The following is a 125,000-nucleotide window of genomic DNA, read 5'->3' as shown; positions in this document are numbered from 1 at the left end:
TTGGAGTATATTAGGACGTAAAAAATGCCATAGATTAGATTGCATCTTTTGTTGTTAAATATTGCCTTTCAAGATTTTTTATATTTTAACTTTTTAGATTGTAATCATATTAGAGTGGTGTGATCGTCAATCCACTTTTATCAAAAAAAAAATCTATCAAAAAAAAAAAAAAAAAGAGCTTGCCTTGTTGGAGTATACTATGGCCATGTCTTTGATTACCCCCGGTAAATTTTGTAACATGGATTATTTAAAGTTTGATGGGTCCAAATTTTTTGTTATTGTCTAAAGTTATCCTATGACCCATTATATATGCTGAAAAATGTAAGTGTATCTCTTTAACAAGAAGGATTGTCGCTTGAGACATCAAATATTTTCTTTTTCACTGTGTATTTGAAGCTTAGGTTTATCCTTATAGAGGCAAATAAAGGTGTGGTCCAAATAACATGGGTCAATAGGAGTGAGAAGTTCATGGTTTTCTCAAGCTTATCCTAATCTTGTATCTATTTTGACTTGTGATGTTTCAATTGTTTTGTTTGCAAGGCCAAGATACTTTCCATCGATTATTCTAAATTATTTTATTATAAAAAGAAAAAGAAGTCGGAAAAAAAAAAAACCACTGGAGACTCACCAAGAATCTAGCATATTAGAATCAGAATCCTCTCCATTGGGAGCTAAAATAGAGAGGTACATTACTGAATCACAAGCCATTTGCAATTCGCAGATGACTTACAATACTACATCAAATATGGATTGCTTGCACATTATGCAATCCATGAGACCCATGGCATCATGGCCCACCTCACATCTCACAAATCATGGATCAAGCTCATCTTATTAAATACTCTTTATTTGATTCGTAAAGCACTCCAATCTTTGTATATAACAGGAAAGATTCTATAGTTGGTCATTTTTTGGTGTTACCTGTGAACATGCCATATGATATAAAATTTGGATATTTTTTTATTAGAGTGTTGCTACTAATCATCCATTAGATCATTTCAAGTCACCAAATTAATATGGTGGTGAGAATTGTTATAGTATATAGGTGGGTCGATGGTATCATGGGCTTCCCTCATCATGCAACCAATCATTTGCTTCTACATCATATTGGCAAATTCGGTGGTGATCTAGAAGGCGATCTCTAGTTTTTTTTTTTTTTTCCCTTTTTAATAAGTTTTTTGTCCTTGAAGGGTATACTGGACATGAGAACGAAGCATGGTAAGTTGGAATGAAACTTATACTTGCACAACATAATTTTTAAATCCATAATTAATTATTGCTTAGTACCATACCAAAACCACCATATTATTTTTTTGGTTACTTTTTGTTAATGAAGAACTTTTTTGATTATTTTAATAATTAAGTAGAGTGAAAATATGGGTAATCCAACCTCCCCCTGCATAACTTGCCTGTCTCAATCTTCATCCTACCTATAGTTAGACCCCAAACTTGAACTAAGAGAGTGAAATAGAGAGAATGACATCGAGTTCCTAGTGTTTCCACCCTTTCAAAAAAAAAAAACAAAACACAATCTTCTCCAACTTGAGTTGAAGTGGAGAGGTTCAATCTTTAATCATCAATTAATTATCTATTATTGCATAAAGACATTATTGAGTGGGGCCCATGAGATGTGTGCTCCAATATTGCCTTGCCCAACTGAATGTTCCACAATTTATAGACAATCACCTGTAGAGGCCATATTTATCTGACCCAATGCGAATTAATGAGGATCCCAACTTAAATATTTGCACTTCATTCCTCAACCAACTTCTTTAGATTCGAGAAAGTCAAAAATGAACGCAAGACAAACTATTCTCCGTATGACTTACTATATATAAAACTATTATATCAAAAAAAAAAAAAAAAAAAAAAAAGAAAAACAGTCCCTCAACTTATGACAAGTTTCACTTGCCACCCATTGTATTTAAAAATTTTTAACGAGATCATTGGATTTCCTCAAGTGATGTAGGTGGTCTCACTGTCTATCCTTGTTTATTGATCTCACAAAATTATATCATATGGTAGTCACATGATAATTTTAGAATTAAAATACACTTCATTTGTTCATAGAAAAAAAAAAATGTAGCTTCAAATTATGTGATATCTATCCCAAATTCATCCATTGTCTTCGTGTATAGCTTTACCTTATCATTTGCATCCTTACATCCTTCACCATCACTTTGAGTCCCTCCATCCTGTCTTTCCCACTTCACTAGAGTTGATTTTCTCCCACTATTTTTGGCTTTTCATCTCCTAATCTCTAGGTCATGCTAGAAATGATACATAGATGAGATTAGCTACATATTCAATGCCTAAATTTTAGGTTTACTTATAATTGATTTGGAGAGCCATATTTTTTTTTATTGGAGGAGAAATGATTGGATTGGAGGTGTACAAGAGTTGAAATTATTCAAACTAGCATTTGGTTGAAGATTGCTCAATAATAGATTTTTTTTTTCTTTTTTTGTGAGAGAAAGGTGCAGGAGAGGGAGGGAATATATACAAAAATATACAAGAGATGAGGATGGGGTTGATAGGAATGTCAAAAAGAAGATAGAGACCGATGACCTATTTGGGGCTCTAAGCATTATGTAGATGATGTAGAATGATATTGAATTTTTAGTGATATAAGGGATATTAGAATTATCATACATGAAATTTTGATATCAAGTATTCGAGGTCTTAGGGTCAAGCAGTAGCGTAACCGCTTTTTGATTAGAAATTCAAAATAATGACCCGGATGGTTTTACCATTTTAGATTGCACATTAATGAAGTTGGACATTACGTGACCAGGGACATATTGCATCACTAATAAATTTTATGGATTTGATTGATTTTTTTTTTTTTTAAATTGAGAGATAGTAAGTGAAACCCATATTGTCTTATAACAAAATATCTTAATTTTTTGGAAAATTTAATTATTTTTCTTTCAAAATTCAACCGGAGGATCAGGATTATATACCACGAGTCTATATCAATGTTGCACTGTGATAGTCCATCCGGTACTTGTTCCGTTCAGTTCGTTTTGAATCACGACCGTTCATCTTGTACATGTGCCGTCCTCATCTGGATGTGGGGCCCTAACGCGGAGTCCGCAGTACAAGCACGCGGATTAATAGTTCTCTCACGTTTGGGTCGGCGGCGGCTCCTAAGATAACGCGAAGCATCGCCGCCCACGGAAATTAAATAAAAAAAGGGAAAGCCGTGCCTTTAAGTATCCCTCCTCCGCTCCACCCTAGGCGTTGCTCTCGGCCGATTGCAAGAAGAGAGGCTAGTGTAGCGAGCGTGCTACTTCAGGTCAGATCCCTCGATTCTCCTACTCCCTTCTTCTTGTCCATACTAATATCTCATCGAAGCTTCGATCTTGGATCGTTTTCGCTTCCAAAAAATTCGGTCGTAGTGGTTTTCTAGGGTTTCAACAATTCGATCTTTGCTAAGGTTTTCCTCCAGTTCTTCGTGATCGGTCTTTATCGCTGCATCCCTTTTTTTCTTTTTCCTTCTTCATTGATTTGACGGGATTACGAGGATTAGGGTTTGGTTCTTAATTTCTAGGGTCCCAGTTACTAGGGCTTCGATTTTGCCCCCTTTCTCCTTTGATTGCTAGGGTCTCGTTCGTGCCGCCGTTTAATGGCTGCGGGTCGGCAGGGAGGCTACAAAGATCGCGAATTTAGGGACCGGGAATTGGATGTAGAGGTCTCCAGGAGGAAGGACCATTATCCGGTTCGGTACCGTGATGGGGACCGGGACAGGAGCCATGGGCGGGATCTTCGGGATAGGGTTAGGGATAGGCAACGGGACGTCAAAAAGAGGGATTCCTTGAACGGGTACCTACGTTCCCCTCTGAACGCAGGCAATTCAAGCGGTGGAAGTGGGAACGAGCAGAAGCGGAGCCAGCTCTCGGGGAGATTGGTTGATCGTGAGCCTGGGGAGCTATCGAGTGGAAGCGGATCGGATGACCCCGACGCTTCTGATTCGCAGCTTAGAGACAATGGAAGTCGGAGCAAGGAAAATGGGGTTTTGCCCTTGCCAAGCAGAAAGAGGAAGTTTTCACCAATCGTGTGGGACAGGGATGATAGCAAGCAATCTACTGTTGCGAGTTCAAGAAGCAGAAATGACCCACCAGCACATGCCGCTCTTCCTCCACCTCCTCCCCTGCCTAATGGATATGTCCACCTGATTCGATCGAGACAGTTCTGCAGTCCGTGGAGCAGCAGTCACCAGCAGATGTGAAGATCTCCATTGATTCACCTCATGATCAGCAAATGGGTAATGATCAGGAGCCTGGGCAGATCGAGGATGAGGAGGAGTACCCGATAGCAAGGAACATTTCTACTTCACGATGGGCAGATGGGAACAGTGCATTAGACGATGATGAAGCTGAAGCTTCTGACGAAGAAGTTGTGCCCAAGAGGAGGAAAAATACTCCTTTGGCTGGTAATATTGTCGACCAGAAATCACATAAGAAGGAGCTGAGCCCTGAGCTTGGAGAGGTCGATATGAGAGAAGGTTCTGATGGGGCAGCATCCAAGCCATCCACATCTGGGGGAGACCATGGGGATGACCCTCATGGAGTTGAGGTGGATAGGAATGATTATATGGATGTTGATGGGGAGGAGGCTGATGAGGACGCAACCGATCATTTGCCGGAGACAGATTCTGAGACAGAGGATGATATGGTTAAAACACCAGAACCTGTACAACCTCCCCAAAGATGTATAAACATGCTAGAAGGGTGTAGAAGTGTTGATGAGTTTGAGAGGCTGAACAAGATTGATGAAGGCACTTACGGAGTTGTGTACAGAGCAAAGGATAAGAAGACTGGTGAAGTAGTGGCATTGAAGAAGGTGAAGATGGAGAAGGAGAGAGAGGGCTTCCCGTTGACCTCTTTGAGGGAAATTAACATTTTGCTGTCCTTTCACCACCCTTCAATTGTGGATGTGAAGGAAGTTGTTGTGGGCAGCAGCCTTGATAGTATCTTCATGGTTATGGAATACATGGAGCATGATCTCAAAGGGCTGATGGAGACAATGAAGCAGCCATTTAGCCAGAGTGAAGTCAAGTGCTTAATGCTTCAGTTGTTGGAAGGTGTCAAGTACCTTCATGATAACTGGGTACTCCATAGGTACTTTTACATTCTCAAGTTTATGAATTAGATCCTGGGATCCATCAATTTTTGTTTGGTGTTTTAGTTCTCTAAGACATTTTATTTTTATGTTTTCCTTAGGGATCTAAAAACGTCAAATCTTCTTCTGAATAATCGTGGTGAGTTGAAAATATGTGACTTTGGGTTGTCTCGCCAGTATGGGAGCCCATTGAAACCATATACTCACCTGGTGGTGACTTTGTGGTACAGGTAGGTGCCTTACTATTTTCTATATGTTTATATTTGTTGCTTTATTTTAAACCTTAAGTCATTTTGCATTCTGGCATATTCATTGGTTCATATTTTGTTTTATTCCGTCAAGTTCTCATTTATCCTGTAATAATAGGGCGCCAGAACTTCTTTTAGGAGCAAAGGAATATTCAACTGCTATTGACATGTGGTCATTGGGTTGCATAATGGCCGAACTTTTAGCCAAGGAACCATTATTCAATGGAAAAACTGAGTTTGATCAACTTGACAAGGTACCATTGCTTATTTTGCTTGTACTTCTTCTACCTACTTGATCCAATTTTCATTTATGTCATTTATGTGCAGATATTTAGAACACTTGGGACACCAAATGAGAAGATATGGCCTGGATTTGCTAAATTACCTGGAGTCAAAGTTAACTTTGTGAAGCAGCCGTAAGTTGCCGTCCTCTGTTTCTTTTTCTTATCAATTTATAAGCTTCTTGTTACTTTTTTAAAGCTAAATATGCATCCTTATCATTGCAAATCTTTTCCCAGGCATCCAGCTATTGGTGATATTGCCTAGGCATCCTGATCATGGCACTTTGTTAGGCGAAGTTCTGCTCAGGCTGGTATTAATTACTGAGTCTTTTATTTGCCCTGCTTTCCAGGTATAATAGGCTGCGGGAGAAGTTCCCACCGACATCATTTTCTGGTCGTCCAACTCTATCTGAAGCTGGTTTTGACCTACTGAACAAACTGCTAACATATGACCCAGAAAAGGTGAGATGCACCAGAAAGAATCATGGGTTATTTATACGTATTGACTTTTTTTTTTTAGCCTATTTTTCGATGCTCTAATGCTGGCCTTTGCTTTTGGTGCAGCGGATAACTGCAGAAGCTGCCCTTAAGCATCCCTGGTTTAATGAAGTTCCTTTACCAAAGTCAAAGGATTTTATGCCAACATTTCCTGCTCAACATGCGCAAGACAGGTACTTGGAAATGCTGTTTATGGGTTGCACCAGTGTATTTGCACCTTGAGCTATTTGTCTTTAAGTGTTGAAAATCTATGTTTAAATATCTTGGATGCAACTTAGGCGTATGCGACGAATTATGAAGAGCCCGGATCCGCTAGAGGAGCAAAGGAGGAAGGAATTACAACAAGGTAGTACTGGCAGCATTTTTGGTTGACCAGAACAATGTGCGGTTGCACCTGAATGTTGAAACACTACTGGTGTACACTGAACTGTTTTTGAGGTGAGAGGCATGCACTGAACGTGAGGTTCCACAACTTGTGTTAGTCTCAGGCAACAATTGATGCCACTCTTTAGCAGGCAACTTCTTGACTTGGGTGGAGAGAAGATATTTTCTTCTCTGCCATTGAGCAAATTTTGTTGCAGGATTATTTTTTCTTCAGCATCAATGACCATAAAAAGTGCTTCGTTTTATGCAGCCTGCGTTGCAAGGTGTGGCATATTGGCTTTTTTTTTTGTGCTAGGATCAGTATCTTTTGAAACTTGTGTATGTAACATATTTCTTGTTGGTACATTGTAAACGATGCTAAAAATGCCGGATTTAAATAACAGAAATTTATGGATATATTGTGTATAATTTTTGTGCTGTTCTTTTGATCTTCACATTGTGTTTGCAAGAGACGAATGGTGTGAAGCGGAAGGGGCGTTCTTTGCTTTCAATCCCGGAGAAATTGATTGAAAGAATTCTTGTAGAAAGGTAATTCACTGATTGACACAAGTGATTGTAAGCAAAAAATTGAGATGTATATGTATGATGATGAGTTAAAGTGCTTTTGAAATTGCAACATTTATAAGGGCTTGAGCTATGTAAACTTTGCAAATTAGCTTGTGGCTGTAGTGATGTCTATATGAAATTATTATTGAGCCAGGCCAAACAACTACCACATGAATGCTCAAAACTTTTGATGTACAAGCACGAATTATCCAGTGTGAATACCATGCATATTCCAGCATCCGGCTCCAAATTAATTCAACAGTGTTCGATTTATTTGAGCTAGCACTGCCTAATTCAGCATACTTCTTGCTGAATCTGGAAGGATGTATTTTTATCATCAGTGTGAAATATTAAGCTTATTAATGGTACTTCGCAATATAAAAGTTTTTACAGCCAGGAGATCATATCATCCTGAGATTTTGTGTGCATTTGTTGTGGTCTTTTGCTTGATAAACCCTCCGTCCTTGGAAGTTCTATGCTCTACTTTGTAAAAAGATCCTGTACTCCTGCTATTGATGACGGTGCTTCACTGCTTCTATAGCTAAGGTGGAAATAATTTTACAAATACTGCTGCCATTTTTGTTGATTTGCAGTATAATACATGCATGAGACATTGTTTGCATATAATAATGAATGTTCAGTTATTCTGCTCAAATACGTTGATGTGCATCTGGGGAAAAAAGTTTAGCCATTCTGATAATGGACATCTATGTGCATCTGAAAAAAATCGTACATTGACTCGATGGTTTTCACATCCTGTATCTTCAAATCAATTGCATGTTTCTTTATACCATGTAATTTTTTTCTTTTTAATTTACATTTTTGAGATGATGATATGCAATTAGTTGTTAGAGGCCTTCCATTTTTCCTCTTCATGTGACTTATGAAATTGCTTATTGATTCTTGGGTATGTTGTTTTGGAAGCCAAATGAACTTATCATTAATTATTCTTTGACATATTTGCAGTTTAAGCCAAGGCTTCTGCAAAATATGGAGCTTGATGGCTCTTACCTGAAACTAGTATGCATAGAAATTTCCTGTGGTCAGTATCTTTCTACTATTCTTTCTTCTTTTTGTATCAAAAGCCTAACTGCAAGCTGTTCTTGTCCCAGTTGTAATCTGTACATCTTGGTGGGCCCATTCTCACGGATAGCATCTGCCTGTGAGACACCAATTCATGTTGCTTTGTTTTTGATCAAGTGCTTTAATCTGCTTGTTTACCTTCTCTGTGATTATTGAAATGTCATATTACAAGATGTACATGTTGGAGGCTTGATCTTGTTGTCTTCCTGTTTCTTTTTAATTGTGAATTGTATTGTCGAGCTTAGAGTTTTGGTGATGTTTAGCTTTTATTAATGGTAATATTGGGATGACACTGCTGTATCAAATCATCTAAGTCAAAGGGGGTATGAAATTATCAGATTTAGAAATACGTAAAATTCAGTTTGCATGCTTGAGATACCAATCACAGATTTGTGGGAGTTTTATTGTACTTGATTAATTATACATTAGAGGATACTTTTATACAGTTGGGTTTATAATAGTATTCACATAGGGTACGCAATTACAACATTGTTAAAATTTGACCAAGAGATGCACCGTGTTCTTAGTGGTTACATGATCCAATTGGGGACATTAGCATGCTAATAATTATTTTTCTGGTTCACACTCTGTGCTATATGGTATTCATGGCTGTGTTGATCAAGTCTTCCTCTGGGAGCTCATGAGTTAATTCTCTTAAAATATTCAGATTAGTGTTTCTTAATTGAATTTTCTATCAGCCTGATTTAAGAATTTTTGTGATTAAAATATTTCAACTGGTTTGGTCTTATTTTTTGATATCCTGGTATCCTTTTAGTTTCTTGTTCTGGAATTTTTATCAAACATGGGAAGTGATATGCTGCTATCTCGTTTTTAGAGACATTGTGCTTTACACATCCACTATTCTTGCAATACTCTTTCCCGCTATATGTGGAGCCCACTAGTGTTGGAGCACACAAAGTGGTGTTTTTGTGGCTAATAATGAGTATTGCCTCATCACTCCTAAACTAACGGACATTATGCATGTTCCATGATCGCTTTATTGTATTTCCTTCCATGATGTTAATAAATGTTTGGATGATGTAGTTTTGTGTCATGAACTATAGGAATATTGTGCGTAGAAAATATTCAATGGTGAAAAAGATCACAATGTGCTACCATTTGGAGACTATTATGTTTTGTAAGTTGTTACTTGTTTATTTTTTGGCAATGTGAAAATTTATATATTTTGGATTAGGAAAGATGTCATTTGGAAGAAAATAAAGATTCCTAGAAGATTAATTTCTTTCCAATTGTATGTAGCTAGATAAGTTCGTTTTTGTTGGACTTGCTAGATATGAGGTGTTTGTGTTCAATAACCATCTATTTAGTAGACTGCTATTAATTAATCAATGCTAAACTTGTTGATGACATTGTTAAATAAAGTTAGCTTTGCTAAGGGCCTCTTTGGTATCACTTTTATTATTTTTTTAATTTTTGAAAATAAAATTATAGAAATCGAGTCAGAAAAAACATCTTCTATACCATTGTTTTTATTTTCTATTTTTCAAAAATATTATTTCTAAAAAAAATGAAAGGAAGAAATTGTTACTTCTTCAAAAACATGAAACTCGTGATCTACAAATAACATGCATCAGCATAGATTTTCCTGAATATTACTAGAAAGTTCAATGTTGATGCTTTCCTTCTGTTTGATTCTTCTCCTCTCCCTCTTTCCCTCACCCATCTTTGCCCTCTCCTTGTGTTTTCCGATAGCCTTCACCTTTCTTCTTTCCTCATCTCATACCAGTTCTCTTCTTTAATGATCTTCTCTTCCTTGCCCTAATCCAGATAGTCTGTTTAGTAGGGATGGCAGTTGAGTTGGGCAGTTTTTTCCGGATACCCGACCTATCCCGAACTCTAATAGGACCTATTTAGCATATCCTAATAGGGTTTGGGACGGTTTAGGATTTAAAATTAAAGTTGGGCAGTTTTTTCCGGATACCCGACCTATCCCGAACTCTAATAGGACCTATTTAGCATATCCTAATAGGGTTTGAGACGGGTTTAGGATTTAAAATTAAAACCCATTCGGGTTTGGGATTTTCCCGTTGGTCAAATATATGTATAATAGGCGGATGAGAGGATTTGAACTCCAAATCCTTGGATAGCTGGACCACTACCTTATCCAATAAGGCACAGTTGGCTGTGATTATAATTGATTGATAATATATTTATACACATTTAAGCATTTATATATAAATACCAACACAAAACCCTACCCATCGTCTAAGCTTCCCTATCCACCTCCGCTCCAAGCCTCCCACCCAATTGAGACTCCTGAGGATGGAAAAGCAGAGGAAAAGTCAGGGGAAAACATAGGAAAAATCAATGAAAGCAAAGGAAAGACAGAAAAAAAAGATTAAAAGGTAAGACCTTTTCCCACATAGATTGTTCATTTTTTTTTTCTTTTGCCTTCTTTTTCTTTTCATTTCATTCCCTTTTTCGGAGATCTGTGGGGAAGGAGATCACCTAAGGGAGATCAGAGGGGTTTCTTAGGTTCTGGTTTGGGGTGTTTTTCAAGCATATGAGATTTTGTATTGGTTGTGGTGGTGTGAGTTGGTCCCTTGAGGGTTTGATAGCTTAATTTTGGTAGAAGAATGGTATTTTGTAGGGTTTGGGGATTTTTGATTGAAAGGATTCTTTTTTGGCTTCAAAATTTTCAATTTATGGAGTTCTATGCTCATGATAATACGAATATGAATGAGGGTTAATTGGGCAGGTTTGGGTAGCTGGCAGGTATACCAATTTTAAATGGGAGGGTTTTGGGATTTTTGGTTAATTTCGTAATCAGGTTTGGGATGGGTTCAGGTAGTAAGATTTTAAATGGATTTAGATATGGGTGGGGCAAATTTTGTGGGTACCCTATCCATTGCCATCCCTATTATTCAGTGCTTTGCTTGTAGTTGGCTTGTGCCTTTGCTTTGTTCAACCCTTTGCTTAGTTCTCCTGCACTTCTTGTCCCCTCTTTTAAGTGGTCTTAGGTGAGCTTACATTGAGCTTATGCTTCTTTTGAAAGATCTAGTCCATGCAGCTATAGCTATCTAGTAGCTTGTCATACGGTCTATGCTGATAAATGTTGCTACTTTTTGGCAAGAGAATCATACTAAATCCATTATAATGCTAAGCATGGTACGTTGAATGAACCTGAACTGAATGGATGCCAATCTGGGATGGTTCAGCCGTTTAACTATTCCTCGACAGTTCAACATTTGTGGATTGACTGAAATAAAAGGATTCGATATTCGACCGACTGGCAGATGCCTCCATAACCATGACGGCTCTTTCCTTCTTGTGCTTCACCTTAGCTTGGAGACCCTTCAAAACCCTAGCTTCATCCCCCCCTCTCTCTCTTTCATATTGCTGGCTGCCGCCAACAAGGGGAGTCCTCCCCTTCCCACTCTCTCTCCCCTTCTCCCTCTTCCCCCTCTGTGGCAGCCATCGACCACTCGACCCCCTTTGACTGCCCTGCTCTCTCATTATCTCCCTCCCTCTCTGTGGGCCTCTCTCTCCCTGTCTCCCTTTCCTCTGCTCCCTCTCCTCTTCCTGGTTTCGTTATGTGTGGGATCGGCATGCTATGGGCTGGTACACCTCCCTAGTAATAGTTTGGCAAACTTTGAATTGCTATGCAACACTTCGGTGTTGGACCTGTAAATTTAGATTTCTTTTTAAACAATACGGAGGGTTTTGCAGAATTTTCTACTCACTAATATACGGATATCAGCAAATGATTGTATATGGAAGACAGTAGGTGGAAAAATATAATCTCTTTTGGGCAAAGGTTATGGTTTTCTAATAAATACGAGGACAGAGTTTTGGACGAATAACAGCCTCCAAGTTCAGATTGGAACCATTTGGGATCAGCGAAAAAAATGGATCTAGTTGTTGATTGAGCCTTGATCTGACTCAAAAGTTCTTCGTCCAGAAATAAACTGTGAACCTTAGCTCCTGCATTAAGCAACTTGGCCATGATGAAGTTGATGAAAAGAAGTCTTTAATAATTTGATGTTTCTTCCTTATTCAGATTCCTGTGGATTCCAGGCCTTTATATAACTCATTGAAGCATCTTTTGTAAAGCCCATTGAAGCACAGTCAGCTGCATGGTGATGCAAGTTTTTGAGGTGTACGGTTATTTGTAGAGATGCTTATGGGGGTACTTTGTTAAATTTAATCGGTGCAATGCAATGCTTGTGGTTGTATCTCTCCAACTTCTGATCGTGCATTTCTTGTGATTGGCCTTTCTGCACACTTCTCCCATTTCATAAGCTATGTGGTATATTTTTTAGGTGTTTAACCATTGCACAGTTTTCCGTTGTTATGCATGGTTCCTTTCAGATCAGGTAATTTTATTATTATTATGATGGAGATTCATTAGTGCATTGTGCTATCAAATTATCTTTCTTCCTTATGTAGACTATGTGCATTGTTACTATTTCATTTTTAAAATTGTTGTGGATTTCTTTCCCAATGCTTACCGAGTTCCATCTTTTTAGCATTTCATTGCCAGGAATTGGCTGTTCTATACAAAGAGAGGTTATGCCTAGGGTTTTATGTTGCAGATCTCTGATAGAAGGGTCAAAACTTCTGTATTTGTTCTTACCATCAATAATTGAACATCTTCACTTATTATAAGTGTCTTAACTTATTAGGAGAAATCAGATAATTTACAGTACATAATTTTGTATGATGGCATATCCATTTTATAATGTACTGTATACTCAAGTGTCTGAAGCTGTGTTTTTGGCATCTCTTTATTCTTGATTAAGATCATCTAATATTTTATTTTTGTGCTTAACATTATCAAACAGTTTGAAAATTGTAATAACACTAACCTGTTATGTCTGCAAGCTACATAATGAAACAAAGCATTTATAGGAACAATAACAAAGTCACAAAGTGTGGACAATCAAGTATCAGAAAATAATTGAGGCTTTTCTATTATGACTAGTTATTTATTTGCTAATTACTGATTAGGGAGGACTGTAAAGTAATCTCGTTCTGTTCATTATCTGGGATTTTCCGAAACAAAAATTAGTTATGAAGCTAGGCTCTTTCTTTAGTTTTCTTTGTAAATAAGTTAATGCAAATTGAGAAATGGGGCCATATGCATTCTTTTAGTACCTTAACGATGTCCTTGCCTTGTTCCATTAGCACATGTTCTTGTCGGACGTCACTCTTGGGGAGACGAATATTAGGGGTGAAATCTAACTGGTAACCGAATCGGAAGGAAGAATTTAGAACTTGAATAAGGATAAGGGCATGGTCTATTGAAGTGCACAAGGCTAAAACTGGAGATTATGCAGTGGTAGTATTAATGGCAAGGGAACCTGCATGAAGTAGAACGGTGTCCCTCTGTTTCACACGTGCACACATCACAGCAAGATCAGAAACATTAATAGATTGGATATCCACAATGTTGATCATGATCTGCAACATCTAAATTACTCAGAAGCCAAAAATCTAAAAGGTCATTTACCTGTTCAACAAATGATCAGAAAATAGATTAAAAGGTGGTAAATACATACTCTTTGAAAAAGGATTGCTAAAAATACATGATTACTGCTCTCGTCTTCTTGCATGGAATCCTGGGATATATTCTTGTTAAAAGCAAAGCTCTCTACCGTGACATCTTTTTTGTTGCTGCAGGAGTCCTTAGGGTGGCTGATTGTTGAATACTAGGCTAGTAGATCACTACAAAAATCCTGGACTTGAACATCAGTGGGATGATTAGCTTCTATTAAAACTTAGTTTACTAATTTTTTTTGTTTGAAAATATCAAATTTTTGCTTAAATGAGCAATGTTGAAGTTGAACACATATATAGAAAAAAGGTGTGGCTGTATTCCAAATAAATTCCCTACCAAACACTATACTTGAGGATCAATTGTTGGGGATTATATAACAGATGATGAATCAAAGAAATGATTTCAAGGTAGTTCATTAAAAGGTTTGATAAGATTTTCGCTCATGTGCCATCATTGGCATGCGGTTAGCAAATTGGATTTGTTGTACATGTTGCTAATACAAGTCTGCTTTAGATTAGGTTTAAACCTAGATATTTTTTTTTTAAATTTTCCTTTTATTTTTGGCTGATTTTAGTGATTAGGTTGCTATTATTTTATGATTTGGGTTTTTTGAATTAGCTCTTCTAGGAGTAAGTTAGGCATACATTGATATTCTTTGTTATCTTGGGCTGCATTTTAGGTCTATTTTGGTTGATGTTTTAGTTCTCTGTAAAGAATTGTCTGGAAGTGACTTTTAAGAATTTGTATTATATGGGTGGCCAAGGGACTGGATAGTGGATATATGGTATGCAGATTTGCATGTGTTTATATTTTTCACTATTTAAAAATAAATATAGTACATTAGATACAGTAATAACAATTGCAATGATAATAATATTTCTTTTGGATGGATAATAAGAATATAATAGCAATAACTATGGACAATTAGTGCTTATTGCTTGGTACAGTAATTATAACATGGTCAACATTGTAACATTACTAATACCCATGCCAGGCTCACAGAAACCCATATCAAATAAAACCATTAGCTTGAAACTGCTTCACAGGCAAAGGTCAAAATTGGGCTGGATGTTCCATATGCAGTTGTAAAATATTAAGGCCCCCTTTGGCATTGCTTTTGGAGGGCCAAAAGTGATTTTTAGAGGGCTAGAAGCTCTTTTGGAAAATTTTGAGATGTTTGGCAAAATTTTGAAACAGCTGGCTTCTTGAGAAGTCGAAAAAGGTCTACCAAGGACTGGCTACAACATAGAGCTTTTGCGCAAAGCTTTACTTGGGACATGTTAGGAAGCTATGTTTTAAGCAAAAGTTTGTGTTCGATTTCTGAAAAATAGATTTTTAAAAAAGAACCTACTTAAATAATTTATATTAGCAATATTTTATAATAACAATATAATGTAATACTATTATTATTTTGTATTCTATAATATTAAAAAATTAAAATAATAATGCTATATTACATTATAACAATAGTATTATGATAATATAATAACATTATAAAATTATTATATTTTTATAATAGATTTAAATATTTACAACCCTTAAGTTATTTAGGCTAAATATGAAAATAAATAATTTATAAATTAAGAAATATTTTGTAGTAACAATTTTTGATAATATAAAAAATTAGACAATTGGAAGCACCATGTAATTATTTCTTGATATAAGATATTGAAGTTCCTTAGCACTTTAGAAATATAGTTTTAAAGCAAACAGCGTTTTGTTAAAAGCTCTACTAGGGGAAGCTCTGTTTTCACAAGCTCTACGGACAAAAGCTTTGTTATGTACAAGTAGTGTACAACAATGCCAAATGGGACCGAAGCAGATGGTATATGTGGCTACACAATGCTACATGGACCTCCTCTTCGGTCCATATGCAATTTGTCTGCATATAGTAACCACATATAGGCATCGAGGTGTGTGGTTAAGGGACCACACAATATGCAGCGCAAATTTTAACACACTGCTGTAAATTTTACTATTTTCCAAAAGACTGTCATTTGCGGTCAAGCTTTGGAAGTGTACTAGGGGTTCATAGGATTATTCCAGTCCAGTTTAGAGTTACAAAGGAGAAGAGCAGTGTAAATTAGGTTCTGAGTTGGATCTATGAAATATCTTGGCTTTTGGTAGACTGTACAATTCCTCGTACCTGTTCCTCCTCTCTGTGGACTTGAGGAATGCTCTAGGCTACGGATTTCTGCAAGAGCATGGATTAGTTCTTGAAAATTCAGGGATTACTTCAGATTTCTAAAGCTGCTTCAAGTGTGGTTTAAAATCAAAATCTTCACACTCTGCGGAAACGATCTTCCAAATTTTTCACACCAACTGCTCTATTTTGAACATGTTTTACGGATCAAAGGTTTGAGAAGATCACCGATGGATAGATGGTTGAAATTCTTAGCTATCTGTCGTGACTTATTCTTAATCAAGTTTGTTAACCTTAAGTGTCACTGGAAGATGACCAAATATTGTAACTGGTTTTTTTTGTCTTTTTAGCCTTTGTTTGTTTGGTCTGCTATTAGGACTGGTTAGGATGAAACCATCTCAGTACCCTCTCATGTTGGTTGTTTGGTTAGATGACCAAGTGACAGTTGGGGGCCATTGACTTGTATGGTTAAAATGTTTCAGAACTGTAAGCTTTGTTGTTTTCCTTCCAGTATTTCCAATGGGAGATTTATAAGCAGAGGTGAAAGAATAGGACAGGAGAAAAAGGAGGAACTTGCACAAAGTACATTATCAGGTTTTGGTAATTCTGGCTCTCGGTCCGTTGTCGGATTTTTGAAGGCAATGAATGGTAACTAATCCTGTCACCTTGAGCTGTGATGGAAGAAATTATTTCATGCCCGTGGTTAGGATTATCATGGTAATGCCGAAAATCCTGGGCATTCATAGCGCTGAGAATAGTTTTATTAAGCCACTTATCAAAGGGAAAACGTGCAACGGCACTGTGGATATTTTTAGCGTCATTCTTACTGATGCCAAACTGTTGTCAGTATGTGCTTGTGAATACTCTTCATTTGTAAATGGTTATGCCTATGTATTTTTTCGATAATTTGATACGAGGAGAGATGCATAGCATTAATAAATGGACTCCTGAATTTATCAAAGATGTGATATTACGTAAAACGCTCGGCATCAACTATATGATCTCTAGACATTTGAAAACTCACGGTGAATTAAACTGTGCGGTCTTGTTATTCATTCAATCAGCACTTTCAACCGAGCGGTATTGGCTTTTGCACGATGACTGAAGAACCATAAGTTTAGGTTATTGGAATATTTTAAAATGAAATGGTGGTGCAAAGAGACGCAGGATAAGATAGGGGAATAGGAAGATATGGAAGGAAGAGAAGAAAGGAAAACTGCGGCTGGACCTCAGACTATCAACAGGTTGTTACATGACGGGCGATGATGGATTTCTCGATGGTCTGGTCTCTCCTTGGTTGTACCATTGGACTGCTCATTTTAGCTTGATCGACCACTTCTCATGGGCTGCTAATTTGCATATCTAAATCTATACATAGCTGAAGAGGAAGACAAGAGGGGGAAAACATCTTTAAAAAGAATATCAGTTTAATAGAACTTTTTTTTTTTTTTTTCTAAAAGAATTTTTTTAGCAAAATTCTATGAGCTTCGGCATCTGCGACAATGCCGAAGAAGGCCTATGTCATTGAAGAACTTGAAATTATACTCAGATATAATGATAAGTATGGAGAGAGGAGTGATATTTTATGGTGGCTGGGGTGGCAAGGCTGTTAAAAGTAGGGGTGGTAAATAGATCGGGTCGGTTATAAACGGGTGGAGCCAGAAAATGGTCAATTCAAATGTAATCTATTTATTAAATAATTAAAAATTTAAATATGAATTTGATTTGTTTATTAAATAAGTAATCTGATTCGATTGTTTAATCTATTTATTAAATAGATTAAATTAAGTTAATCGATTAAACAGGTTAAATGGGTCAGAAACAGGTTAAATAGGTTTTAAATGGGTTAAATAGATTGGGTTAAATGGATTAGAAATAGATTAAACAGATTACATAGGTTATCTGACTCAATTCAATCTAAATATTAAATGAGTTAAGCAGATCCGATATCTAAAATCCATATCTGATTCAATTATTAAATGAATTAAATAGGTCAATCCATTTATGATCCAAACTTATTTAGTTTAAATTCAAATCTGTTTATGGTTGGTCAAACACGGATTGGGTCGACGAGTCGGGTCATATTTTGTCAGTCCTAGTTAAAAGGGATTGAAACTGTAATTGGAAGAGAAATGGCAATGCTGAACTATTTAACTTATTTAATTTATTATAATTTTTTACAGATTGAGTTAGATTATCCTAATACACTATCTAATAAAATAGTCGGATTTGGATATGAATTTTTAATCCATTTAAGAAACAAGTTGGATTTGAGTGATAGATTTTTGATTTATCTGCAATTCAATCCTTCTTTGGCTCCGTCCAACTTGATCGTCACCTCTAGAAGAGAAATTGCTCGTCTCTATATTGGCGAAGTCAAAAGCACCACCAAATTCCAATAGACTCTCGGCTCTCTCAATAATCACAGAGCACGCTCCTTACAGAAACTGAAAGATACACTCTAACCATTCGCTCTGTCTGTCTTTTTTAAATTAGTTTGCTGACGAACAAAGGATCCAGAAAACTAGCAATCAGGATTTCTTTTATAATTTTTTGATGATTTTTTTTAAAAAAATTCGTAAAGAAGGCTTAGCGGTATCATTTAAAACAACTCTTTTGTCCTGTTAGTGTTTGTGAAGTGCATACCAGAGATCCTGACATTAATTCATGGATCCCCCGCCTTCTCTCTCGCGCCCACCCCATCCCCCCACCCTCCCCCGGTATCTCATGGATTAGTCTGATAAAAACTGCATGAGATACGGCTTGTAAAATTAATCAATGGACGGTAGTATGGTTTTAAGCGTCAATTCTTATTAGGTGGCATGCTGTTTGCGTCTGCATGCCCCATGCAAGTAGTTAAATCCATATAAATGGAGATACGGCGGGGATTATGACCCAACACATATTTAGAAATTCACTATATCTAGTAATAGAAGCATATTGCAGCTTATGTTAAATCAACATGCTTCTCCAAGAGTGACTTTCTGCGAGATGGCCTCGATTTTTGTTTCTAATAATGTGATCCAAATTTGAGTCACGATAGATATTGAATTATGATTAAATATAAAAGCGTAAATCACTGTCGAATGGAGAAAGCGGTATTTAATCCATTGGCTCTCGATGGTACTTTCTAACTTTTATTTTATTTTAAAAAAAAAAAAAAACTTTTTCACATATATCAGATTTGAAATTTTAGTCTCATTAAAAAACTTCTTTGAGCGCTCTACAATTAATTGATGTGCAATGACCTCGTCCAAATTGGCTAAAAGATCTGACTATAATCTAATGATGTTTTTCTTAGATTTTTAAAATTTTAGTCATGCCATGAGTTCTTTAATTGGAGGATTAGGATTAGAAGATGTTTAGGGTCGTATTGTAAGGGATGTCATTTATATAGATTGCAAATTAAAAGGTTGTAACATGAAATTATAAGGTATTAATTTATTAGTGCATATTCCACAATTTGTCCATTCCTCATCATAAATTTTCTTCCTAAAGATTCTATGGTCCTGTGTGTTAGATTGAAAGAAAGATTTAAATAAGATCGTTATGCTATTATAATGAAATCCAATAACATTGACTGGAAAGGCTAATTCTCCAGTCATGGCTTTTTGCGATTTTATCAACAGCCATGATTAAATAGAATCACATGGTATCATGATCCCTGAGACAGGCTCTTCCATTAGCAAATCTTAGTTGATGTCAAGCTTATAGTTATCCTGTTCTTAATCTAGAGGTATTTGGAAGCATAGTGTTAGTCATGCTTTTGCACAAAGTTTAAGCATTATATTGTTTAGCAGTTGCTGATATGGTAATATGAAGTCATTCTTTTCTTTTGATTTGCCTTCTTAGATAAATAATTCTTATTCATAATTTTGAGCTACACAGCAAATCTCCACAAAACAGACATAGAGGTTGTCTATAGTGGGGAATCAGGGTCGGCCAAGCCGAATCAGGTTTCTATGCAACCGAAGCTTGGGTGAAATAGATTTCATGCTTTGGACTAGACGAGATCTGAAATTTCTTTCAAAATTCTAGCCTTAGCTCGACTCAAGTCTGAATCCGAGCTTGACTTCAAGCACGAGCAGGCTACCCAAATCTAGGCTCAAGCTTCTCCTCTAGCTTCTCTTCCAAACCTCCTTATCCAGCGTAAGCTTCTCTTCTCAACCTCCTTTATCTGCAAGTGTTTAAATTGCGAGATATTCTGATTACAGGATTTTCTGTTTTAAATCTCTTTTGTTTCATGACCGTTGTTAGAACCAACTGAAGTCTAAACTCGGGGAACGGTGTTATTGCGTGAAGCTTCTTAGTTCCACTTATACCCTACAAAGGAGTATGAATATATATTTTTAAGTATTGGTTCGGAGCTTGATTCCTTGTTAGGCTTGGCAAAGACAACTAGAATTTTGTGCTTATCTCCATGGCTTCTCACATAAATCCTTAGATTTTTTTTTTTTTTTTTTGAAAAAATCCTTCCCCACATAACTTACAAAAGCCGATATATCTAAAATCTTATTTCTCCTACTCCAAAAACCAAGAGATGGTGAGAGATTTGAAGGGGCGAGATAGAGGTGGAGGGATTTGGAAGGGGGGAAGGGATTTGGATTGAAGGAAGATGGTAGAAAAAATCTTTTATTTTTATTTAACTTGGTTTATTTCACATCATTTTCATCTCATTATTATTTTTTGTATTATTTTTGAAATTTGATATCATTTCCATGAGGATACTTTAACAGAATATCAATTGATGATAGATTAATATTGCAATACTTTATAAAGTATGTATATCTAAATACAAAAATTGGAATGATATATTAAAATTAAAAAAAAGATTTTTTCAGTAATTAACACATTATATATTAGTCTCAAATGTAATCCTATTATAATAGTAATTATAACAGTCATATTCTAATACTAAATAATTTCAAATTTCACATCATATGATAAATAATTGCTAGTATAAGGATTACAATGGTTAATGATTGCGTAGTTCAGTCCATTATAAGTTATTGGAAACCTTGATCTTTAATTAGGTTTGCTATATCAACAAGGACTTCGATCCCAAAGTCACCCAAATCCAATTATTTCTCAGGACATAAATACCCCTATGCCACCAATCATCAGCTAAATTTGCATCATCTGCAAAGCACGACTCCCAAAGTCTCTGACCTCCGATTTAGTCTCCATCCCCGTCAGCCTCCTTTCCCACTCCCTCCGTTCCAAAGCCGCCATTGCTTTCTACTGTCGGACAAGACGAGTCCACCAACAACCCAAACCCTCTTCTTTCCCAATACACCCCATGGCCGGCTCTCCTCCTCCGCCGCCGTCTCCGCCGCCCTCCATCGACCCCAGAAGTGGCTTCTGCAAGAAAACCAAGATCTTCCACAGCCTCCGCCCCGCCGTTACCCTCCCTCCGGTGACCGTCCCCCTCTCCGTCACCTCTTACGCCTTCTCCCTCCTCCCCTCCCCTCTCCCCTCCCACCCCGCCCTCGTCGACGCCGCCACCGGCTCCGCCGTCTCCTTCCCGGACCTCCTCTCCCAGTCCCTCTCCCTCGCCGCCTCCCTCCGCACCCACCTCGGCCTCTCCCCCGGCCACGTGGCCCTCATTCTCTCCCCCGCCCGCCTCGAGATTCCCGTCCTCTATTTCGCCCTCCTTTCCCTCGGCATCGCCGTCTCCCCGGCCAACCCCGCCTCCACCCCCGCGGAGATCGCTCGCCTCTGCCGCCTCTCCAACCCCTCCGTCGCCTTCGCCGTCTCCGCCGCCGCCGCCGTCCTTCCTCGCAACCTCCCTACCCTCCTTCTCGACTCCCCCGAATTCCAGTCCCTCCTCACCGCCGTCCCCTCCGCTGCTGCACCGGCGGAGGTCCGGCAGTCGGACACGGCGGCGATCCTTTACTCGTCGGGGACGACGGGGCGGGTGAAAGGCGTCGAGCTGACCCACCGGAACGTGATAGCGGAGCTGGCGTCGTTATTTACGGCGCAAGGGCGCCGCCTGTCGCCGGTAGTGCAGATGGTGACGGTGCCGTTATTCCACGTGTTCGGATTCATGTTCTGCTTGAAGGCGGTGGCGGTTGGGGAGACGGCGGTGATCCAGACGGCGCGGTTCGACGTCAAGAAGACGCTCCGAGCCGTTGACCGGTTCGGCGTGACCAACCTCACCATGGCCCCACCAGCGCTTCTGGCGATGGTTAGGGTTTGTGAAGATGGAGGGCCGTTCGATCTCAGTTCCCTGGAGGCGATCTCCTGCGGTGGAGCACCAGTTAGGATGGAGTTGATTAAAAGATTCGTGCAGAGGTTTCCAAATGTTCGCCTAAGCCAGGTTAATAATCTACAATTAACTGTTAACTTAAGGATAAGTAATTAAGGATTATATTAAGGATGGGTATTATATTAAGTGCTAATTAAGGGTGAGTATTTCATTATTACAATACAGAAGTCTCGATAAATCCTGCTTGCACGTATAAATATTGTTTAGGAAATTGTAATTGACAATTATAAATGCTATTGCAAAGTTTTTGCAATTATCTGTGCTTATATGAAGGGATATGGATTGACGGAGTCGAGTAGTGGCTTGTTCCGGTCGGTTAATGTGGAAGAAAGTCGACATCTTGGTTCCGTGGGGCGTCTTATCTCAGGATGTGAAGCAAAGATTGTTGATCCTGTTACTGGAAAAGCTCTGCATCCAGGCATGCAAGGTGAACTTTGGGTTAGAGGCCCAACAATTATGAAGGGTAAGCAATGCAAACCTTAGTATATTTAATTTCTTTTGTTTTCTTTAGCTTAATTTATAACTAATGAATATGACTTGTGACTTGTTCTGTTGGTCATACCCCCTTTGCCTAGCAACCGGAGATTGTGTGTTTGAATCTTATATGATGCATCTCCATGCAATGGAAGCCTAGGTAATTATAGTGCAAGTGGGCTTCTCTTCCTTTCTCTCAAAAATTTATAACTAATAGGTGATTAGAGTTTTAATCATGGTTTGCTGTAGCATCCTATACCGCCCTATATGAAATGTACCGTTCTATACTGATCTTGTACTAATATGCTGTCTTGTACCATAGCGATACTCGGTATGCCATCTTGTACCACGTACCAATACTTTAATAGGATAGTACCATTCCAGGATCCAAAATTGAGATGGTGAACTTTGATCTTAATCATCATAGATTATAATGAATCTAATTATTATAGATGGTAATGAACCATGGAACTTTGGTTCGGACGGTAATTACCGCCCTCCTCTTTGGCAAGAAGTGGGGATTCGATTCTGTAGAACATCATTTCCTTGTTTCACCTCTTGTTAACTCTAATACTGTCCTCCTCTTTGGCAAGAAGTGGGGATTCAATTCTGTAGAATATCGTTCCCTTGTTTCGGCTCATGTTAACTGTCTCGTCGCTGCCCTCCTCTGTGGCAAGAAGTGGGGATACAATTCTGTAGAACATTGTTTCCTTGTTTTGGCTTTTGTTAACTGTCTCCTCGTACCATGAGTGCTAGGATTGGTTTGCATGTGGACCTGGGCTTTGGTCTGGACGGAGAGTCGGGTAGTAGGCGGGGTTAGAGCTCCTCTTGGCCACACACACAGAGGGAGAGAGAGAGAGAAAAGAAGTCTACTTATTGTGATGAATCCCACTTTGTCCTTTTAAATTGAAATTTCGCAGATTCCCCTTGGGCAATTTTGGTTGGAATTGAGTTATATTAGTTAGTTCACTAGCTATATTGGTTAATTTTCTGCAGCTGCCACCTAAAGGAGAAAATTTACCTCATAATCAACCTTCTCTCTCTAACACTAAATATACACATTTAACATTGGCTGCATTTTCTTAATATATGCTTTTCAGGACCAGTAAAAATTTCATTTAGGTTCTTCGTTGTAAACTTTTCCCAGCTATCACCTATATGAGAATATCCTGACAGTTAGCATTCCTCAAAAGAATGAAATTGATTTTATTTTATATAATTCTTGTTACTTGCATGCAACATCATATATAACATGATGTTCAACAAATCAATTTGAAACTGAAGAAAATGATCATCTTTGAGCACAGAAGGGCAGTCTATCTTATAAATCGAAGTTGACTTCCCCTCACGGCAGGGGGATATGCAGCTGGAAAATTAATTATAAATGAAGAAGAGAGGAACACTTATGTTGAATTTCTGGTGGGCTTTAGGGTCTAAAGAGTTTTCCATGAGCTAGTTTTGTTTATTTGGGTTTATTTTTCCACTATAAGCTATTCAAGGGTATAACTTTGCTAACCGGGATTTTGTGGAGACGGCAAAAATCTAGTTACAATGGAACTGCCCATCCTAATTCAGTGGGATTCACCTAAATAATTGGCTGGCTGTTCCTTAGCCCCATGGTTGTTTATTTTAGTTTAAAATAATGAAGTCCATGGCACTTAAGAAAACATGTAGACAGCAGCAGTAGTTTACAGTGGCTGCAGAGAATTATTGAACAATATTTTTTGTTCTCATCACAAAATAATTTGCACACTTATTTGCATTCAAAAACTGGGCACATTGCTTCTTCTGATCTGAAAAACCTAGCTAACCATTGTAAACACTGAATTTCTGCACTATATCTTTAAATTACAATATAAAATCTTGAGGGTTGTTCGTTATATGGTTCTAAACTGCCAGCCTTCATCCCTTCTAAATTCCTCATAAAATGTGATCTCATTCTAGAGTCATATCATACTGTTACAAGCTCCCACCTTTGAAATGAACCTGCAAAATTTGAAATTGATGGAATGAACCTAGGAAGATAAATAAAAAGATGATGGAGAATTTGGTCAAAACTGAAACCAGAATGGTGTAAATATAAAGGAATCAGTGCATATTTGGAGGAAGATAAGTTAGCATTAGGACATCGTATGGCTTTAATACCTCAGATAAAGATATGCTCCTATCGTTAATGGGTATTATTCATGAGTATGGGTTTATCTGTATTATGCATTGTACTGTCTGCATAAATTCTTTGGAATAGACACCAACGGTGGGGAATCTGCAATAATTAAATAAATTATAGTTTGCTAGTTTCTAAACTAGTAACTAATTTTGAATCAAGCATACTGTTTAAAGGCTTCAAAATGCATCAGCATGTTCACGTCATAATGAACAAAATAATGTCCTGATATGGCTTGCTGTATTGCTCTCTCTCTCTCTCTCTCTCTCTCACACACACACACACATGTTTATTCTTATCTTCACTATGAATAAAATAGAAACTGAAAGTAGTTTCTTTTATGATATTAGTGTAGGTTACATTGGTGACCAGGAAGCAGCATCTGAAATCTTGAATTCTGAAGGATGGTTAAAAACTGGGGATCTGTGTTACATTGATGATGATGGATTCCTATTTGTTGTTGACAGGCTAAAAGAGTTGATAAAATACAAGGGATATCAGGTAACTACTGCTATATTCCTCCAATTAATAAGAGTTTGACATGGCTGGAATTTGCTAGCTTTTAGATTTCCAGTTATTATATTACATTAGCATGTAACAACATGGTTAGGTACATGACAAAAAGAAATCCCAGCTGTCTTGCAATTAGAGTTTTCATAGGTTGGATATTATTGGTAAGGCATTAATTTGTCTGGCAATTAGTTGGCATTCTCAAACTAGTTGGAATAGTTTGGGTGCATGTTTTCTGTTTGGTCAACCTTTCAGTATTAGGATGACCAGCCTTATTCTTCTTGATCATATGAATGTCCTAATTCAGACCACAGTAAGTAACTTGAGATTAAATATCAATACAGGAAGGGAAGGATTTGTAATCTGCAAAACCTTGGAACAAAACTGGGAGATTGTTGATTGAAATATGCAAGATAAATTGGTGAGACCAAGGAATTTGTCCGAATAAATAAAGCTTCATGGTGAAGTAAAATTCAAGGACTGGCTACAATAAATTATTTAGGGAAAATATATTAAGACTACTCTCAAGTTTACCCTTTCGGCACAGTGATCCTCTTATCTTTAAAAAGTCTCAAAGCGGCCCTTCAAATTACCTTTTTGTTGCAAACCAGCCGTTCTGTCCAACTCCATTAAATAGGCTTCAGTAAAAGACTCATGTGACCATCATTTGAGTCTTAAAATTTGCAAAAATTTCTAAAATGCTCTTGCTATCTAAAGTGAAGAGTGAGAATGGGAACTAGAATATTGTCAAATGCCTAGCAGTAAGGAGGTTGTAGTGGGTGAAGGTTGAAATGAGGGTGGTGTAGAGGGCAAGGTCCAAGATGGGGGAGAGCTGGAAGAGATGGACAGCGATGGGGAGGCGGACAACGACGGAGTAGGTGGTGATGACTGTGGAGCGGAGGAAGGGGTCAGGATGGTTGCCAAGCTTGGTGAGGTAGGCATGGATGTGCATTCAAAAAGGAACATCTCAAGCTTGGGAGTAGGTGGTGATGGGCTACATGGTGAGTTTGTCAAGCAACCATAGCAAGCTTGTGGAGGTGCATTCAGAAAGGAATGTCTCAAGGATCAGCTAGTTGGGCTTCTGGTGCCTGATCTTCATCAACTTGCAGAAAAGTGCCAACCCATGGATTTGGTGCTTGGCATCCATTATTTGAATCCATAAGCAATGTGGGAAGACTAGTGTTCAGCATCACCTATTTTTGCAAGCTTGACATCCTTGTAAATTCTACAAGCATCAAGCAATGAGCCCCATGTAGAGTCATAAGGTTCTACAGGCATAGCTTTTATAAACTCATAAGCTTCTTTGAGCTGCCGAACACATCCAAGTAGATCCACAACGTATGTTTAATTCTTTATCTTGGCGTCAATATTGTAATCCTTGCTCATGGACTTAGTCATGCTGGAAAAGATCATTGAAATAGATGTGCTTCCTTTTGGTATCATTCTCATCATCTTGCCTCATTTTGAACCACTCAAAAACGTCCATTCCATGCCCATGGAGCCCAAAAGAGCAATGTCTTTATCCGGCATGTACTTAAAGAGCAAGAGGGTGAGGTGCCCATGCCTCCTGCAGTAGGTAAGCATGGCAATGGTGGTGCTGATATTCTGGTAGGAATTTCATTGAACAGGTTGCCAGTTTTAGAGGAAGATAAGGCGTAATCAAGGAGGAGGGTGAACGTGATGTCATCACTGGTGAAGAATTTGAGGAGGTGAGTGTGGGATTGGGGAACATGGAGAGGGTGTTGGAGAATGCCTTTGGTTTGAATATTGTCTTGTGGGTCTTGAAGGGGTCGAGTCATTTAGAACCTGCATTCATGGTGAAGATAAGCAAGAAGCATTGTCATTCCAAAAAGCTCTACCAAATAGTGATAAAAAGGGCATCCATGCATGAAGCTCCAACCACTGGTGGGTCTGGGGTGGGTTGGATATGTTGTAGTCTTACCCCCATTGTTGAGAGATGGTTACTGTGTTTCAAATCCATGATTTACCAAATAGAAATAATTGTCAAAAATTGGGTCAAAGCCATAATACTCATTCATGTTGTGGGAAGGTCATCAATGTCAATGGATTTGATGGAGAGGAGCTAATCGAGGATGGAGCCCTCGGTGCCAGAACGGTGGGGGCGAGGGTGATGCGGACAGAATCGAGAGCGACTCAGCCACAATGGCCAAGCTAACATGCTTTGAGAGCTGGAGCAATAAAGCAGAGCAAAGAGGTAAGGGAAAAGACGAAAAGATGACAGAGGTGGGGATATTTTGGTCATTTGCAGATGGCCGTCAACAACGTTAGTCAGGATGGAAGGTCCAATTTGCAATGAAATGGTAATTTGAAGGCCCACTTCAAGACTTTAAGGATGGAGCGGTCACTATGTCAAATGGGTAAAATTGAAGGGGGCCTTAGTGTATTTATCCTCCTTATTTATTACTTGCTATAAATTATCAAAAAATACTTTTTACTAGATTATGATAAAACTAGGGAAAGACTATGATGAAACACAAAGAAATGGTTCAACAAAAAATTGACAATTTAGATAAGTGAATAACCTTTGGATCATAGACCTAACTGAAACCCATGCATGAAGCACCCCCTGTGAATAGCAGTCCTGTGGTCAGTATTGGTTTGTAAAGAAACTGTCGTCAAAAAAGGTTTAGTTGTGCAAATCAAGCAATAAATAAAGCCCATTTACTTTACGGAAGTTTCCACTTATACCTGTATTACAGAATTTGCTTGTTCCACTTATAAATGCATGTGCTGGACACCATACTGAGATTAGATTTAGAATTTTGTATCCATAGAGGTCCTTCATTTTCATTGCAATCTTGCCACCCTTTATTTTGATGTTTTTTATTATGTTGGCCCTAATGCAGCAGGCATTAACAGTGATGAGTTATGTTGTATTAGCTTGCAAATTGAAGGGGAACGTTAAATGAAGACGTTTATGCATGTGCAATAAGAAAAAAAAAATTCTTTTCTTCTGAGGCAAATCCATGGTGAGAATGATATGTTGCCTTTTCTTTCTCTTTTCTACTATATTTGAAAATCTAGATGTTCTTCAATATACAGTCATCTGCACAGATAGCATATGCTTTCAAAGTGCCACTAATTAGATTCAGATTTTATGATGTCCTGTGCATTGCATTCTTAAAGTGCAACAGCATCTTAGTAGTTCAACACTGGCAAGTTTTTATATTGCAAGAAGTCATTCTTCGGCTTCCATGTGTTTTCAAATTACTTTCAAACTGACAGTACTATGGATTCCAAAATTCAAGGTCTTGTCGTGCAATTCCTTAACTTTCGTCATTTAGGTCTCATGTGGAATAGATGCATTGCGTTTGATATATCTAACTGGTACTCGTAGCCTCCATGTGATTTATCCTTAAATGGATGTCTCAAATATTTTTGTTAGCATCATTCTGAATAAATTTTTCAATGTGCATTAGAGGCTTATTATGTTGTTAAGCTACCTTCTGCCATCGCATGTGTGTATCCTCATTATAGCTCATTTAACTGTCATGCAAAATGTTAAACATAAACAACTATAAATTTATTGCAATATACATCGGACAAACCAAGTTTGTTCATACGAATTGCATGGTCCAGGTCCCTCCTGCAGAACTAGAGGACTTGCTTCAAACACATCCAAATATCATCGAAGCTGCTGTGGTTCCGTGAGTAATCTATCATCTCTGTAACACACACACACACACACACACACACACACACACACACAAAAAAGGTAGATGAAAAATGATATATTAGACAGCCCCGCATTGACAACCATGATAAAGGGGACGTAGTATTTTAGCAGTTGCTTTGCATACCAACATACAAGCTCTATTTGTTACTGTGGCAGATACCCTAATGAAGAAGCAGGTCAGGTGCCCATGGCTTTTGTTGTCAGACAGCTCAACAGCACTGTGAGCGAGTCCCAACTCATGGAATTTGTGGCTCAACAGGTATTTCTTTCTCGATCATCTTCATAATTTTATATTCAAGGGAGAGAAATCCAGCTTGTTGTCTGGTCCACTTTTTAATGGCTTGAGGTTTTTGATCATGTGTTTTCACAATAATTTGCTCCTTTTTTCTTGATGGTGCAGGTTGCACCATACAAAAGGATCCATCATGTTTTGTTTGTGAATTCAATACCAAAGAATGCTGCAGGTAAGATCTTGAGGAAGGATTTAGTAAGGCTTGCAACCTCAAAAATAAACTCGAAGTTGTAATTAGATGTCTCATGACATTTTTCTCTGTTCCTTGCGTCCATTCAATTACAATAATATTATTGTATCCAAAAAAGGGATTAAGCAGGGGCAGTTGTCATCTGTGGCGGTGATAAATGACCTCTGTAAAAAATTCCAAAGGATCAGTAGCAATCAATTAAGATCGGTGTTGTGTGACCCCCATCAAATAACACCTGGATTCCATTTGTATACTTGTAATGCATATTAGTTATTTAAAGGATACAGGTGTATGAACTAAATCCTTTTATATCAATGAAAATGCACTAGGTTTGAACTAGCAGAACAGAGTGTGCGGGTTGTGCTCACCCCAAGCTATGTTGTGTTCTATGTATGATGAATTATTCGTCAAACTTTAATGATGATTAACATCAGCAGTCTTTTCTGCAGGATCCTGCCACCCTGATTCAGGTGTCTGATTTTGTTTTCTTTTCATTCAGGGTGATGATATGTCTTTGGTGTAAAACCTTGAGTTGCTTAGCCTCATAGAGTGTTTGGTTGTGTCACTCGAACGCTTGGCAATAAGGCAACTCAAAATATATCAATGGGTGTATTATAAAAGGATTAATTTCTGGTTGTTTCTTTGAAAGAAAATGGATCCTATTAAAGTCTGAAAATAGACTTACCTCTCCATTCTCTGTAGCCTCTGCGCTCTCCTCTCTCACGATCTCTTCCCCTCTTTCCCATCATATCGCTCTCACCTTTCTCATCTCACCCACCCTCTCCCATCTCTCCTCTCTCCCACCCTCTCTCTCTCATCCCCTCTCAACTTAGTCTCTCCCCTCTCTCTGCTCTCTTCCATCCAATATTTTTCCCACCTGATCTCCCTCTTCTCTCCTCTCTCGTCCTAGATTCTCTGATCTCTCTTCACCCTTCCAGTCTCTCTCTCTCTCTCTCTCTCTCTCTCAATCTCCTCTCTTCACCCCTCTCCCTCCCATTATCTCTTCACCCCTCTCCCTCCTAATCTTATTCTCATTCTGTTTCTCTCTCCTCCTGTGCTTTCACGGTGATTGCTTCTAACTGAAAGGAGGAAAGGAATCTTCACTAAATTTTAATTTGGGCTTATCAAAATCTACCAATCATCCAGGTTGAGAGATTAGATTGTCGAAGAGTTGTTGTCACTTGGCGTTCCATAAAAGGCAAATAAGTTGGACCTGGGCATAACATCTCAGTGGGATAACAAAACATCTAGGGCTTTTTTTTTTGGCTCAACCTATATACCCGACTGAGCCATCGATACAACATGTTGAGCCTTGAAGTTATAATGAATTGACATAATCAATATCCAGCCATTATTTTGCAAAGGTTTCATTCTCCAGTGCCATCACTTTAGCCTCACATCATTACATAATTTGATATTGAAATCATGCTACACATTTTTCTTTTGCTTGATCTCGGCTGTCTCTAAAATCCTATCTTGCATAGGTCAAGGCATATAGACATCTTTGCCAATATTTTATGTTAATCATTTAATTTTGGACCAAGTCTAGCAGCCTAAGTTGACATCCTTAAATGGTTAATGATAATAATTAGAAAAAAAACTCTATATGGACCATATTTGGTGGATTTCCTTTGCTTATATGCTACTTATCCAATCAGAGTTTTATATGTCAAGGAAATCATAAAAAATAATAAACAACTACAGATAATCTCCCATCAAAATTTACCAAGGGAGTAGTATGCATTACATAAAAGTGACTAACAAATCTCATAAACATTTAAACCTTACTCATTTATTTCAACACGCCCCTACTACGGGAAGTTAATCTTCACTGGAACATTAACAATTTGTAGAAAGAAACCGAACTAGAGCCAGCCATTAGCAGTCGGACAGTTTTAATGGAACACGGTTTAAGAATTAAGGAACCTAGTGTACCATTGGACAGACTTCACACACACACACACACACACACACACACACATATATATATATATATATATATATATATCCAAAACCGCCGCATTAAGAGTAAGACAACCGAAATCTTTCGTTCCTTCACTATTTCTATCAAGTTCTTTCTCTTTCCCAGGCCAAATACTCCCTCTTTAAGTATTGGAGGGCCTAGCCGGAGCCAGCTCCGATGAGTTCTTTGACCAGTTGCTGCCTTGCAAATTGACGGAGGCACTCCTTGTCAACAATTTGAAGATCGATAGCAACAATTTATTTCATTTGACAAAAAGTTTTATTGCCTTTTTCAGGTTTATTTTTCCTAACAAATTATTTCATGTGTGATCATGGTCATCAATCTTCCTATGCAGCGGTCATACGATTCCATAGCCTAGTTCTCTTTTCCAGCCTAACCCATCCCTTGCTTATCTTGGAAATTTGGGGAGAAGAGCTGGTGCAATTGCTTTGGGGGAACATTACCGGGAGCCAATGGACTCAAGCCAATCATTCATTGGGCTTATATATATATATATATATATATATATATATATATATATATATTATATATATATATATATATATATATATATATATATATATATATATATATATATATATATATATTGCGGCAAACTCTCCGTCGTCTGTCGTCGGGAACGAATACCTGTAAGACAACGTCCGCACTGATCGGATTTATGTCCGGCGGAAATCCTCCGATGTCTAAGTTAGAAAAGAAAGTTGGTGAACAGTAGATGTCAATATTCAGAGTAACAGAGTTCTGGTCAGAAATGGCTTACCAGTCCTGTTTTCCTTACCTCTTTTTATAGACGAGGTTCTTCTAACCGTCGAACGTGGTCCTGTCTTTTATGGTGCTAAATCATCGGGCCATAATTACGTAGTGGGTCATTAATTTTTCAATTATAGCGCCGTGATATGCGGTCGGTAACCGTTCGTGATGGTTATGGCATATTAAGCAGATTAGCCGACTGTATGTCGGTAGTCACGGCCGTCAGTTGATGATTCTGCTGTATCGTCGATCACCGGTCATAAGTCGGTGATATTTGTTCAATCGGTTGATGAAGAGTCAGAGTCATCAGTTCGGCCGATGCTCCATCGAAGTTGTACGTTCGGTCAGTCGCTATATTCGGATCGGAGTCGATCAGTTGAAGTCATACGTTCGGTCGGTCGGCTATCGCCGAGTCGAAGTCGTGGAGATCAAAGTCGGGGTCGGTGGGTTTACCCCAACAGTTGCCCCCCACTCTCAATATACAATAAAGTCCATGAAATATAGGGATATAAAATAAGATCTGAAGCTAGATATGGGCACTCTGGCATGGCCCGACCCAGGTCTTGGCACGGCCCTAGGCTCGGGTCTGGCGGGCCATGCCAGGCGCGGTCCGTGGTCCGTCAAGCCTTGGGCCTGATGGGCGATCTATTTTTATTTATTTAAAAAAAAATAATCCAAATAGATCATGCCAGGCACAGCCCGTTTAGTACCGTTACGGGCCATACCAGGCACGGCCCGTTTAAGGCCGTTATGGATCAGGTACGATCCGTAATGGCTAATTTTTGAATTTTTAATATTTTAACCCTCCTAACAGCTATAAAATGACTAATTTTAAGAATAATTTAAAAAAATAAAAATATTAGGGTTCCTATAAATATCTTCCTCTATTTTTATTTTTACTATATCAAATTAATTCTCCTTTCCTTCTCTACTACTCATTTTTCTCTTCTAGCAATATTTAGCAAGTGTTCAATATTTAGCGATTAGTAAGTGTTCAAATGCTACACAAGAGGAGGATTAGCTATTAGAGCCTTGAAGCTTGGAGGTCTTTGTTAAGATCCTAAGGAACACAAGAGGAAGCTCACAAATCTCCAGCTCTCCGACTACCTCTACTCAATTTCTCTATTTGATATTTTGGTTAATTTTTATTATTTGTATAACTCATATTTAGATATGGCATCTTTTGATGAGAGTCATTTTGATATTCCTCTGATTTTTTAGGGAGAAGAAACTATTGTTCCTAATTCCTCTGAAATCAATTTGATGGTCAAGGCTCTACCTCTTCTTTCTGTAAGAGAATTAGTGCTGTATGGAATGATTTTGAAAAAATCATGGTAGATAGAGTTTTAAAAGCAAAATATAATAAATATGTCAAATTATATAGTTGTGCTAGTAGTAAAAAAATTGGCCATTTAAAAAGACATCAAGAGAGCTATATGATGAGTAATACTCGTCTTCAAAGCACTCTTAATACACAAGGGATAATCTTGCAGGTAATTTTGCATATAATCATGAAAACCAAAGGAAAGTACCGATAAAATGGATAGTTAAGAATGAATTATCTTTTAGCTTACGTGAGTCTTTTAATTTTGAAGAGTATGTTTAATTAGTCCTACAATCTGCTTATAAAAAAATTAGTAGGTGCACATTTAAAAGAATAACTATGATTAATTTTTTTAGTAATGAAATAAAATTTAATTGAAACTCTCTCTGTTCTAAATTTAAAAGTATTATTAACTTCTAATATTTGGACAGCATCTGTTGGTGGTTATTATTTTATTGCTATTACTGTTTATTTTATTGTAATAATTGACTATTAAATAAACATATTCTTGCTTTTCATGCTTTTGATTTTTCACATTCTGAACAACAAATTTCTAATGTTATTTATTAAACTGTATATTCATATGATATTAATAATAAAATTATGTCTATTACTTTTGATAATACATCTATTAATAATTTTACTATCAAATTATTGAACGACTCATTGCATCCCATTTTGAATAGAAATTTATTGCATATTAGATGTGCATGTCATATTTTAAAACTCTCTATTCAATCTGGTATGGATATGATTCAAGATATTATTATAAAAATTAAAAATATAATTTTTTTTATTCATGCTTCAAGAGCAAGACTTCAAGAATTTAAATAAATTTGTATAGATCATGGTAGATGTTTTAAAAAATTTAAACTTGGTACAGTTACTCATTGAAACTCAACATATACTATGATACATGATGTATATCCATATAAAAATTTATTAAATATATATATTAATGATCATGATTAGATTTTACATTGACTAAAAGTGATTAGAACAAAGATAAAATTTTAAAATAAATTTTTGTTAGTTTTTATAATGCCATTAATATTTTTTCTGATGTTTATTATCCAACCTCTTGTTTATTTTTACAACAAGCATATCTTATTAGCCAAAAATTTTCACAACATAGATATGATGATATTTTAGAGCCTATTATTTATAAAATGAAATATAAATAAAATAAATATTGGGATAGGATATGTTCTATGCATAACTTAGCTGCTGTATTTGATCCATGTGTTAAATTAAGTGATGTGTTAATTTTACTTGATGCACATTGTGAAAACATAATCAAGATTCTAAGGCTGAGGTAAACCAACTTCTTTATGATATTTATGCTTTATATGATGAGAAATTTCGTAGATCTAGTGCTTCTCGTTCGCAAACCTCTGCCTCTTCTTCTAGTACTTCTTGTTCATCATATGTTTTCTTATTCATTGCATATAAAAGATATACACATGCTTTTTCAAGTTCATCTGCATCTTCATCTTTAGTAGTGAACTTGATTTTTATTTATGAAATGATCTTCTATCTACATATGATAAAAATCAAATAGAAAATTTTGATGTATTAGCCTGATGGAAAAGTGTTAAAAATTAATATTCTATAATGTCTGCCATTGCACGTGATATCTTAGCTGTGCTGATGTCCGCAGTAGCATCGAAATTTGCTTTTAGTGCAGGTCGAAGTATTCTGGACGAAAAGAGTAGGATGACTGGCGAAACAATTGAGATACTGTTCTGCTTCAAAAATTAGTTGGATGTCGAGATGAGATTTTAAGATAAAGATGGATATGATACAATATCCGACGATGACGACACAAATAATACCGACGAATGACGATCAGCAAGATTTTCAATTATTAATTTTTTATATTTATAACTTTTTAGTTTTTATCTTTTAATTATGGAGGTGAGTCATCTCTATTTCTTCTCTCTCCCTTGTTGTATTCTGAAGGTCAGACCTAGCCCCCCCTCTTTGTACCATTTTCATTGTTATTAATATACCGATAGGGGTCCATGCCAAACCCCCCCCCCCACCATTACAGGATGGTTTTTTATTTTTACAAAAAAATCCAACATTTATATTTAATTTTACTTGTTAACCCTTTTTATATTAAAAATCATATTTTTAAATTAAAAAAAAAAGATCGGGCCAGCACGTGGGCCGTGCCGTGCTTGGACTAGGCCTAGATCATGCTGGACTGTGCCAGGTCCGCGGATCGGGCTGGGTCGGGCCTGGCATGGGCCGTGCTATTCCTGACCCACGGGCAGTGCCATGCCTGGGCCACGGGCCGCAAATTCTCAGCCTAGCTCGGTCTCTTTTAGTGGGCCGTGCCTAGCACGGCCCGTTATTGTAGCAGTTGGGTCATGCCAGGCATAGCTTGATCCGTGTCGGACTAGATTGGGCTAGATCATATAATGGATGGCCCGGGCGTTGCCCATGTCTAGCTGAAGCCCAGTCGATCAGTTAATTGGGGAACATTGACTGGCCAATGCAAAACTTCCAAGGCTGCTTTGTTTCATTCAAACATATAATATAATATTCTAAGTTGTAATGTGATATTGGAAGAAGGTTCCCTTGAAAAGCTCTTGAACAACTTCATCGCCTGATTAGAACTTAGAGAACGCCAAGTTAGTTGAGTCAAATACCAACAATGCATTAATGAAGAAGAGAAGTAAAGTTCGTTAGCATTTTTCCAGATAAACTTTATAATTCTCATGTGTTCCTTCCTCAATTTAGAGACAAATCTTTCTTAATTTAGAGACAATCGTCGACAGCCTGGCTTCAGGAAGCTCATGCATCTCTCGGCATCCAACCATCAGAGATCTTTACCCAAAAAAAAAAAAAAGAAACCATTGGAGAAAAGAAGCCTTTTCTCCTTCCAAATTTATGGTGGCACCTGAGCTGCGTCATGCCACATGTAAAAGAAAAGAAAGGGTGGGCTCGATTGAAAGGATTAGAACAGCGTGGTCAAAGCGAGTTATGACAGTAGAAGATAAATAGATAATGGGCATCAGAGCCCTGCTTGTAGATATGTAGATATCTGTCTTTGAATCAGAGAGCAGTCAATCAAAAGTGAAGTAAATTTAATTTCTCAAGTTAATGAGCATGAAATCTTCCAACTCTCATCTTTTGTGTTTTAAGAGTGCACGGATGTCTGTGTGCTAAGATTCTTCTGCCAGAAGATAGTGGCTTAAGCAATATGACAAAAAGAGACTTGCAGGCATGTCACTCATGAAGCTAATCAAGTGGCTGACCATCTGGCGAACTTGGTGAGCTCGACTCGAAGAGAGTTCTGTTGGATGTCTTCTTTTCCTCCTTCCCTAGCTCATCGGTTGCAAGCTGATGCTGGTCTGGACAGTCTGTAGCTGCCTTCGAGCTCTCTTGAAAAGCTTGTAGTTTCTGGGGCTTAGGATCTTCACTAAAGACCTCGAACTCTGATCAAATCAATGGCCCACACCAACAGGACGAGAGAGTATATCTGATCCCGGGACAGATGAATTGCTTGCAAACCCCTGAGCGCAGTCTTCTATAGTTTCCTCATGAATAGCTGCAGAATACTTTGCATCATCTCTCTCCCATGCCAAAAGTACAAATAAAGGTGACGAGAACATCCACAAAGACCAATGTTATCATTTCGGTTGGCCATGACCGGGTCTCAACTCTCAAAAAACAAGAGACAATTCCACTTATATGTTGTGCTTTGGCATCAGGGCTCTATGGATCAATGACATCATTAACTGGTAGAAAGCATGGTAATTCACACAGTTGTTTACCATTTCCAGAGAAAAATATTAACACCCTTCATGTTCCCCGCATTTTTCCTGCACTCTTTTCCCTTTCTCAGTTTTCCACAACTAGAAGTATCCAACCATGACAGGTCAATAGCTGGCAAAATATTTTATACATCGTTTCCATGTAAGAGTCCTACAACATGCTACTTTGAAACTATAGCAACATCTGCTGTTGCAAAAGAAAGTAAAAGGGAACATGTCTACATGGATTAGAGAACTGGTGACTTCACATCGGAAAGTTGAGTACTGCTAGCTTAGAGTTTTCTCAGTCATGAACTAGTATGTTCTTCAACAAAAGAGAAAGTAAGTCATGCATCTCCACACTAGACTCACTCTATGCCAGCTTAAATAACAATAAATATTATTTACAGGCTCTGTCACATGGAGGATGCATCTCTTGATTTTGATTTAGCTCAGTGTTTTGAGCTTCACCAATGTCCTTCACACCAGCCATCAAAGAAGCCGAATTCTCACCCTTTTCCTGGCCATTGTTGTTTTCGTCCACCTCATCATCTATAAGAGACCCTGTCCGTAGTAATTCCTTCACCTTACGGAATTCATCATAGTGAGCCCGTCGGTGCTCCTTGAAACTTAATCTTGCTCTATCTGTTTCGGAATCTGATAAAAAGAGATGGGAAACACAACTTATTACATGGTCAGTATAGACTTTTGATTCAGCGTAGTGTCCACTTGATTTTAAAATCATATAATCATTAGGTATATTAAAAGCAGTCAATCAACATCAACCTTCCAACCGGCCAAGAAATGCCCTTAAAACCTATATAGGCCACTATTAGTTTTCCTTCTGATCAGTAAGTAGCACAATAAAAACAAGAGCGGGAAGAAAACCTCAAACTAAAGAAAACATGAGACTTGCCGGACTCATCCCTCATTATTAAAAACTATTTTCTACAGTTCTCTACATCTCATCAACAAGATACCAAGAAGACAGGTAAAAGTAAAACATTACCATCATGCTGATGGTAGTCTAAATCAACTACAAGTGTCATGTCAGCATGTAGCAGGAAAGATGTGATCAATGCACTTCTCTACTAATTTCACTATGAAATCAGGAAAAAAATATTTTCTAAATGCAATATGGCAGGATTTTAAAAAAAATCTGTTGAAGAACACAAAAACTTGATATTAAGCACCTAGTACAATATTAAGTGTAGAATTTCTTGGTTTATTCAACATTGGGAGCTTGATGAGGGCTTTGCAGGCTATTCATATGCTAGGCAATAGTAATAGAACTTTAGTTTAGCAAAGAAAAGAAAAGATGGACTATTCATACTCACATGCATGGTACTTCGAGTCAGTAAAGAAAAACTGTGGCCGATGGCTTCATAAAACTGATCTGTTTTCAGTCAAAATGGACCGATTTTGGCATTTAAGGACTGAATATATGTGAACACGCAAGTGATCAGCAATTTATGAGGGTGGTCTGGACTCTTAACCATATGTAAGAGCCATCCTAGCCAGTTAGGTTAGGAAATGACTCATGGCCTAGATATTTAAGCCATGCAGTTCTTGCCTGTTTGTTTGGTTTTCTCCCTCTCACCCCATTTCTCTACTTTCCATAGATCTTCCTTGTTCTTCATTTATTCTTCTTTAATTGCTTCAGATGATCCTTTCCCTCCATTCTCTATAACTGCGAATCTTGATGGCTTAACTAATCAAGAGTTCTGGATATCAAGGCTGCAAATGGCTACCTTTTCTAGATCAAGTGTCCTATGTGCAAGATGTCAAATTCTCCCATTCCAAACTAAAAGAACCCAGTCATAATACTGAAAACCATCAATCTTAAAGACTTGAGTGGCAGTACACTTGAACAAACCCAATTGCCATCAGAAATACAGTGTCAAAAAATTAAGAAAATGGTACCATCCAACTTAGCTTGAATCTTTTGTAATGACTGATTCTGTAGGCTGCGACTTTATATATGTAGGTTAGGGTGGGTTTCCACTCCCAGATTAACCAATCAATAAAGAAAGAAAGAAAGAAAGAAAGAAAATAAAGAAGACACCCAAATTAAAAAGAACCAAACCTGGACAAAAAAAAGCCTCAAACCAGCAATAAACAAGCCTAAACTTTAATCTCAGCCTTGTCTCTAGCCTCAAAATCCTATTCAAAATTCTTTTCACACTTAATAGGCATTTCCCTCGTTAACTTATGCCTTTCAGACTATTAATGATACCTTCATTTAGAACCTTTTCAATTGTATCCCCTAAATAGACGTACAAGATATTCAAGATAGTTTCTGCATAAGTTGCCATCTTTGAAAGAATTTCCACCTCTGAGCCAGATACTGTTACCTGTGATTTCTTCTTTAAGTAAACATAATAAACATAACTAAATATTCAAAGATCTTTTAATTATCACCATAGACTTTTGAATAGACTAGCCATAGAAAAACTTGGATAGCAAAAGGATTGACTTTGTGTGGGTTTCTGGATCATGCATCAGCAAAGAATCACATAAAGACATCAAGAGGAAGTAATCATGGCACTAAATCCTGTCATCCATCAAGCTTTCCAGCTCTAAATTTCAGCTCCAAAAGCCTAACCAAAACTGCTAAGATTTCCCCCATTACTTTTTCTTAAACAAAAAACTTTTAACTCTAGGTAACCAGGTAAAAGATAAACACCTGGCTGAAGGTCAGATGAACAGAACCAAACCTAGCTTCAGCTAGCCAACATGTCGGTCCCAGCTCCAGTCTTTCATCAACCTTTTCAGGACTAACTTCTGCTCCAAAGACTTAACCGAAAGAACTAATATTTCTCCCATTACCTCTTCATCAGCATGTCTTTTGAACATAAATAGCCAAGTGAAAATGCCACACCCAAAACAAGGTAATGGCAAATGTTAACCGCCCTGTCCTGTCCGCAGGTAATGCGTTAATGCAATAAAACAGCTTCTTCTAAGGCAAAGCTCTGCTCGCCAATCATTTTAGAAGCTCATGCTGCTGATCTCTCCACCTTCTTGCACCCTAAAGGACACTCTTCCTCAACAATTCCACCATACAAAGATTTTTTTTCCTCTTCAACTAAAGGTTCTCATTTATAACTTTATTTTCCCAGCATTACCACATTTTCAATCCTATGCTCTTAATTTGTGCCAACACCCTCTTTATTGCTTGACAATCTGTTTGTAAGAACATTATAAACCTTGTATGCATAAAGAAAACAAGTAATTTATGTACCATATCAAGTGAAGACACATATAACTGATTACATGTTTCATGGTAAAAAAAACAAAAGCTGCACCAAAACCAAAACCTAGTCATCCTGAGTATCCAACATATAGACGATCCATTCACAAATTCAGCAAAAAAGATGTACCAACAACAAGAAGATGGCAATGGCGAGAGAGAAAGACACCAACAGTTAAGTTGCAAGATTCAAAAACCATAAGAAGCAGCTAACAACCTTCATCTTGTTTCATGGTATCTGGTTCATCTTCAGAAGATGTCCAACCCCCATCCCGTCTGCTTGAAGAAGCTACATCATTCAAGGCAGTAAGAATTGCTTCTGCATAAGCAGATTCATCCAAGCATTCATCAAAAGCACGTTTTGGTGACACAGAACCTACAAAATCAAGCATCCCATTGTAGCTGTTAGTTAAAACGTATAAGTGTCATGATAATACAGGCTATAGTAGATAGGACAGATAGAATGAAAGTTGCACAGACAAACCATCCTCATCAACAATCATATGGTGATATGGTGTCTTAGGCTCAGTGATTTTCTGCCTTACTGGTTTATTTGTTTCAATCTCATTCAAGTTTGCCTCATTCCATCGCACACGACCCCTAGTTAAGAATAAGCATGAAAAGGATTCACTACCTTGTAACTTGCCCAAATGAATGTAACATTATAAAATAGTGATAAGGTCTGCAATATATGTAAAGATAGCAAACTTGCACAAATTGCAGGTTATGGTTCCAGTCATCTAAACATATGCCAGCATTCTACGATTAAGAAATAGCAAATGTCAATTTCAAGTAGGACTGTAAAGGAAAAAAGAAATATTGGCAGTTTATTTATGTCATTCTCTAGCTAGGGGTGGCAAATTATGACCCAATCTGTCAACCCGACCCACAAATGACCTGCTTTAAGTAACTTTAGGTTGTTCATAAATGGGTTTGGGTCATAAACAGGTCAACCCTTTTAGACCCATTCATTAAATTGGTCGGATTAGGGTTTAGACCTTTCGTCCCTATTTTAACCCATTTAATAATTAGGTCGGACCATGACCTGACCAATTTAACCTGAATCAACCTATTTAGTAAACAAGTTATGCACGTCAGGTTGGGTTACCTGTTAAGTTAAAAGATTGGGTTCAAAACTGAATTTTTGAACTATTTAATAAGCGGATCAGGTTCGGGTTGACAAATTTTTGACCCAACCCGCATCCAACCCTACCCAAATCTAACCCAAACCAACCCAATTGCCACTCTACCTACAGCATATATTTTTCATTTTGCTAGCCTAGAACAAATTAGTAGATGTACCATATTCAAAGAAATTAGAGCATACAAACTGTAAAAGATCAATCAGCATAATAAACATTCTAAAGTACATGTGTATCAGGTTCAGACACTACAAAGAGGTGTACATGTGTATTCACATTTTTAGGCAACATTTATTAAAACGCCTGCAGCCATATTTCTTGATATCATAGTAGAATTCAAGAGAAGGATGATATATAATTATACAATGTTATCATGGATTAGAATAAAACATGACATAGTTCACCCACAAGTAAAAAATATGCCTTGTAGATGCAAGGGATCCATCAATATAATAAATCCATATGCCTGAGTCAAGGCATTCTATGGTTGATAACTACATTAATTTTGCATTCTAAGGAATTCTCAAAAGAAAAGTTAAGGGTGTCTCATTTGTTGAAACAGTGTTGTCATGAGCAGTCAACTAGGCACACAGCCAGTCCATCCAGGTCCTTAGGTACAATAAGCTGCCATAGGCTACCACTTAATCCTAGTTTCGAATAATAAGTCAGTTAGAGATATAACATGGATCAATTCAAGATGAGTTAATATTGTGATTTATAACAATACTCTTGAGTGCATACTAAGCCTTCAAGCCATATAATCATATAAGACATATATACATATTCGTATATATGAATGTATGTGCATCCATATGTACGTATGCACTCATGTTTTAATATATGTATTAGAGTCTGATACAGTTACTAAAAAATTTAAAATACAACGAAGCATAATTTTTCTTCTTTCTCCTGTGCCACATCAATATTATAAAATCTCAGTTCTTGAGTTATTCTTTTTCCCTTGCTTCTTCCTCATCTTCCACATTTCCTCCTTAACTTTTCCATTTTCCATAAGTATTCATTATCTTTTTCTTCCTCCTCTCTTTCTTTGTTTCTCGCAATTTAAATAAAGCTGTTCTCTCCCTGCCTCTCTTTCTAATTGTTTTATTTGGTGTCACCTCTCCCAATTTCTTCTGTTTTTTCTTTGAGAGGAAATTTCTTCTGCTTTATCTTCCCCTTTTTGTCTCATCTCCTTCTTACTTCTTTTATGTTAATTTCTTTCTCAATTTTCTTTTCTTGTTGCTCCAAATTATGATTATGTTTGTTTAGTATAACTAATTGAAGGGTGAAAAATAAGTTTAGTGACATAAAATGTGATGAGATATTGTGAAGATATATTGTTATAGAGTGCTTGGAACTTTAAAGTATGGCAGCAAGTTTCATGCTTAGCCGTCTTCCATCTCCAGAGGACTGTCTATGCCATTTTATGGGTCATCCGCTGGCTCTAGCTACATAAATTCACAACCTTTCTCTGAGATATAGTTATAAGAAATTTACAATTCTTTCTTACAAAACCATGAGGCCTGATTAAAAGACTTAAAGTAACACTACAAGCATTATTGCTGATATAGACATCATGGGTATGCAAGACCAGTAATCAATAAAGTTTGATTCAGATAAGGCAGTCAACTTTGTAGATACATTGTTTATATAGATTATGTAGACTAGTGCTAACCAGGGGTTAGATACTCCAGATGATGATCCTTTGATCACTTATCCATGGGTTAGAAAAGTTGATGTCAGATTGCTGCTCACTGAACCCAACCTTATTGCCTGGATGGAAAAAAAATGGTGTTGTTTTGTTGGAAAGGTAGGGGTTCAGTGATTAAGGCCCTTTTCCTTGTCTTATGAAATGGTTAAGTACCTCTCCTCTCATACATAAAAAAGAACTCATTGGATCATCCGGCCATGTGAGACAACTAATTTTCATTGCAACTATATTGACTGTGACATAAAAAGTAGCTGGCTCCAACCTCCCTGGTTCAGGCGATGCCAACCAAGATCCCAGGGATGATCAATCATTCCAAGATCACATATGGAGGGGGAAGATAAGAAAGTGATTAAAAAGAAGGAGAAAAAAAAAGATTTTGAAAGACCTATCCGTCGGACCTTTGAGATGGGACAATAGGTGGCCTGGATTACTGCAAGCATTAGGTCTGGAACCAAGGGTGGACAATGTCCATAAGGCTACCATAGGTGTGATTCAAGGTGTTGGAAGTGGCAGAAAGGGAGACCAGATCTGAGACTCCTTGAGGATATGGTCAATGGTAAGATAGAGGCTGTCAATCAAGCATGGAGCCACTCAGCCTCATAAGAGAGGAAGAGAGGGCAACTCCAGCACAAATATGGGCCAACAAAATGGAGGATGCTCAATTGGTGATGAACCCCACCAAGGATTTCATGGAGGTCAGGAGCAACCAGGGAAAGGATATGGAGCAGCCGATGTCAAGCCACAATCCACCACCATAGAGAGGAGCCCACAGTAAAATGGTGGACTGGGAGTATCAAAAGGGTGGGGGAGGGGTAGTTCAGGTAGTAAAAGGTGGGGTGGGGAAAACGACGAGGTGGTTAAACATAAGAGTGGTGAAATATGTTTAACTAGGTTAAGCACCTTTTTGGAGCATTGACAAGCTAGAATTAAACCCCTGTTTTTTGATAGGGTTTGGCTAACTAAGTGGATATCACTTAATGAACAACCAAAGATTTTATTTGGTTTCTAATTAAGTGGGGATCAGTGGATGGTCATCCACTTAACCAGTCATTCATCATCCAAAAACAGGGTCTAAGTTTGCATGGTCAACACAGCAAAAAGGTTATTAACTAGGGCAAACCTATTTCCCTCAGTTGCAATAAGTTTTAACCCACAGAACTCTCTCTTCTCTCTCCAACCTTTTTTCACTTTTTCCCATAACCTATCCCACTTACCCTCAAACTTCAACTAGATAGACAATATTACTAGCTCAAGGGTAAGTGGTTAAAGGGATAGCTATGTAGAGTTAAAACTATCTATTCTCTAGTTAGTTATCCAGCATCCAAACGTCACCCTAGTGGACAAAATTATGTAATTGTACTAATTAGTTTCGCAACTTGACAAGATTTTGCATTGTCATGCTATTGGAGATGCCAAATTGCCAGCGTCAAACAACTCCACAACTTTGGGGAACTACCACAAGAGATTTAGGATTCATTGAGCAAAGTTCTTAAATTCCATGCTTACTCAAGGGTTTAAGAAATTGTATGACACTGTCTATCCCATCTCAGTATGCCCCGCCACTTGGGATAGCTTGCTATGCCACTAATTTTACTTTGACACCAATTTTTTAATTTCTTTTGTTTTTATTTTTCTCTTCTTTCTTGTTTCTAATGGCCTTCTGTTGCTTTATTTAAACTCATCACGTTTTTGTTCATGGCACGACTGATATGTAGTGTTTCATTTAAATTTATTATTTTTTTCAATTTCTTTTCAATCCACTAAGGTTGATACTGATGCTGCACCATAACCCAATCATTGGCTCCACCCTAAATTTTGATGTACAACTTCTGGAAACTCCTAAACAACTAAAACAAACAAAATAAAGGGGCATACCCGTGAATCACAAGGATGTCAACTATCCCAAGTGTCTCAAGCATCCTGGTATGATCCCAACTTGGCCTTGGACCAAAGGGGTCTTGAGACCAGGATTTAGATCCTTGTGTTAAATTTTACAACGTAAACCCAAATAATTTGAATCCAAATTCAACTATTGCTCAAAAATAAGCATATATTACCAATACATCAAGAACCAGTAATCAATGCTTGCATAAGGATGTTAGCTATCCATTTCTGGAAAGCATAAAAACACATGATTTCTGCACTATCAACTCTCAATATATAATCCTAGACAATTTCAAAGAAAATAGTCATTATGAACATCACAAACACTACCTTATGGTTTACATACTAATATTACTCTTGCACGGAATCAGCTAACTATAATTTAAGCTGATTAGGTAATGTGTGAAGCATAATGGTAAATATTTTATGTACATAATCCAACCCAAAATGCAATCTATGCATTAGTATATAACTATTAGTAAATCTGCTTAGATGACAACCAAGTACAGCAAAATGTAAGAGAGTAATAAAACCTTCTTGAAAGCAATTATACTAACCGCATTTTTTAGAATTCTGAATCTCCCTAACGGACAAAAGCTCCCACAATTAATGTGATGCCAACCTACATGTACAAAACCTTTTGAAAGTTAAAAATTTTGCCTACTAGTGCAGTTATATGTGCAATTACATTTGTCACTCAAGAATTATATTTGTCTTGAACATAAAATGTTAAATAATTTAACTGGCATAACAAACATACAAGTAAAGGTGTGCTCACTAATAGAAAACATATGCATATTTAATTATGAATTACATATACAGCAAAAAAAACTAGCAAAAGAGGAAAAATGAATTTATGTACTTGAGGAACCTCTCAGGATGATTTGGCAAGTGCCACCAAATTGAAGCATGTAGATGAGTGTTTGTCTTTATTTACACTAATCATACTAAATGACATTGTATATAGTAAAAGGCTAAAGATGTGACAAAGCCGCTATGTTATGATATGTAGTAAATGATAATATATCAAATTCTTAATTTCTTTAGGATGCCTCCAAGAATAATTCCAAATTACATGACTTAGTAAATATGAACCTTTTATTAATTTTGTAAACTTGGCAAGATCTTGATATCTATATATAGTAGTCTCGTGATGGATGACCAATGAGCAGAACCTAACACGCTGTTCAGGAATTTGCTTTTAATAGAAGAATAGATGTCTCCATCCTTCTGTATAACCCTGACCAATATAGGTCAAACTTCACACACAAACCACTCAAGAGAATTCCATAGCCTACCTTTAATGTGCATAAAGATATTAATCCTTTTTACTTCAGAGAGCTCATCAAACAAAGGATAAATTTTACAGAAAATACAAATAATTTGATCACTATAAATGGACAAGCATAAAACTTTAGCTTATTGCTTCAAGGTATGCTTAATCATGAAGTTTGGTCATCAAAAGGATGTTCTATTCATCTTCTATTCCACACCTGTTCAACCAGCAGATGGTGACTGAAAACAGTGAAATAATCAAATTTTCATCTCTACCCAGTAACAACACTCTCCATCCTGCAAACGACATCCAGTGTTTGCTTTTAATCATGGTTCACCGTACTGCCCCATACCGGATGGTAAGGAGTGTACCATACCGTTATCATACCGGTACATCGAACCATCTTGTACCGACACAATCATACCGTGTACCAACACTGTAGTATGATTGTACCAGTACGGGGTCCGATACGGAGATGGCGAACCTTGCTCTTAACCCATAGCCATCCTATATAAATCATTGGAGCAGTTGCTGGCCTGCCTAGAACTCTTCTTGAATTTTCCATCTTTCACTCTGAATTAACAAGAGCTTAGTCTGATTTCTAGACCAACCAAGTCCAATAGGTTTGGGTCTTTCATAAATTATTTCTTCAATAGGGACTTTTAAAATTCATATAGACCCACTTGCAACTGTTCAATTTTTGTGGTATTGAAGGGGCTGATTCCCATTTTGTGCAGTCTTTTGTCTGTACATAGATTCTGCGCACTTGGAGGGTTGCTCAACTTTTAAGCCCAGAATTGGTGTACAATCCTCTTCATTTCCTCCAGCTGTGATATTTTATACTTTGGGAGGATTGTTGTCCATTACTTCCAATTTACTGCATTTTCAATAAAATATTATGCTCTCTTCCAAGCTTGCTTGCAGTCTTCAAGATTTTCTGTCTTGATGTAAAGTCTTGGGAACTTACTTCTGCATTATCAAAATAGCTTTACGAAACGTGGTTTTTGTATGTTATTAAAGGAATATATGGCCCAGCTACCTTACAAGTATGGTAAAATAACCCACTATCATCATATTCCATACCCTTGCTATGAAGGAAACATATGGACCCAGAATAACAGATATATCAGACCCAGGTCAATAATTACTCTATTGATCATGCATTTCCTGATGATGATCTCCTTTGATTGTTGTAGCTTATGAATCCATGGCATATATTCTGCTAGACCCATAGTCACCAATTCTTCATAAGCACAAAATGGAATAATCATCAGTCTAGTTGCACCTTAAGTAGGTGGAACCTCACCTACTTTTATGGCTTAAGCTACTTCAAGTTTGGTTCCTCCACTTTAGGCAAAAATGCGTCACCAAGAATGTTCTATTTCAATATCTTTTGTTGTCCTTTTTAATTATATCATCACCTAAATCCACTGCTTATCAATTATCTTTGATTTATAAAAACTCCTCGTGCACTGGTCCCAGCTTATCCTGTCGGGCCAAACATGTCCTTAAAGTAGGTGTGTTAGAAAACAATCACAGAAGTATTACGTAAAAAGTGAAGTGAAAAAAAAAAAGATATGTCAACCAAAAAGGACAATAAGGAGATATAGTTTAACAAAAGTGAATTATAAATTTGTAGATCCAGAAAACTTAATAAATCAGCGCACCTATTGCAGCAAAAGATAGTATAAACTATATACACGTCTTAGAATTGACATGCACCTCAGTACATCCTCTAGAAATGACCTGAAAAACCTATAATTCTACCTAACTTACCAGAAACTATGTTTTTTTAGTTGGTTCTATGATAGAACGAACAACCTGGCAATAATCCATTAAAACCAAGAAATTAACTGAATGAACTTTTGCATCAACTTCACTTGAGCGACAGTTTTTAGACTTAACTTCAAATCCTCTAAGAAAAATCAAACCTCATCATGCATCCCATGTCTTGGTGTCGAGCCCATGACCTCAAAAACAAGGAAAAAAAAAAAGCCACCTCCACCTAGGGTGGTGGATGTTTTTTCATTTGAATTGACCCAAACATAAAAAGAAACCCTATCTGGACAGGTTCAAATTCAAGAAAACAGACGGCAAAAAAAAGATCAAGAAATTGAGTGCATACTTTATTTATTCTGAGGACCAACTAGATCTTGTTATTCTCATAATATTATTCCAAAAAATAATATTATCTGTAAAATTTAACCATATATCGTTGCATTCTGCTCTTAATACCATCCATCGTCAAATGGGATCCTAGAATCGATTTTATTGCATAAAAACCCCCATCAGCATGAAACTAATCACTGTTTTGATCATCAAAATACCAAAAATATGCTATGGAACACCGAAAAGGTAAAATCCTGAAACAGGAAATAGGTATGGAAAATAATAGCAATCCAAATCCAGTAATTTGAAATGCATACCTCAAATCAAAGAGCGAATTAGATATCGGTGCGTGTGTGGGGGGGGGGGGGGAGAGAGAGAGAGAGAGAGAAAGAGAGAGAGATAGAGAGACGAAAGAGACGAAGTTTGGGGTATTTCTTGAAACCTTTGATGCCCCGACGAGGGCCGACAGGGCGAGACGGGCGACGTCAACGAAGCGGGCGAGCTGAGACGCGTATTAAAACTCCCACGGACCGATCCGGCCCCGCCGAACATGTGGGACATCGGACCGACTTTTTTTTTTTTTTTCTTGTTATTTCCTCTCGACGGGGACCAATCATAATTCACAACGTCGTCTGGTAGCGGAAGTTGGGAGGGCCCACGCACTCCCCGGGTGACGCTCGTTTCGCCGGCTTCGGTTTTATTTTTTCCTGGGCCAGGCCCGGTTCGGTTTTTTATGTTCAATTATTTATTTGAACGAAATGAAGACAGGTTAAGATGGTTTGTTGTTATTTTAGATTGATTACTTCAGTTTCTCTACCTACGTTGATGTGTCCATTGAGCTAGCTTCTACGGCTAGATGAGTGCCACCTGTAGTCTAACAAATAGATTTAGGGCTCTAATTACGTCAATGCAAAATCAGTGGTAAACATCAGACAACTTGAACTAAAAAAATATGATCAATTGCAGCTGAAATTTTAATGTTCCACATATCTTCAATTTTTATACCACATTAAAATAAAAAAATATAGTTTTTTAATGGTATGATAATATGCTGTTTTGATTAGGCCCATACTTTTGAGGGAGAAACTCTATTTGATTTTAATTGTACAATGCAGACATACATCATAATTAAAAAAATTATTGTTGCTCATGAAGGAATGTGTTGAGATACCATTTCAAGTTGAATTTAAGATTTTATCATGGGAAAGAAATCAAATGGACAATGATAAAGTTAATCATATAAGTTGCAACAATAAAAATAAAAAAAATATAGAGAAAAAAAAGGTAAATCATCGTTGCTACCGTCTTTGCCACCAGCACCGTCATCATTGCTTTATATCATTGTTGCCACCATCATAACCTTTAATTGCATCCCACCATCATTTATGCCACTATCTAGTCAGAAAAGAAACTAAAAATTCTTTATTATTCTATAAAGATCCACTCTTATAATTTAAGTTTGATTTTTCTCTTAGTTAGAAGATAATGAAAACTTTCTTCTTCTTTTTTTTATACAATAAAATACAACCAAAATTAGATTGAATTTCTCTCCTAATTTAAAAAAAATAAAAATATTTTAAAATTTTAAAATCTAGTTTTAAGTTAAATTTTGATTTTTACATCAATTTTGTCTTCAATCTGTTAAATTCTTCTCGGATTAAAAGTTATAGTTTTTCAAAATTTTGATATTTAATTAAATCTTAGATACCGTGAATCTTGCTCCCAAAATTTACTCAAATATATCTGAAGTAGCTAGATTAGTCCACAATGGGTCAAATGATCCTCTCAGATCACTTTTAAATGCAAGAAAATTATCCGATTCCACTTGCACATATAACAAGTGTGTTAAAGAGAGCTTCAATTAAAAAGAAGATACGGCCACCATCAACAAGATGGAAAGATGAAATATAAACAATTGTGACTTTCTTATCTCTGTCCTTGCCACTAATTGTACATAAAAAAAGAACTTCAAGTCATTTGACATCATGTCCCTAAAGACTTGACATAGCAATTCCAAGTCACTTGAATAAGAAGTTACTTAAGTGCATGTTGACCTAAGTTTTAAACTCTAATTTCCGACCATAACATCTCAAATTGAGGAAAGAAAATCTTGGCCGGTAGCAAAATGAATTTTATAAGAGTCACAAAAAAATTTCTTCCACTTAAATATATTCCACGACGCATGTCACTAATACACATTGGAGTGAACCCTAACAAAAGTGATACAAAAGCCAACTTTCATTATAATAATAAGCAATTAATTTTTGTTTACATGGATGCTTCTCTTACTCATTATATCATTTGAAACTTGTTTGTGATTCATCCTGAATTTAAAACTCCCATCTGTCAGTTCAACACCTTGGATGCCAGATACTGGTTAATGGTTATTGACAGACAAAAAATTTTAAATATCTGGCCAGAAAAGCGAAATAGCAATCATCTTATCACACTCCTTGTCGCCACTATACATAAAATTCAATAGTAGTTGGGTGCAAAAGTATGTAGTCTGCATTTGAAATATACATGTAACACAGATTCTCTGTATATCGTGTGCATTTATGTGTTTGCACTTATTTTGGAAGCAACACTGACCACTTTGTATTGTTGCTTCTAGTCTAGCACAATGAGAACATAGAAATCAAACTTACCCTCACCCGCGACCAACCAGTCAGCTGGTTGATTCCCCTTCCTAATGAGGAATAATATTTCTTAGAAATTGCTTACATAGAAAAGTCTGACATAAAAAGCTTTTCTAGTTTTTCATGCTGCTGAAATCTTGCCTCATCAGTAATATAGTAGTAGTATCAAAGAACAAATCATAGTGGTTCAAGCATACCAAACAATTGGTTCCTGCAATTAATGCACGCACCTCAAGAACACAGCAAAATTTTCTCTCACTCCTGGCAAGTTAGTCAGTTGATCAATTTTTCTCCCTCAAGAGGAGAATATGTTTCTTAGAAATGCCTTACATAGGAAGTTTGATACATAAAGCTTTTCTTTCCGATGCATCGAATTCTTGCCTCATCAGTAACAAATTAGCAAAATCAAAGAACAAGTCATGGTGGTCGAAATTTCAAAAGCACTAGTTTCTCCAATGCTCCCATGATATTAAAACACAAGGAATCATGTAACTATTGCATGGAGAAAGTTCCATAGGGATTGCCACTAAAACCAAGCAGATAACAATTTGGTCAAAACAAACATTTTACAACCAAATACTGCAGATGCTGTTGTTTGATAAATCAAAAACTGGTAAACAAAGCATTCAATATCGTCAGAAGGCAAGCTTACAATGTGCAAACAGTGTACACAAGTCTACATACACAGAAGGTACCGCATAATCTCAACTCCAACATCTCAGATCACCTCCACTGAAGTCTCTTACAAATTTGCTGCAGTTTGACGTTGCTCGATGCAATTATAATCTATGACTAGCAGTAATTTAATGCTACATAAGATTATTGGTTCCATCCTTGCTGTAGTCTGGGTTCTTCGATATCTGCACTTGCTTGTAAATTATCAGTATTTGTTTCTTTTGAAAAGTGAGCAACTCATAGATTACCCATCTTTTTCTCAAGTATCTTCTTAAACTGACTATTTGAAATAGACAACACCTGGTTCAGCACAAGCCTCACCCCACATTCCTTCACTCGTCTGTATCTAGGCTTTATTCTACCCTCCAAGCTGTAGCCAAAGTAATGAGGAAATTTGATAAGCTCTGATCTTGGGTACTCCATTGTCAAGAAGAAGTTCCATTTTGGCATCAAATTGTCACTCAAACTGAAAGTATATAGAGCTCCGTATCTGTGAACCATGGTACCAACTTCTTCAATGCTGTAACCTCTCTCCAGAAAAAACTTTATAACTGGCTTGAGATTTGCCTCTATGCTTAGACCAAAAGTTTGTGGGCATTTGTAAATAAGAGAGGCAATATCAACACCCATTGAATGGAAGTATTCAATGGTGGGTTTAAGATTATCTTCCAGACTATAGCTTATGATATGAGGACAGCATGTCAAAATTTTTTCGATTTTCTTTTCTGAAACATCCAGTTCAAAAAAGTAATCCACGGATGCCTTCACCTTCTGTCTGCTGTAAGTGAGCAATGCAGGGAACCGGTATATCACCTTAGCCCACTGGCTGTTATCCACACCCAAACTCTCAAAATAACTCATCATGGGTTTCAGATTCTGTGAGAAGCTAATGCCACATAGCTGAGGTCTTTTATAAAGAATGGTAGGAATGTCTGACTGGGGCACGTCGAGCTCTAGGAATAGCTCCACCACAGGTTTAATTTTGCAGTCTAAATTATAGTAATCAAAGGTTGGGAACCTACGGGTAATGTCCTTGATCTGGTCAAGGTCCATACCGAGGTCCATGAGGTATAGAACATGTTTTGGTAGTAGGCCTTCAGGACTCCGTTGACTCACTCGAGCAATGGCTCTTTCTTTCTTGGAGCTAGGGCCGACGACTGTTATAGGAGAAGCCAGAACAGATCTTTTGATACCTGGAGGGTTTGGAAAGCTCTCCACCACATCCACCAAAACATCTCCATGTTCTTCAAGAAATTATTTTAGGTATGGAACAAGTGCATTTATGATTTCAAGTGTGGTAAGCTCTCTTCCTACAAAAGAAAACATGACAAAATTAGTTAGGCCAAGGTAGGTGACAATTGGGTGTTTGGTAAGTAAAAGAATGCATCTGTTTGGAATTCGAACCTACTAGATATCGAGATTTATGTATTGTATAGAGTTTTGATATGAGGTGGTCAATAAAACAATCCGATTTCTTAGTAGTCCTTGCTGCCATTGCATTGCTCAAACCCTGTTTTCTCAAAAATAATGATAATACAGCTTTTGCTTCCTCTCTTTCTGCAGCCAACAATCTCAAAGGAATTACATTAAAGTTAAAATTATTAGCTACTCCAGATTCATCTGCAATTACATTTAAATATCATAATATAAACATAGATTCAAGGGAGAAAAAAAAGGTTCTCCATTAACTAACAGTATGAAAATTAGATAACAATGCCAAAGAAAAGGAATGAGGAGGCAAACTCACATGTTTTTGCTTTGCAGAGAAAGAATTGTTGGAAAATTTTAAGTTGAACCCTGTATAGATGAAACAGCATTGCATCTTGTCAAAAGTAACCAAATATAAGCATGAAGCAGAATTCTTGGATTGCGATGTTGACTATACAGTGATTTTCTGGACACAAGCTTTATTTTCTGTCTATGATGAGTTGGCAGTGTTTCCATTAGTATCACACATAAAAGTGGTATTCTTTTTTACTCGAAACATCTTGTATGAAGTTTTCTAGCTAATACTAATATATAAGGAGACAGTAGGCTATTGAAAAGCAAGCTAGAGGTTAGTTTCTTGAATAAGATGGCAGCGATAATGCTATCAAAGAGAGCTATGGCATATAAATAACCTGACAAATTAAAGGGAGATCAATTAGCTGCTGAAAGAAATCTGTCCCACAACACAGCACTCATACATACGTCAACATATTGCTCCATATATAATCATGAAGCATATATACATGTTGTAGCGGTCCCTTTACAAGGTTTTTTGCAATCAGTGGTAGTCAGATCTTTGTGTGCAAAAATATTAGGAGTGGATGAATCAAGCTATTAGATTAGAGAGAACAACTTGCATATAGACAACACGAAAGAAATTATATAATTAGGAATCATAATATGATTAGTAGGCAATAAGAATTATATATAAATAGAAAATAATGTCTCCTTATAAAGGATATTGAGCCACAACTATTTTCTTAATAGACATGGAGACTATGGAAATAAATGAATGATAAAAGATGATTCCAGAGTAGTGAAGTAATAGAAGTTAGTTTCTCAAAAAATGCTTGACAACTTGAATAATTTTAGACATTTCACAAATTACAGAATTCATACATAAGCCAGTTACTTGATAGCATAAGAGAGTCTCATACAGATGCATCTAGTTCTCACAAACATCTTAACTAAGAGAACTAATCATTTACCAATAATAATTATTGTCAAACATTTGTGCGAAGGCATAGTGAAAATTCTGACCAATAGCTAACCTGCTTAGTAGATACCTTTTGTTTTGCTGTAAAATTATTACTTCATATATGGGAATTAGATGAGTTAAGAGGGTAGGCATATGCATCTGCATGTACACAAACACACACAAGCGCCACATATAGAAAGAGGGAGAGAGTCACAAAATAGACTGGAGGGGAATCCTTTGCAATTAAATGATAATATCTTGCAACAGAAGGGCAGTCTCATTCTCTTTTCATTATCATGAAGGATGCCTGTAATCATGTTCATTAGTCTCTCAATTTTAACCTAACCCAACCTGATTTTGGCTGCAAATGAAAATCAAAATTGAGACCTCTGGGCTACAAAAGTCTGTAACCTACACTCAACCACATTGGACTATGGTCCAGCACATCTGGATTGACTTTACCGAAATTGGCTATATCTTGCTTAAAATAGGCTTATAAAATATACTACTTTACTTTTAATAATTTAATGTTAAGAATGGGTACCAGGTTAGGCATTCAAGTAAAGGCTCAAGGTTTGATTCCTCAAACTGTATTACAAAAGGTAATAAAAAGATACCACAATGCATGAAATCAACAACTATTCAGTATTTATATTCAAAAAGAAGTAATAATGAACTTATTCTTGAATGATTAGGCTTGACATAGATCTTGGATTGTGCTTGTCTTTCAGGTGTATAAGGGTTGACAATCATCTTTTCAACTATGCAGAGCCGTTAATTGGTTGAAATATGTATTGGACAATGGACAATATTATTAGAGAACATACTTATGTGATGCAAGGTCATGGTAGCATAAATTTGGTGGCAGTTTTTTAGAATTTTACTGGATCTTCAATAGTCGAGACTGGATCATCATGCTCACTATAACACTTCCTACCATCCTCTTTTTCCTCGTAACTGAATATTTACTTGCTAATAAGCCAGACAACATTATATTGTGCTGAAATTGGATTTACAAAGAGCCATTTCATTTAAGAGCATGGAGGTGGTGTTTCTAGCCATATGACTATTGCCAAAATCATATCCAGTAAGACATCATCTATGTTTATTACTAAAACTAGCTATACCTTATCATGTTCAGTTGCATAAAACTAACCCCGCCATATATATACAGTAAGTATACATATTGATTATATAGTGATGACATCTCTAGAATTTTACTAAATATTAAAGCTTTCAAATTCTGGCATGCCACTATAATTTTGTTTTCATCCAAGAAACCACATTAGTTATTTCTTTCAATCTAGAACCATTGTGTCTAACAATATTAGGAGATCCAACTATTTCTAATAATTTTCACTTTTTGGCACACCTGATCTGGTCATGCAAGATCTTACAGTGCCTTCAAGTAAAAGCAAAGCTTATTAATCTAAAACTTCAGTTACCTTGTTTGCCTATTACTTTCTTCGAATTTCATTTAAAACAACTCCTTGGATGTGGCTATGACTAAATCTTATTTAGAAGTCACAACAACCATGCTCAGAAAGGGCTCGCTCTAATTTTCCATCAGTTGCAACTTCAAAGAGGATGAGAGTGATGACCATACAATTCAAAAAGTAGTCCCTTTATAGTTCTCAAAGCAAAAATAAATTCAAAGTATTCTTTTAAACTTTTATTTTTGAAATAATTTCCTAAACTAATAATGGACTGCTCAGAATTTATATATTTTTTCACATATTCCATAGACCATTAGGGCATGTTTGGTTGGGGGGAGTTGGACTCTTGAATGGATATGGGAATGAGTAATTTCCATTCTAGTCATTTGGTTGGGGAGAGGAGTAGGGTTGGGGTTCGGAAGGGGGAGAGGTTCCATTCCCATTCTAATTCTAGAGGAGAATGCAAATGGCCCAATCCCCCAAAATGCAATCCCTACTCTCTCATAGTATTCAAATTCCACTTCAAATCTGATTCTGATTCTAGTCACTGTCACAAACCAAACTCCCAATACGGCTATTCTGATTCCCATTCTGATCTATTCAAATTCTGATTCCACTCCTGAATCAAATGCATCCTTAGAGAATACTTAATACATAGCATGAGATACTCATGGATCACTGCTCGTCAATGTTCATATCGTCGTTATTGTAACTATAGCCACTTATTGCCTTGCCCTTGCTTGCTGTTTCTCATATACTCCGTTCCTTGAGTTAATTCTGTCCTCTTTTGATGAACTCTTCACCAACTTTCAGTAAATAGTCTTCATCTTTCTCTATATAATTTATCTCCTAATACCCAACATGCAATCCTAGCATCAAATTTATAGCCAAAGCCAAGTTCATTACATGGCATTTTTGAAACAACAGCCTGTCATGTATCTGCTTTAATTTATAAAAAAAGATAAAAAATAGACTATGAAGGGTGTAGATATGGTTACCGACCTGAAGGCAGGTGTGATGGGTCTTGAAGAGAGAAGTAGTTGGTTAGGGGGCTCTGGAGGGTTTGGATGACCACCCAAGGGAACATGTCGAGCGGACGCCTTCCAAGCCCGCACGGCTGCCATCGACTATCGAGAATGGCTCCAGCCAAATTAAGCTTGTTGGATGGATGGAGATTTTGGAAGGGGATTAAGACGATGGGTGAGGTTGCCACACTCGAAGGCCCGAAGGAGAGACGGCGCTGAGCTTGAGAGAAGCTGATATTTTGTCGTACAAGTTCTAATCCTCTCATCTTGATGATCGTAGGGTTTCGGATTGTATCTTTCACGCAAAAGAATGATTGATCTTTTTCGCCACGTCAACCACTCCATCATGCGTCGTACACCTCTCAAAGCAAGCTGAATTACCATTTCATCTCTCTCTACAGTGCTCGACGTGATATTACAAGATCCAACAGTCGATATCATTGAAAAAAGGTCAATGCGACTCAAACCCATGGTGGGGTATCCGGACTCCAAACAACAATCGGGTCCTCAGCCTTAACAGTCGAGAAATTATTGGATAGGTTGTGTGACCGTGGCTGGATGACATGGATTCCAGGTTGGAATAGTAAAAATAAAAAATAATATTAAAAATTAAAAAACTAACAGGCCGATCATACTTTCAAGTATAACTAGTTTTGAGCTCACATATTGTTCACCGATTTTAGATCACATAATAAATTATTTTTTTAAAAAAATTATTTATAAATAATAAAAAAATTCAGCCATATTCTCAACTATCGAATTTTTATTGCAAGAGGATAATAATATCATATTTTAAAAACATCATTTAAATCATATAAGTAGGCTTCAATTCAATCCTTTAATGACATTGTGCTTTAATTCAATATTTTAAAAATTATTTTTTTTTATGATAAATATTTTAAAAATTATTAGATAGGAGAGTCTAGACACGAGGCATATTGTAGGTTGATTTTGAATCAAATAGCATTCATAGGTGATAAAATGCTGCTTACGTGAAAAACCTAAATGGCTAATTAATTTTCTCTCACTTTTTATTTTCATATATATATTAGATTTCTATTTACTTACTCGAACTACCAAAACTCTGATTTATATTCTGCTACTCTCCAACCCTCTCTCCATCTTTCCACCTCTTTTGTTTAGCTTTTTGGTAAAACACCTTCCCATCTCTTTACGCTCCATTAAATTTTTTCACAACGTCAGCATACGCTTTACCAAAACTTAATATTTCTATCTTCTATTGTGTGCTGCCACCATTGGCTAATCTATGTATCAACGAGCTTATTATTTTTGGAGAGGATAAACTAAAAAAAACTATCCGCTTGAGTTTAAGCTTAAAAGTAGCTACTTACTTGAGTTTCAAGTAAAAACAGCTACCATTTGAAATATAACTTAAAAGTAACTATCCAAATAGAGGTAAAATGATTCAATTGTCCTTACAGTTATAAAGTAATACTACACTATTATAAAGTAATACCATACTATTATAAAAAATTATATTATATTATTATAAAGTAATACTGTATTATTGTAAAGTAATACTATAATAAAAAAATACTATACTATGATAATATAATACTACCTTATTGTAAAGGAATACTATACTAGTATAATACAATAAAGTAACACCATGTTATTATAAAAAAATACTACATTAATATAATATAATATTACTTTATTATAAAAGAATAGTAAAGAAATACTAAATTAATATAATACAATAAAGCAACACTGTAATATTATAAAGTAATACTACACTAATATAATGTAATACTATCTTATGTCAAGGAATAATACACTATGATAATATAATACTATAATATTTTGAAGGATATAAGAATGTAGGATCATTTCAGCCAAAATAGATAGTTGCTTTTAACTTATATTTTAAATGGATAGCTATTTTTACTTGAAATTCAAATGGATAGCTACTTTTAAGTTAAAAGTATGGCTAGGGATTTATCTCTAGTTCTCTATTTTTTTTACCATACCATCATCCTATACATATATTCTTCTTCAATCTCTTTTTATAATGCGAAATGAATAATGATAGATAACTTGAGATACCTTGTCATAAAGTCTCTCCTATATCTCCCTCTTTTTTTTCAACTTAAAGCTCTTTAGCCACTAGAGTATGGTGTTAAGATGATAACACCAACCCCCCTCCCACCCCCTTCCCTATTCTCAAATCAAAACCCTTTGATGAGTATAGTGGTAGGTCGGCCACAACACCATTCCCCACACCTCCTCATTCTACATGCATCTCACTCTCCTCCTAATCACTCTTTTCCTCTTTTACATCTACCTCTCTATCTTTCCCATTCCCTCTCATTGTTTCACATTATCATTCCTTTCGGATAATCTTATTAATTTTTTTAATTATTCTATATTTTCAAGATCAAATTTATAATTTTTTTTCAGAATTTATAAATAAATTTTAGTAATAAAATATATGTTCTTTCCAATATGTTGTTTTCTACTTGTTTATATATCAACAATTTATGGAAATGACTAGAATTTTTTGATTTTGGTGTTTGGCTAATATTTGGGACTTCAGATCTTATTACCTAAATATTCATATACTTAATATAAATAATGTTGGATTAAACTTTAAAAAAATATATTTTTAGTTGATTGAAAATACAATTAGTTCGATTCTCTATACATCATTGTTTGATCGCATGCAATTTAATTGCAACTTCCAAATTCAATTGCAAAAAAAAAAAAGTTTGTATTAGGTATAGCAACTAAAAATGACTCTAATACTAATTGCAGCATAAATTACAAATTCTTCTATCTTGCCCATCTTGTGTCCTCTTACATTCTTACCAATTTAACTTAAATTATATTTTAATATTATGTGTTAGCATTAATTAATTACTTTGGTAATATATTGCACATATTGATTTACTATTATGATATACTTATTAAAATATAAAATAATATTCATAAAATATATAATTATTTTTTAATATAATAATAATTATTTGATAATATGATACTTGCTAATATATACTCAGCAAATTATTAATACTATATCAAAATGATTCTTATTATAATTCATACATACCATTATGATACAATCATAATTATATTATATCTATAGTACTTCTAAAAGCAAATAATATGGATATTGGTCATCCTGTTGAAATTATCCCTTTACTCATTAATCTATTTTTTGTATTAGTTAATCCATTAAACTCACATATGAATAATATATTATTTTAGTTGTAAATTATATTTTATTTTTATTATTTTAAAACTGTTATCATTTTAAATTTCAGTTATGAGAGGTTTTGTATTCTCAATTTATCTTTTAGTACATCATTTTAATTTAATAGATCACAAGTATCATTCTCTAATCAATGTCCTCAACTTAAAAGAGAGTAAAAAAAAAAAAAATACCCTACATCCCCCTTTATCTCCTCCCCTTCCTACCTTTTTTTCCTTCAACTTCTCTTTAATCATTGCCTTTTTTTTTTTTTATTTATATAATTTTTTTTTTCTTTTGATTCTTTTGGAATCCCTATCAAATTCACTTTAGCCCATCTATTTTAGTGATTATTTTGTTATAAGATAGGAATAAGAATTCTTCACATACATAGCATTGGTAACATACGAATATATCATAAAATATATATTTATTATTATGATGATTTTTTATTATAATGTTGAATAATCTTTGCAACGATTCAATTAGTATAATATAGCTATTGTTATTTTGCTATAATATTACCAAAACTATTTAATAATGATATTACTTTTCCATTAAAAATAGTCAAGAAGATTACTATAATATTACAATGATGATTATAATATAATTATAATCTTTAATTATTGTGATAGTGTACATTACAAATATATAATAATATATATTCATGATATTTTTTTTAAAAAATTAAAATAATATTTTTATCAATTATCATGATAATATGTAGTATTATCATAATAACATTGAGAACTATAAATTTTTATTATATGGTGATGATTCATATAATAATCATTATTATATTTATATCATTATATAGCTATTATACATATGAAAATTTTATTATAATAAAGACATCATATTATTTTATTGATGTTTTTGTAAGGTACTTATTTCAGTGATTGTTGTTATCTATTTTTATATTACATGACATATTTCATATATAATTATATAGTAATACTTCAATAATATATTGTGTTAATCCTAACACATTATTATATTTTGATATTATACCATATAGTATAATATATAAAATACAAACTTACATTCGATTTTGCATTTTATAGTATTACATAATGACATCATAAAAATTGTTATAAATAATTATACTATAACATAATATTTACTATTACAAAACTATATAGTAATTTTGTAAATTGATAATAAGCTATACAAAATATGATTATATAGTACATAATATATAAAAAAAGGCCAATAACTAGCTATGGTTGGACAAGTATAATTAAAAAAATTAGATATTTCATTACTTGTAAGAGGGTAATTTATCTAGCTATTTGTATGATACTTTTGACTTTTCCGCATCATCATGCTGAAATGGCTGCAAGTTGAACCTACCGACCGGACAAACTAGTCCGGCCGGTTTGTGGGCAATTTCGTGATTTAATCAAAAGAGTCTTATAACTCATTCCCTCCGGTCTGGTATAAGAGACCAGAGAGTTCCGACCATCAAGAACCCAAAAACCCTTCGTGCTCCGAAGGCTGCTTTCGTTTCGGTCTCCGAGCGCGCGCGCTCTCTCTCTCTCTCTCTCTCTTTCTCTCTCGCTCGTCATTGGCGAATCCGAGAGAGAAGAGCAATCGCGAAACCCTAACCCTAGCCATGGCTATTTGCCTCAGGCGAGCTCTATCCTCGAGGAGCCTCCTCTTCCTTCGGGCTTCTCACCATTTCAGCAACATCTCGCCCTTCTCCCACCTCGTTTCCAGCCAATCGGCGAGGGCGGCTTCTTTTCTTGGATTCCGTAGTGGTTTCGACCGTTTAGGCTCCGATTTCTTATTCGGAAATTGGAGAGGTTTCGCCAAAGGGAGGAAATCGAGTAAGCCGCTGGATTTTTTTCTTCGTCCTTCCATTTCGTCGTTTTCGCGAATGCTGATTCTCATGTTCTGTTCTTGTGCTTCTGATATCTGAGCTAAAGTTGGTATTTTGCCTCCTTTTATGTGTTTTTTTTTAGTTTATAGTGGCGTAAGTGATGGTAAATAATGTCACTATGCTGGTGTTTGATGGTACCTGGTAAAGATTGATCTAATCTTGCTTTATGACCGTGTTAGTTCAAGTATTAGTATTTATTCAATAACAATTTTTTTTATTAAATTCTTCTCAATAACTCTACAGCATTTTGTGCTTAGCTTCTGCAAAGTTTAGGTAACTTGTGCATGTATCTGCGTTACTATTCCAATAAACTGCGTTTCAGCAGAAGAAAATTTGATTTGATCCATGATTAATATCAAATCCATGTTTTTTTTTAAAAAATTTCATTTCTACATGTTGTATCAGATGATTGTGAAAATGAATTCTAATCAATATACAGGAAGGAAATGGCGATAATGGATAATTTTTGCATTTAAATGATGAGTTAGATACAAGGGAAGAATTTTATTTCCTTTTCATTTTGGGTAGAGGTGCATGTGGGCTAGTAGATTGATATCCAACCTGAAGCTGAACTGATTTGTACCTAATCTAAAACCTGCAGCTCTGAGCCAGTTGATAATCTAACCCATAATCAAACTTAATCGAGTTGGAATCTGGTCTAGCAAATCCGAATTTATTTCACCAAAATTGGCTAGATCCAGCTTGAGATTGCTCATAAATCTGGATCAGACCTAAAAAAATTTTTTAATTAGTTTTTACTTTCAGGATTCAAAGTTAAGATTAGATCCAAAGCTAGATGTCATACTTTCATGGAAGCCTCAGATTCAACTTCTATAATGGCATAACAAAGATGATGAAAAGGTATGTGGTGCACAAAATCAAGAATTTTCAATATTATATTCCAACAGTGGTAATATGGAACTTATTCTTATTTGATCCTCCTTGATACAAAAGTTGGAGCATTCTTGGTTATCAGGTTTAAAGTGTTCATAATTGATTTTCTACTCAGATGGAGCTGTTGATTGGTTGGCATATTTTTTAGTTGTTTGAAAATGAATGATATTTCTAGACAAGTTACTTGGTCACGGTGGCCTTTTTTCCTTCCCCCCTGTCATTTTCCTTTTTGTTTTGTTTGGGGTTGGGGGCGTGGTGGTGTAAAATGGGTGTTGTCTAGGAGTATACCAGTTCTTCAATACTTTGGAATGGAATATAATGCCACTATCGCAGTCGCTAACATACTCTTTTGTTTTGAAACTGCATGTGATATGCTTGTGAACAAGATAAACTTTCATTGACCTGAAATTGGACTCACATAGGGCCATCTAACTAAAAGTTTCAAGGCATTGATTCTAGCCATATGATTATTACCATAATCATGACTAGTAACCATTCATTTGTTATAAGGGCCATATGACTGAACATGTAAAACTGGCCACACTTTTATTGAATTCAGCTGCATTGAACTACATCCCCTATGATGAACAAGGATTATCTTGTGTTTTACCTCTGGTAGCTCACAGAGGGTCCATTTGGTTGCAACTAGGGGTGCAAAAGAGTCGAGCTGCTCGCAAACCACTCGAGCTCGACTCAAGTCTGAGCTTGACTCGATTCAGTTATTTTCGAGCTTGAGTAGTAGGATTCTTGGCTCGAAAGCTCGCGAGCCTACTTTAATTTATATACATTTTTAATAATATTATTTTTATTTATAATATATATATTAATACATATATTATTAGTAGGCTAAAGTTTGATTTTCAGCTCGAATTTGACCTTGAGTATGGCTCAGTTGATATTCGAGTCGAATCGAGTCGATTTCGAGTTTTGCCTATTTTTCATCGAGTTGAGCTCGAGCTTGGGATATTAAGGCTCGGTCGATCTCGAGATGAGTTTCGAATCCGAGTATTTTGAGTTGAGTCGAACTTGAGCTTTCAGCTACTCGACTTGGCTCGGCTCAATTGCACCTCTAGTTGCAACCATATCCCCAAAAAGGGAAAAGAAAAAAACATGATTTCTTTTTCCATGGAAAAGAAAAGCTTTTTGTAGGTTGAGAAATAAGTTTTCCAAATTTGCCAATTTTTGTTGAAACAAATAGATGGAAAACTATATTCCAAGGATAATAATTTTTCCAGGCAGCTTTCTTGGCAAGGAAACAAACTCTTAATAGCAAATTGTCAAATTTTTAGTGCACCTGCATACTTTCTTTCTTTTCTCCTATGGAGCTGCATTAGTGATTTCTCTTTATGTGGAACCTTTACAAAATCAAAAACTGAGTGTTAATTTTCTGGACAAAGAAGGTCTTATAAGTTTTAATACTTATCACTTGACCATGAAGAGACCAGAATATTAGAGATATAATGCAGGTCTGAGATTTAAGTTTGCCCTGCTACTTTCAACAAACCTGCTTTTAAAATCTTTCTATTAAAAAGCATATTGAAGACTTTATTTCGAATTTTCAGTCATCAGATCTTTTAAGTTTGTAAAGGCCATGCTTATTTCAATTAAGGGCTTTGTCTGATGTTTCTTCACTTGCTGTCTTGTAGAGAATGAGGATGATGGTGATACTGTTCAAGTTGTTCCTGACATTGGACCGACTGTGAAGTCAACTGCTAGTTCACAAATGGAGGCAGCAATTGCTGCTTTAGCACGAGAATTAAGTAAACTCCGGACTGGAAGGGCATCTGCAGGTATATTTTCTATACTTCATTTCTAGAAGCCATTTTTGGCTTTCTGCCTAGATTTTTGCAAGATTGTAGGGGTAAATGTCCTTCACAGGGATGCTTGATCATATCGTTGTCGAGACTGATGGTGCAAAGATACCACTGAATCATGTTGCTGTTGTTTCTGTCATAGATGCTCAGACCCTCTCAGTGACACCATATGATCCTAATGTAAGTGAACTTTTAAATCTTAATCCTAATATTTCTGTTCTTGCATATTTTGGATGTTCATCATTTGGACAGACATATATTATCTAGTGCTTGTATATTTCTGCTGTGCTGTATGGACAACCTGACAGCTAGTTCACTTCCCTGTGAAAGCTTATATATATGGAAATGAGGAACAAGTTGATATAGAAAATGGAAGTAGAAGAATTCTCATTTTTTTTATTTAAATGACATAACATACAGCTGTAACATCATGATTCGAATATCACTTTCTGAAGTTGTTAAAGCAACTACAGAAACTGTCTGCCTAATGTGATTTTTTTTGTCTCATTATTTGTTTGCGAGCCATATATGTTTATTATCAACTTTTGAAATGGCCACAAATGATCATATATAACATCATAAGAGTCATACAATACAAAAACTAAAAACTCTGTCTCTATCCATTCAATATGTAAATGAAACCCTATCTGAGGATTAAATTGTAAAGTATCAGTTTCATGCTTGTCAGAGGTTGGGCTGGCATTCTTTATTGTATTTTGACATTTGAGATGTGCTTGCACCAAAATATACATGTGCTTAGATTGAAATGGACCAAAAGTTAATGTAAGTTTGTATACATTATTTTAGTTCAAAACTTGAGGTCAAACCAAAGTAATAAAATATAAGTTAGTAAAGAAAGCAAAATATAATGTGGCAACTATGGGATGTCAAAGGAAAAAATGCCTTCACTTTGTTAGCAAGAAAGCCTTGATTGACGGGGATGGGGAAATTGGTTCATTTGTTTATTAGGCGTTTAGGTTGGACACTACAGAGAATGGTAGACTTTTAAAGAAATATTTATTTTTTATGAAATTGATTGTTGTGTATATTTCCTGCTGGTTCAAGTTATTGGGAGTCACCACCAAGTCTTAATATGGAAATTAGGAAGTTTATGGTTAGGGATAAGGATCTAGGTTGTCAATGGGGTTGAACCCTTAAATGCACACCACTATGGCATTACCCTTTCTGTTGGAGGTCCTAAGGTTGCATTTGGTGCATTGTCAGACAATTTTGGAAGGTAATGTGGATTATCTTCAGGATAAATTGCCACCATTAGATTGCTAATAATGTTGATTAATGTGTTTGGTACATACAAGTAATGTTGCAGTAAAATTATTGAAAATCTTTATTGACATGTTTGGTATAACAATCAGATTACCGATAATGTGAAATCAAATTTTCAAAATACCCTCAATAATTTTGCTCCAGTACTTTTCTTTTTTTTTGGTGAGAAGTAATGAGAGTGATGTGGGTGTGGTGCTGGCACAGAGAGGTGGCGGGCCGAAGGGTGTGGGGAACCGCTGGCACTAGAGGGGTGGGGAGGGGGTGGGCTCATGTGGAGCCATGGGGGTGGTGGGGATGGGCGTGGAGGAGCCACGAGGGGGTGGTGGGGGACAAGGGCGGAGGAGCCACAGGTGGATAAAAGGAGATGGAGGAGCCGCGGGCCGGGGGCGCACGTGGAGGGAGGAGAGGGGAGGGTTGGACAATAGATTTTGTGTGATTTTTTTGAGGGATAATTTTGTCCAAAATTTTTATTGCAACATTGTCAAAAAAATGATAATCTGAATAGCCACCTCTCCCCAATGCAATCCAGATTACCTCCTATGAGACAATCTAGATTACCATCCAAAAAGCATACCAAATGCAGTAATCTAGATTATCACATTAAATTGCCAGCAATCTGCATAGATTGCCAGCTACCAAATGCAACCTAAGGGCAAGATAGATAACCCTACTACTTTATCCTAGACTAGGGTTTAAACAAAGAAACTCTAAGAAAAAAAAAAATAAAAGAAGTGAGAGAGAGGGAAGAGAGAAGGTTGATGATGCAGAGCCTCCATGCTCTTAATGCAATTTCCTGTCCATATCCCTTGGTATTGGGCCTCTACTTGGAGAGTGCCCCAACCAAGGGGAGTAAGGAGGCCTTTTCCTTGTTTAAGTTGCTTGGATTAGGCTAGAATAATGGAATAAAGCTAGTGCTAATGGCTTCTTGGAAGTAGTGGGAAAGCATAAAGAAGAGTGGAAGCTAGGGTTAAGGATTTAGTTTGGCATAGTCTCCCCTAAGGCTTGCTAATTTCTCCTCTCTTTTTGCTGGGCTATTTATAGAGGGGGAATGAAGGGATAGAGGGCCAGGATTGATTGATCTAAGGGGTGCCCTTTATCTAATGGTTTAGTACTAAGATGAAGTGGGCTAAGGTGATTGTCTGGGGGGTAAAAGAAAGGATTGATGGGGTGGTTTATATTGGAGGGTGGAGATTAAGGGGGTTGTATTTGTTGGCTTGTGTTATTTTGGATGACCAAAATTGAAGGAAAAGGTTGCAAAGCTAGGATTAGGTCTTCTGGATGTTTCTCAGGATCTAAGGGCTATGAGTATGAGATGTCATGATTTGGTGCAACATTTGCTGAACCCACCTAAATTGGATGGTTCGGCCTGTACTGAATTGGGCAATCTGCTCATATTGAACTGAATGGATAGGAAATTGGGATGGTTCAGCTGTTTGGGCCAGTTCAACATATAAAATCCTCCCAGCCCTTCATTAGGCTGCTTCGATTGCTCTCTCTCTCTCTCTCTCTCTCTCTCCTGCACCCCCCTTTGGACAACAATGGACGCCATTGCCCTTGAATGAAGCGGATGACAACTTCATTGCTCTCAATCAATGCCAGGGATGCCCTCATCGACATCTCCGGCCCCGACCGGTTAAGATTAGGATTTGGGGCTTTTGGTTGCTGTTGCCGACGAGGTAGGCCTTCCTTTTTCTCTTTCCCTTCCTTTCCATTCCTCCCTTTCTCTCTCCTCCCCCCTCTTCTTCTCCCTCTTTGTAAGCTATATTCAACTGTAGACTAAAGTCACTTGCTAATATTTGCTATAAAAACATTTTGAGCTTTAGAGGTATTATGTTTTTTGTAACTGTAGTATGCCTGCTTATTCTTCTGGATAATGCGATGTGCCTGAAGTGTAGGAGAGTTTGAATTTGTCTAAGGTGAGTTCGTTTGCTTTTGCATCCATTAAATCTTTTATCATACGCTGTAAATGCAAGTTGTCTTTTGTGCCTCATCTGCTTCAAGTCCATGGTGGTGCCATATTGGCTGCATATATATGATTTGTGGCATGTGGCTCTTATTCTAGCTCATATTTTAGTTAATAATTGTTGCTTTTCTTTGCTAAGTGCATGTAGGTTTTATTATTTTTATGTTCATGGTTGGTTCCTTGTATTTAATGACCCTTGTTGATGATCTCTCCTGTTTCTGGAAAATCACGTCATGTTTCATTAGTTGGATGTTCGTATTTTAGTTAATAATTGCTGCTCTTCTTTTCTAAATGCATGTAGGATTTATTATCTTTATGTTCATAGTTGGTTCCTTGTATTTAATGAGCCTTATTGATGATCTCTCCTGTTAATTGAAAACCACCTCATGTTTCGTTAGTTGGATGTCGCTTGTATTTGCAGTAGCTTTTGAGCTATCTGGCCTGGAAGCATGAAGGCACTTTGTTTCGGTGCTTAATATGAATATGATGTCATCTCTCACATCACTCTGCCTTGTTCCATCTTGGCTGGGGGACATCCTCCCATCGGCCATCGCTTTGGTTGATACTGGTTGAGCTTGCCTGTATTTCTAGCTTCAGCATATCACTTCATGCAAGGATGGTATCCTTTTCATAGGTTCTCACTGGTGAGCCCTTGTCATCAGCCCCTTTCCTGGTCTCTGATGTTCTTTTTTTTTTCTGCCTTACCTCTTCCTCCAATCCAATATGCTTGCTTTGAAAATCATTTTCTTGCTTGTCATGGGCATTAATCAGCCATGCTGTGTAGTGCTGAGGGCTAATTTCAGCCTGTGGTTGAAAGCTTGGGCCCCAAATAACCCGAGTCTTGGTACTTTCTCAAGTAAATTTTTTATCAGGCATTATTAAACTTTTACCAAAACTTAAGCCCAGCCCAAGCCAAAAACATTTGTGCTTCCTAATTTCAGGTCAAATTAGGCTTTAGGTCATGAATCTTAGCCCAAGCTAGTCTTTAGCGGGTCACTATTTGGCCACTCCATGCTGGGCTGGCCTGTGGACAATACTGTTTCTCTGTTTTGAATTGCATTTTGTCCCTATCTATGTAGTCAGGAGCCTTTTTGTCTAAAACCTTAGGATCTTACTAAGATGTCGCATGTCTTAGCATCTGCACTATCAGGAGGGCATGGCCATGGTGCTCTAATATCTATGGCATACTATAATCGAGACCTTGCTCTTCTCTAAAATGGGAAGGCTGGCTATTTAGTGCAAATGATATTGCAAGCAAAAGTATACTTCAGTGTCTCGATTGGTTTTTAGAGTAGCTTGGTTTGCAAGGTTCCCGTATAAACATGTGGGAGCAATATTTGATTCTTTTCCAGAAAGCAACAGGACTCAAGGGCTTATGTTGAAGCTATTTCAAACAACTTATTGGCCTCAGTCAACATTTAAATGTTCTAGTTAGCTATGAAAGCGGTTGTTAGCTATTTGAGTATCTAAAAAAATGTTCCTTTTGCTGCAGGCAATAAAGGCGGTAGAGCATGCTATAATTTCATCTCCATTGGGTTTAAATCCTACTCCTGATGGCCAACGAATAATTGCAGCAATCCCACCGTATGTCTCTAACCTCCAATATTCATAATTTGCTTGGTTACCAAAATCAAATTAAAGTTTTAGCACCCTTAGGAATGATAGTCTCAGCTGTTGTAGTTAGCTAAGCCTCCCACTGATCTCCTTTTGATCTTTTATCTAATAAGAAATTCATATAAATTCTGTTCCATTTTCATTATTCCATCGGTTTTGCTTGTGACTTACCTTTTGAGTTTTTGACATTTACTATGGTCTTCCAGATTGACCAAGGAGAACATGCAGGTAAGCTCTTTCAAGAACATATTTCATTCACCTGTTTTCCTGCTTAAATCTGCTAGAGTCTCTTACTTTGTTTCTTTTTCCAGGCTTTGTGTAAGGTGGTCGCTAAATCTGCTGAAGATGTTAAGCAGAGTATCAGAAGAGCACGACAAAAGGTATAGGTGCAATTTCTTTGAGTTATTTGTTGTTTTAATTCATATTAATAATGAAACTACGACAAAATAGATTCATGAGGTAAACCCCTAATATCTTGGAATGGAAATGTTGAAGGTTGTGATTAGTATTTGCAGTCACAACCTTCATAATCTAAGCAGAAATTAAATCCCATCCTTGGATTACTTGAGCCTTTTGTTTTTCTCATTAAGCATTTGGACAAAATGCTGTCCAACTTCCCAAGCTCCTAGTGTTATTCAATTTTCTATGCTAGTTTTCCTACCTGTGCGGTCGATTATACGAAGTCCCAATCGTTTTTTCCTGACAAGGGATTGATGTGGTCTTTGTAGGCATTGGATTCAATAAAGAAAGCAGCTTCAAATATTCCCAAAGATGATGCAAAGAGACTTGAAAAGGAAGTGGGTAACGAATCAAAAACCCTTTTTAAACGTCATACTTGATTTAACATATAACGTGCCACTCATTACTTTGTCCAGGTCGAAGATATGACAAAACGTTTTGTCAAGTCAGCGGATGATATGTGCAAGGCAAAGGAGAAAGAGATCACTGGGAATTGAACTCCATTATAAATATTTTCTCATTCATTTGGAAGTATATCTTGGTGATGAGACTTACCTTGCAACATTGCAGAATAGAGGCATTAAAACTAGGAGGGTAATAGGTCATTCTTATTGAGATAAAGGTTAAATTATGATGTTCATTGGAAGATAGAAACTCAGTAGTTCCCAGCTCTGTTGCAGTTTTGAAATTGTAACTGGTAAAGTTTTTCCATGAAGCAAAGCTTGCCTAGTGTTTCTGGTTAGCATGCTTGTGTTGAATTTTAGCTTGTGAGGCAGTTATCTATTGATTACTCTTGGATTTAAGCATGTCATTAATCATGTCACTTGATGGCTGGGCATGGTTCCTATGCCCACACGGCAGGGAAAAACAAAGCCTGAAGTCTTTTCATGAGATTGGAATTGAATTTATTTCTCTGAAAGTATACAACTGCTTAGGATGCAGGCTTTTGTTATTTTTCATTATATTTTATTTTGTTTTGTATGATCTTCAATTGTTCTTTTTGTATGTCTTTTCGTTGTGGGTAACTGAGCCCTATGAATCTTGTTCCAAAACAGAGAAAAAGAACCCTATCAAGCTAGCGTAGGATGGTTAACCCTGGCACCACCTCATCTCTATGACTGAAAAGCTGATATAGGTGAAAACTGAGGCTCCTTTGCTGTCTGACATGACCCTAGACTGTGCCTAGGGCACATAGAGGTGCTCGAAAGCGCATAAAGGTATGTGAAGCTTATCTTAGAGCCACTTCACAGGGACTCTAGCAAAAGTCCTGTACTGTAGGAGGTTGGTGCCAGACTGATTCACCGAGTGATTGGTGGCAATTTTACCTCCTCAGATGTCAACAACTACTGTAGGAGCCCATGGTGGTCTCAGCATCGCACCATGCAGATGCCCGTGCTCCGAGACAAGTCAAAAAAAAAAAAATCTCTTTGGCAGTCCTACGCATATCTTGCACCATTAGTGCACCAGATATGCTAACATCACTAAAGCCATAGGCTGCTTCAAAATGCATCGGATCAGATTGTATGGCAGTATCTTGCCAGCGTCATGTGAGATTTTTTTTTTTTTTTCCCAGGACCGGTCCTTAGGAGAAACCGTGAGTACGTTTGCATCTCCACTTTCGCATGCAGTCCCCGAGACACGGCTTTCCTCTTGCCGTTCCTCCAAGTCCTCACTAGGGATGCCAGCAGGCAGCTGTCCGAATATTTTATCCATCACCGAATTGAATGGGATCATTTTAATTGAAATTAATGAGGGAAAAATGATGAGTATATTATTAAAATATATAAATATATAATACATTAAATATATTTTAATATTTTAAAATATATAAATATATATTATATTAAATATATTTTATTAATTATCATTTATTAGTTATTAAATCATAATTTATTCATTCATTCTCCTCTTTCAGCTGCTTCATTGGGTTCAGATCGAGTAAATTTGAATTATCTGATTCCTGATTGAGATGAATTTGGATAAAAAGAATTCAGTTTGGATTTAGATAGTTTATTAGATATTTACATTTGGATAGTTCAAAATCCGTCCCCGATCCAATGCCATCCTTATCGGCTCCAACAAATTTCTTGACCTGAGTTTGATCCAACATTGAATCTGAAACTGAACCCTAAACTGAATCCAAAATCGAAAATACCTGATGGTCCATTCCCTTAACATGTTTTGTATTTAATATGATGTCAAATTAGGAACTTTATGAAATAATCTAGTTCATCCCCTATTCCACTCGATGGCAAATATGGACCACACTATCTTTTTGGATATATCTATCAGAAGAGTTGGTATGAATTATATTATAAAAATTATTGATGATATTTTTAATTTTATTATTTATATGTAAAATTTTTGAGATGAATAAAAAAGTCAAATGCTTTTCAATTTTTTTGATTTCGATTTCGGTTTTGCAGTTTTTTTTTTTTTTTAGTGGCAGTACTGGTTCTTAATTTCAAGAACCATTTGGATTCGATTTCAGTTCCAGAGAGCGATAGTGGCTTTTGGATTCGGTTTTGATTTTTTCCCTAATCATATTGAGTTTACTGCATTGACATACTTAGTTCACCTGTTATTGCTATTGTAAATATTAACCTGAGAACCAATCAACTTCTCAGATATTTCCGCAACCAAATCTTGTATCTTAATAGTATTTAAGGAATGCACTGAGAGAAATCTACATTTTATCTAAATTCAAAATATGCACCAGTCAATACCAAGGAACAAAAGAAATACCTGACTTCGAGCTGAAGTCCACGTACACTATCAACACCTCTCTCTTTCTCCATTCTTCTTTACAGCATATCATCCAAAAGACCCTTCTAAAAGATACCTCAGCCTTTCTGCTCCTCCACCACTCACTTCTCTCCTTTACTAAAATGCTGCCTTTGTCGCCAGCCTGATCCCCCTGACCCAGAGCTCAGCCAGCTCCTTCCCACCCTCGCACACAAAATGCACCTCCCTGCCCTTGGTGGTCACCACTCTGAACAGCCCTGGCTCATAAGCATCCCCCTTTCCTTTCCTCTTCCTCTTCCTCTGAAACGCCGAGCTTCCCCCCACCTCAGCCTCCCTGCACACCACATTCCTGCGGCTTGACTTGCCCCACCGCAGCACCCCTGCAGCCTCCACCATCCATAGAGCCTTCCTATGTGGTGATCCCCTACCACACTTTGTGTGCTTCATCACACACCCCCCTTCCAAGACCAAGATCCTTGCAAGCTCATCCAATATCACACTTTCTGCTTCATTGCCAAACTTAGCATTGGTCCTTGCTAGCGAAATGGCGGTCTCGCCTCGATGAGTCTTGATATCACACCTGGCACCAGAAGCAATCAAGAGCTCACATAACATTCCATGGCCTTCTCTTGCTGCCAACATCAGTGGTGTGTACCCATCTCCATCAGGCATATTCACATCACAGCCCCTGGCGGTCAACAGCCGCACCGCAGCCAAGTCTCCACGCCGGGCAGCGCAATGTAGAGCATAGAACCCTCCTGCATTGCCTTTCTCAAGAGCGAACTCGAGCATCACCTGCTCGAAAAGATCTGAATTGCTGTTGGACTGGGAAAGCATGACTGCTGTCTCCCCTGCTTTATTCCTTAGCTTCACATTGGCACCGGCGAAGACTAGGAAGCGGAAGGCATCGACATGCCCTTCCTTGGCTGCAACCATAACTGGTGAGAACCCATTCCCATCTTGCTCATCAATGCTGACCTCCGGTTGCATCAACAATACTTCTAAGGCTTCGACATCACCGAGGCGTGAAGCAAACATCATTGGAGAGAAGACAGATGAATCACTAGATCGAGGAAACGTCCCCGACCGAATCACATCAAGAACAGCACGTTGGAAGCCAATGCGCCATCGGTTTGAAGCAGCAACTAATGCAGCAGAGGCACCAGCAGAGCTAACCAGACCAAGATCAGCACCAGCTGATACAAGAACCTTGAGGCAATCATCGTGCTTATACTGTGCACATAGCATCAATGCAGTCTCGCCAGAGTCTGTTGTTGAATTGAGGTCACACCCTTCATCGATCAATATTTGCAAGATTGAAGCGTGGCCAAGCCGGGCAGCCATGTGTGTCGGTCGGAACTCGTTCTTCCTGCTGGTTTTCACCGGGAACTCGCAGTTAGCTCCAGATGCCAAGAGGGTGCGGACAGCACGGGGATTGGCACAAAGGATTGCATGGTGGAGAAGGGTCCGGCCGAAGAAGAGGGTGTTGGGACTGTATTGCTGGAGGAGCACTCGCAGTATAGTTCCGGTAGATTCGAAGTATTCGACAGCACACCAGGCGACGCTGTAGGGCTCGGCGAGCCCAGCTCCCACACGGAACTCCTCACCAGTTGCAGTGTCCCATGACCATGCACCCAGCCTCACCTTAGTTTCCTTCCTCACTCCGGCCTGGATCAAACAGTGTTGATCATTCATGTCAAAGGCTTTACATACGACAAACCACTGCTATCTTTTTGCAGCTACTCACGAGTTCACAAAATATGATCATACCTGAAGTAGTCGCCGAACGACGGCAACCTGCCGGCTGACGATGGCAGCAACAATAGCTGTGCAGTTGACATTGGTGTGCAGTGATGGCTTCAATGAACAGAGCAGCATGCGATCAGTTGCATTTGGATCAACCCCACACTGCAGGAGATATTAGCAAGTAGAAATTATGGATTAAAAATTTAACTGGATAATTGCAATATAGAGGATTTTGTTATTTTAGATCTGTGTTGGATAACAAGGAAAAATATAGGCTCAAATCACAAATCATAATAAATATCTTGGATTTTCATATTTAATATTTTAATTATAATTTTAGTCTATATATGATTCAAGCTATATGTTCACGGGTGATTAAACTCATTAATTGATGATACTTGTTATTTTAGATCTGTGTTGGATAACAAGGAAAAATATAGGCTCAAATCACAAATCATAATAAATATCTTGGATTTTCATACTTAATATTTTAATTATAATTTTAGTCTATATATGATTCAAGCTATATGTTCACGAATGATTAAACTAATTAATTGATGATACTAGTAAAAAAAATTATCTATTTTGTGTTTGAGCATAAAACAAATTTTAAAAAAAAAATTGGATAAGATCCGCCGAAGCGGGAAGCCTTAACCGTGTGCATAACAGGAAAGCCCGAAGGCTGTTCCCGTCCCTGTCAGGAGGGATGCCAACCGTCTCTCCTTTCAACGAACACAACAAGGAAAACTTTCTCTCTCCTTATGAGATACTTAATATTATCAAAATAGCCGATGTGGGACTAAAAATAAGCCTCTGCCTAACACAATCGTACAAGAGCCCTTACCATCTTCAGACACTATTAAGTTGAATCACTTTGACAACGGAGAAGAAAGCAATAGTGCATACCTTAATGAGGGTGTCAACAACGTCGACGAATCCCCGGGCAGCGGCGAAGACGAGCGCGTGAACGGCGACATGCGGGCGGACGAGGTCGGAGCCCATGAGGAGCTCCACCAGCCTCGCCCGCCCGTGGCAGCACGCCTCCACCACCGCCTCCTCGCATGCCGGCTGCGATGCCCCCGCCTTCAGCAGCACCTCCACCACATCCGCCCGCCCCTCCCTCGCCGCCGCCGTCGTCGCATACCCCCTGAACAGCTTCAGATTCACGTCCGCCCCCGCTTCCTGCTCCCAATCAATCACTGCCCCCAATTAACCCAATCTCAAAAAATTAAAAAACAAGAAAAACAAAAAGAAAAACACTTCATGATCTCTATGTATTCGACTGTTTGCCAAAACGATAAGCGGTGAGGTATGGGCCCGAAGATACGAGCCCAGCAAGATTTGTATGTATACGAGGGAATGGATTTACTCTGTTCTTGGTTACGAGAACGAAGGCCACGCACCTGGGCGGGGTCCATCCATCATGAACCTAGAACAAACGTGGCAAAACATAAAGGTGTATATATGTAAATTTGTTCCAAGACTCGATGATTAGCCGTCTGATCATATCGGGACAAAGACACCGACCATGGTTGGGTCCCAATGATCTGGGCAAGGGGGGGTGCTTCGAAAGTGGACAGCTGGTAATCAGAGAGGAGTAAATGAGAATAAGGCAGAGACCTCCAACAGTGGCAAGTCAGAAAGCCCTCCAACAGTGGGAATGTGCGTGCACCTACTCATCCTCTGCACTCGCTTTTCACTCGCTCTACTCACTGGTCGCTCTCAGCGAACACAGAGATGCCAGCCAAACAAGGCAGGCCAAAACAAAACAGGGGGGCCGAAATGGTTCAGAAGATAGTAGCGAACTAATGGCTGAGCCCAGTTTTTGGACTTTAGGTCATAGTAATGATCGTAGCAACTGCGTGATGGCGTACCGGCACATTAATAGTCACAGGAGATCACAGGCCGGGGTTGATCATTTTAATGGTCAGTGATGGCACACCTCACCCTTCCGTACACTCAATTCAGAGCCACCCATGCCACGGGACAAGCCTAATCCAGGCCCACAATGCAGCACAGCTAAGAGAGAGGGAACAGCAAATGGATGGTCTGGATCTAATGATGTCGGATGCTACGGCGCCGCATGAAATGCGGTACCACCGTATCATTCCTCAACGAAACGAAGGTAACGTGTGTCGAGAGGGACAAAGCGAGCATTGAGCACGCATCTGGATGCCTCACGTGATCTGTCCCATTTTTCTCTAGCTGCTAACAATATTATTATCCATCTCCCCAATAAAATGCTCATTACCAGTTAGGTAGGGAGTCAAAAGTATTCATCTTTACGACCCTCGCCATTATCACCCATTATTATGACTCACCTTCCTAAACTATTCCAACAATATTTAACCAAAAAAAATAACGCTATAATTACACATAACTCAAATTCGACACATAAGATTTTAATATATATATATATATATATATATATATAAAAGGAGTCATTTCTTTTAGTACTATTATCAAGGTTCTAAATCTGTAGGAGAGTCAGTTAGCTATAAAAGTCCAGCTAGTAATGAAAATTCTCTTATTTGATATCAGAGATAAACAAGATGATTTAACTATAACTCCTTCATTAGTGAGATGTTCTATGTTTGCAAATTTAAGCCAATGGGGAGGGCTAGTTCCATCCAAATGGGAGAGCGTGAGTACCATCTGTACGAGCATCATAAATAGATGGGTCATGGGTATATAACGTACGGCCAGCTGGGAGAGAGGCTCGTCGGCCGCGGAGTAATCAGTGTCCACGCGGCCCATTAGCAGCTCAGGGGAATCACGACACAGTGATGCTCGCATAAAACTTCTGCTCCTATCCTCCTAATAATTCCTCCTCCAACTTCCTTATCAAAGCTAAAAGAATTAAACGAAACGAATGTTTTTGACGCTGATGGAGTGGCTTTGACGGCTGGGATTGTGCGGCACAGCGAGTTCGCTGCTTCGAGGCGAACTGGGAACCGGGATGTGCGGCGAGGAGGGGGTTTTCAAGCAACCGCTTGGAATCTTCGGACCGGACGCCGACGTCAAATAGTCCAAGGGAGTCCACGTGGCAGGGTACGGCGTCGTTGGAGTTTGCAACGGCGTAGCCGTAAATTAACGGGAGATGGAAGCAGTGATGCCCAGAATTAAGAGACCTTCGCAAATGGTAGCAAGGTCACGCAAAGCGTGAGTCAAGAAAAATATTATCGGCATAAAAGAAACGTAAATGCTTTGCCCTGGTTTGATATAGATACTCTCGTGACGGAGAAACCGGTGCTCTGTGATGCAAGTAAACAACAACTCTAAAAAAAAAAACAAAAAAAAAGCAAATGATGGTGTCTTACTAAGAGGCCCAAGTCTCGTACAAAAGGCCTCCCTTTGAAGTTAAAGTGCCGCGTGGCGCACGAACATCAGTGATGCACACCACAATCCATCGTGGACATTTTCTGGGTAACCGTTTCGGCCACTTAGCATCACTCATCTAGTGAGATAAGTGAGACCTAGAGCCGGGCAATTAATAATTGGAACAATCGCATGGTCAGAGACGTCCAAGTGAGAGGAGATAAAACAAAGAGAGTAGCAATATCAAAATCCTGGAGGCCAGAGCGAAAATTAGAAAAAAAAAAAAAAAAAAAACCGTAGATTTAGAAACATGGTTTCCGGTAATTTTTCTTACCAAGAAAAATTGCCGGCGATTTTTTTCTTAAAAAAAGAGATCATAAAAAAACCGATAAATTCTCCAATAAAAAAATTAAAATGCCCAAGGAGTCCAACTCAAGCCTCTGATTCGAATTTTTTTAATTAAAAAAAAAAGAAAAACGATTGAAGATAACAAAACAAAGAAAGAAAAAAAAAAAAAAAGAAAAAAGAAAAATCGGACCTAACCGAGCTTTTCTCGGAGAAAGGGGAGAAGAACTAAAATAGACGGGAGGGGGGGGGGGGGGGGGGGGGGGGGTGGTGTTGGGGCGCGGGAGAGAGGACGGAATGGTACCAGGAGCTTGCGAACGAGGGGGAGGTGGCCGGCGTGAGCGGCGAGGAAGAGGGCGGAGACGTCGGTTCGGAGCTCCTCATACTCGACGCGGACCTCGTCGGGGGCCTCCTCCCGGAGCACCACCTCTGTGCGCCGCCCCTTTAGGAACACCGCCCCGACGTAGTTAACGTCCACCATCGGATCCGCCAGGCACTCCGCCGCCGCCATCAGATCTCCCCGCTCCGCCGCCTCCAGCAGCCTCCGCGACGCCTCCTCCACCGCGTAGTCCACCGGCCACACCTGCTGCCTCCCCAGCTTCCCCCCTCCTCCCCCTCCCCCTCCCCCTCCCCCTCCGGCGACCGCCATCCCGTGCCCAAACACCATAATCAAAACCTCCACCTATCTGATGATCGCCGATCTCCTCCGCTCCCCCTTACTCAAATCGTTGATCGCCGCCCTATTCGGCGGTCTCCGGCATCTCTCTCTCTCTCTCTCTCTCGGGAAACTTGAAAAGAGAGAGCGCCAGAGAGAGGAGGTGGGGAGAATTAATTTATAGTCGGGTTGGGGGATTTAACCGGGGGTGAAGGGGTCGAAATAAAAAAGTGGAGTTTTACTTTCACCGCGGAGGGGGACGGGCGAGTGGGACCCACGGCACAACCTGGTCTCGCTCGGCTCAGGTTGGGGTCTAGGGGATCGGCTAAATGGCTCGGCTTAATTAGGGGATTTTGGAAGACCGAATTTGATGGGGTCTGGTAATCCAATTAATTCTGTGGTGCAGAAGAAATTATTCTACACTAAGTGCACCACGTGATTGGGCACACCATCAATCACAACTGATAATTTCTATATATCTTACAATTAAAAATATATCTCAATATACTGTGATGGGAATGAATAGTTATGATTGTTGGTAAAAAAAAATAATAATAAATAGATCGAATGGGTGGTAAATAAGTTGGATCATAAATGAGTTGAATAAAAAAAATGATCAATCTAAATTTGATATATTTATTAAATAGATCAAAAATTTAAATTTAAATTCGATCTATTTAATCTATTTATTAAATAAATTAAATTAGATTAAATGAGTTAAACAAGTTAAATGGGTTAAACAGATTAAACGGATCAAGTTAAATGGATTAAACAAGTTAAACGGATCAAGTTAAATGGATCAGAAATAAGTTAAACAGATTTTAAATAGATTAAACGGGTCTTAAATGGATTAAACAGATTAAACAGATCGGATTAAATGAATCATAAATAAGTTAAACAGGTTAAATAGATTAAATAAATTATTTGATTTAATCCAACCTAAATATTAAATGGGTTAAACGGATTAAATGAATCAAATATCTGAAATCCATATCCAACCCACTTATTAAACTGGTTAAACATATCGATCCGAACTCATTAGCCCAAACTCAAATTTATTTATAACAGATCGAATACGAGTTGGATTGATAGATCGAAGCATATTTTACTAGCCCTAGCTAGCATATATATCCAACTGATGCATGCATCGTAGGAAATGTATCTTTAATTTGAATTAATCAATAATTTGATGAGCTAAAAAATGTTAATGAAATAATTTGCATTCAATAAATCATAAAGAAAAGAAAGAGTAAATGGTAAAAATTATTATGTCATTTGCTACTCTCCATCAAATACTTGAGTGAATCTAGCCAGATACCCAATTGATAGATAACTTTATTGACTATTAATGAAGAGCTGGTTGGTGGTGGCGGTGATATTCCTAGGTAAATTGCTCGCATTAACTGCACCTTTTTTTCCAACGATGTTAGCGTCTAATGAGTTGGTATCAAACTTATTTTAACACAGAAGTTGACACTTAGATGTATGTGTCATGTTAATGCACCTCATGATATAATTATAAAAGTATCTCATTGCATTAGTCATGTCCCATCAAGTAACTATTTTTTTTTTTAACTAAAATTTGAATTTCATGATGCAAGAAGTTATGTTCTTCAATTTTCCTTTTTCTTCCTCTTTTTGGCTACTTGTTTACTAAAGAATGAATCAAACTTCTCCTTGGAATTGCTAAATGGTAGCATTACTTTTCCATAAGGTGTACCTTATTGTATAATTTTTAGTAATGCAATTAACACTGCTGGATTATTGGATAAATATAAAGAGAAAAATCTAATGAAAAAGAAAAATTGGATTTGGGTTTGGAAAACCAATGTACAAAAATAAAAGAGAACCAAACCCAATTCTAACTCAAAAGTGTGAATATTGCGAGATTTTAATCGGACATTTCAAAACCTAAAACCACTTTGATCCATCAATTGTTAATCGTTGAAACATTTATCTGAAAGAAGGGATTGGTGGTGCCTTCACCGTTATCGTAAAAAAAATATTTATTCTTTAAAACAATTAATTAAGTTAAAACTCAAATGATTAAGAAATGTTAACAGAGAGTGGTCATAGCATGTCCAAATTAAAGCGAGAAGCTTTTGCCTTCTTAAACTGTCGACAACCATGATTTCTTAGATAAAAGCTCATTGGAATTGAGAGAAGGTGTGGTACGGTGAGATGATGTGCTGCTTCTTTGAACCAAGGCAGTGTAGTGACTCCACCCTACTCGTCTACTCTAGTTTAAGCACGCCAAACGCTTGGTCTGAGACCCAAACACGCGGCACCGAATTAACTTAGGCCAGGCACAAAGGTAAAGGTTCTCCTATAGGTTTGCTTTTGGGTCTTGTCTGTTTGACCAAACACTGCAAACTTCTGATGGATAATGGCAAGTATTTCCGGTCCTCACAATTTACTCTCCTTGCACCAACAAACAAAGTAGTTATGATGTCTTCAGATCATAAAAGAATCGAATCAATCCGATATATCTTCGGATCATTAATGTATCGATCTTCGGATCATAAATCAATCGAATCTTGTATAAATTTATTTATTAAATAAATTAAATTCATATTTAATTATTCAATTCATCTTGATTTATTTAATAATTGAATTAGATCCTAAATCTATTTAATATATTTAAAATTTACTTAATTGTTTCTGTCCGCTTAATTCGGCCTACTTAATTTGTTTAATCATTTAAATCTATTTAATACGTTAAAATTTTATACTAATTTAATCTGTTTAAACTAAGTTAATTTGTTTAATAAACGGATCATATCGATCGGGTAGAATTATCTGTTTAATAAATGAAATAGATTTAGATTTAAATTTTTTTTTATTTAATATATAGGTTAGATCTGAATTGATGAATCCCATATGGCATGACACTCGGACTTAATTATTTATGGATACGTATGCCTCCAAGAAGATGGATAATGCAGCAGATTGAATAGCCTCTGGTCCGATGGACACTCCACAGTACCTATTCAGTTATGCAACTTGATGCGGATAGATGTTGGTGGTTGTATTTGCTCAAGAACCTTATAATCATGCTGCCTCAAAAAAAAGAAACAAGAAAAGTAAAAGAATGTTCAAGCTGCCCACCAATCTAGGCCTGTTTTGTGTTTGCTCCCCTTCCTCATCGAGTGCAAGGGTCTGATGCATTCGTTCTGACCCAGCCTCAAGCCAGCTGAAGGAGGCACGGCATAGGATACCGTGGAGCAGCGATAGATACGGCACTGGAGCATTACTGTTTTTGTAGCCAAGTTCGGCAATGGGAAGCCATGGAAATGATGAGGGATAAGAATATTGCAGATGTCATGTGCTTATGAACATGGTTATATTGAGTTCCAGCCAGACCTACATTTGATTTCTTGGGTCCATGGCTTTCAATTTAAACTCTACATGAATTATTAAGAATGATGCTACCAAGATTTAGAGATGTATCTCGGTTTGGAGGGCGGAATCCAATAACTTCATATCTTTGTATCTTTTGTTGAATTAGGATGTGGATGGATGCCATGAGGCTGTAGTGATGAATCCCATCACTCCATGAGTCACAGTCTAATTCCTTGTGTTAATAAGGCAACTAGGGCATTGTATTCAATATTTCTTTCTTAAGAATATGACTGAATAAGGAAGAGCTCCTTATGTGGTATCACTCTACCACCAATTGAAATACGTGAAACTTTGATTGGTTGAAGCCAGTCCACTTGATGCTCTCATGGCACACATCAACATCTTGATAGAGTTGCATCAAGCTAGGAGCCAAACTAGTTCTCAAAAAAAGTATAAACCCTAGCAAGCTATGACATTGACTGATTGATAGTCTGAGATTGGCCATATTGATAGTTACATGTTGAACATGTATTTGCTTTGAATGACCATTCATGTTATATCAAAAAATTATTGAGATAAAACTGAAATTTAAAGGCTAGATCTACTGATCTAGCGCCTCTTATATCTAAATACAGTACTTGAAGTATCACTAACCATATAATACATATGATGGAAGAATTACTTATGTCTAGCAATGTGTTTTGATGGTACCTCCTCCGAAGCAAAGAGGTATATGATTGCTGGTTAGGCTTTTGTCTTGTTTGCAAGTTACATGCCGTTAGAATTTTGGATCATGCATACGAGGGTTAGAAAGGGCCTTTATTGGTAGTGCTATTCCAAATGTAGATAATTGGAATCGATTTTTGATTTGATATGTGAATATAACATGCGAATCTATAATTTTAAATTTTTTTTTTAAACACAAAATTAGTGCATCAATTACAAGACTTGGTGTACTTTTGGCTGCAATAATGAGAAATATATCAAGTAGACTTTATATAAAATGATCGCCAATAGAGGGACATGTGGATTACCGGGATTAGTTCGACAAATTTTTTTTTTTTTTTTTTTTATAAAATACATGATAACAACGCCTCTTTCCTTTCAAATGCAGAACCATTTTTAGATTGCATATATTGAGCAGAGTGTCCCAAGCAAAATTAACTAAAAATTTTTTATTTCAATTTAGGTACTGATCAAATATTGTGGTGCGTACGATTTTTGCACCACCCGCGGTGCACAAAAAATTTCACTTTTGATCAAATCTTTTAAGCTGGGCTTGGTTAGATGTCACGCTCCGATCCGAGATTGTGAATCGAGGGTCATGGCAACCACCGCATACTCATAGAAAATTCTTCCATAAGCCTGCAAGGTATCTTATCATGCTATCCTAAAACAACAATAATAATTAGTCAATAATTTAAATCCAAAACATAACAATCTAAATTTTAACTTTAATATCTCAATAAATTCAATAATGTTCAATACACTTACATCAAATTCAATAAGACTTTCAGTCTAAAATAAAAGTATGGAGATTCTATTTCTCATTACTCTTCCATTCATATCTTGTATCATCTTAATTCCACAACATCTGTAAAAACAGTAAAATAGGAGGTAATGAACTAGATAGCCCAGTAAGCAATGATCACTTTCAACAGATTTATTAGGCATTAAAGTAAATAATATTTATAGAAAATAAACATATAGAGTTCATCAATTTGAAATCAATTTCGATTATGCAAATATAGTTCATATCAAATTTATTTTTTTTTAAAATTCGAGTTTCTTTCGAGATTTCAATTTCTTTCAATCTTAAATTTTTTCGTCAACCATGAGCTATGACCATATTTTTTCTTGGCAGGATCATAACACCGGTATCTTCTTGCGATGAGTTGTGAATCATCTGACAACAAAGTCCTTCGAAACCATTGATCTCTCTGACGGTTTGTCGTTGGTCTCTCTGGCGACATAAACCCTCAGGACAAATCAATTGCCAACGTATATGCCTCCATTGACGGGGTCCTTTACATAGTCAGGTTGTCAATTCATATTATTCTTATATCAAAATTTTCATAAATCATATTTCATATTTTAATTTCAATAAAAAAAATATAATTATGTAGTATCGAAATCAATCAATATAATGCATTATGAAATCAATATATTCAATCATGCTTCATCATAACATATCAAAATATGATATTTTATAATAAATATCATTCATCCAATTCATGCATTATTTCATAAATTATGTTAAAAAAATATATTATAATTTATCGATAAATTTAGAAAAAATAAAACATTACTTACCTGAATGCATTCCAATAAATTCATATTTTCAAAATTATTCAGTTCATAAACTATATCACAATATCCGATTATCATGTGTCAATAATACCTCTATGAGATCAAATTCAATAATCAGAAAGAATACCAATATCATATTTCAACGGTTTAGATTGGGTACGATCATCTAATTTCATCTAATCAAAATCTAATTAGGACATAAACGATCCAAAGTTTGACTATCAGATCAAATCGGATTCGAAATGATAGGACCGAGGTTTCTTCATTGGTTTCATAAAATCAAGTAGAGAGAGAAAATCAGAGGAGAGAGAATTCATGAGGATAATTCGAATTGATCAGATGACAAAATCCAACATTACGATTGATCCAATATCTCGATTGGTAAATCAACATGATCAAATCAAATCATGACTAGATCGAATTATGGATGATCAAATTCAAGATTAATGGTCTGATCAAGATGCTGGCAAACTATTTGACAACCACGGATCAGGATGCTTTCACTAGAATCATTCAAACTCATCAAAATATTTTTTTTGATAAATTCTAAAAAATAAACTTTTAGAGAGATATAATTCTAAGAGAGAAATTATGAAGATGAATCTGTACTAATCAGACGATATGGTTCAACAAATTCGATTGATCTGATCAAGATAAATTAATCAATTCATGCTGAAATTATCACATGGATAATTCAACAGAATCATGGGTGATAAAATCTAAAGATATTTGATCTGATCAAGGTGGTGCCAGTACGCTGCCCGATAATATAAATCAGATTCTTTATCAGATCAAAATATTAAAAAAAATTTCATTGATAAATCAATCAAGAGAGAGAAATAATTTTAGAGAGAGAAAATTCATCTTAGACTCCTTAGACGATATGATTAAACAAATCGATCGATCAGATCAAATCATGCTAAGATTATCATGTGGATAATTCAATAAAATCATGAAAAATAGAATCTTAAAAATATCTAATCTGATCAAAGTGGGTGCCGGTATACCGTCCGGTGATCATAGATCAAAAATCCATCACTAGAATATTTAAATTCATCATCATTCTTCTAAAATTTTAAAAAATTTAGGAGAGAGAAATAATCTAGAGAGAGAAAGTAGAGAAGACTAGAGAGAGAAAGAGAAAGTAGAGAGAAAAAAGAGGGAGAGGGAGAGGGAGAGGAGAGTGTCTATATTTTTTTTTTTTTTCTTCTTCTCTTTTCTTCTTTTTTTTTTTCTTTTCTTTTTTTTTCTTTTCTTCTTTTCTTTTTCTTTTCTTCTTCCCACGGGTTGCCTTGGGCCGAAACAGGGGACCTCACAGTCCTTTTTGGGTTGCCTATCTACGGTGCAGCCACATGGGGGCGGTAGTCGGCAGAGGAGGACGACCTGATGGCAAGAGGAGGGCCAAGTTGGTGGCCGGCGGCGACCACCGGTACCCACACATTCAAAAGGGACCGAATCTCTTTCTCAAAAAAATCTGGCGACTCCGATCGCCGGCGATCGTGCACACGGGTACGAAAGAAATGAGGAGAAGAGAGGAAGGGGAGGAGGCCACCTTGGACGTCGGCGAAGCTTTCCGCATTAAAATTAGACGGCACAGAGTCGGTCTTCCGTGATAATTTTTCGCGATTGCCGTCGATGGACTTTGGATTCTTCGATGAGAGGGAGAGAGGAGGGTTCTCCTCCTTAAATGAGTCGGAGTGGGCCTCTTTCCGACTCCGATTGGGAGACAGTGAGAGGAGGAAGAAGACTCCCGAAGGGAGTCTTCTCCTCTGTTTTCTCTTCTTTTTTTTTTGTGTATTGGGTCAGGCTGAAGGCCCAATGGGCGGGCCATGACATTCTTCCCCTCTAAAAAAAATTTCATTCTCAAAATTTTTCTTGCTTGAGTCTTCATAGTTTCTTACTTGAATTTCATCCTAAATATTTAATATTCTAATTCTTGATATAAATTTATTCTTAAATCATTTCATAAGAAAAAGTCAATACATCAAATATCGATATGAAACGGAACCATTCATTTTCTTATTTATCAAGATCAACATCTCAAAGATTTTCAATATTTCAAGATTTCAAAATTATGATCTCATTTTCTATAAAAATAGTATTCAATATCTCATGACTCAAATTAAAATCAAATCCATCTCTTGTAGATAGAAAAAATCAATGTTCTATTCTTGCATAAGAACTTATTCATCATCAATATTTTATTTTTTTTTAAAATATTAACTGCTCTTAATTAATCAACCCATCATAAGATAGGAAAGCATACTTATATGAATCATACAATGACAACCCAATCAATCAAAATTAAAAATATTTTCTCTTATTCGTACTATCAAAGTTGAAGATTTATTATTTCTATCTCATTCTCAAACTTTTGATATTTTAATTCTCGATGCAATTCATCGTTAAGTCATTTTATAAAGATCAATATCACCAATATTGATTAGAATCAATATCACTATTTCTAGTCATTGAAATTTTCTTACTCAAACCTCGAACTCTTAAATATTCTAATTCTTGAAGTAAATTTTATCATTAAGTCATTCCATAAGAAAAATTCAATAACTCAAAAGTTGATCTAAATCAAAATTATTTTTTTCTTATAATCAAAATCAATGTCTCTATTCTAAGTAAGTATATTAATTTTCTTTATCTAAATATTAACTACTCTTAATTAATCGATTCATTATCAAATTAAATTATAAATAACTTCAATCCATTTTTGTAGAATAAACGTCAATATCAATAGATAACCTCAATCTTTTCCATTCAGTCAGAGAAATAATAATGATCAAAAGAGTTTAAACTTCAAATTTTATTATACTATGGAGATAAATATTTGAGTATAATAATCTAAGATCAAAATATTATTCCATAAACAATCTCAAATTCTTCTAATAAATAGATAATTATAAAATTTAATTCTAGGATAGAGAAAATTTATCTCTAAATATTTTAAATTTAAAATAAAAAATCAAGGATCCACTCATCCTAGAATTAGGATGCTAAATATTTTTTGTAGCATAGTAGGTGGAAGTGCTACTTTTAAAAATCACATTAAGGATATCCAAATTTTTTTTTAAAAAAAAATATTATTCTTTTGAATATCAATGAATTTTTGTATCAAATCATATCATCTATTATAATCTTTAACTCAAAGAGTCAGCATTTCTGACTTACTCAAAGTAATCCAGATCACCATACTTTCACTGCCACTCTGTTCTAACAATTAAAATTTCTTAGTTCACCAAAAAATTTTGATCAAATTATTTCTTTATCTTATCAATAGAAAAGATCTAAAATTTTAAATTTCAATTGAAGTCAAAGATTAACTTCCGATTCTCATTCATACTTTTATTGGTGTACAATAAACTTGATTAACCCTTGAGTCTAATATCACATTTAAAACCATCATATAGGTTTATTATAATCAATATGAATCAAATCTTAATTCTCATATCAATTCAATTCGATAAATTCTAAATCAAAATCCTTATAGTCAAATTATTGAGAAAATCCTTCGATGCTCTACCAAATTAGGATATAATCAGAATATATAAGAATTTTAAATCATTATTTTTTTTAAATTTTTATCATCAGGATCTTCAATATCTATCAAGTATCCTTTCATAACAATCATACAAGCCTAAAAAAATAAATCCCACTTAGTAGATTCAATCAGAGACCTCATTAACAAAAGTAAAAGAACTCCATATCAATTTTAAATCCAAAATTTTTAAATTATAAATTACATAGATCTCATAATCTCAAATAAATATAAATCAGATCTTTTATCTTAATCTAAAATAGCAGTCTTTCATTAACAACCTCAACAATAATATCAGAATTTTTTTTTGATCAACTTAGATATGAAATCTTTAAATTAAAATTTTATACACATCATATGTCTTCAAGAGATACAATAAGATCTATTATTTAGACCAAGGATGATGATTAAATATTCTAGTACAATAATATCCTACAATCTCATAATCGATTTCATTAATAAGAAATAATTTTTTTACAATATCCTCAAATATGCATTCATCCTAATATATCATTTTATATATAATCCATATATCAAATTTAATTTCGATAAATATTCCAATCAAGCATCATAAAAGACTTTCTTAGTCCATCCTAGAAAATATTTTATCATCAAATCTTTATCTTGCAATAATAATCAACTTCTCAACTGAAGTAATATCACAGTATTATTCTCACATTGAATTTGAACTTACGATTCACTTGAATAATCAATGATCAAATTAATAACCATAATGCAAATAAAATTTTATGTCAATCCTTTTGTGATTACTTTCGATCAAAATTAACTAATCATATCATGATCCATAGATCATCTATCATATTTCAAACTCTATATGTCATAATCTCTTGTGATCTTTTCATACATAATCTCAATATTTAATCAAAAATTATAAAGATTTCTCCCACTACAATCATCAAAGATCTACACCATAATGTCCCTATTATCTATCCACTAACACTCATTCTATACACATCTTAGTTCATCCACTAATACTCTGATATTATTTTAATTGTCATGCCTCCGATCCGAATTGTGAATCGAGGTCATGGCAACCGCCGCATACTCATAGGAAACTCTTCCCATAAGCATGCAAGGCATCTTATCATGCTATCCTAAAACAACAATGAAATAATTAGTCAATAATTTAAATCCAAAACATAACAATCTAAATTTCAACTTTAATATCCAATAAATTCAACAATGTTCAATACACCTTACATCAAATTCAATAAGATTTTCAGTCTAAAATAAAAATATGGAGATTCTGCTTCTCATTACTCTTCCATTCATATCTTGTATCATTTTAATTCCTCAATATCTATAAAAATAGTAAAATAGGAGGTAATGAGCTAGACAGCCCAGTAAGCAATGATCACTTTTAACAGATTTCATTAGGCATTAAAGTAAATAATCATTTATAGAAAATAAACATATAGAGTTCATCAATTTGAAATCAATTTCGATAATGTAAATATAGTTCATGCCAAATTTATTTTTTTTTTCAAAATTGAGTTTCTTTCGAGATTTCAATTTCTTTCGTTCTTAAATTCTTTTCGTCAACCATGAGCTATGACCATATTTTTTCTATGGCAGGATCATAACACTGCGTATCTTCTTGCGGTGAGCTACGAATTATCTGACAGTAAAGTTTTTCGGAACCGTTGATCTCTCTAACGGTTTGTCGTTGGTCTCTCTGCGACATAAATCCTCAGGATAAATCAATTACCAACGTATATGCCTCCATTGATGGGATCCTTAACATAGTCAGGTTGTCAATTCATATTATTTTATATCAAAATTTTTATAAATCATATTTCATATTCTAATTTCAATAAGAAAAATATAATCATGTAGTATCAAAATCAATCAATATAATGCATCATGAAATCAGTATGTTCAATCATGCTTCATCATAACATATCAAAATATGATATTTTCATAATAAAATATCATTCATCCAATTCATACATTATTTCACAAATTATGTCAAAAAATATATTATAATTTATCGATAAAACTAAAAAAAATAAAATATTACTTATCTGGAACGCATTCCAATAAATCCACATAATTCTATAATTTTTTTTCAAAATTCTTCAGTTCATAAACCATATCACAATATCCGATTATTAGGTGTCAATAATACCTATACGAGATCAAATTCAATAATCAGAAAGAATACGAATATCATATTTCAACGGTTTAAATTGGTTCCGATCATTTAATTTCATCTAATCAAAATCTAATTAGGATATAAATAATCCAAATTTGACTATCAAATCAAATTAGATTCAAAGTGATGGACTGAGGTTTCTTCATTGATTTCATAAAATCAAGTAGAGAAAAAAATTAGAGGAGAGAGAATTCATGAGGTATAATTCGAATTGATCAGGTGATAAAATCCAACATTACGATTGGTCCAATATCTCGATTGGTAAATCAACATGATCAAATCAAGTCATAGCTAGATCGGGATCATGGATGATCAAATCCAAGGATTCATGGTCTGATCAAGGTGCTGGCAAACTATCTGACAACCACAGATCAGGATGCTTTCACTAGAATCATTCAAACTCATCAAAATAATTTTTTTTTCTTGATAAATTTTTAAAAATAAACTTCTAAAAAATATAATTCTAGAGAGAGAAATTTATGAAGATGAATCTGTACTAATCAGACGATAGGGTTCAACAAATTCGATTGATTTGATCAAGATAAATTAATCAATTCATGCTAAAATTACCATATGGATAATTCAATAGAATCATGAGTGATAAAATCTAAAGATATTTATCTGATCAAGATGGGTGCCAGTACGCTGTCCGACAATCATAAATCAGGATTCTTCATCAGATCAGAAATATTAAAAAAAATTTTTATCGATAAATCGATCAAGAGAGAGAAATAATTTTAGAGAGAAAAATTTTAGAGAGAGAAAATTTTAAAGAGAAAAATTCATCTTGGACTCTTCAGACGATATGATTCAACAAATCCAATTGATAAGATCAAATCATGCTAAGATTATCATGTGGATAATTCAATAAAATCATAGAAAATAGAATCTTAAAAATACCTAATCTGATCAAATGGGTGCCGGTGTACCGTTCGACATCACAGATCAAAAATTCATCACTGGGATCATTTAAATTCATCATCATTCTTCTCAAAATTTAAAAAATCTTAGGAAGAGAAATAATTAGAGAGAGAAAGTAGAGAGACTAGAGAGAGAAAGAGAAAGTAGAGGAAGAAAAGAGGGAGAGAGAGAGGAGAGAGTCTATATTTTTTTTTCTTTTTTCTTCTTCTCTTTTCTTTTTTTTTTTTTTTTTTCTTTTTTTTTCTTTTCTTTTCCTTCTTCTTCTTTTTCTTTTCTTCTTCCCACGGGTTGCCTTGGGCTAAACAGGGGACCTCATAGTCCCTGTTGGCTGGCCGACCGACGGTGCAGCCGGCATGGGGGCGGCAGTCGGCACGAGGAGGGCGACCTGACGATAAGAGGAGGGCCAAGTCGATGGCCGGCGGCGACCATCGGTACCCACACATTCAAAAGGACTGAATCCCTTTCTCAAAAAATCCGGCGACTCCGATCGTTGGCGATCGTGCACACGGGCACGAAAGAAAGGAGGAGAAGAGAGGAAGGGGAGGAGGCTCACCTTCGACGCCGGCGAAGTTTTCCGCGTTAAAATTAGATGGGCACAAAATTGGTCTTCCGTGATGATTTTTCGGCGATTGTCGTCGATGGACTTTGGGTTCTTCGGTGAGAGGGAGAGAGGAGGGTTCTCCTCCTTAAATAGAACCGGAGTGGGTCTCTTTCCGACTCCAGTTGGGAGACGGTGAGAGGAAGAATCCGAGGGAGTCTTCTCCTCTGTTTTCTCTTTTTTTTTTTTTTTGTGTATTGGGCTGGGCTGAAGGCCCAATGGGCTGGGCCATGACATTAGATATATGCTTAGCCTATTTTCCTCCAAACCTAGAATTGTATTTCTTGATTGTCAAGATAAGCAAATCTCACAAAATTTCTTCAATTGATATGTGCTTCTCTAAAATTAAGTATCGCTATAGATGATTGCTACACTTCTAATCTAGTTCTTCTCGTTATATTACAATTCAGGACAGTGCAATGTACGAGAGTTAGGCAAATTTCACCCAATTTCTTCATCTCATGTAGATTTTTTAAAATTTAACTTTGCCATATATCACTATTTCTTTTTGGCTCAGTTCTTTATCTTACATGGTAATATTATGAGATTAATTGGTGAAATATACGTGATTTTCACATGGATTTGGATCTTTCACCAGCTTCCACGTCGGATTGGAAAATAGATTGTGCGCCTTAACATGCACTTTTCTAACTCTATTACTCTTAGGATCCATCCACATAAAATTGTAGCCAAAAAGACATGTTTCTTAATTTTCGGAATCGTTGAGAAAGTTGCCTTGTTAAATCAATCACTCATATCACACGATCAAACACTTAATGTAGATGGAAAGCTTTCGCTTTCTGAGGCCATATGGATAGTATTGATTAGATTGGATAACTACTAATTTTTTCAAAATAATTGGCAAACTTGCGCTTGGGCTGCAAGCCATGTAATGTGACTCCTACGTTACCATCGATTCTTTGGACCCATATCATCTAACCATACACGCACCAATCACATGTCACTTCTTTTTAAGTGTTATAATGAAGCCAGATTCAGTCAGTGATAACTGCACGCACCTTGGTTTCCTTGTTGATATGGGTTAGCCATAGTTGCAAATGGTTACAAACATGGTAGAAGACTAGATGCAGATAAAATCCAAATAGAAATGAATGACTAGATTTATGTGGCAATGATCTGTGCAATATCCATGGCTATTATGTTTATATAATTCATGGCCATTCAAGATGCGAAAAATATCTCTACATATCTGATCTATCTATTTCCTTCCCTTATTTTATGTCGTAACATATTATATATATGATCTTCGATTAAACAAATTATACTGCCACAAAACAATAATGATAAAGTCTCTTTTTCGAAAAATATTCTTCCTATGTTCAGCTCTTATTAATTGGACTCGGGAGTCAAGTTAGGCCCGTTTTTTTCAAAAAAAATAATGATCAACTCGGAGCTGAGATATCTTTGATCTTTATATATATATATATATATAAAAAGAGAGAGAGTCCAGACAAGAATCAGATCGATTGAATTTGGATTCGGATTTGATCAAATCAAAACTTTATAATAAAAATCCTATATCAATGATCCAAACTATTGATTGTGATTACTATCTCAAAACTACTTACATATAAAAATTTATATGATTTAGAGAGTCCTAACCTATGCATCAATTAATTAAAAAATATATCTAATGGCTTTAAAATAGTAGACCACATCTAATAATTTGGATCATCCATGCAGGATCCTCATTATCCAATTTTGATCTAATTGGATTTGAGCCCAAATCCGATCAATCTTATTCAAGTCTATCCCTCTATCGGAATGTTTGGTGATCCAACTTGGATCACCACGATGATCTAAGATCACTGATGATCCAAATCCTGGGATGATCTAATCTTTAGTGATCTAAGATCACTATATTTGGTTTGCTATAGTACAGTGATTAAAAATATTTGGATATGTACAAATTACTTGTTTGGTATGCTTTGGGAATTTAAGATCACTGACTATATAATACTAAAAATACTTCTGACAATTTGTTTAGGAGTTGAGATTGAAAATTGGAGTAGAAAAAATTTTAGAACAAAATCTAATAGATATTTCTTCATTCTAATCAACACAACGAAAGAAGGAGGATTTTCTTCTCTTTATGAAGATAATACAAAAGTACCCACATGTATTTTTTCTCTTCTGTGGAGAAGATGCCTCAACTATCCATCTCATGTGTATGAAAAAATATCGCAGAAATTTTTTTTTTCTCTTTTCGAAAATCTCTCAATAGTGAGGATATTTTGGTTAACATATTTTACTATAAAATCACTATAATGAAGTGATATTGGATATCCGTCCTCAAGACCGAGTTTCTTACCACTACGTTCGACAATGATTTAAAGAATGGAGGTAATTTGAAATCACCGCTACGTAGAATATCATGATGCAATCAAATATAATAATCTCATCATCTCCATCCATATGATTCTTGATCCTGGATGGATCACTTTATACTAAACACCCTCTATATATATATATATGAAAAAATATCTATAGGTCTCTAGATGGATCCAAAATTATTTTTAAATCTCTGGATTTTTCAAGTTGAATAAAAAATCTTTGAAATGCTAAGAAGTTATTTCTGTATAACCAAAATACATACCTGTATAACCTGAATATAAACGTGTATAATCAGATATTGAAACTAGATAACTGCATAACTTGAACATAAACCTGTGTAATTTAAACATAAATTCGTAATATGAACCTGTGTAACCAATCTGTATAGACGATAAGAATCTATAAATAATTTTTTAATATTTTAAAAAAATTATTTAATTTAAAAATTAAAAATTTAAAAATAATTTTGAATCCACCTAAAAATTTATAGATAATTTTTTCTATATAATACCCGCTCCGCTTATAGATAACTTTTTCTATATAAGCCGAACCAAGCCGAGAAAAACGCCAAGGACAAGCCAAGCTCCTGCCCACCTTGTATGCCATGTGGCATGGAACAAACGAGGCCACGTGGATCCTTCCGTTGCCCCGGATAAAACCTCCAATGTGCTCCGGCTGCCGTCTCTGCCTCTTTGCGAGCAACGACAAAATAAATAATAAAAAAATATTTATTAAAAAATTTAAAATATAATAAAGATATCTTTTCCTCTGGTACAAACTAACACAATCCTTGTGGCAGCCATCTTGTCATGGCCCGTTCCGTTCCACGGGTAAAAAATATATAATTGAGTAATTAAGAAAAGAAGAGAGACCGGTGTGATATTGGAGGCATCGCCTAACAATTACACTCAACCGTCATATTTTCTTGTTCTCCCTTGTCTTCACTCAACACAACTTGCTAGTCCGAGACAAATGGGACTCCCTATGTAGATCTTAGACTTTTCCTCCCGTGATTACTTTATTAATTATGGATTAGAGTAATATGGAATTAAGATAAACAAATATAGGCAGGCTAATTAGTAATTAACAATGAAACATGTCAAGCGATTTTATCAGACTTCATATATATTTCGTGGTTTTGTTTTCATCTCTCTGCCACGTTCGCTTGCAGGCAGCCGGACGTTTTGAGGGTAGATGGTTAGTGAGCTGTGGGTCTCTGGGGACACAACAGGCCACTGCTTGGATGATTACTCAAGGATCCAGCACGGATTTTTGTTCAATTGCATGCCAGCCCAGAACATGTCACAGCTCTGGCTGAACGTGACAAATTAATTAATGTGATGTTTGGAAATCTTCATACTCGGCAAGAAAAGCTTAATTTTTCTGAGTTTGATGGCAAAGGTTAAAAGTAGGGGATTAATTTCACTAGAAATGATTTATATTGTAAGAATAGTGCTATCGATCGGTCTCTAAAATTGCAATATTAGTATCTACAGGCTTGATGAAATTTACATGGGAACATAGCTGGCACCTCTACTGTAGTTGACAGCGAGTATGAGTGCATGGGTCCTAGATCTGCCCAGTGATATCCTTTTTTTTTTTTTTTTGTTAGGTGAAATTTTAGTTAGATCAAATCTACTGTGTACACTGAGCTGGTGGACCAGCCAAATCATGAATCAATTAAATGTCCAAACACATGTGTTGCTTCCTTTTTTTTTTTTCCTCTTATTTCTTTTTTGTTTCTGATCATTATGCGTATTGGTTCATGATCATTGGATGGATCCGCAACCGAGTTGGTGGATTTGATCCAACAAATAATTTCTTCATTTTCGATGATGTGCCATGGAGATATTTTAGATTTGAGTTGTGAAACCGACATTCTTGCTATATTTCTCTAGAAAAAAAAAATCAACAACCACCAAGGACCTCATGAGCTATCATAAATCCAATTCAAGATTTAATAGTACTAGCTAGGAAAGTGGCTATCCTTATTTCTAATTATTAGAACTGTGTTACTTTAGTGTAATAAACCATTCTTTTCATTTTAGATACTCTAGTTGGAAATGAATTTGGATGCTACAACTGAATTCAGTGGGTGTAGTTGTTTACTATCTGCTGAACAATAATCTCAAAGTCATTTGTGCATCACATCTCTGTTGATGACCTTTATGAAACTAATTATACAAGGAAACTACTGTAAAAACCAATTTTAAGGTCACACCACTGTGGAAATGATGATGATCATTTATATATTGCTATCACAAACAAATAGAAAAGCTCAAAACCTGGCTATTTATGTGGCTTACAAGCTGAACTTGAATAGCTCTGGCCAAGCTTGATATATCACATGACCTTGCTCGTATTGCCGAGCCAGAGTGTGAGATTCCAGAACTCTAGCTTAACAGCACCTAAGATAGATGTATTAATCTCACCAAATAGTGAAATCCAATTTAGCCACTTTCTAGTAACCTACTTGTATCACTTGTTGCGTGTAAAGCTACCAGATCCCCTCCAAAACGTTAGAGACATCGCCAAGGGTACCTGATGACCCAAACTGCGTTAGAATTGCCGAGATTATCTCATGGCATCTAGAACTCCACAAAGCTAACAACCCAGCTACGCACGCTGAGGTTCACGTGCAGTGTGTCAGCAGATCTCGTGTAATATTTTTGGCCACCTTTGCATGGGTCTGCATGCCGTCACCCTCTCTCGAGGCACTTCTGTACGTACCTCACGCCATATGTCGAGATGCTCACATTAATACATTAGATTTCGCACAAACATTTTCTAGGTGAAAGTACAAACCTCTGTTGATCTCGATGTCAATTAATTATAATTACAAGAGGTCAGCCATTTTAATAAGCCGAGGATTAATGATTTTTAAATGTAAAAATATGCTTGCGAGACAGTAGCTTTAATTGCTCCCTGTATTTTGGTTGTTTAATGGTGTGCCAAATTAACAGCATTATTCTGGAGATCACTAATTGTAAGGTGTAATTTAAGTTACTAAAGCCATCATATAGAGAATGCTTCAAAGTCAGAGAAAGAAGAGACTTATGGGACTGTGCTTAATTTCTTGGGGCCCGTCAGTATCTATTGGAAGGGGGAAACAACATAAGTTTCTGTGGACAGTTAATATTACTTAATTACCTGTCTTTTTTTGTTTTTAATTGGTAACCTGTCTTGAGATGCATGCACGTAGCCTTGATTGGATGCATGTCAATCCTCCCGTTTTGTCGGTGCATGAAATGATTTGAACGACATGCATGGGCCAAGTTTAGTTAAGAACGTGCATTGGCAAGTCACAAGCTAATTAACCTTTACATAGAATATTTATATGCAGACATATTATATCTCTTTACAAACCACCATGCCTTGGAAGCCTGGGACATGGAATTTGTTAGCGCGCAGAAACTTGATGTAGCTTGTAGGTGTCCCATATGACTAACTCAGCAAGGCAATAAGAGTCAGCTGCCCGTAGGACACTGTATTTCCATTGCATGCTTGAATATAATACATACTAGCTAGGCTTTGAGATTGTGTTTGACCTGGATGTACTAGAGATGAGTGAACTTTGTAACGTGCCCTTTGTTCGACTCTATTTCGTATTTATTTGACACAGTATTTTATTATAGTCCTCGTACATAATTAGGCTTGTGCATGCATTGTACATAGCTTAGTTCTTAAGATTGTTATATCTATTTTACAGAAACTTCCAAATAGTTTGAAGATTAAATATAGAATGATCATTAAAGTAAAGGAATAAATGGAAAATTTTCAGTCAAACGAGGATTAAATATAAAATACTGGTCAATCTAAGAGCCAGACTGTAATTACCTCAATATATAGGATACTTTAAGATGCATTGATTAGTTGTTGGATGACATACAAATGTCAGAGTTTAGTGTATGTTGCCTGTGGAAATAGCATTTGAATATGTGCACAAACCTAGCAATCTCCTCCTCCAAAGTGGAAAATTTAACTACGTAGGGTACATCTCATATTTTTTGCGCATCATGCATGAAATGCTCTACATCTGGCGAGAAGCATGGGAATCCAGTCTACTACCTCACATGGTTGTTTTTGACCTTGTAGTTGTGACCCATTTGCTAGCATACTTTAGTCCATATATATATTAATGGCCTCATGACCTCATTAGATTCAAGTCTTCAGGTTTATTTGTGTGTGTGAGAGAGAGAGAGAGAGCATGGCTGAGCTTTTTTTGGGTATTTGTGATGAATTGAGAAGAGCTTAATTTCTTTGGTATACGTGATGAAGATTTAGACGGATTGCATATACACTACCTACAGATCGAGCTTCTACAGTCTTTCATGATGACGACTTCCAAGGGTTCTTCAGTGGAAACCATCTACGTTTGGGATCCACCAGGTTGCCCACCCTATCCCAAGGCAGGCGAGCTCAAAGCTATGGGACAACTGGTAGGGCCAATACCAACCTTTGGTTACTGAATATCCAAATAGGATGCCAACTTCTTGTGAGTTGAGTCACGGAAGATTAGTTAACTTTTGAGATTAGTTAAGAAGAGCTGCCAACGCGCTAGCAAATCCATTTTGAGATTAGTTAACTTATGACTAATGACAATGTTAGGTATTTTATTTTTTTTTATGCCCAACAATTAGTTTAGTAAATTGGTTCATGCTAGAAAAAGTATGCAAATTGAAGAGTAGGTCATAGTAGTTAGGTTATTACTAGGGTGCTGTCCCCTAATTAAAGGATGGAGCATCACGTCATAGATTTTAAAAAACTATTCGATTTGAGAAAAAAGTTATCTCAATCAAATGTTGTATGACCAAGCTATGATCTCTAGAAATTTGGCTTGTGATTCGATTGTTTGATTTTGACTTTTGATGTGGTGGATAGTACTTCTGGACTTTATCTAGACCTATTCATAGTAGTCAAAATGGTTCATCTTAAATTTGGAGATCCTTCTAAATCAAGACTTGGTGTCTAGGTGGTTCAGGCAAGTGAAGTAGCATTTGGTCAATCATTGCTAATTTTGGCATCAACCAATCTTGAATCATTTCTAGGTTAAGGATTGGAGTAGAAAAATAGTGGTAAAATTATCACTTGACCACAGATATTGCCAAGCCAAATTCAAAACTGTCATTTGTTCTAGGTTGTGACATATAAGACTACCAAGTGCACTCAATGCTCCATATCATTGAATATCCTTGCCTTTTGGGGGTTATTTGTATGCCGAAATATTTTGTCAGCTTAAATCTTTCAGGTTGGACTTTCATTTGACTTTTATGCGGGAAGGGGAGCAAATCAATGATAAAGCGTAGCCTGCATATTTCTATTTTTCATAGATAAGATAAAATAGCTTAAAAATATATATTAATTATGTTGAAAAATACAAAGATTCAATTCAAATTCTCTATGAAGTGGAAGGTAAGTTATATGTTCTCTTGCCACATATACTATAGGTTTTGAGATTCGGAAACAGTATCAGGTACTAAGCAACCCACTGTAAATCTATCAAAAGTCTGCTTCAAAGTCTCAAGATTTGGAATGTGTTGCATGAGCCCGAAATGAAGAAAACTTAAATTCCACATTGCAGAGAGGACCTAAAGTGCATAAAAAATTAACATGGATTAGTTGTATTCTAATTAAGCTATCCTATCTCTTTGCATTGTTCCTCTTTCGACATAAACTTAAAATAAGAGTCCTCGCTAGGAAGATTTTATTAGACTAGCAAGATCTTCAAACATTCCCTTAAAAATAACTCAACAAATCCGAACAACAAGTCCTAACTCAGTTCACACTCGACTTTCTTATTTAAGCGAATGGAAGGCTGAAATATACTTCATCATCCTTTTCTTTATTTTCTTTCTATTAGATTTGTTAAGTTTTGAAAGAAAAGGTTATTGAGCTTTTAGGTGATATGGATCTCTCTTTCCCTGGGCACCCACATGCATGCACGTAGACGCATCCTTGAGAGGCCATGCATGTACAACCACATAGAACTCTCATTCAAAGCATTCATACGATTGAGATGCCAGTTGTATTAGAAATTAGTTTCAGGTTGATGTATTTTTATCATATTATCATGCAGACTTTTTTTTTTGGAAGAAAATCATGCAGACATAAGTAATGTGCGGAAAAATGGATGAAAAATCATAGAAATCTACATGCAGCATGTCCCATATGTATTATTCGCCAACTATATATAGAAACGACCGTCTGATACTAAGATATATACTCTTCAGAAAAATCTTTCTTTAGGATCCTTGTTTTTGACTATCAGCATACCTGTACTTATCTTCTCCAAAATGTTACCCTTGTGAGTAGTGACATGAACAATGGCATGATAGCTGATTGGGGAGGCTAGACATGCTACTTTTTTATTCCTCTGTGTGTGTGTGTGTCTGAGAAACCATGCTACAAATATCCAAAATGGTGGATCCAAGAATGAAGGTGCCTACTGATACGGTCACATTGATGCAGTTCTTTACTGCTTAATTATTAATTAGTTATATGGTATTATCTAAATAATGTACTAAAAAATTCTTTGGGACTTGCTCTTTGATCTTGTAGTCTGCATAGCGACCGCCATGGCCATAGCCCTTTGCGTGCATTTTTGGCACTTGGGAGTTAGGAGGTACTATTAAAACTAGAAGCCTATGCTCCAAACCATGTGCTTAGCTTGTTTTGAACTTTGGAAACAGATAATCTCCATAAAAATCATGGATTACTTACTACTTAGAATAATGAGATTCTGTCCTCTCCCTCTTGTCATCTTTCCCAGAACTTAGCTAAATTTCTCTGTAAGATCCTTCACCCTGAACCCCAGTTGGATTAGCCATTGGGAGCATATACCAAGAAGCTAACTGAACTAGTTGCAAGCCATAATCTATACCTCATAGGCCCATACTTTAAGGCCGTCAACACGACCTCTTACAAAGTAGAGTAAAAGAACCATTAACATGATATATTCTCTTAAAGTCCAATCCTGGGCCCTTGCAACCAATCGCACAACTGTCCTCCATGACTGAGACAATCTTTGCCCACCATGGCCACCGGCCTCTTCTCGTTCTAATCTTCTAAATCCATGAACTGAAGTACACGGGTCCCAACTTGTTGGCCACACTCTAAGCAGGAGAACTCAAAACACATGCAAGCTATAATGTTTCAAGTAGTGTGGGCACTGTTTGTCCTCTTTGAAGGGGATTCGGGAGCCCATTGATTAACTTACTTCATCTTTAGCCTTGGGACAAAGTTGTGGCAAGCCCAATCTTTGCTTTGGTAGCACCCTTCCCATGGTCTCCATGGCCTTTATAATTTTGCCTAAAGAGCAATAGAATTATAGGGAGATACCAAAATGGCCACTCATGTTTGCTTGTGTCCCAAAGCTCCCGAGCCCAAGCAAATATCATTTCTAGTTAAAACCTTCTTGTCTCATCACCATGACATGTCATCCCTGGTTTCCCACTCATCTTACTTTTGCTTTCTAATCTCTGATCTCTTTTAAGGTGGTGGTCCTCCTCTGTCTTCTCCTTTTAGAGGAGGAAATTATGCCATGGGGTGGATGGGCTCAAGTGGCAAACATGATTTCCATATGTAAGGAAAAGGATGAGAGAGAAGTGAGACAGATGCAGATTTTACGAGATAATGTCTAGGTAATCATTTTGAGATGAATGCCTTCTCAAGAGAGGGCAAGATAGGTACCATTCAATAAAGCATTAGAAGTACATAAAACAAACCTAGGCTTGGAAGTATAGGATATTGACATATTCAAGTAGTTGTGGTTGAGTTGGATTGCATGGCAGTGGACAGAGCTCTTAAACCAAAGGAAAGAAAGGTCATGATGTATATGAGTAGTGCGTGCATGTATTGGAAATCTTACATTTAAAGTAGAGTAGGTGGAAGAGCAAACCGACCACATTTAAGCTCACCATTCTCTGCTGTCAACATGGATCTTAATGATGGTATTTTCAATGAGAATCTTTTCTTTGGGATGATAAAAAATTGACTTATGAGAAGACTTTTTGTTTACTCTTCCTTTTCTCCCAAGTTTTGCTTTTGACATTTTCGAAATTTGGGCATAAATAGTCAGCACTCCTCCATTAATTTACTTCCATATAACAACCTCGACTTGACTATAAAAATAGTCTGGGCAAAGGATCAGGCAAGAAACGAAATTCTTTGCGCACCACAGGCGGTGGAGTACCGTGTATACTGTCCGTGATGATTGATTTTCATATGAGATCGATAAAATTTATTTTTTTTTTTGTGCATCACACTAGATAGTGCATGCGGTTCTGCACCATTTACGATATACAAAAAATTCCTCAAGCAAAAAAGAGTGTGGGTAAAGGTTATCTTGATCCAAAACGATACCAAATGGGCTTTCATATTTGGGTTGGTATGGGCTTGGGTAAGGCCATCTCTATATGGTCCTAATCGATGTTTCTCTATTTCCAACTTCACTTGATCAAAGACTTGCTTGGTTTTTTATTTTTTATTTTATTTTATTTTCTGATAAGGTGGATTACTCATATCCATTTAGTGTGAATATATCTAAAATAATCAGAAAACAAAATATCCCTGAAAGGTCTAGAGGTCATAGAGATATCAATCAAACAAAAGAATCCAGAGTGCTCCGCAACAAAAACCGCAATCCAATTTATTGCTGTGTTCGCCTTCCGAAAGATATGCTTGATGGTGAGGTAGGTGTAGCCCGACAACAGCATCAATATGTTGCGCAACAAAAGGTGGCAGGCATCCCCCTGCATGCTCCTATGGATCCAGGTCATGACAATGGTCGAGTCGCCCTCAATAATCAGGTGATCGGCATGAAGGGTCCACTGAACATCGGTAATCTTGGCCCATGCCACACTGAGCTCTATAGTAGGGACCAAGGGCTCGAAGAGATGATTGCCCCCCCCACCACCGCAAGCAGTCTGAAAGCATGGTCATGGATCACGAAATCCGCACCCCCACTCCTATCTCTGACATTACCATTGAAATTGATCTTGATGAACCTCGGAGGAGGGGGCTGCCAGGTAATGAAAACCTAGTGGGTCGTTGCAGGAGCAGGATGAAAATCCCAAGTCTTTGAGCATCTTGAGGTCACATCAGTCACCTCAGCAGTTATGATTCTGGCTCTCTCTAAAATGAGCCTTGTCGGATAGTTTCTGATCTCAAACACCAAGCTATTTCTAGATAGTCAAATCTACTGGATAGTGTAAACTATCCTAATACTAGTAGATCTCAACTCTTTCACCCTGGTGCTTTGCCTAATCAAATCCAGAAACTCTTGGACAAGAGATCTGGTCTAGGACATGAGACTATGCATACCTGACATATACCAAATCTGAGCAGCTCTCGAACATAGAAAGAAAATATGCTCTATAGTTTCCTCCATACCGTAGGCCAGACATATAGATTGGACATCCATATCTCTCTTCCTTAGGAAAGATCTGGTCGAAATTGGGCCCCAAGCTACTTTTCATAGAAAAAAACTCACTCTCAAGTACACTCTTATCCTTCAGATCAACCCAACATTCAGATGCCTAGTAGGCTCCCCCAAGTACTAGCGATACAGATCAGCAATCACTGCCCTCGGCAAGCAAAAAGATCTCTAGACTCTAACATCCTGAGAGTTGTAGGTCGGGATCGCCATCGACAGCACGTGCTCCACCAAGAGCTCTCCAAGTAATGTGAATAGAGGTTGGAATGTTATACTATCTGCTGCTTGATAGCTGTATGAGCTCCAACATAAGGAAAACTACAATTTTGGGGAGGTCTAAGTTTACGCTCTTAGGAATTTCTCTTGTGAGTTAGATGTCAGTAAAAAGTGCTTATAGAAGCTCTCAATAGATTTGACCCTGATCCTCACCCTGATCGTGACTAAGGTTAAAAATGGGCTCAGGCCGGCCCAACTGTGGTCGGGCTTTGGGCTATGCCCAAACAAAATTAGGCCAAGTTTGGGCTTAGATATAGAGCCCATTTCATTTTCAGGCCGGGCTCGGGCCTATCATTGGCCTGGCCCGAGCCTGACTGCTGGCCTGAGCTCATTTTATTTTTTTCTTTACTTTTTCTACTTTGTTTCCTCAAATTGGGGCAAAGCCTCATCAGTCGCCTCCATGGCTGCTTCAAGATCCTATCCCTTTCTGGCTCCTTCCTCCCCAGCTCCCTGAGCACCACTAGCCTCACCATCTTCCTCACCAGAGGCCAAGGGTAGGTGGTCGGAGGAAACACTGTCAGTGCCCTCTTCATCACCGGCCTAATGATCGTCATCGCCACCACATTCACCAATGTCGCATATGAATGGCTCCCGCTTGAGGAGGAACTATTAGATCACTGAGTCTGAGCATTCCCATCTTCATCGCCTCTTATCCATCCTCTTCAGTGACAACCCAACCACCTTCCTCCTCATGCTCACCACTGTCTACACTACCGCTATGTTCTTCCTTCATGAATCCCCCGTTGGTGCGGCAATGGTGGAGGATGAGACCAAGACCAAGTACTTTCGAGCGATAAATACAATTGCGGTGGTCATCACAGTCTACCTCCTTACCTACGACCTCACCGACGACCATGGTATTGCCATGTCCTGCATCTTTGCAGTCGTCCTCCTTGTCACTCTGGTGGCGGTCCCGATCTACATAGTCATGCTATGTCAGCAAAGATAGAGGAGGGGAAGAGATGGCCGGCAACCTAAAAGACAGAGGGAGATATGGAAGTTTCGAGAGAGAGAGGAAAGAGAGAGAAACAGAGGAAGAGGGAGGGGGTTTGGGCTAGCCCGATTGGGTTCTGATTCGGCTCAGGCCTTAAATTTTGAAGCATTTTCGGGCCTAAGACTGGCCCAAAATTTGAAAAAATATTTTGAGCTGAGCTCGGGCAGGATTGTGGCCCGACCCAATTCGATCCGTTTTTAGCTCTAACTATTGGGAATTGTATCCTAAAGTCAATTGGCTTATTATAAACAATTGAATTTTATATATGAATTATTGATCAATGAATAAAGTTATTTTAATTTTTTCATCGCAAGGTGTATATCATCATTATTAGAACTTTTGTGTTGTGATGAAGTCCTTAGAACTATATTATAATCGATAAAAGAGGATTTATCGAATAATGCTTAAACATATTTTCGATCAAATGATACATCATTAATAGGACGATGACGTTTATCGAGTGTAAGTTATTGTGTGCCATATAAGTTGGTTGTCCTTGTAATCAAGAAGTGTGGAGATACTGGTATAGCATATAGGTAAGATGTAGGAGTACATTGTCACTGAATAAGTGACTCACCTGTTGAGCGCTCTACTGTCAAGAGCAGCTTGCGAAACTATGGGCATAAGCATTCCTCAGACCTGAGATCACCATAGTGACTTGCAAGCAACTTACTATGCTTAGGTACCGGACTATCTACATTTCTAATGCAGTGATGGAATGCTATTGGGTACCGTCAAGTACTTGTAAATTCTGTGTATGGATCAAGATGGAATTGATCCTTCCGAATTATAGGCGTTAATGCATCATTATATTTCAATTTAGTAAAATCTTGGACATTATAATCCATTTGATATATTTGAAAGATTGAAATACGATGTGGATAACTGTTTCAGGATTGACAGTTAAACCTTAGATCATTTTGAGCATTAGGATCAAAGGGATGAATTATGCGATAACCATATGTCGAGATTTTTGAATATTACTTTGCAAATATTCAACCTATCTGGATGTCGGGTATCATTGCTAGATGATCATTTCAATTAGTATAGGAAGGAGTTCCTATGCTACCGGCTTAGTGCTCGAACCTATGGAGTCGTGCACAAAAGTCAAACAATGTATGAAAGAATTGACTGGATATTTATATATTCGATTTGGAAATATGAAATTTGATTAAACATGTAGATTAATTTGATTGAGAATTAAGTTATAGATCATACAAAATTAAATATTGATTATGTTCAACTAGCACTGCGCATGAGGTGCGGGTTTGATTCTGAAAATAAATTAATTAAATCAATGATCTAAATGATTATGGAAGAATGGATTGGGTCCTAATCACTTTAGATTAGATCTAATCTAATTATACTTAATTTTATTAAGGCTTGATTGAGTTAATTTATCAAGTTGGACTTGGACAAAAATTTTAATTGGATTAGGATCAGCAGCCATTTCGAAATTGATTCGAATCGATTTCGAATCGGATTCGAATCGATTTCGAATCGGATTTGAATTGATCCAAATCTGAATCAAATCTGATTTGATACACTTAACCATTTTTTTCAGATATTCTCTCTGCTTATGGGTCGGCTAAAGTAGTTGGAAAGGGGCTAAAAACAGCCCCCTCCCCTTGGACGTGCGGCATAATGAAGGGAGATAACTCTCCCACTCGCATTAGGAATCTTTGTGCTTTATGGAGTTTGGATTTGATCTAAATATGGAGAGTCCTAATGTTTGCACCTAAAGGAGTTTGATTTGATTTAGGACCCCTTGTCTACATAAGGAGGGGTGTGGAGAAGAGAAAGGAGGATCAATCCTAGGCTTGGTGTGGGTGCCCATCTCTTTTGGGCGTGTACTCTCCCTAGGCTTCTCTCTCCTCTTGGGCATCCTTCCTTTTCTTGGCGTGGTGGCATGTGGGCTGCTCCAAAGCCTTGAGATCAAATCTCAAGAGTACTCCTCCTTTCTCTCTGAAGAAAGATTTCATCTCTCTCTCTTACAGCATTTGGCGTGCATACGAAGTAGAGGATCCGTGCATCCGGATCTCACAAAGTATATTGATTGAGGAGCTTCTTCAACCTTGATTCTTTTTCACTGTGAATCAAAGTGAGAATTTATAAACATTATAAAAATTTTAATTTCTAATTTATTCTATCTTCTTGACATCCGATACGATCGGACGAATTTTTTCTTCAATTGGTATCAGAGCCAACATTGTATGTTATGATCATATAGTCAAATTTTAAGATTTTTTTAAATTTTTTTATTTGATTTTGAATCAAAATTTTTGATGTGATTAAACCTTAGTCTCTTTTGATATCTCCTGTATAGTTTTTATTTGATTTTGATCAGAGTATCGAATTGAAATCAGCCTCTGCATCTGAACTACTAAAAATCTATTTAGCAAAATTTTCAATGCAAATTTTTATGCCGATTTAATACCTGATTATGCATGGATTTAAATCTATTTTGATAGATTTTTTATGATGTAATTTAATTAGAGAATTAAAGTTTGAAGTAGACTCAAATCTGAATTTATTTGATAAAGTTTTAGATCTAATTTCAGCATAATATCGATACATGTTTGATCACATCTCTAACTAAAATTTTTTTATGCAATCATATATCTGTTTGGAATAGATTTTTATATTATTTTAGATATAAATTAATTATTTTATATACTGTATAAATTTAGTTTCAAATCTGAAATAATGTATCTAATACAATGATCTAATAGGATTAGATGTATAACATGTATGATGTGACTATATTCATGTATATATCTAGTTTGTTTGATAATTTATATAGTGATGTAATTAATTTTTGAAATTAGATTTCAGATCTTAGTAGTCCAGTACTCGAATTGAGAGAATCACCAAGTCATCCCGTCACAAGAGCAAGTAGGATTTAAAGATCCTCTCTTTCTATTCGATGGGGTACTCTTATGATGTGTAGAGATGCTATTATGATCCAGTCTTATGACAAAAAATAGTAAAAAAAAATTTAAGATTATTTTGATCATGAATATATTTAGTAGATTTAAAATAATTTATTGTTAATTATAATTTTAATAAAATAAATTTAGATATAAAAATTAGATTTTATGATCTGAATTGTATGATTGCATATGATGTAGAAATCTGAATTTCTGTGATACATATGATGTATACATAAAATTGATACATATTTAATTATTAAACATAGTATTTAAAAATTAGTTATTGATTTAAAATATATGATATGCTTCACATAAAACTCTAGTAAAATAATTTTACAAACTGAAATATATATTTCACACACTTAATTTGAAATTAAATTTTGAAAAGGATCTAGATTTAAGAATTGAAGATCTTAAGACACCTCATAAATCAATGGGCAATGGGTTAGCATGAACCAGATCATCTAACTGAATTAGACCTAGGGTTAAAAATAAATATAGATAAATTAAAAAAGTTGATTATATCTAATCAAATATTGAATTAGATTAGATCAAAATTTTTTTAGATCAACTTCAATAATTGTAACTTGATCAAGTCCATATTTTTGACCATACCAATTAGATCATGATCGTGGCTCAATGGTTTAGCCCTAGTCTTTTGGCTGACTGAATTGTAACTAATCCACTAATTGATATCAAGGTAAGTTTGGCAATATTGCAAGATAATTTGACTGATAATTTTTAATTGAGAGTCCGCTTATCTGACCATTTCGATAGTGTCTCAGGCAAGCCAAGACAGACCTTCCCATCGATCTCACTTACCTGACCAATTCGATAGATCATATTTTGATTAGGTCACTAATTAATTTGAGCTGACCCATGTTATTAAGATAAATCAGTATGAGTAATTTGGGTGTCTCTAGACCAGCTTGTATGAAGTCTTCTTCATGACTTGCTGAAATCAGTAGGAAGATTTATGACTCATAGGTCCATCTCTTCTCTTATTCTCAAATCATTAAATCAAATCTTCTAAATTATTAGATCCTTAAAATGATACAATTATGGGGATAACTAATTCATTACCTCCTATTAAGGTGCATCATAATGTGTCTAATAGTCTGAATAGATATTGGAGGCACCATACGCCTGATGTCTACTGAATATTGAAATTATCATTCACCATATGATCATCTTGTTATGTCCTTCAGATCAATGGTCAGTTTGGCTGAACCATACTCGAGCCTGAACATTCATTCATTAGATGCACTTGATGTTGTCATGTTAATGATTGATCTAACCAAAATTTTCAGTGGAGGTGTCACGCGCCTGCTGAAGAGATGTCTGGGGCAAAATCTATTTGCTAGAAATTATTTGATGAAATAATTGATGAAGAACCTATCTACGGATGTACTAGGATTGGCCGAGCCATACTCAGATCTGAATGCAGTCTGTGTAGATTCTAGTACCTGCTAAAAAATTAATGTAATTTTTAAATTGAAGGTAGAGACTATCAATTCATATAAAATAGTAGAAAGATCTTTTGACTAAAATCTATATCTTTAGGATTAAAATGATTCATATACTAACAGTCTTTTGATTTTTTTTCAGCTATGGCCAACATATTATCACTCCGATCGCTGCTGGACAGCGACAAGTTTACTGGACTAAAAATCGATAGCTAATATCAAAAGCTTAAGATCGTTTTGGAGTACGAAAGGATCCTGTATGTGCTTACGGATTTCACACTCAAAGAACCTACTGTCAATGCACCCCGTGCTGTAAAAGACACTTATATAAAGTGACTCAGCGATCGCATTATAGTGCATTGCATTATGAGGACAGCCATGAACGACGAACTTAGCTATAAGTTTGAGGATGCGCAATCCGAGGAGATGATTCAATTATTGAATAAGTCTTTCGGCACCCCTGAGAATGCTGGGAGACACAAAATCTCCTATGCTGTATTCAATGCTCGTATGCGAGAAGGAGCGTCAGTCACAAATCATGTATTGTACATGATCGAGCAGATTGAATGCTTAAGTAAACTTGACTTTTCATTACATTAACAGTTAGATAAGGATGCTATTCTAAACTTGCTACCGAAGTCCTACCTATCCTTGTTGAGTCATTATAGAATGATCAAGTCTGCAATGAATTACCATAGTTTGCTAAGATTGCTGCAGACATTCGAGAAGGACCATCAGCTCCAGAAGGAGTCGGTGCATATCGTGGGAGGATCATCTGCAGGTCATCGTTCCTCCAAAAGAAGAAAGAAAAAAAGATACAGAAGAGTCGTGCCATCGATCCAAAGCCAAAACAGGACAAAAAATTGAAAGTCGACAAGAACCAGGAAGAATGCTTCTTCTGCAAGAAGCTGGGTCATTGGTAAAAGAACTGTCTTGCATATATTGCTTCTCTTGATCTAAACAGGTCAAAGAATAAGAGAAACAAGCAATCAGTTGCTTTATAAGATACTTATATGATAACTCCTTGTAATTTCTTTGTATGTGATACTACTATCTGGATATTGGATACCCAAAGTTTGATTAATATTTGTAATTCGTTATAGAGATTGCAGGTCAGTAGAAAATTTAGAAAAGACGAGCAGTTGGAGATGAAAGCCTGGTTCCAGTTCTAGCTTTAGGAACATACAGCTTATTTTTGAGTCTAGTAGTATCATGTTAGATGAGTGTCATTATTGTCCTTCCTTTCTGATGAATGTCATCTCTGTAGGTCTTTTGGCCAAACTTGATTTTAAATTTTTAATAAAGAATGATTTTTATAATATCATTATGAATGATACTAAAATCATGCGAGGATAATTGAAACATGGTATATACTTACTATCACAATCTGTTGATACAATATATATATCGAACAAACGTCCTAGGATAGATAATGTCAGCAATACCTAACTTTAGTATTGTAGGTTGGATCATGTAAACAAGAATAGGATGAACACATTAATCAAGCAAGGTGTCTTTGAAATTAATGATTGTGAATCATTACCGACCTGTGAATCCTGTCCACTTGGTAAGATGATCAAGTCACCTTTTAAGAAAAAAAGTGAGCGAGCCAGTGATGTTCTAGGCCTAGTACATAGCGATATACGTGGACCTATGAACATAGATGTTAGAAAAGGTTATTATTACTTCATTACATTTATTGACGATCCATCGAGGTGTGGGTACGTCTATTTTATGAAGCACAAATTCAAATCATTTGAAATGTTTAAACGATTCTATAGTGAAATAAAAAAATAGACTGAAAGAGTATTAAAACTCTTCGATCAGATCGAGGAGGTGAATACCTTACCAGTGATTTTCTGATATATCTACAAGAGAATGAGATTCTCTCATAATAGATTCCTTCTGAAATACCACAACATAATGAGGTGTTAGAAAGGAGGAATCGAACACTGTTAGATATGGTTCAGTTAATGATGGGCTTTATGACTCTACTAATCTTTTTTTAGGATATGCTCTTGAAATTGCATGCTACATACTTAATAAGGTCTCAAGCAAGTCTGTAAATAAAACACCAAATGACATATAGTCAAGATGTAAGTTAGTGCTCTCACACCTTAGGATTTGGGGATGTCCGGCTTATATAAAGCATTTAAAGACAAATAAGATTGGATCTAGATCTGATAAATATTTGTTCATAGGATATCCTAAGAAAATTAAAGGATACTACTTCTACCTCACTGAAGAATAAAAGCTGTTTGTCAGCAACAGGATGATCTTTTTTTAAAAAAAAATTCTTTGGAGAAGGAACTAATACCACGAAAATCAAACTTAGCAAAATTTATGAGATAAAAATACCGGCACATACAGAATCTGATTTGATTGAAGAATTAAATTTAGAGCATGTATAGACGCTATTAAGAGGATTCGATAGAGTACCGCATCAACCGGACAGATACTATGATTTCTTAGTTCAGGATGATGATCTTGTCGAACTAGATAAGAATGACGATGATCTGATCACCTACATAGATGCTGTGTAAAGGCCCGACTCTCAGAAATGATTTGATGCTATGAAATCTAAGATGGAGTCCATGAAGATCAATGGTGTATAGATACTGATTGATCCACCCGAAGAGATTAAATTCATAGGGTATAAATAGATTTTCAAGAGAAAAAGAAGAGTAGATGAAAATGTAGAGACCTATAAAGCCTGTCTAGTGGTCAAGAGATACCATTAGTGTTATGGTATTAACTATGACGAGACATTCTCTCTTATGGCAATGCTCAAGTCCATCCAGATTATGCATATGATGGTGGCACACTTAGATTTTGAGATCTGATAAATGGATATCAAAATCGCTTTCCTTGATGAAGAGCTGGAAGAAGAGGTATATATGATACTGAAGCGAAAATTTAGTGCAGGGGCAAAATGATAAATTTAAAATTTTTTCAAAATTACTATTTTACAGCAAAATTATTAATTAATCTCATTAATTAATACTAATTAACCCTACACTAGGATCTAAATATGATACAACAGCATGCATTTAAATTTGAAATTCAAATTTGAATCATTAAACGTTTTACAGTACTGTGTTCAGAACACATCACCTTTTGCGGATAGTCGATCACCGCAATCTGATCACCGTCGGGGGGCTCTGATCGTCACGTCGCAGCCACCCAAATGTCTGGCCTCTGCGGATCGTCCACACGAAGCTCCCGTCTGATCAGCTCCTCACGAATGCTAGTTCGTGATTTCATCCTTTTGATGGCAGATGTTGATCGAACTCTTTCGATCGATGTGTGCCGACTTCTCGGATGCTCCGGATCGTCTGCACAGTTGCTAGAGAGGCTGATGGATCTCTCCCTGAAATTTGGTGGACTCACGACACTCGTGGCACACCAATCTCACTTTCCGAACCCTAGGTAGAAACCCTAGAGTACACACCAAAAACCCTGCGCCCAATTTTCTCTCTTTTCTTTCTTTTTCTCTCGGAAGATTTTGGACCTTCACCTTGCGCAGAAGCCTTCCTCACGCCCCAAAGTTTCTCTCTTTTCTTTCTTTTTCTCTCGAAAGGTTTTGGACCTTCACCTTGCGCAGAAGCCTTCCTCACGCCCCAAAGTTTCTCTCCTAAATTTTCTACGCACGTCCCACCTTTTTTCTCTTTTTAAAACAACGTCGAACGTGTCTTATCCGCGTGAGAGGATAAAGATAAGAGGTTACACATTTGAATTCAAATCAAATTTGAATTCAAACGAAAACCAACTTATCCCTATCCTTTTGTACGTGAGAAGAGAAGGGGCGTGGCTCTTTGTGCATGAAAAAAGTTTCACGAGAAACCTTTTCTCATGTAAGTAATGTGGCGCACAAAATGGATAAGGATGAAAGGGCAAGTGATAAGTTATCCATTCAAATTCAAACATGCTTTGAATTTGAATGGCTAACTAATTATTTTATCCATCCATATGGCGCACAAATGAGGACGTGGGGAAGGGTTTTGCGTGAGAAAAATTTCATGAGAAGTTTCTTCTCGTGAATTCAAATGGGTGCAAGGAAGTTGGGTGTCGCAGGGAATTTAAAACAAAGTGGTTTGATTCAAATTGAGCCAACCTAGTTTAAAATAGGTTGAGCACAATTAGACCAGATTAAACCCAACATAATTAAGCTTAATTAGGCTCAATAAAATCCTAATCAAATCAGGAATTAACTAAACCTAACCCCTGATCAAATCAGGGACTAAACCACCTTAGCGATTAGGTCAATATTTAACCTAATCGGGTCAATCCAAACTGAATCCAATTCAATTGGACTTGATTCAAAAATAATTACTCAATCAAATTGAGTTAATTAGTGATTAAATCATTAATTAAACCTCTCATAAATATTGAGTCCAAATCCGATGGGCAATCAGACATCAGAGACCATCGATATGAAACCCTGATCAAAGAGTTCAAATTTCAAATTCAAAATTTGAAATTCAAAATTTTGACCCCGGTACCCAAAATGTGTGGAACTCATGATTAGAGAATCCTAATTCTCAATCATAGAGTCCCAGATAGATAAGACTCATAATCAGCCATCAGATCAGAAAGAAACCTCTAATGTGTGTGACCCCGCAGGTTCGAATCTAAGCCGGTAGCACAGGAACCAATTTCTGTACTAATCGAAGTGACCATCTAGCAATGGTACCCGACGACCGGATAGGTCGAATAATCGCAACATTCAGAACCTACGTGAATATGGTTACCGTATAATTCATCCCTTTTGACCCCTGTGTTTAGGATGACTCAGGGTTAAACTGTCAACCCTGATGATATCATCCGAATCGTGCTCAACTCAATTAGTCCTGTGACTCCTCACTAGGACTACCCTGGCCAAGATTTTGCTAAATTGAAATACAACTGTACACAGCTCCTAAACTGGAGTGGTCAATCCCATCTTGACACACGCACCGACAAGTCAAGTACTTGACTACACCCAGCAACCTTCCATCACTGAATTAGAAATTCAGGTAGTCCAGTGCCTAAGTGCAGTGAGTTACTTGCAAGTCACCGTGGTGGTCTCAGGTCGGAGGGACATTTATACCCATATCCCATCGGAGCAAATCTTGACAGCAGAAATAGCTCCGGAGTTGGTCACGTTCAGTGCAGATATACCATTACATCTCACCTGTATGCCATACCAGTGTCTCCACACTCTTTAGTTATGAGGACACCCAACCCATATGGCACACAACGACCTATGCTCGATAAACATTATTGTCCTTGGTAACAACGTATCATTTGGTTGCGAACATGTTTAAGGACTAAGCGACAAATCCTCCTTTGTCGAGTCTAAATAGTCCTAAGGACTTCACCACAACACAGGAGTTCATTAGAAGATGAAACATTTGTGATGAAAAAATATCAAAATAACTTTTATTTATTTATAATTCATGTACTAATACAAAAAGGAGCACAACCGTCAACAGGCTAACGATTAGCTTTGGGACACTATTCTCAACAATCTCCCACTTGGCTTAAAGCCTATCTCTAATACCCATCTTCGACTTGTAGTCGTTGAACTCCTTCACCGCAATGGCTTTAGGGAATGGGTCGGCCAGGTTCTCCTTCCCGTCGATCTTCTGAAGATCGACGTCACCCTGACACACTCTTGCTATCATCGCGATCAGACTGAAAACTAGAGTCTGTAAACCCTATAAGTCTCAAGTCCGATTCACCATATATAAGCCACTGGTCCTTAGTATTTCTTAAATACTTCAGGATGGTTTTAATAACCTTCCAGTGATTCTCTCTTGGATCAGATTGGTATCTACTCACTACCCCTAGTGAGTATGCCACATTTGGTCGTGTACATGTCATGACGTACATGATAGATCCCACTGTCGAAATATATGGAATCCTACCCATACGCTCTCTCTCTTGAGGTGTTGTCGGACAATCCCTCTTCGAGAGAAAAATTCCATGGCCTATCGGCAGATAGCCTTTCTTGGAATTTTTCATGCTGAACCTTTTCAGCATAGTATCAATATACGTGGACTGGGATAAGCCAAGCAACTTTTTGGATCTATCCCTATAGATTCTCATCCCTAGGATGTAGGAAGCTTCTCCCAGATCCTTCATGGAGAACTGTGACAATAGCCAAATCTTTATTCCCTGTAATGCAGGGACATCATTCTCGATTAAGAGAATGTCATCCACATACAATACAAGAAATACTACTACTGGACCATTAGCCCACTTATAAATGCAGGGCTCTTCTCCATTCTTAACGAAGCCATACGTTTTGATCGTCCTATCAAAACGTATGTTCCAACTCCGAGATGCCTGCTTAAGTCCATAAATAGACCTCTGTAGCTTGCACACCTTAGACTCATCTGTGGATGTGAACCCTTCAGGTTGTATTATATACACCTCTTCGTCCAGCTCTCCGTTTAGGAAAGCTGTCTTCACATCCATCTGCCAAATTTCATAGTCCAGATGAGCAGCTATCGCAAGCATAATCCGAATGGATTTGAGCATTGCCACAGGAGAAAATGTCTCGTCATAGTCTATACCATAACGTTGACGATATCCCTTGGCAACCAGACGGGCTTTATAGGTCTTCACCTTTCCGTCTGTGCCCCTCTTCCTTTTGAAGACCCACTTACACCCTATGGGTTTTACTCCTTCGGGTGGGTCAACCAATGTCCACACATCGTTGACCTTCATGGACTCCATTTCGGATTTCATGGCCTCTAGCCATTTCTCAGAGTCAGGTCTCTGCATTGCATCCATGTAGGTGATCGGATCCTCATCATTTTCATCAAGTTCGACAGGATCACCATCCAGATCAAGAAACCGTAGTATCTGTCCGGTTGATGTGGTACTCTACCAGACCGCCTTAAGGGTGCATAATCAATGGGCTCCGGATCTGATCTAATCAAATTCGGTTCAGGTTCAGTAACATGTGTCGGTTTTTTCACCTGTCGAACTTCGTCAAGTTCGACTTTAGAAGCAACAGTTCCTTCACTAAGGAACTCCTTTTCTAAAAAGATTGCCTTAAGGCTGACAAACACCTTTTGCTCATCAGCAAGGTAGAAATAATACCCTTTGGTCTCTTTCGGGTACCCTATAAAATTACACTTGTTAGACCTAGGTCCAAGCTTGTCTGTAATTAAACGTTTAACATAAGCCGGACACCCCCAAACCCAAAGGTGCGAGAGTACTGGCTTACGTCCTATCCATATCTCATATGGCGTTTTGGCTACAGACTTACTCGGAACTCTATTTAGAAGGTAACAAGTCGATTCGAGCGCATATCCCCAGAGGAAGATCGACAGACCAGCAAACCCCATCATGGATCGAACCATGTCTAACAGGGTCCGATTCCTCCTTTCAGACACACCATTATGCTGTGGTGTTCCAGGAGGAGTCCACTGAGAGAGAATCCCATTCTCCCCTAGATACGTCAGAAACTCATTGGAAAGGTATTCACCTCCTCGATCAGATCGAAGAGTTTTAATACACTTCTCAGTTTGTTTTTCTACCTCATTTCGGAATAGTTTGAACATTTCAAATGATTCCGACTTATGCTTCATTAAATAGACATACCCATACCTAGATAGGTCGTCTGTGAAGGTTATGAAGTAGAAAAATCTACCTCTTGCACTTGAGCTCATGGGTCCACATACATCAGAATGTACCAGACCTAAGAGTTCACTGGCTCGCTCACCTTTTCCAGTAAAAGGTGACTTGGTCATCTTCCCAAGAAGACAGGACTCACAGGTTGGAAGTGATTCACAATCACTAACTTCAAGAATTTCTTCTTGAGCCAACCTGTTTATCCTGTTCTTATTGATATGATCTAGCCTACAGTGCCAAAGGTAGACTTCTGACACATTATCTATTCTAAAGCGTTTACCAAATTTTTGAACCACATTAACAGGCTGTGATAGTAAGTAAATTTTATTATTTAATTATCCAACAAATATTGTAACACCATTCAAAATGATATTGCAAATATTTTCTTTTATTAAAAAATCATAACCGTACATGGCCAAAAGGCCTACAGAAATAATATTTAATAAAAAACTTGGACAATAGTGACATTCACTCAGAATTACATTACGAGAATTGATTACAAGACTCATGATTCCTAAAGCTAGAACTGGAACTTTGCTTCCATCTCCAACATTCAGGAACCTTTCGCCTTCATCAAATCTCCTACTGACCTGCAGACCCTGCATCGAATTACAAATATGATAAGGGCTTCCGGTATCCAATACCCAGGTAGTAGTATCACAAATCGAAAAATTGCAAGGAGTTATCATATAATTACCTTGCATCTTCTTTGGCCTGTTCGGGTCCAGGGAGGCAATGTATTGAGGACAGTTCCTCTTCCAATGCCCGTGCTTCTTGCAAAAGAAGCACTCCTCCTGGCTCTGGTCGTGCTTACGCTTCTTGGTCTGACCCCGTGCTACTGTCCCAGCATGAGATTGCACCTTCTTATTTTTTTTCTTCTTATTCTTCTTCTCCTTCCCAAAGGGTTGACGACGAGAAGAAGACCCTCCCACTACATTCACCGACTCCTTATGGAGTTGGTGATCCTTCTCAAAGTTCTGCAGTAACCCCAACAATCCGTGGTAGTTTACTGCAGGCTTTGTCATTCAAAAATGAGTAAGGAATGGGAGGAAGGACTTGGGCAAGGAATTAAGGATCGCATCCTTACCGAGCTGCTCGTGCAAAGGAAAGCCCAATTTGCTTAGGCGCTCAATCATCTCGATCATGTACAGTACATGATCAGTGACTAAGACCCCATCCCTCATCCGAGCATTGAAAATGGCACAACTAGTTTTGTGCCTTTCAACGTCGTCAGGCGTGCCAAAGGAGTCGTTCAACATTTGAAGCATCTCCTGTGGCTGGACGTTCTCAAACCTTCGACTGAACTCGTCATTCATTGCTGCCAGCATAATACATCGAACGGTGGTATGGTCATTGAGCCACTTCAAGTAAGTGTCTCGGATCGCCTTACTAGCGTTCGGAGCTGGCTCCTCAGGTGCTGGATCCGTTACTACATAAAGGATCCGCTCATGCTCAAGGATAATTTTCAATTTTCGATACCAGCTATCGAAATTGGGTCCCATGAGCTTGTCATTATCTAATAATGACCGGAGCAATAGGGTAGTGGCCATAGCTGCTTAAAGAAAAACGAGACCTCTATTAGTACATAAATTAATACTAAAGACTTGGATTTTAGTCTAAAATTTTTCTCAATATTTTTACGAACTGGTAGCCTCATCCTCCAATTCGAGGAATTACTTTAATTCCTTAATGGGTACTAGAATCCACACAGACTACACACGAGCCCAACTTTGGTTGGTCAACCCATGTACATCTATGGGTAGGTTCTTAACTAGTTGTTTCTCTAAACAACTTCTAGTAATTGATTTTGCCCCAGAACCTAATCAGTAGGCTTTGACCTCCACTGAAAAGATCTGGTTAGGTCCAACCATTAACATGACTTAATTTAGTGAATCGGACCAATAAATGATCAGGCCCGACTTTGGCCGGCCAACCTAACCACCATCAGAAAGACTCAATCAAATTATCATATTATGAATAATAATTTCATTAGCTAATGAGCACCAGGCCTTTGGGCCTCCAATGATCATTGAACTAATGGACTCATTATCATTCACTTAATGGGAGGTTATGACTTAGTTATCATTATAACTTAATCATTTTAAGGACCTAATAATTTTGAGGATTTAAAGAATAGTAGAGAAGAAATCATCCAGCCAATTTTAATCCTCCCACTGACTTCATCAAGTCAGATTAAAAAAAAATTTAATTAAAGCTGGCATTAGGAGCATCTAAATCAGTCATACTGATTTACCTAATGACATGGGTGAGCTCTAATCACCAAGTGATCTAATCAAAATCTAACTTACCAGATTGGCCAGGTAAGTGAGATCAGTGGTGGAGATTTGCCATTAACTCGTCAATGATCGAATCAATGCGAGTAGCTCCCGCTTAAGAACCACTGATCAAAACTGCCGAACTTACCTTAGACACCAACCGGTTCATTAGTTTTAATTTTGATCAACTTAGTAAATAGGGCTCTACCGCGTAGCCATGAATTAAGTCCATCTTGGTCTAGTTAAAGACATGGACCCATTCAACTACAACTATTGAAGTTGAGTCTAGAGTATCCTTGACCTAATCTAATTCAACTTTTAATTAGATTTGACCAATTACTCCATTTAGTCTATTTTTTTAAACTAACCTTAGGTCTAACCCAATTATGGACCTAATTCATCTAACCCATTGACCCACAAGTTTATGCAATTGTCTTAGGTCTTAATTCACAATTCTAGACCTACTAGACAACACTTAATTCTTTTAATTAAGTACTTGGGCTGATGGGTCAGGGTTTGGCATTTCGAAAATAATTTTCAAATTTGAAAGATTTTATTTTCTGTTCACCAAATGTGTTAACTCATTTCACAAACGGGTCAGCACATTTCATAAATAGCAATTCTATTGCTCATTTCATAATAGAAAATAACTCAAAATAAATCATAAATTTTCTTTTAGATCTAATCTAACACATTCATGATAAATTTCTTAATTAAGTCCTTTCGCTACTTCATCGGCATGGGATATAATTGCATCGGCATCCCTACCGCCATAGGAGACCCCATCGAATGGGAAGAGAGGGCCTTTAAACCCTACTTTTCTCCTATGACCGGACGACCATGGCAACCAACCCAATTAGATTACTTGCTACTTGGATCAAGTATATCTAAATATATCAATTTCAAAATTTAAATTTTAAATTTCAAATTTTAAATTTCAAATTTCAAATTTTAAATTTTAAATTTGAGATTTCAACCAAATTTCAAATTTCGAATTTTCAATCTTTGAATTTTAAATTTTGAATTTTGAATTTCAAATTTCAAATTTTGAATTTTAAATTTCAAATTTTAAATTTGAGATTTCAACCAAATTTTAAATTTCAAATTTTGAATTTTGAATTTCAAATTTCAAATTTTGAATTTTAAATTTTAAATTTTAAATTTGAGATTTCAACCAAATTTCAAATTTTGAATTTCAAATTTGAAACTTCTAACAAATTTCAAATTTCAAATTTCAAATCTTTTTGAATTTCAAATTTTGAATTTCAAATTTAAACTTATAGATTACACCTTAATCTACGCATGCATATGTATATCATATTCTAGAACCATGCTCTGATACCATTTGAAGTGAAAATTTAGTGCAGGGGCAAAATGGTAATTTTAAATTTTTTTTAAAATTACTATTTTACAGCAGAATTATTAATTAATCTCATTAATTAATACTAATTAACCCTATACTAGGATCTAAATATGATACAACAGCATGCATTTAAATTTGAAATTCAAATTTGAATCATTAAACGTTTTACAGTACTGTGTTCAGAACACATCACCTTTTGTGGGTAGTCGATCACCGCAATCTGATCACTGTCGGGGGGCTCTGATCATCACGTCGTAGCCACCCAAATGTCTGGCCTCTGCGGATCGTCCACACGAAGCTCCCGTCTGATCAGCTCCTCACGAATGCTAGTTCGTGATTTCATCCTTTTGATGGCAGATGTTGATCGAACTCCTTCGATCGATGTGTGCCGACTTCTCGGATGCTCCGAATCGTCTGCACAGTTGCTAGAGAGGCTGATGGATCTCTCCCTGAAATTTGGTGGACTCACGACACTCGTGGCACACCAATCTCACTTCCCGAACCCTAGGTAGAAATCCTAGAGTACACACCAAAAACCCTGCGCCCAATTTTCTCTCTTTTCTTTCTTTTTCTCTCGGAAGGTTTTGGACCTTCACCTTGCGCAGAAGCCTTCCTCACGCCCCAAAGTTTCTCTCTTTTCTTTCTTTTTCTCTCGGAAGGTTTTGGACCTTCACCTTGCGCAGAAGCCTTCCTCACGCCCCAAAGTTTCTCTCCTAAATTTTCTACGCACGTCCCACCTTTCTCCTCTTTTTAAAACAACGTCGAACGTGTCTTATCCGTGTAAGAGGATAAAGATAAGAGGTTACATATTTGAATTCAAATCAAATTTGAATTCAAACGAAAACCAACTTATCCCTATCCTTTTGTGCGTGAGAAGAGAAGGGGCGTGGCTCTTTGTGCGTGGAAAAAGTTTCACGAGAAATCTTTTCTCGTGTAAGTAATGTGGCGCACAAAATGGATAAGGATGAAAGGGCAAGTGATAAGTTATCCATTCAAATTCAAACATGCTTTGAATTTGAATGGCTAACTAATTATTTTATCCATCCATATGGCGCACAAATGAGGACGTGGGGAAGGATTTTGCGTGAGAAAAATTTCACGATAAGTTTCTTCTCGTGAATTCAAATGGGTGCAAGGAAGTTGGGTGTCGCAGAGAATTTAAAACAAGGTGGTTTGATTCAAATTTAGCTAACCTAGTTTAAAATAGGTTGAGCACAATTAGACCAGATTAAACCCAACATAATTAGGCTTAATTAGGCTCAATAAAATCCTAATCAAATCAGGAATTAACTAAACCTAACTCCTGATCAAATCAGGGACTAAACCACCTTAGCGATTAGGTCAACATTTAACCTAATCGGGTCAATCCAAACTGAATCCAATTCAATTAGACTTGATCCAAAAATAATTACTCAATCAAATTGAGTTAATTAGTGATTAAATCACTAATTAAACCTCTCATAAATATTGAGTCCAAATCCGATGGGCAATCAGGCATCAGAGACCATCGATATGAAACCCTGATCAAAGAGTTCAAATTTCAAATTCAAAATTTTGAAATTCAAATTTTGACCCCGGTACCCAAAATGTGTGGAACTCATGATTAGAGAATCCTAATTCTCAATCATAGAGTTCCAGATAGATAAAACTCATAATCAGCCATCAGATCAGAAAGAAACTTCTAATGTGTGTGACCCCGCAGGTTCGAACCTAAGTCGGTAGCACAGGAACTAATTTCTGTACTAATCGAAGTGACCATCTAGCAATGGTACCCGACGACCGGATAGGTCGAATAATCGCAACATTCAGAACCTACGTGAATATGGTTACCGTATAATTCATCCCTTTTGACCCCTGTGTTTAGGATGACTCAGGGTTAAACTGTCAACCCTGATGATATCATCCGAATCGTGCTCAACTCAATTAGTCCTATGACTCCTCACTAGGACTACCCTGGCCAAGGTTTTGCTAAATTGAAACACAACTGTACACAGCTCCTAAACTGGAGTGGTCAATCCCATCTTGACACACGCACCGACAAGTCAAGTACTTGACTACACCCAGCAACCTTCCGTCACTGAATTAGAAATTCAGGTAGTCCAGTGCCTAAGTGCAGTGAGTTGCTTGCAAGTCACCGTGAGGTCTCAGGTCGGAGGGACATTTATACCCATATCCCATCGGAGCAAATCTTGACAGCAGAAATAGCTCCAGAGTTGGTCACGTTCAGTGCAGATGTACCATTACATCTCACCTGTATGCCATACCAGTGTCTCCACACTCTTTGGTTATGAGGACAACCAACCCATATGGCACACAACGATCTATGCTCGATAAACATTATCGTCCTTGGTAACAACGTATCATTTGATCGCGAACATGTTTAAGGACTCAGCGACAAATCCTCCTTTGTCGAGTCTAAATAGTCCTAAGGACTTCACCACAACACAGGAGTTCATTAGAAGATGAAATATTTATGATGAAAAAATATCAAAATAACTTTTATTTATTTATAATTCATGTACTAATACAAAAAGGAGCACAACCGTCAACAGGCTGACGATTGGCTTTGGGACACTATTCCCAACAGATACAACCTGAAAGATTCACATCCTTAGATAAATCTAAAGTATAAAAGCTAAATAGATCTATTTATGAACTGAAACAAGTATCTAGAAGTTGGAATATACATTTTGATAAGACGATCAAAATGTATAACTAATTAAGAATGGAGAAGAGCCTTGCATCTATAAGTGGGCTGATGATTTTTTAATTATCTTTCTTGTACTATATATGGATGACATACTATTAATATGACATTCTAACTTTATAAAGTGTAAAGCTATGGCTATCATCATAGTTCTCCATGAAGGATTTGAGAGAAGCATCTCATATCCTAGAGATAAAGATCTATAGAGATAGATCTAGAAGGTTGCTTGGATTGTTCCAAGCCACGTATATCGATATCATGCTGAAATGGTTCAACATTAAGAATTCTAAAAAGAACCATCTACCGATAGGTCAAAAAAATTTTCTCTCCAAGAAGGATTGTCTGATAATCTCTTAGGAGAGAGAATGTATGAGTAAAATTTTATATGCCTCGACAGTAGGATTTATCATGTACGTCATAATATGTACGAGATCGGATGTGGCCTATTCACTTAAGAGTAGTGAGTAGGTACCAGTTTGATCCGAGAAAAAAATATTAGAAGGTTGTAAAGACAATCCTTAAGTATTTGAGAAATACTAAAGATCAATGGCTTATCTATGGAGATACTGATTTGAAACTTATGAAATATACTAATTTTAATTTTCAATCAGATCATGATGACAGTAAAAATATGTCGGACTACGTGTTTACCATGAACGGAAAAGTAATTTGCTAGAAGAGTTCCAAGCTACGATGGCTGACTCAGTATGCGAAGCAGAATATGTTGCGGCATCTGATGTTGCAAAAGAAGCTGTTTGGTTAAAAAAATTCATCACTGAACTTAGAGTGGTTCTCTCTATTGATGGTCCAGTTTTACTATATTATGATAGTACTGGAGCTATGCGCAAGCAAAAGAGCCCAAGTCGTATCATAGAACCCAACACATTCTGCGATGCTATCATCTTGTCCATGAAATCATGGATCGAGGTGACAATCGAGCTAGAAAAGATTAACAAAAAAGAGAATCTGATCGATTCCTTCACTAAAACTCTCAGATTCAAAGAGTTCGATGATTATAAGTGGAAGATGGGTATAAGATACTATCCCAATTGGCTTTAGTCCAAGTGAGAGTTATTGAGAATTATGTCCTAAAGCTAATTGGCTTATTGTAAATAATTAAATTTTGTATATAAATTATTGATCAATGAATAAAAATTATTTTAATTTTTTCATCATAAGGTGTACATCTTCATTATTAGAGCTCTAGTATTGTGATGAAGTCCTTAGAATTATATTATGATCAATAAAGAAGAATTTATCGAATAGTTCTTAAACATGTTCATGACTAAATGATACATTATTAATAGGATGATGATATTTATCGAGTGTAGGTCGTTGTGTGCTATATATGTTAGTTGTCCTTGTAATCAAGGAGTGTGGAGATACTAGTATGGCATACAAGTGAGATGTAGGAGTACATCATCACTGAACAAGTGACTCACTTGCTGAGCGCTCTACTGTTAAGAGCAGCTCACAAAATGTATGGACATAAGTGTCCCTCAGATATAAAATTACCATAGTGACTTGCAAGCAACTCACTGTGCTTAGGTATCAGACAACTTACATTTCTAATACAGTGACGGAATACTAGTGAAGTCAATGTGTGGAACAAGATGAAATTGATCCCTCCGAATTATAGGAGTTAACGCATCATTGTATTTCAATTTAG

The 125,000-nt window shown here is 36.8% G+C and overlaps 6 protein-coding genes and 1 non-coding gene across 9 annotated transcripts; 3 read left to right on the top strand and 4 right to left on the bottom strand.

Annotated features, from left to right (window-relative positions):
- Positions 1 to 3,158: 3,158 nt before the first annotated feature.
- On the top strand, positions 3,159 to 6,929 carry LOC105038664 (cyclin-dependent kinase G-2). Its single transcript, XM_073260473.1, is given in 8 exon segments — positions 3,159 to 4,166; positions 4,169 to 5,123; positions 5,226 to 5,354; positions 5,491 to 5,626; positions 5,700 to 5,788; positions 6,004 to 6,115; positions 6,218 to 6,324; positions 6,430 to 6,929. Coding segments are annotated over 8 exon segments (2,160 nt in total). The 5' UTR covers positions 3,159 to 3,628; the 3' UTR covers positions 6,524 to 6,929.
- Positions 6,930 to 20,768: 13,839 nt separating this feature from the next.
- On the top strand, positions 20,769 to 29,762 carry LOC105038663 (4-coumarate--CoA ligase-like 5). 2 transcript variants are annotated; one of them, XR_830774.4, is made up of 6 exons: positions 20,769 to 22,147; positions 22,370 to 22,559; positions 25,090 to 25,235; positions 28,146 to 28,234; positions 28,845 to 28,912; positions 29,098 to 29,168. XR_830774.4 is itself a non-coding variant. In XM_010914537.4 (6 exons), exons 1-6 carry the CDS (start codon positions 21,128 to 21,130, stop codon positions 29,465 to 29,467), a joined length of 1,653 nt encoding a protein of 550 aa, XP_010912839.2. In that variant the 5' UTR covers positions 20,785 to 21,127; the 3' UTR covers positions 29,468 to 29,762. The 2 variants fall into 2 exon arrangements, 1 of the variants encoding a protein (XP_010912839.2); XM_010914537.4 differs by lacking the exon at positions 28,146 to 28,234 and adding an exon at positions 29,342 to 29,762 and having other exon boundaries at positions 20,785 to 22,147; positions 29,098 to 29,200.
- A 7,592-nt stretch (positions 29,763 to 37,354) lies between these two features.
- On the bottom strand, positions 37,355 to 49,148 carry LOC105038661 (protein phosphatase inhibitor 2). 2 transcript variants are annotated; one of them, XM_073260468.1, is made up of 5 exons: positions 49,060 to 49,148; positions 45,790 to 45,854; positions 40,980 to 41,095; positions 40,713 to 40,871; positions 37,355 to 37,902 (listed from the first exon to the last, which is right to left on the bottom strand). In XM_073260468.1, the coding sequence occupies exons 2-5, from the start codon at positions 45,792 to 45,794 to the stop codon at positions 37,646 to 37,648; spliced, it is 537 nt and encodes a 178-aa protein (XP_073116569.1). In that variant the 5' UTR covers positions 45,795 to 45,854; positions 49,060 to 49,148; the 3' UTR covers positions 37,355 to 37,645. The 2 variants fall into 2 exon arrangements, with proteins under 2 accessions (XP_073116569.1, XP_010912838.1); XM_010914536.4 differs by lacking the exon at positions 49,060 to 49,148 and adding an exon at positions 48,935 to 49,058.
- A 3,020-nt stretch (positions 49,149 to 52,168) lies between these two features.
- Positions 52,169 to 57,177, bottom strand: LOC105038713 (transcription termination factor MTERF5, chloroplastic). Its single transcript, XM_073250832.1, is given in 4 exon segments — positions 52,169 to 53,241; positions 53,336 to 53,551; positions 53,679 to 53,728; positions 57,056 to 57,177. Coding segments are annotated over 4 exon segments (1,461 nt in total).
- Positions 57,178 to 61,750: 4,573 nt separating this feature from the next.
- Positions 61,751 to 70,941, top strand: LOC105038660 (uncharacterized). The gene is made up of 8 exons (XM_010914534.4): positions 61,751 to 62,118; positions 64,712 to 64,855; positions 64,944 to 65,059; positions 69,619 to 69,710; positions 69,947 to 69,968; positions 70,052 to 70,120; positions 70,469 to 70,537; positions 70,616 to 70,941. The coding sequence occupies exons 1-8, from the start codon at positions 61,905 to 61,907 to the stop codon at positions 70,694 to 70,696; spliced, it is 807 nt and encodes a 268-aa protein (XP_010912836.1). The 5' UTR covers positions 61,751 to 61,904; the 3' UTR covers positions 70,697 to 70,941.
- Positions 70,942 to 72,875: 1,934 nt separating this feature from the next.
- LOC105038659 (uncharacterized) lies at positions 72,876 to 79,141 on the bottom strand. Its single transcript, XM_073260459.1, has 4 exons — positions 78,658 to 79,141; positions 75,597 to 75,872; positions 74,715 to 74,852; positions 72,876 to 74,612 (listed from the first exon to the last, which is right to left on the bottom strand). Exons 1-4 carry the CDS (start codon positions 79,018 to 79,020, stop codon positions 73,083 to 73,085), a joined length of 2,307 nt encoding a protein of 768 aa, XP_073116560.1. The 5' UTR covers positions 79,021 to 79,141; the 3' UTR covers positions 72,876 to 73,082.
- On the bottom strand, positions 75,304 to 75,426 carry LOC114913951 (U6atac minor spliceosomal RNA). Its single transcript, XR_003800079.1, has one exon. It is a non-coding gene; the product is annotated as a U6atac minor spliceosomal RNA (small nuclear RNA).
- Positions 79,142 to 125,000: the final 45,859 nt, after the last annotated feature.

Source organism: Elaeis guineensis, chromosome 1, assembly GCF_000442705.2.
Source record: "Elaeis guineensis isolate ETL-2024a chromosome 1, EG11, whole genome shotgun sequence".
Classification (NCBI taxonomy): domain Eukaryota; kingdom Viridiplantae; phylum Streptophyta; class Magnoliopsida; order Arecales; family Arecaceae; genus Elaeis; species Elaeis guineensis.
The sequence above is the reverse complement of the archived record's forward strand: the minus strand, read 5'-3'. Positions and strand labels throughout refer to the sequence as shown.

Coding starts and splice junctions, on each gene's coding strand:
- LOC105038663 (XM_010914537.4), top strand. CDS start 21,128: ATGGCCGGCTCTCCTCCTCCGCCGCCGTCTCCGCCGCCCTCCATCGAC. Junction 22,560..25,089: donor AGGCCCAACAATTATGAAGG/GTAAGCAATGCA, acceptor ATATTAGTGTAG/GTTACATTGGTGACCAGGAA. Junction 29,201..29,341: donor TGGAATTTGTGGCTCAACAG/GTATTTCTTTCT, acceptor TTGATGGTGCAG/GTTGCACCATACAAAAGGAT.
- LOC105038661 (XM_073260468.1), bottom strand. Junction 40,872..40,979: donor TATGATTGTTGATGAGGATG/GTTTGTCTGTGC, acceptor TTGATTTTGTAG/GTTCTGTGTCACCAAAACGT. Junction 37,903..40,712: donor TACCATGAAACAAGATGAAG/GTTGTTAGCTGC, acceptor TCTTTTTATCAG/ATTCCGAAACAGATAGAGCA.
- LOC105038660 (XM_010914534.4), top strand. CDS start 61,905: ATGGCTATTTGCCTCAGGCGAGCTCTATCCTCGAGGAGCCTCCTCTTC. Junction 64,856..64,943: donor GACTGGAAGGGCATCTGCAG/GTATATTTTCTA, acceptor TGTCCTTCACAG/GGATGCTTGATCATATCGTT. Junction 70,121..70,468: donor TCAGAAGAGCACGACAAAAG/GTATAGGTGCAA, acceptor TGGTCTTTGTAG/GCATTGGATTCAATAAAGAA.
- LOC105038659 (XM_073260459.1), bottom strand. CDS start 79,020: ATGGTGTTTGGGCACGGGATGGCGGTCGCCGGAGGGGGAGGGGGAGGG. Junction 75,873..78,657: donor CCCTCGTTCGCAAGCTCCTG/GTACCATTCCGT, acceptor GATTGGGAGCAG/GAAGCGGGGGCGGACGTGAA. Junction 74,853..75,596: donor TTGTTGACACCCTCATTAAG/GTATGCACTATT, acceptor TATCTCCTGCAG/TGTGGGGTTGATCCAAATGC.